At 44.4% G+C, this 124539-nt stretch overlaps 3 protein-coding genes across 17 annotated transcripts; 1 reads left to right on the top strand and 2 right to left on the bottom strand.

Annotated features, from left to right (window-relative positions):
- The first annotated feature begins 8569 nt into the window (after positions 1–8569).
- mapta (microtubule-associated protein tau a) lies at positions 8570–34454 on the top strand. 12 transcript variants are annotated; one of them, XM_041963354.1, is made up of 17 exons: positions 8570–8640; positions 16888–17053; positions 19009–19152; positions 20247–20339; positions 20983–21051; positions 22161–22178; positions 24467–24501; positions 25617–25757; positions 25927–25990; positions 26108–26146; positions 26360–26613; positions 27071–27163; positions 27726–27818; positions 29834–29915; positions 30098–30204; positions 31212–31350; positions 31689–31828. In XM_041963354.1, exons 2-17 carry the CDS (start codon positions 16906–16908, stop codon positions 31691–31693), a joined length of 1524 nt encoding a protein of 507 aa, XP_041819288.1. In that variant the 5' UTR covers positions 8570–8640; positions 16888–16905; the 3' UTR covers positions 31694–31828. The 12 variants fall into 12 exon arrangements, with proteins under 12 accessions (XP_041819288.1, XP_041819285.1, XP_041819292.1 ...); XM_041963351.1 differs by lacking the exon at positions 31212–31350 and having other exon boundaries at positions 31689–34454; XM_041963352.1 differs by lacking the exons at positions 8570–8640; positions 31212–31350 and adding an exon at positions 16720–16798 and having other exon boundaries at positions 31689–34454.
- A 113-nt stretch (positions 34455–34567) lies between these two features.
- Positions 34568–61267, bottom strand: LOC121624902 (KAT8 regulatory NSL complex subunit 1-like). Of its 4 annotated transcripts, XM_041962869.1 has the most exons (16): positions 61253–61267; positions 60492–60574; positions 53215–54679; positions 43151–43292; positions 42874–42957; positions 41302–41411; positions 40876–41017; positions 39443–39608; positions 38741–38896; positions 38014–38220; positions 37736–37890; positions 37459–37583; positions 37246–37303; positions 36612–36724; positions 36269–36521; positions 34568–36188 (listed from the first exon to the last, which is right to left on the bottom strand). In XM_041962869.1, the coding sequence occupies exons 3-16, from the start codon at positions 54609–54611 to the stop codon at positions 35982–35984; spliced, it is 3315 nt and encodes a 1104-aa protein (XP_041818803.1). In that variant the 5' UTR covers positions 54612–54679; positions 60492–60574; positions 61253–61267; the 3' UTR covers positions 34568–35981. The 4 variants fall into 4 exon arrangements, with proteins under 4 accessions (XP_041818803.1, XP_041818802.1, XP_041818804.1 ...); XM_041962868.1 differs by lacking the exons at positions 60492–60574; positions 61253–61267 and adding an exon at positions 57127–57580; XM_041962870.1 differs by lacking the exons at positions 60492–60574; positions 61253–61267 and adding an exon at positions 57127–57580 and having other exon boundaries at positions 37459–37580.
- A 6216-nt stretch (positions 61268–67483) lies between these two features.
- On the bottom strand, positions 67484–112758 carry LOC121624529 (corticotropin-releasing factor receptor 1-like). Its single transcript, XM_041962270.1, has 14 exons — positions 112680–112758; positions 109616–109703; positions 107861–107920; positions 107372–107497; positions 90200–90285; positions 85305–85411; positions 81160–81280; positions 79499–79652; positions 77634–77694; positions 76332–76404; positions 73138–73223; positions 72818–72953; positions 72502–72543; positions 67484–69872 (listed from the first exon to the last, which is right to left on the bottom strand). The coding sequence occupies exons 1-14, from the start codon at positions 112746–112748 to the stop codon at positions 69732–69734; spliced, it is 1350 nt and encodes a 449-aa protein (XP_041818204.1). The 5' UTR covers positions 112749–112758; the 3' UTR covers positions 67484–69731.
- Between the last annotated feature and the right edge of the window lie 11781 nt (positions 112759–124539).

Raw genomic sequence — 124539 nt, 5'->3', positions numbered from 1 at the left:
GATGTGACAACAACCTCAGGCCACATGTACTCAGGCGGCCAGTAAAGACACAGGAGAGTAATCAGCATTTTCTCTGTTTGTTCTGTTCAAGAGCAGCAGTTCGTCCATCGTATTGATCAGAGCGGACATTGGCCACATGTAAAGACGGGAGCTCTGTCTCCTTTTAACGAGTGCTCCGCATCCCCCCACCATTTTTTAACACAAAACTGCCACCATTTTGTAATTTTGTAACTTGTGTGTAATGTTTGTCTTACTTTGAAAAAAACAAACAAACAAATAACGCACATTTTCCCTGCCTGATCTCACATTTAATTGTATTTATTTATTGATCCTCTAACACTCTCACAACCAACTGAAGGAAGTCGAAAGAGTCATCATGCAACACCTGAGTGAGAGTGAGAAAGCTTGGGAGATCAAATGCAACAATCTGCAAAAGAAGTTCACAGAAGAGCTGGCTGAAAAAGAACAAGGCTGGGAGATGAGACTCAACCAGATAGAGGATGAGAAAAATGCTCTGCAAAACCTTTACCTGAAGAAGAAGAAGATGAAGGGTTGCTTCAGGTTCCTCAACTTCTTCAAGACTGGACAGACAACGGAGGAGAACAAGAAGAAGGAGAAGAAGGCTTCTTGGAAGATGTCGCAAAACAAGAGCAGGGTGGAGGAGGTTGCTGGTTGTTCGTCTCAGGTCAGACAACAGCAGCGCCGCTGTCCCTCCACCATTCCGGTGTTGGAAGCAAAGCACCAACGAAAGAAAGTCCATCTGGGAGTCACCATGCAACGCCAGAGTGAGAGTGAGAAAGCTTGGCAGATCAAATACAACAATCTGCAAAAGAAGTTCACAGAAGAGCTGGCTGAAAAAGAACAAGGCTGGGAGATGAGACTCAAACAGATGGAGGATGAGAAAAATGCTCTGCAAAACCTTTACCTGAAGAAGGAGAAGATGAAGGGTTACTTCAGGCTCCTCAACTTCTTCAAGACTGGACAGACAACAGCGTCAATGAAAATGAAAAGAATAAATGAACAATCAGAAATAAACAAATAAACAAACAAAAATAAATGCATGTCTCTGCTTCTATGATGGGATAAGATAAGATAAGGCTTTATTAATCCCCAGCCGGGGAAATTTGGGTATTGCAGGTAGCAGGTAATATCAGTTGGAAAAAAAATAGCTACAGAAATAGAGAAATACAAAATAAAAAATAAAAGCTGAGAATATACAGTATATATATACATTTTATACAAAGGACTATATAAAAGAAAAAATATGTAAAATAAATAAAGATATACAGAGAAAAAAACAACCGTAAGACATTATATGACTTATTGTGGATTGAAACAAGACTAAAGTCCTGGTTGGACAGGAGCAGTCTGATCTGGTAAAAGGCGTCATTTCAAATGGTCAATTACAGGAGCTGGTCATTGTCGTATCTCCTCATCGTGTTTCAGATGGTTCTGACATCTGGGTGGTATTTATGATTTCATGCAGCTGTGAGGCTGTCTGAGGAGGAGTGTTGATGCTGCGATGTCTCCTCCTAGTGTTTGATTCTATACCTGCACTTCAGACGATGCTGCCAGACAGGCTGCTTGTATTGAATGTTGCTTGTTTAGAAGAGTCCTTCAGGAAGTTTACATTCCTTAAATGTATTCAACAAAAACTTTTCTGTTCGTCTCTGTGGGGAATTTCATATTACGAAATGCTGTCGGATGGATTGAAAGCTTGGTCCTGTTCTTTGGACTAATATGAACATTTTCAACCAACCGAGTTTCCCTGGTTTCACTCCCTCGATGGTTAAAAATCAGTGACGAGTGCTGTGTGGTGCAATGTAACTAAAACTACTTTTACTCAAGTGCTGCACTTAAGTAAACAAATTCAAGGTACTTGTACTTTACTTGAGTATTTCCATTTTGTGCTGCTTAATACTTCTACTCCTATTCATCTCAGAGGCTAATATTTTACTTTTCACTGCAGTACATTTGTCTGATGCTTAAGCTACAGGTTACTTCTCAAATTACAAATATACAACAGAGTAGAGTATTTGTTGGAGACTGTTTTCAACAGCGGATTAATCCCCTTTTGGTGTTCTAGGTTGTTGGTTGCAGCAGGACGGTGGGTGTGGGACTGAGTCAAAATAAACAACAGTGTATGTGTTCATGTTAATGAAAGAGCCAACCAAGTCGACACAGTAAATGTGCATCCCTGCAAACCACACATATATTGAAACATTATGTTTACATTACTTTACATTCAAACTTTTCATTTCAGTTTCCATTCTTATGTTGTGAGAGTGCTGTGGTTGAGGTCTGGTTAAGTTTGGGCACAAAACCCACTTGGCAAGGGTTAAGAAAAGATGAGGTTTGGGCTTAAAATGACCCAAACACAGCTTGAACAGTGTAGAAACTCACCTCATACACATGTACTGGTAATCTGGTCTACGTCACTAAGGTGATATGTATAAAACGTACAAATCTAGCAAATCAGGAATGTACAATTCCAACATTTTATTCTGCCGACTGGGCTGGTAACAACACGTCACCCAACCGTGAGGTTCATCAATGTTTATTGATCTCACGCTGGGGAAATTATGTGGAGATAATAGCAAGAATACAGAAGGAGACATAGACAAAAGAAAAACAGGCGATAAAAAGGAATACAAAATAGAATCAATAATATATATGCACATTATACACAAGTATATATATAAGTGTGTACAAATAGTTGTCTTTAGAAGCTCAGTTTCTCAATGGGAAATTTTAGATCTATCAGGCTTTGATAAACAACACTTGCTTAGCTAATGGTGACCATTTCACATCCCTTCACTGGTTAACGACTGTTAGAACTGATTTTCCGGACTTTCATCCTCTAATTCTCTATGATTAACAACATCTTGCAGGGACTTTGTCACACAGAGGGCCCGCCCGAAACTCCACACAAACATACTGTTGAGTTCGCTAAAATAGTATGTGAATTTTTTATTATGTCCAAAATCGCTGTATGAACTAAATTGTGCGTGAGGTGCATTAAGGGGGGAGTGAGGGTGGGCTCCAGCCCCAAGTGTTTTCTCACAAGCCCTGAATCTTTCAGGTGTTTAAAATAACTAAATTTTTGTAATTCCCCCTAAGACTCTCAAACCAGTGGAGGACAGGTCTGTTGCTGGGAAATGTCGCCACCTGTAGGCCCTAACGTGCTCATGAGGGGATGTTGTCTTGTGCCGGGTTTCATTCAGTCCTGTGGTCAGTGAGCAGGTTACAGACCTGCTACCTAACGAGCTTATGGACATGAGGACATTTTTCATAAGTCAGCCTCAGCCGCCAGCCACAGAAAGTGGTTCAGGACCATCAGGATCAGGATCGGACTGAGGTTTGTGAATGAGCAGCTGGAACACTTAGCTAGGCTAGTAGCTAGCGACCACGCTAATACGGAATGTAAGCTAGCTAACGTTAACCCGCCTGCGGACCTTCACACATTTATTATTGTTTATTTTTCTTCCCGCCTATTGACACAAATGTTACCGTTCATGTTTGCACTCATATTATCCACCGTTACAAAGCTCAGATTCACAGGCTAAACAGATAAAATCACAACAGCAGACAAACAACCGGTTTTAAATTGACTCAACATTGAGGCAACTCACCAATTACGTCCCTCAGTGATCAATAGATCGATAATACTCTGACAAAAACGCTTTGGAAACATCCACGAAGGTCCAGAAGATCCACTGCAGTGAAAGTATTTAGTCCAAAACAAGATAGTAATCCACAGAAAGATGTTTTTTCTTTGAGGTTAGCAGGCGATGTTCTCGTCTTCTGCTTGTCTTCTGTCCTTTAACTTTACAACCACCAGAAAGTACTGAGACTGGCACCCTGTGTGTGTGTGTGTGTGTGTGTGTGTGTGTGTGTGTGTGTGTGTGTGTGTGTGTGTGTATGAGAGCAGGTTTTAGAATGACTGACATCTTTTCACATTTTATTCATTCAAATAACTGTGATCAGAGAGAGGCAGATCAAAGCTTTGTCTCCACCTTCGCAGGAACACAATTTGGTGGTTAAATGTTCAATATTTTTGATATTTTTTTGTTTTGACATCAAGTTTACTCAATAATTTAAATATACTGAGTGTAAAAATAACTGGAATCATCCTGCAAAATGAACACAGGTGTTATACTACTATACTATAATATGTTTGAAACAAGTGATGGAGAGTAACTAAGTACTTCTACTGTACTTAAATACAATTTTGAGGTACATATAGTTTACTTGAGTATTTCTATGTTATGCTGCTTTATACTGTACTTGTATAACTGTTGCACTTCTCTTCTTCCATGTTATGGTCAAGTCAGTCGCAACTGACTTTTCAGATGACTGACATTTCCAATAGCCAATGAAATTCTGAACACGCCGATATGCCGCTTCAATGGTTATTTACAGCTCCAGTCACCTCAAATTAAGGAATTCAGTGCTAACAGGGATATCACACACAGAAACAGTCGGTGGGAGTCAGTGTGAGTTATTTAACAGAAATCCAGGGCACTGATCACAACTCGTCCGTCCGATTTGGATAAACCCGCCAGTGACTGGGGCATATGGTCGGTTGTTTTTCAGAGCAGTACAGACAGCGAGGCCTGAAGACTTAACTGGCATCCGGAGAACTCATTGCTGCCATGTGAAGTGCTTTGTACAGTTAACACTGATCTGAATCTGCTGTCACAGTCAGCTCCCAAATACTTGAGCCACAGTCCTTCAGCCTGACGCTGTTTCAGAGAGCAGCTTGTTTCAGCAGCTCTCGCGCTGCGCTTTCATCTATTTCACTGCAGAATGAAAGTCAACCAAACAAACGGGCAACCACAAAACACTTTTCCAGTTCCTTTAAGCTTTAAACCATCGGCTGAAGAAAAACAGCCTCCATACATGGAAATCTAACATATGTTCAAGCTCTGGCTGCTTATGGATGTTCAAATGACCGAAGCATTAAAACTCTTTAGGAAGAAAAAGTGTGAGATCCTGCTTTATTCTCGGCTGTGAGAACTGAGCAATGAATCATATGAAGCCTCAGCTGGGCCTCTTTTACTTCTGACAACATCCATTCTCGCACAAAGACGCACATCTGTAGTGGTTATTAGAGTAGTATGTAATGAAGTGTGAGCAGTTTTGTGGCTCAGCCGGCGAAGACTTATCAGAAGGTTGGCGGTTCGATCGCCTGCGTGTCGACAAGAAACTGAACCCAAACTGCTCCCGATGCCGTGCCGATGGTGTGTGAATGGGTACAACTCGTGTGTGAACAGGTGAACGCAGACTTGTGTAAAAAAGCACTTCAGACTAGAAAAACGTGATATAAATACAGTCCATTTGCCATTTCCAGCCTCCATGCTAAGCTGTGCTAACCAGCTAGCTTTATATTTATCACATAGACGTCAGTGATATCCGTCTTCTCATCTAACTCTCTGCAACTGTTCCACCTCAACTTTAACCCGTCGTTTCATTCAGCTCCGCTTCCTGCAACGTGTGTGGAAAGAACAGCTGAAGCTGCTCCTCCAGGTAAACAGACTGCTGACCACACGAGGGTTTACAGGGTGTGTAAAGGGAGATTTTCAGCCTGAGAAGGATCCCACAGCAGCACCTGGCCCACAGTGAACTCCCACCACAGGATAAATCCAATCATCTTCAGCCACACAGCGAGTGGCAGCTGTTGTACTGGCAGATTTCCAAAAGGAGAGAGAGAGGGAGAGGGAGGAAAGAGAGAAAGAAAGAAAGGCACAAAGAGGCTTGTCCTGCCAACATGTCACAGCTTCCCAAACAGATCTGACCGTCAGTAATTCCGCTGCTGTTTTCCGGAGCTGAATGGTTTCTCGACTCGGTGTAAAAGTTGGCAGCCAGTGTGTGATAGTGAGAGGCCACAGTCAGGCCAGTGACACAAGGGTGCACTGTTTAGTCCCCCGGGCCTCCAGCGCTTTATGTGCCAACGCTCGACCTTTGTGTGTCGACCACACTGATCTGTTTCTGTACCGTCTGTTCAGTCACATACCCGCCGCACCATTTTACATCAAATTACACAGAGACTTTTCCCTCTTTATTTCCTCCTTGGTCACTTTAAAATCTCATTCTGCTCTTTGCTGAAGTTTTATGAGAGAATATTTAAATACAAAACACCTGAAACTACTTGACATGTTAAGATGCTTAAATTCGGCCGTTAGAATAAAGTTTAGTTATTCAGATTCATTCAGGGAGATATTGATCCTGTTTTTCTAAAAATGCATTCATAAACACATTAAAAAAACATCAAAAAAATCCCATTGCTCAGAGTTTATTTAGAAATATGTTTTATTTTTAGTTTGCACTGTTTTTAAATGACAAATAGTACTTATTAAAGTTATCTGAAGGTCTTTGACCTTCGACAACCAGCAAAGTTTGGTTTTCTATTTCAGTTTTTGTTTGATTTTTCCATTTTTTGTCACATTTATTTCTAGATGAAGCACATTTAGTTAATTTTCTGCTATTTTAAGTTGTATAAACCCCTTAACGCTGATTGTCACGAATTCGCATCATACCGCTTTAATCCACAGCAGCCGAATCGCGCATGCATTCCTCTAACGCCGGTTTGTGCATATTCAACACACACCTAGGAACCTTTGGCAAGCACTGGTTTCTTGTGGGACCGGTCAAAGTGAAAGAACACCTGTTCTAATTGTTGTTAAAATGTAATGGTTGTAAGCCAGTTTTGTAGCTGTTTTGATGAAATAAATGAATTTTGAATACACAAAAAAGATGTTTTTACTTCATTTAAGCATTGAAAAAAGTGGACATATACTGTTTAATCTGCTGCTCTAACAGCCTCCACTCTTCTGGTTTTCAGATGTTGAACCTGCTGCAGGGATCCGTTCCCATTCAGCTGCGACAGCACCAGTGAGCTCCAGCACTGATGCTGGTGATCAGGTCTGGCCTCAGTCTGTGATCCGGTTCAGTCCACAGGTGTGTGAGGGGCAGAGGTCAGGACTCTGCAGGAGAGGCAATGTTTCTGTGCGAAGCCGCTTTGTTCGCAGGTTTCACGCCGAAACAGGAAAGAAACAAACACAAACTGCTGCCGTTAACGTAGAAGCTCGTTATTCTCTCAAGTATCAGAATTAAGATTCAAGTTTCACTTCAGGTAAATGTGAGCAGGTTTTAGAACGACTGACATCTGTTGATCAGAGAGAGGCAGATCAAAGCTTTGTCTCCACCTTCGCAGGAACACAATTTGGTGGTTAAATGTTCAATATTTTTGATATTTTTTTGTTTTGACATCAAGTTTACTCAATAATTTAAATATACTGAGTGTAAAAATAACTGGTATCATCTACAAAATGAACACAGGTGTTATACTACTATACTATAATATGTTTGAAACAAGTGATGAGAGTAACTAAGTACTTCTACTCAGTCACTAAATACAGTTTTGAGGTACATATAGTTTACTTGAGTATTTCTATGTTATGCTGCTTTATACTGTACTTGTATAACTGTTGCACTTTTTACTTCACTAGATTTAAATGATAACTTTAGTTTCTATGATGATTAAGATTAACAGCCTGAAGAATATAATCAACAAATAGAACATGATGTATTTTTATCTGTTCAAATACAATAAGGGGATAATTCACATGTGTATAAAGTAATTAAAATAAACTCCAACTGTAGCAGCTGCAGCATGAATACATCAATAATTATGATCCAATAGTAAAAAAATACTGTGAAATGAGGCGTGGTGGAGGAAACATGCAAATCTTTTTCTGACATAAAAATAGCAGTACCACAGTGTAGAAATACTGTGTTACAAGTACAAGTGTATTAGAATCAAAATACTCTTAAAGCACCAAAAGTAACAGTAATCATTATGCTGAATGGCCCATTTCAGATTGATATATGTTATATTACTGGATTATAATTAGTGATACATTAACGTGTGAGCATCATATTGTTGCAGCTGGTGAAGGTGAAGCCTCTGGGTAGTTTTATTAATAATACTGCATCATCTATTAGTTGGTGGTTCAATAGTGCTTCTATTTTGTGTTCATCTGAAAAAGTAACTGAAGCTATTAGATAAATATGGAGTCAGAAGTACAATACTTACCTCTGAGATGCAGAGTTAAAGTATAAAATAGCAGAAAATGGAAATACTTCAGTAAAATATGAACTCATATGTTTACTCAAGTACAGTACTTGAGTAGCCTAAATGTACTTAGTTGCATTCCACCACTTGAAGTTGTGCTTAATGCATGCTTTTGGTACTGTAAGTTTTTTTATGCTCATACTTTTGTACTGTACTTTGTACTAGTATGCAGGACTTTTACTTGCAACAGAGTATCTGAGTACTTCTTCTGCTGCTGGTAGAAGAAGTACTCAGATACTTCATTCAGTATCTCACACGTATGAAACACGAGCATGCGTGGACTCTGTCATGATACGTGCTGTTGCAGTAGTGCTCCAGTGACACTTGCAGTACATGTACCCGCTGTCTGCTGACCTGGAAGCGGACGGACGGAGCTGCCGTCAGGACCGACGGTCGTCGCTCCGCAGCGCCCCCCTCCGGCCTGCAGCTGCACTGCGAGGAGAGGCTGCGAGATCCCGGTGAGCGACCGCCGCTGAAGACACAACGCCGCTGTCTGCACTCAGGTAAGAAAAAGCCCACATATTTGTGCTACCCGACGGATCCGGCCGCAGTGCGATCAGACGGAACCTGGCAGCGAGCCGCCGACCCGCGAACCGAGCGCTGCGTCGCGGCTCCATCGGCATTCGTCCTGACACTTGATATTTTTTGCATGAGGTGGGAGAGGTTGGGCCTCTGAGCGTTTGCATGTAAAATCATGCACATGAATGAAATACAGTCTCCTCTTATCAAAAAGCAGCGTTTGTCCTCGTGCAGCGGCTTTCATTGTGCGCGATCTTGGTCTCCATCGATCCTCGGGAAGAAACGGAGAAACGTGTTTTTGTTGCAGCCATCGTCGCTCCTGCTCTGGAGGAGCAGGCACCTCCTCACAGACGCGCTTTGGTGCGTGTTTTCTCCTCATTCCCAGCACAAACTAAAATGTCTCCATCATCCTCCGGAGCAGGTCCTGCTTCGCCTGCAGCCGCGCGCTGCAACGACACTAATCCTCCAGAATATGTCTAATCTCATTATTAAAGGACCTCAGAGGACAACAATGCAATGATATTTATCTGATATTTACTCCAGTTTAGCAGCAGTGGACGCTGCTTTTCTTTGTGTCGTCTGATCTGAGAGCAGTGTGACTGAATTTGTGGCTGTGAGTCTCCACGTTGTTTTTTTTCTCTCTCTCGTTATTCTGGATCTTTCGCTTCTGTCTTGGCTCTGAGGGCCTGAACGGTTTCTGGCACCGTTGTTCGTGCAGCACAGATAACTGATAAATGAATCGCGCATCGGAAGCAGAACCGAGCCCGCGCTGCGCCGCCTCGGTTTGCGTGCGTCTCTACTGTGTGCTCGGCACTCTTTCATTATTTAGAGAGCAGATACTGTTGGGAATCGGGATGATGCGGCGCCTGTGCGCAAATGCCAAGCCCATTTTTCATGTGATCCACAGTGGAGAGTCCGCGCAGCAGCGCAGCGTCTCCGCTGTCCCGCGGGCCGGGCAGTGCAGCGGCCTGCTTATCTCACACATATGGGCTCTTCAGTAATCCGCCCGGGGTCAGCGGACAGGATCTGACCCACAGAAGGTGCATGAAAAGCCTTTCCACAAACCGCATGGAAACAATAGGGCTCAGTGCGCCGTTTGCGTGTCTGTGATAGTGAACCTGCGGTCTGACGGCCTGCAGGGATTTGCTGGAATGAGCATCTCTTGCGCCTTTCTTCGGCCCTGACACACCTCTTTCCGGCCTCCCGTGCGTTACGCTGAACCGGGCGTGTTGTGGTGTGTGGCCGCAGCTGGAGGCTGATCGTGAAAGGAATGAAAGACGTCTCACAGTCGTTGTGTTCATGTTTGCAGAGACACTGACAGCCTTCTGCACGTTTCTGCAGCGCCTCGGCCCCCCGAGCTGATGTGCTGGTATGCACGCAGTGATGGGGGGCTGTCATGGACTCCTCCCTGCAACACAGCTGCTGCACTTGTAGTTCAAATTAAAGGATGGCTCCATTTTTTCCAAATGTGTCTTCATGCAATACTCAGATGTATTTTAAAAGAGCTGCTGTAAGAGCCAGCACGGAGGCCATGTTTTTTTTATTCACAATTCATGTGTGTAGGGGCCTTTAATGAACTCCATTTCCCATAAGCCCCAGACCCTCACAGGCGAAACAGAAGACAGCTCAGACATGGCGGTAACAACTGCAGGACAGTATTTTTTTCTCAGAGGATGGCGAAGGAATCATCCAATCAAACCTTCCCAGCAGCTGGGGGGGGGGGGGGGGGGGGGGGGGGGGGACTCTGTCCTGGACTCTAATTAACCTCCTGGGTTTGATGTCAGGTTCGCTTTGATTGGATGAACGAACGTGACTTTCCGTCACCGTCCTGCAGAACAGAGGGGGGGTCAGTCTAAAGGGCATCAAAGCTAGGCTAGCTGCTAGCAGGACTCAGCTAACGTTGCGTTTTCTTCTCCGTTCTGGTTAAATTTAGCTTCTTCCTGCTTTATTTGTGTCAATAACACAATTATGAAATGTTGGAGTGTTGATTAATTTATCACTTATAGGAAACAGGTTGGGAAAAAGTCTAGAAATTAGCTTAAGCTAAAGCTAGCTGTGGCTGCGCTCTTGTTAGCCTTAACTAGCCAGAGTGCCGTCGCTGTGGTTTGGTTCTTACTTTTCCAAATTTTACATCTTTATGGAATTATCATTTTTAAATATCTGTCAGATTTTGGACCAAGTAGGCTTCTGTAGTCACTGTGTTTTGACTTTGTAGAGAATATAAACGACAGAACAAGTCAAACTTTTCCTTTTAGCCGTTGCAGAATTAGCATTAATTAACGACAGCTGATCTTATTTAAGCGCTGACGGAAAATGAGAAGCCGCTCACGTTCGTTTCTCTGTGCTCATGTGGAAAAGAACGAATAAGAGAAAAGGTTTGAAGACACGTTAGCGTCACAGCTGAATGGATGCAGGTATTTATAAACCAAATGACTTAAAACAGAGTCAAATCTGAACATGTGCTTCAGTTTTCAGTTTTGAACTGTAAAGTTAATTATTAGTTGCCTGGTGTTCATTTCCAGTTTGAATTTTCCAATCTTTCTTTGGTTGAAGGAAAACACCAGAAACATATCGTTCAGTCCATAAACAAGGTTTGATATGTTGAATTTTAGAAATATATCAGAAATTCAGATTCTCAGTCGTTCATGACGCAGTTGAAGGGAAATGGAAACCTGCATCATGGCCACGTTTGAACCGAGTGAAGTTTTCTCCTCAAAGCTGAAGGTTCATTGAAACAACGATGGGATAATCGGCGTCAGCGACGCAGTTTCGGACGTCAGAGGTTATGAAATGAGTCCACGCTGAAGCGCTCCATTTAGCAGAGACTGAGGCCGCTGCCTCGTGTAGGCTCCGGTCCAAAGGTGACCGCTTCCAACCGGCCTCGCTCTGGAAGGAGCGGCCTGAGGAGCTTAGGCTGGCAAAACCCACGACAGCGCCACAATTAATGCTCTGCAGTCGAGCTTCAAAGTTATTCAGATTTACTGTATCTGGCTCAGAGATCAGCTTCACAGCCGAAACACTCAGATTAATCTGTCGGCCGGTCGTCATCTTTCAGAGAAAACGTTCCAGCTTCCCAAATGTGAAGATTTGCTGCTTCTCTCTGTTTTATGTGAGTGGAAACAAACAAACAAGAGAAGCTTCGGTTTGGGAAAAGTGTGATTTGGTCACAATATTCTGTTGAACAGATTATTTGCAGCCTTAATCTGCTTCTTCTGGGGGTCTAATGATTAACGGCTCATCTCCTGCGTAATCACACACAACGTTCATCATCATTCTTGTCATTAAATATTCTTTTATTGATCTTTAATAGCTTTATAAAGGCAAATCGATTCCCAGACTTATCCAGTGCCTTCGTTCAGAGGACATTGGCTAACTGCAGCAGAGTGTGTGTGTGTGTGTGTGTGTGTGTGTGTGTGTCTTTAACTCGTCTGCAGGCTGCAGGTGAACGTCGAGCTGCGATTATATAACCGATGTGTTGTTGGAAGAGGCTTCCGACTGGAAGCAGGATGTGGGAAAGGTAGCAGGGCGGGGTTTATCCTGCAGGTATGAACACAAAGGTGGGAAATGTGTTTGCGGCCGTGCCGGACGTTTCCCCTCCGGGCTCGTAGGTGGAGGGTAGAACGGGCCCCGCCTTCGGCTGCTCCGCTGCGGGGCCGAGCCCACGTCAGAAAGGTGGAGTGTGGCTGCTGGAGGCTGAGCGCAGAGAGGGGGGGCGATGAGGAAAGTAGGTCAGAGATACAGAAGCGATCGAGCATGAGAGCAGCATCGTCGTCTCTCAGCTGAGCTCCGAGCAGCACGATGCTGCAGACTCACGCCTTTGTTTGGGGTTTGATCTGTTTTAGCACTGAAATGATTAGATGATCAATCAATTAGTCGAGCGAAATCACATGAATCAACGTTTTTGAGTCATTTATAGTAAAAATGATGAATATTCTCTGCTTGCTTTTATGTCAGTGGAAAATCTTAATTTTTTTTACTCATCATTCTGCTCCATATCTGATATCTAACAGATCAATTCTGGAACATCCGATTCCTCTCGAAAGACAGCGTGTTTCTAAAGTTTCAGTCGTATTTTGCATTAGAGCTGAAACCACGAGTCCACTCATTGATTAATCGAGGGCTGAAACTAACGACAACCCAAAGACAACACTCAGCAAACAGCGGCAAGTCTTCTCATTTCAGACAGTGGAACCAGAGAGTATTTGAGTATATTAGCAATTAATCGATGAGCAGAAATGTTAATCTAAAAACAAGACGCTGTGAATCTGTGACGGGCATTTCGCTCTAATCTGCATGAAATCTGTGTTAAAGCCTCGAACTGTTTCAAAGTGGTTCTTCTGTGTTGCGCTCAGGACTCACGAGAGACAAAACTGAAGCAGCACAAGCTGAAATCTCCTGATTTCCAATCAATGAAAAGGGTCAAGCTCCAAAAACACTGTGCATGTAAAAGAATCTGTTCATTTCCAACCTTTCAAACACACGTTTCTCCCCAAAGACGGAGGAACCGCCTCTGTGACGCCCCCTCCCAGTTTCTGTCTCCGGCCGTCTCCATCTTGGCAGTGCCCGACTCCGCCAAACTCCCAGCTGATCCAAGAATGAACAAAGGGGTGGAATGTGGGTGGAGCCGAGGCGGCCTGGTTGCTGAAACCTAGCAGCTAGCTGTCACTCAAAGCAGCCATGCCAATAATTATACATAACTTCAAGTGTGATGTGATTTAAACGAACAGGAAGTTGGCCTCACAGATCGGAACTGTTCCAGGCTGTAAACATGTTTCTTCCTGCTGTAAAGTTGAGCATTTTAATATGGGGGTCTATGGGGATTGGCTCACTTTTGTAGCCAGCCTCAAGTGGCCATCTGAGGAATTGCAGTTTTTGGCTCCAGTGTGATAAATGTGCTGCAGAGTAACAGAGGATACCACGCTACGGTGTCCTCCAGGACCACGACACTGATTCGAATGTGTACAGTATTGGAGTTCCCCTGCAGAGAAATCAACGTTTTGTCCCTGTTTGGGTGAAACACAGTCAGACTGCCTGTCCGGCTGCAGGCTCGCTGCTGCTGGAGCTGTGTCAACATCGCTGTTGACCGAGCTTCCAGCTTCCAGCTTCTTAGCGGTTTGCTCGGGAGGCCGGGGTCTGCGCCAACATAACATTTTCACACGCCCCCGAGAGGAAGACGCTGCATCAGCAGACCTTTCAGCCTTTCCCCCTCGTGAAGCTGCTGTCACGCTCCCTTTCTGCAGCAGGTGAAATTTGACCAGGAGGGTCCGGTCCTGCCTGGACGGCCGTGTTGATGAGAATAAAAGCTGTTTCAGAGCGGCATTCTTACAGCTGCCTCCTGTCATGTAGCCGCGGCGCAGACTCATGTGCGGTCCTTATGTACACATGATTATCAGCTCTTATCGGCTGTTTGCTCTCCAACGTCGGAGCTCCCGGACGCAGCGAGAACGGCTCCTCAGAGGGACGGCCTTTGTTTTCAGGCTGCAGCTCTCTTGTTGTTTGGATTCTGTCATGTGTAATGCCACAATGGCAGTTCTGTCCGGGGGCTGTGTGTGAGCACTCAGAGTGCACTATTCATTAGACGTTGTATGGGACACAGACATCACTCTTCCACTTATTAAATCCTCGTTTTAAAATGGAGTTTTGCACGTGTTTACGGACGAGACGTCTGTTGAAAACCCTCAAACCGACAGCGTGTTAGTCGGCCTGTCAGTACCGTGTGACTCCTCCGTCCTGTCTGTGGCTCTCAGCCTGGTTGCAGACCTTTGAATCGCTGCCTACATCTCTGATTATCTCAGTGATTCGAATAGATCCGGTGCTGTGCTCGCTAGCTGCAGTTTCCACTATTTGGGGAACCGACAGAGCCAATCAGGGCTTTGTTGTTAAGAATGGGGACGTTTTGTTCCTGCACCAGCGCCAGAAACATGAGCAAAGACAAGGCCACGAAAATGGCGGCAAGCGCGGAAGAGATCGATGCAGCTGAGCATGTGGTTGTAAGTGAACTTGCAGAAATAACAACTCCTAAAAGTGGCGTTTTTCTCCAGTAACAAACGTTAACGGCGACTAACAACTGCTGTTTCTTTACTGACTGAAAATGACACAACAGAAATGAGCAAACATGAACAAAAATTATCAAGCTACTCCAAACCTGCTGGAGGTAAATCGTTAAAAATAAGTCACAAATATGCAGTTTTATTCAAAAAGGGCTCAGTAATGGGTTTTTTTTTTATCAAACATTACAGAAACAGGAGTAAATAATGCTTTTGTTGGGGACTATTTTCTGTGGCGGATTAATCCACATTTGGTGCTGTAGTGAATATTTGGGTATAAATACACTAACAGAAAGTACTTTTTTAATTTATTAGAGCAAATTATTGAGTCATGAGGCCAAATGAACACAAAACGAGAATACAGGTCACTTGATCGTTTGTGACGTTCACCATCGATTCATTCTGCAAACTTTTTACAAACTCAAGCTGAGCTGACACAGTTTTCTTCCTTCCAGAAAGCAGCACGTTTTAAATTGAGCGTTTTCTAAAGGGAGTAAGGTGTGAGCTGGTTGCCGCCTTCTCCCATTCATGGCGTCTGTGCTGAATGTGGAGCGCTGTTTAAACATCCAAGGTCAGGAGATACAAAGGTACACAGAGGGAAGGTCACATAGCTGAGCCAAGTGTGCCTGTAGAGGAGGTTTCATTGGCTGGAGTAACCATGGCAACAGTTTAGACTTTGCTGCCCGTAAAGAGACAGTTGCATCAAGTGCCGTCACATGACTGGCGGTGGAAGAAGTCCTTTACTTCAGTGAAAGTACTAATTCAACCATGTAAATATACTCCATTAACAGACTTCTTCCAGCACTACTTCAGAATAATGTTATATTATTAGATTATAATTATTGATGCATTAAAGTGTTTGTCAATTTAATGTTGCAGCTTGAGCCAATCAATAGTCTCCTCTTAACCAGTAATAAAACCTCATGTTTATGTGTTAAGTATATTTTGTAATGATAGTTTGAATATGTAACTAAAGCTGATAAATGTAATGGAGTACAAAAGTATTTATTAGAATTATTTAAAAAATATTAAGTTATGACATTAATGTTTAGATATTTCCCTCTGAACTGTAGTGGTGTAGAAGCATGAAATAGAAATAATCAAGTCAGATACCTCAAAAGGGTACTTTAGTACAGTACTTCAGTAAATGTAATTAGTTACTTTACAACACTGGCAGTGAATTGTAATTTATAAGATGATCATGTTTATTTTTGAGATCAAATCTTGATCTGTAAAGTGAGTTGAAGCTATTTCTGTCTCATAAATGTAAAAGTGGAGTAAAAAGCACAATTTTTCACCTGAACAGTAGAAGTATAAACATGAAGTACTCATGTGAAGTACAAGTATCTGAAAAATGTACTGAAGTGCAGCTTTGAGAAAATCCACTGAAGCAAACATGTCAGGTAACATTTCTTCAACCAGTCGTATTTAATCAAAGCTGGTTGGCGTCGGCTGCTGCAGGTATTGATCACTGATCGTTTCAGGTTTTAAACTGTCTTTGTGTCGCTGCTCCAGCTCAGACCAGGAGCCCAAAAATTAGCATCACCAAACTGACACAGAAAGAGCAGTTTGCAGTGTGTGCGTGTGCGTGTGCGTGTGTGTGTGTGTGTGTGTGCGTGTGTGTGTGTGTGTGTGTGTGTGTGTGCGTGCAGTGGAAATGAAGTGAAAAGTGCTGATGTAACCAGAGGCTTTAATCTGATATGTAATCCTCTTTTTATGAGATTTGACGCAGTTGACATGTCGCTGCTGGACGTTTGTGTCCTTCTCAACAGTAACACGAGCGTCTTAACGGCCTCTTCTGAGCTGAAATGCGGCGGTACATGAAACACAAGTGCTGCACTTGTTCAGAGGCGGTTGTTTAGGAAGTGCAACATATCACAGTGAGGACACATGCACACGGGCAGGAGGGACTATTTTTATCGGTCAGGCTGTAACCCGAAGCACCAGCCCCACATCAGGATGTATAAATAACTGCTTTCACAGACACAGTGTCTGTTTACATTTGGTGGTGACGGACCGGGTTCAAAGTGTACATGAAGGACGCCGTCATTACGTTTAATCCTCAGAACGGGCCTCCTGATCAGCTGCTCCACATGTAATATCAGTAACTTGTCGTAAGTTTGAAAGCAGTTATGTGACACATCCTGGACTCGGTCCTGATCTCCATTTATTGAACTTTTGCAGCCTGACCTGCGACTGCCAATGGACTACGTCAACAACGCCTCCAACAGCTACGGTTCTGGAGACACCATGAGCTCCTCCTTAGCCAACATGACCATCAACGACCAGCACCACCAGGAGAACGGAGTCCAGATGGGACACAGAAGCCCCGGAGACGCCAAAATGAAAGGTCAGACATGAGCGCCGGCTTCCTCAGTGAATGTGCTCAATGAATGAGGCTAAACGGTGAAATTCAAGCACAGAATAATAAGTAAAAACAGGCGAGCGTTAAATACATGCAAGAGGCTGCGTCGGTGGCGGCGCGCTGCGACCGAGAGAGTCTGGATTTTCAGCTCGGGGAGGTGATCACGAGGTAAACGGCAGAAATGCAGCGGTCACACGACGAAGTGAACGTTCGCCGGCTCGTCTCTGATTGGCCAACGCTGCGAAACTCGGCCCGAGTTCAACCGAAGCACCAACCTCCAGGCCTGAAAAATGAAGCTAAAGCTGAGATGGCAAAAACTGCAGTTCCTCAAATGGCCACCTGAGGCGCAAAGTGAGCCAGTCCCCATAGACCCCCATATTTACAGCCTGGTACAGAAACTGTTCTGGTCTCTGGAGCTAATTTCCTCGTTCATGGCAGCTGTACAGAGGTGAATATTTATATAACTCACACGTTTAAATTAGAGTTTTTCGCGGCTCGGCGTAAAGAATGATGTCATAATCCTGATGACATCATTCATTATCTTCTTATCATGATGTCATAGGTCAGACAGTACAGAGCCTCACACTCGCAGCACTTGGTTTCTCAGTCAGTGAGCTATTAAAAATGTCTTACATAATGTTTTAGTTTCGCCCAGTGAACATGTGTTGTCAGGCTCATGAACAGTTTCCACGGTTACGACAGCTTTTCTCTCTCGCATAAATTAGCTTGAGGAAAACAGACTGTAGCTTTACGAAGATACGAATAATTAATGTACTTTATTGTGGTGCAGCAGCAACTAAAATATGAATAATTATAGAAAGAAGTCTGATTGTGTGCAGGTTAATATGTCAACTGCTTATTGAGCATTAATGAAAACAAACATGTGAAATAATCATCATATGCAAACAGAATTTTTTTCTGTACATCCTTGACTGGAGGGGATATGGTTTAAACCAGTATAACCAGTATGTTCAAAGGATATTCATCACAATATACAAACTGTATATAACATTTATATCATTTATGTGGAACAGAAACAACTGAAATCATCAAATTTTATGTTTCAATTTTGAAGTTTGTAGAATGATAACACATAATAATAATAATAATAATAATAATTTATTATTGATTAATGATTTTATTTATAAAGCACTTTACATTCGAATACAAATCTCAAAGTGCACAAATAACATAAACGATTGCATGTGATTTAATTATAAACAGAAACAGTAAGATTATATGAGTTAATTGTAGTATTTTATTGTAACACTGCAATTTAGCATATAGACATTAAATGAACAATATGAAAGATCTGAACAGATAATCAATGATAATTTGACAGAAATCTGTCTTTAAAGGAGAAATTAGAATTAGAGTTATTGACAAATATTCTTTGTAATAAACACTTAAAACGTCCTATCTGCTTTTAACTATATGATCTGATCCAGGAGGTCAAAGGTCATCTCAGCCTTAAGAAGGTTTTCTTAAATGAGGTCAAAGAGCAGGATTTATATTTCCACTGTTTCCTGAAGTCATCTGCGCCGACGAGGCCGAGCCCCCGACTCTCTACTGTGCTTTGTTTTTTTTTATCCCGCTTTACATAATGGATACAAGACATGCTTGACTGGGCCTGAGTGCCTGACTGCAGCTGCACTGAGCTCTGTGATCCAGGCATCTGGGTCAGACCGCCTCAGAACGAGGCCTGTCTCCAGCCCGCGTCACTGTTCGCTACCAATTCAGCTCGTCAACAATCGGCCTTTAGTGCTGCGCAGAAGTCATGGACTTTTTAAAAGGCTGATGGATGTGAAGAGGGACGATGTTGTTGTTGTCCGTCAGCTGCAGAGTAAAATAAATAACAACCATCTCCACCGATCGTTTAGCCTCCAGCTAATAGTTTCAGTTTCTTCCTCCTCATCCCAATCAACCATGTGGCCAATTAGTACGTAGCCTAGCTTTCCCCAGTTTACAGCCCTCACTAGTGCAGTCGTTCTCCCCGTTTCTGCTTCCCATCATGCCGCGCTCAAACAGGAAGTCAGGCCCGTCTGCAGAGATAAACGGCGCATCTATCAACGGCGAAACACAACGTGAGTATCTGAGTAGAGGACGTAGCTGAGTACAAAGTGTTTTATCTGTAGTGTCCAGTTAGTTTAAAGGAACTGTAGAACAGTTAGTGGTGTTAGTCATGGTTTAAAGATGTTTGGTTATTTCTGGGTCCTGGTGTTCGGTCCAAAATGAATTAACATAACGGTTCATAGTGGTTTTCACATGCGGGTTCAGTCCACGGCACAGATTTCCCATAAAACAAAAACCATTTATGAAAAACAACAAGTCAAAACAAGCCTCCAGACTTTACTCTTGGTATTCTCAGACCAATCAGCAGCATCGACTCCAGTGACAAGACACGAAAACCTTCAACAAAGTCGACCAACGTTCACTGAACAGCTTCCACCAGAAAACTGCAAAACTATACAAACGTTGTTTTAACTTTCACCAAAACCTCTCTCCCATTAGAGGTGAGTCCTCTCTGTCCTCCAGCCGTGAGGTTTAGCCCACGATGTCTGGGGCTGATGAGAAATGGAGTTCATTAAAGGAATTATGCAAAAAAAAAAAAAAGTCAAACATGTATATCAAAACATATGAAAGAGGCCACATGAGGAAAAACCTGTTCCAAGTCGTCTTAAAGTCGTTCCAGCTGGAACAGGAGCGCTGCTGTCGTCTGTCGGTGTGAATGTGAGTCAGCAGATGACGTCTTCAGTCCATCGCCGCCATAAATGTGGTCAAAATTGGTCAAATTCTTTGTCTGCAGTAAGCGGAGGACTAATGAGCCTTTAACGATGACGCCAGCTGCTCCGTCATGAGCCATGTTGTTATTAAATGTCATGTGTGCAGTGTTCATATTATCTAAAAACACAATGAAACCCTCCCAAAATAGTCAAATATGTCTTAAAAATTAATTCATTTAGTTAAAAATAGTGACGTTTTTAAAATTTGTTGTACGTCTCTGACACCTGTGTTTCTATGGTTTGCTGTTGTTACGAGCTGATTATTGATTATTGGCTGTTTATCACTGCCTGTGTGCAAGGTTTTAACCATCGTAATTCACAGCTGAACCTTCAGCAGTGTTTCGCCGTCACGCCGGCGTCTCAGGCTTCACCTCCAGTTTGCCTTTAATCCGCAGAGGACGAGGCGGCGCTCGGTGAAAATGGGGTGAAATCTGTGTCTGAACTGTCTCGACCAGCGAGCAGCAGCCATGACGACGAGGTGCCACCTGGTACGACATTGAGCTCCGACGCCAAAGGCCGTATTAACACGACTGACCCCTCATTCAGCATGTTTCAGCTTGTGTGCAGAGCATCAGTTCATTTCTCCTTTCCTTTGCTTCAGAGACGTAATCGGAGTCGCGTTCGTCTTAGCTTCTTCCACCTGACAGTTTTCGTCATTTTCAGCCCTCAAACTTTAACCCGCCTTGGCTTGAATCTGCACTTTCCTCCCTGTATGTTAATATTTGCTCTAAAGCTGCTCATCTGCATGATGTTTATGGCCTGCTGGGGATAGCCAGGCACACGTAGCCGCGTTGTCACGGCAGACAAAGTGCAATAAGAGCCCGTTATCCCCCAGAATCCCCTCCTGTTCAGTGGTGCCACAGATCGCTGACTAACATGGAAAATAAAGGCTCTCTGTGCCTGTAAGAATCAGTCACAGTAGCTCCACTCCAGTCCGGGTCAAGCATGCTTTGATCATTAATACTGCGAGTGACAGATAGTCTGAGGCCTCCTTGATCAGTTAAACAGCTCCTGAGTGTGCTAACGTGGGAAATCCTGCAGCTAACCCGTGGAGCAAACCTGAGGAAAGACCCGGGTTGGATTCAGGGCTGAACTGTTCTCTCGCTAACCTGACATGCGTTCATCCTACAGCAGCGGCGCCTGCAGAGAGAGGCGGCGACGAGGCCGAGAGCGCCTCAGGTGAAGACGAGGGCCCGCCGGGTACGCCTCCGACCTTTGACCCGTCGCCTGTTTCAGCTGCTTTTGCTTTGTTTTCCTGCAGCATCTTTAAAAGATCAGTTTGACATGTGGGAAATATGCTCATTGGCTCTCTTCCTGGGTCAGATGAGACGATCAACACCACCCACTGTGAAGCTACAGTCAGCAGCTGGTTAGCTTAGCTTAGCATAAAGACTGGAAACAGGGGCAAACAGCTAGCCAGTGAGGAATTTTGTACATTTTTAAAGCAACAGGTAAAAAACATGTTGTGGTTGTTTGTTTTTTTTTAAAAACTGGACAAAAACTGAAGGGAATGACAGTTTGTGATGTTTCGTGGGATCTGTTTCCTTGTTTTTCTTGGTCGTGAGCAGTATTTCCTCACATCCAGATGTCATGGTGAGGTTTGACAGCCTGCAGATAACCTCCCTGAAGCCACGAGTTGATGAATTATTCCTCTCAGTTCCAGACAAACGAGATAGAACATGCTCACTGGAGAACTTCAGCCAGGCTAGCTGTATCCCCCTGCTTCCAGTCTTTGTGCTAAGCTAAGCTAAGCGGCTCCTGGCTTCACGCTGAACGTGCAGACGTGACTGGTGTCCATCGTCTCGTCTCACCTGCCGCACAAAGCGAATGCGCGTGTTTCCCAAAGCGTTTTTTCCTTTTTCAGTTTCCCGAAGTGAAGCTTACCGTCTTTTTCTTTCTGCATCCTTACTGGAACAAAGTGTTTTCCTTTGGGTTCGTTCTGTGGCTTCGCTCTTCTTTCTTTACGCTCGCTCTGACGGTCGATCCTCCGCAACACGATCACAGGCAGCCTCAGACATTTTAAACAAAACGATGCTCGCGTCCCGGCTCGGTCGGGGTGGAGGCTGCGGAGGCTCCTGTGATGTGTTGATCAGCAGAGGGGTGGCGCTGCTGCACCCCGTCAGGCTGACGGAGACACGTTTAACGGTTATTTATGAGCTTTCTGCATTAACTGAAGATGCGCTGTGTGTGAGCTTCAGATTGATTTCTCTGCAGTGACTGAGTGTGTTCATCAGTCAAAGATGTCAGAAAGTCATTACTGATCACGCTCTCTTGTCTTTTCCATCCGTCTCTTCATGTTCGACAAGCAGCCGGAGCAGCTTCAACAGGTACGAGCTCTTATGTTTATTGATCGCACTCACACTGAATTCATTCACTGCAGGTTGTAGATACGAATACAGTTTAAACTCCAGAGGGATGAAGCTCTTCTCTTAGTGTGTGCCATATTGACAGATTTCCATATATTACACATTTCTGTATGTTACACAGTAAATTAAGATTAAGAAAATAGACACATCTAAAAGGATCAATTTCCTGATTGATAATTCTCTTCTAAGATGATGAGTTAATGATTGACTTCACAAAATCAGAACATTTTTTGAAATCCTACTTATACATAAACAATAATTACAAAGATAAGCTTCACTTTTTCTAAACATATGCCAGCAGCAACGTGAGCTCTGATTGGTCAGCTGATGTGTGTTGGACGGACTCTGACCAATCAGAGCTCCTGCAGCTGCTCTGTGTGTTGAAGGAGGCACGTTTTCTGTCCTCTTTACATTACAATTATTAATTAAGAGGCAGAATTTTTATTATAATTGCAAATTTAATGATCTTTTCATTTGTTTCTCTTGAGTTTATGGGATAATAATTTAAATGTCAAATGATAATTTGTTGATATATAAACATAGAAATCTATTGAATCATATTTTTTTATGGCTCTGTCAGCGTTCAGAAAGATCAAACGTGGTTCAGAGGTTTTTTTTGGGGGGGTGGAATATTTTTATTATATATTTTTGTATCGTCAGAGTTCAGAAAGCCTTTCTGTCATGTTTGAATCACAGTGAAAAGTTGCAGCGGTCTGTTCATCATTATGTTCACTGGAATGCATCATCTGTTGTTTGTCACCCCAGCGTGATGCATTACTGTCCATCTCCATCTCATCTTACTTTCATGTGAACTCACCACGTCTCTGCATCTTCACCTTTTATAGCTCTCTCAGTTTTCTGGTGTTTTCTGGTTCATGAAGTTGTCTTTTATTTCCTTTGTGGACATCAGTTACCCAGTTCTGTTCCCTTCTCTCATTATTTTTTGGTTCCAATGGGGAGGGGGAAAACGAGTGCTGTGAATGTCATCATTAATCTGCTTTCCAAACAAATTAGCAAAGCCTGGTTCTGGAGTCCGCAGCGAGTTTGCGTTTGCGGGCGACGGATCAAAGCCTGCTGAAGACGGAGCCGCCAGGGAGGGCGTTGACTTCATGGGAGCTTCCTGCTCCCCAGACCCAGGAAACGAGGCGGTGGGAGAGTGTGGGAAGAGGCTGAGTGACTCCTTATGGGCCTCTGAAGACCTCAGCTGCAGGTCAGAGAAAAGACAGGACATACCGGCCAGCAGGGGGAGCCCCGAGTGGACCGGAGCTGTGGACTCCCAGAGGGCGATCAGCCTGGACGCCTCCGAGTGCCTGACGGAAATGAGCGGCCTGTCTCTGGTTCGCAGCACGGCTTTGGAAGACCTGACGTCCATCGGAGACAGAAGCTCGTGGGTCGGCGGAGGAGAGGAGGTCGTCTCTGAACAGACAAAAGATGAAGCGACTGCAGATGGAGCAGCTTCAAAGTCCTGCGGTGACTCTGGAAGCAGAAATATCAGCCCAGAAGCACAACAGCCCCCTTATACCCAAACCGCGTCCCGGTCAACCTTCGATCCTCTCTCTGAGGATCCTCATCTGGCTCACAGCAGCGGGAACGTTTCCGACAAGGAATGCCTTTTTACCAAAAAGCCATCTGGCACGGCAACTGAGAGCAGCAGCAGTGACTCATGGTTACATAGGGCCGCCTATTCAGAGGCTGACATTTCTAATGACTCAGACATGAGGAGCAGTGTGGCTCAGACCACCGGCACCGCCGAGCCCCAGAAAACAGCCCCCCAACCAGCCAGAAAGTCTTTGGTGCCGGTTCCTATTTCCAAAGGTCTGTTTGCTGTCATGTTCACCAGTTCAGAGTCCTCCTCAGTTAACTCCCTCCACCTCTTTCTTTTACAACGCGGCTTCTACTGTATGCCATGCTGCACTCTCCCTCCGAGTCCTCTCTCTGGACGTTAACTTTGACCCGAGGAGACGCTTGTTGTCCTCCCTCCCCACTTCTTTGTTTCGTCTCTTCATCTCTGCTCACTCTGCCGGTCATGCAGCCCAAAAAGCCACGTTTTGTTCTCCACCAGCACTTTGTGTCACCATGCATGCTGCACACTGCACATCACCAGGTTTTGATTTGCCATGAGAACGTGTTGAGACACACCAGTCTAGATTTATTTCACCTGGGCGGAAATAAAGGAGGAACTGTAGATATTAGACTTTAAGAATTAGGTCACAAAGTTTAAATCCCGCTTTTCTCTCTTCTGTCTGCAGCTCAAGCAAAGATGGATAACGGCTCTGCAGATAAGGTAGGTGACCGAGAGCATCCCGACAGGTGTGTCGCCCATTTCTGCTGCTGAAGGGACGTTCTGCTCCATTACAACTTGAAACGTGGTCTTGTAGCTTCATCCACCTTTTCTATCAGTTATTATGTCATCGCACCGCTGAGACGAGCTGTCAGATGATCTGTTTGTAAATAAATCTCCATCTTGGACTGCAACCTTTTTTGGCCACCAGGTGGCAGTGAAACAGCCGTACACTGACATACCATTCAAGATTGCCTTTATTGTCGTTGAGCATAACATGTCAACGAAATTTGCATTGCAACCCCCGTGTTAGAAACAAGATAATAAGAAAGATAAGAAAGATAATAAAACAAAATAAAGATAACAGAATAAAATAAACGTGCAGTAAATATATGCCAAAATATACTCAGATAATAAAAATATACTAAAACAATAAACAATAAAATATACCAACAACAGCTGAAATATACTAAAATGTATATACTGAGTGCAGCTGACAATTTACGTAACTGTGTGTGTACTTAAATGTTAAGTACACAAGGTGAAGGGGGAAGTCCATCAGGTTCTCAGCTGCCATGGCGAGCTTGTTAGCAAACATTTTACAAACACCATTTACACATCCAGCAGTTAGCAACGTTAGCATTCACTAGGAGTTGCGTTTCTGGCCACCTGGTGAATGGAAGTCCATTCACGTTCTTTTTAGCTCTGTTTTTGGTCTCCACCAACCAGCCAGGAGACCAAAACGACAAGCTAAAAGATGCTGGAATGATCTGCAGAGCTGAGGGCAGCCGCAGAGTCCGGTTGGACGTGAGCGACGTCATAAGTCGTATAAAGATCTGAATCACTTTGATTTTGAAAGTTTTTAGAACATCAGATCAAAGAACAGCAGATTTTGTCATTTAGCTTTTTGTTTCGTGTTTGTTTCCCATCAGACTAAATGACCACGACTGTGAAAATAAGACCAAGGTGTAATGAACCGGAACAGTCCTCGAGCATTATCGTTATGAAACAATCGTCCTTTTCCATCGTTTTTCATTTGTTGAATCACTCCTCTGTTTTATGTTCATTGTCATCAGAACTTTTGTTTTTTTCATTCATTTTTCCTCCTCATGAAAAAGACTCAAACTGCCACCAAACCAACCTCTTCCCTTAAAAGACCATCCATAGTCACCAAGAGCAGCAAAACACCCGACTCGTCCCGAAACGGCCCCAGCTGCATCCCCGTTAAAGCCGGCAGCACGGGGCCCAGGCATCCCGGAGTAAGTACAGGTCTGACTGCAGCGTAGAGTTTAGACCTGAGCTCAGTCCAGGATGGACGGGTGATGGTAGCTGGACCCTCCTGACGAGTCAGAACCATGTAGAAGAGAAGCTGCGAGAGAAAATCAGCGTCTCTGCTGAAACTAACCAGCTTGTGTTGCTGATTTTCAGAGTCTTGGTGCAAAGTCTCAAACCGCCGGAGCCAAAACTTCTGCCAGAACTTCAGCTGGACCAGGTACAGAACGAGGTCTTCTCTGATCCGCCTTCAGTCTTTTTTTCATTTTTATTTATGTGACTTTATCAGATAAGATTTAAGGATTACTTATGATGTGTCGTATTTCTTGTGATGCAGCTAGTGCCAAGAAACCTCCCACTCCAAAAAATGAAAAAGGTAAAAAGAAAAGAAGCAAAAGCACAAATAGTTAGAGATGACTGCGCCTCACAGAGCCACAGTCTGATCCGGTCTGTCCTGGATCAAACTTGGTCAGCCTTTAGCCTCACAGATCCTAGTTTGTTTTGGTTTATTATCATCCCTTCATTATTTCCTGTCACGGCCGCTGACATGTTTGAAACCTCTGACCTGCTGCTTCTCCTGCTGCTGAAGACGCTCAGAGTGGACAAAGCAGCCCCGGGACTCCAAAATCGCCCTCGAGCCAGGTGCTTTCTGCGAAGGCGGCGGCCGAGGCCAACAAAGTGAAGAAGGTGGCGGTGGTGCGTTCCACGCCCAAATCCCCGGGCTCGCTGAAGAGCCGCCCGCCGGCGCCTCTGGCCGCCGCGGCGCCCATGCCGGACCTGAAGAACGTCAAGTCCAAGATCGGCTCCACAGACAACCTGAAACACCAGCCCGGAGGAGGGAAGGTACCAGTATCAGCTTGTTTCTGTGTCCAGAGCAGCCAGTCGTCTCGTCTCAGAGATGTGTGCTTGATGTTTGCAGTGCTGTCTAACCTGCAGTGTGCGTGTGTGTGTGCGTGCGTGTGTGAGGTCCGTTTGAGCTGTTACACACCCTGTAAGTGTTTGCTGTAACTGTGTGGAGGCTGCAGTCACTGCGCTGCCTCGTTTAGCTGATCTGAGTTAACGAGTTCAAACTGCGGAGGAGTTTTTATCTCACTGACGTTTAAATCTCGGCTCAAACAAGCAGAAGAAGAATGTCAAACACATCACAGATTCCTCTTCCTGTCTGATCTGACATCAGCTCAACCTGCATGCGGCTGCACGAACACGAGTTAACAGCTGTTTCTGAATCAGTCTGTCAGGCTCATGTGTCGAACCATCGTCTCCACTCAGAATCTAAAAGCTGACGTTTTCATTCTTCCAGGTACAAATCCTTGATCAGAAGGTGGACTATAGTAATGTCCAGTCTAAGTGTGGCTCCAAAGGCAATATGAAACATGTACCCGGTGGCGGCAATGTGAGTAACTGAGGGATGAACTCAACACCAGACTCTTGAGTATCTCTGCAGTTATAATCAAAACCAACCTTTGGTAAAAAACCTCTGTGCTCTCAGTTGAAATACATGATCAGTCACAGTCTGCTCAACAGTCACTAATCAGAAGTATTTTCACTTCACTAAAAGCTAAAAGCTCAACGTGCATTTAACCAGAATCTCACTGCTGTAAGGATTAAAGTTGGCATCTGTAACGTCTCTCTTGTTCTGTGATTTCTGTGCATATAAAAACTGTTCAGAGACTCTGATCACTTCTTTACTAAACAGCTTCTTGTGTCTCACCAACATTAACAATGCCCGAGTGTCACAATATTTACAACTTCATGCACTAACGAGTCAGAGACGAGTATCACACTCTGGTTCCTGCAGTGGTTCCTGCAGTGGTTACAAACATGCAGAGTTATGGATGGCAGCTTTAATGATAATTTCTTCCACATCTTGTTTCCTCCTGTCGGGCTGATTCCCTCCTGCAGCTTCTCTCCGTCTGACTCCTCATCAGCTTCACTTCCCTTCTCGCACCTCGCAGGTCCAGATCCTGGATAAGAAGCTGGACTTGACTAACGTCCAGGCTCGCTGTGGCTCTAAAGACAACCTGAAGCACACACCCGGTGGAGGCAAGGTGAGTCCGGCACGTTCTGCCTGCTCTCAGTGAGTCGTTCTGTGCCGTTCCAGGTCAGAGTACCTGAGGTGGGGCCTCCAAAGGCGATATCAAACATGAGTAACTGAGGGATCTCCTCATCTGCAGAGTCTCTGCAGTGTTGATCCAAGTTAGGATGAAGTAAAAAGTCCTTCCTGTCCTCTTTAATGAGCCATGTTCCCCGTTAGAGCCCCCCACCCCCTCCAACATCTCACTCCCTCTCATGATGGTCCTCGTTCACAGCTGCTGCTTCCTCCAGGATAACCGTCTTCTTTCCTCACATATCAACTTTCCAGGTCCAAATTCTTGAGAAGAAGTTGGACTTTAGCAAAGTGCAGTCCCGATGCGGCTCCAAAGATAATATAAAACACGTACCCGGCGGCGGCAATGTGAGTAGACACTGGGCCGCGGCGAGCTGCGGGTTTGCAGCCGCCGCCGAAATCCTTCCTGTCGCTTCTCCTGAATGCATCTTCTGAAGGAGCAGAGTGCACGAAACCTCCTGTGTGACACCCGGATCCTCCGTTAACACCTCCTGCTAACAGTTTTATCACTCAGCTTAAAGTCATGAGCATTACTGACAACTGGAACAACACATACAGGTGCTTCACCGGCTGTACTTTCCTCGCTACATCCAAAAAATGTGTTGAAGTACAGTACTTAGTTACACTCCACCACTGATTACTCTCTGTTAGAGTACAGCCGTGGGTCAGTGTCATGTAATGCTCGTGGTCTAATGGAAGCTCGATAACTCTGTTCAACCTGTGCTCGTCACTTTGATTGTGATCAGTGTGAACGTTCAGCACCTGAACTGACCCTGAACCAGCTGCATGAACCCACGTGTGGCCGTTTTCCTCAAACTGATCCGTGCCTCAACTTAGTTGAGGTGAAGTGAACTAATCGTACCATGAAGCTGTCAGAAGGAGTCTGTCCAGAGGAACAGAGCGTCTCTGTCCTCGTCCTCTCGTCCTCTCAGCCTGGCGTGCTGACGTGACCTGAGCGCTTTGACAGACTGAGCGCTTTGTGTCCGGAGACAATCAGCCATGACGGCAGAGCCTGACGTGAGCTCGCTGTTGAGGAATATTTATCTGTCATCACCGTGAGCAGTGCATGCTGAAGAACGCACAGTGTAATTAAATGTACTACTAAACGTTTTCAACATGAAACTGCATCATTTTTCTGTGTTTATCTCATTAAAGGGACACTTGAGGTTGTTTGAAGTGTGGCTGTAGGAGGTTCTCGTCCAGAGCCGGTGGTTTACCAGCAGGAGGCGCCGGTCAGGACACTTTTCACTGCTTTACTTTGACTTCAGGCAGCCTTTTCCATCAGCAGCTGAAGCTGTTATATCGCTCTGGTCAAAGCCACCAGACTCCTTTGACAAAAGCAGTAATTTTAGCTGTCAGAACACAGGAGCTGCTGCTCTACTGCTGCCTTGATATGTTAGTTTATTTGTGTTGTTGTGTGACTTTATTGAATCCTCACTCACCCTTTAAAATTCAAAACTTACACAACAACACAAATAAACTAACATATCGGCGCAGCAGTAGAGCAGCAGCTCCTGTGTTCTGACAGCTAAAATGAATGTTTTTGTCAAAGGAGTCTGGTGGCTTTGACCAGAGCGATATAACAGCTTCAGCTGCTGATGGAAAAGGCTGTCTGAAGTCAAAGTAAAGCAGTGAAAAGTGTCCTTAAAGTGTCCTCCTGCAGGTAAAACACAGACTCCTACAGCCACACCTCAACCTCAACTGTCCCTTTAAAGTGCCAGTCAAGGTTGCGACGGTCACGGATGACAGCACAAGACTTTAATATCTAACCCAGTGTGTCTTCTCCTGTTTGATTAGTGTCTCATTGGTCTGTGTGTCCGTCCCGGGCTCAGTCGTGTCACACTAACAGTCCGTAGGATCACGTCCTCTGTAGCTGCATGCAAAGGTCAGAGGTCGGAGCCTCATGTTGCTCTGAAGTCAAACTGATTTCTGCTCTTCGTTTTGTCGCCTTCACAGATTCAAATTGTGCACAAAAAGATCGACCTGAGCAGCGTGACCTCTAAATGTGGATCGAAAGACAACATCCGTCATAAACCAGGTACGTTTCTCCTCTGGATGTCTCACCAGAGCCAAGACGAATGCAGGACTCTGGTTCGCAGTGTTTGTATCCTGCTGCATGAAGTGCGGTCTTCCACCTCTGGTGTTTGTGCTTATTAAAGCTTCTTTATATCTGAATGTGTCGTCTGGTGCCTTAAACAACATGTTTCTGTGTATGGTCAGGTGGTGGAAACATTGAGATCAAAAATGAGAAGCTGGAGTTCAAAGTTCAGTCCAAGATCGGCTCTCTGGACAACATCGGCCACGTCCCTGGCGGCGGACAGAGGAAGGTAAAAACATCCCGACATCCCGTTAAAGACACCACCTTTCTTCTTCGCGTAGCCGCTCGTCTGTTTTCGCTCGTTGTGACGACCTGCAGACTCACCTGAACGCAGCACGAGCGGCAGAGTCTCAGCTTGTAGAGTTTTCTTATTGGTTGAAACTCAGCAGGTTTCACACCTCAGCGACAGCAACAGCCAGCTCATCACCATCTGAACATCACAAACAAGACCTCAATGCTGGAGTCAGGCGTTCAGGTGCTCGTCAAAGTGTTCGTACACAATGCAGCATTTTATAGAGCATTTCATTTATATAAACCAGTTTCATCATAATTTCTTTGTAGCTGGATCAATATAAATGTTCTAAAATTCAGGAAAGTTTTCTGATGGTTCATCAAATTTGACTCCAGATTTAGAGACAAACATCTCAGGAGCTTCGTACTGATGAAGTCTTCATCACTGAAAGGCCCGGCATACTAGGGTGTGAATGACTGACAGGTGGGCACTGGTCCAGCAGGTCGCCTCAGCGGGACATTAACACGTTAGCGTGGATCCAGACGAACTCTTTAAAACAACAAAGTGACACAATAAACAGCAGCAGCTCCTGCGTTCCGCCAGGTAAAATCGCTGTTTTTGTGAATGGAGTCTGGTTGAGAGCGATATCAGAGAGGACTGTGTGAACAGGTCTGTCTGTGCAGGGACCGTCTCCACGCGGCTGTCAGACGGTCCCAGTCCAGGAGGAGGAGGACGGGCGGTTTTAGTGGACCCTTCAGGTTCAGTGAGTCCACCTGCTGGACCGTGACCACAGCTTTCCCACAGCGTTCACTCGTTCGTCTCATCCGTCCCTCCTGAGTTTGACATCAGACTTTTGTTGCAGCTTCATCTTCATCCTGCTGATTTTACCCTCGTCATCATTTGTTGATCTTTATCTTCTGTTTGTTTTCGTTGATTTCTGTTGACGCCATCACGTGTATTTTTGTTGCATGCTTTGTCATTTCCCTGCTGGGGCTCCTCTGTAGAGGGAGAAGGTGAAGGAGGCAGAGGGGAGCGCCTCAGACAGCCCCTCAGTCCCCTCCCCCGCCGTCACCCCCCCTCAGTCACCTTCAGCACCCGTCACCCCCATCCTGACGAACCCCCTCATAAAGATTGAGGACTCCTGTAAGTACTCACTGGCTGTGTGTTGTCTGCAATGAAAGCCTGACGCAGCTGCAGCAGGTGTAGACGCCTGAACACACCCCCCACATGTGGTTTCAGTCTCCCCACCTGCTGCTGCTGTGTTGCTGATTTCTTTTTTCCTCACATCACCATTAAATCAGAAAAGTCTAAACACAGACCGAATCGAATCTGCACACCTTATTGATCCGGTCCTGGTGGGTTCTGGGTCAGATCCCGACAGGTAGACTATAAAGATCAGCAGCCCAGCAGAGGGCGCTCTACCGCTGCTCACCGAGCAGGTAATTCAGCACGTGTGACCCTCCTCTGTGATCTGCCCGCAGATTGAGACCCACAAGCTGACCTTCCGTGAGGGCGCCAAGGCCCGCACTGACCACGGCGCCGAGATCGTCTCTCTGGAAGACTCCCCCCACCAGCTCAGCACCGTGTCCTCCTCCGGCAGCATCAACATGGCCGACTCCCCGCAGCTCTCCACGCTGGCCGACCAGGTGTCCGCCTCTCTGGCCAAACAAGGCTTGTGAGCGCACCGCCCTTCCCCCCCTCGTCCACCTCCACCTCGACCACACGACCACGTAGAGGAGTTGTGACGCCTCCCTCGTTGTTTTCACAGGACTTTTTTAGCTCCCATCACTGTTTGTCCTTCACTAACCTTTGAAACTGTTCTTGAGGCTTCACCTGTAGACGTCCGGAGAAAAACGACGATTAACGAGTAGCCGACATGTGTTAAATTTCTCTCTGTGGTCTCTTGATTTGCTCTTTCTACCTTTTGTAATGTCCCTTTAAGAGCCGAAGCACCCAGCAGAGCAGAGTTGTCCCCCGTGGAAGTGAGGAGTCCTCTTCCTCCTGGTAAATCCGGCCTCATCTAACACACACTGACTGTGAACCCTTTAGGTTTTGACCGTCCCTTTGATGGCTGTCCCCCGATGTCTGTTTTTTTTTTTTTTTTTTTTGATAAGAATATTAACCGGGATGATGGAGGGCGATGCTGACTGTTAGGTGCCGGTTTGTGCTGAAGCAGAAGGAGCAGTTGCAGCGTTTGTTGACGGGGGCGTGAGGAGAAAACCGTTAGAAGAGAAGTAGCAAACTTTGATCCAGGCAGAAAAATGCTTTCAGACCTCACAGCTGTCTTTGCTTTGTGTAGTCCGACACGTCGCGGCGCCTCCTGCAGGTCGCCTGGATAAAAAAAACGAACGGCTAGAGTAGAAACTTTGGTTTGTGTTGGGCACAGTTTTCTAATCGTACTCTGTGGATATATGACATGTATTTGATATGAAGAAACATTTGTATCGTGCCTGCTGCTGTCGGTGTTTTTTGTTCTTTTTTGTTACCGCTCTATTGTAAATGCGCTAAAGCTTGACGTGCGAGGAGGAGAATTAACCTTAAGGCGTTTAAAGTGTAACTTTCGTGGCCAAATGATGAAGAGGAGGGTGAGTTCATCATTGATTACAGTATTTAAACTGCTTCGTGCACATAGAATAACGTTCATCGCAATTATTGAAAAATACGATTGTTAAAGCGAGACTACGTAACTTCTGCCGAACGGAGGGGACAATTAGGAGCTAATGCTAAATGCTAAGCTAATAGTTATCCTTTATCTAAAATGCTAAGCTAAGAGTAGCTCAAGTGTAAGTGTACTGACTCTAATGTTAATTGACCTTACATTAGCTAACATTAGCCACCATTAGCTCGTGGTCGTACCAGACCAAACGAAACGCTTCGGACTCTTTAGCGACACAAACGGTGAATTTTCCTGCCGATGAATTTGACTTTTATCTGATCAGAACAAGATTTAATTTCTTCTCAGATGTTGCATAGTCTCACTTTAAAGGTTGAACTAGTATTTTAAGCATCACTCTACCAGAATGAATATGGCTGTCGTATTGTACCGCAGACGGATGGGTGGATGGATGGATGGATGGATGGATGGTGGGGGGATGAGCTGATTGGGCCACGTTGAGATAAAGGATTTGAAAAGAAATGAGCAAACTGTACAGCAGTGCGTTAATCATGACGTCTGTACCCGAAACACAGGATTCATCATCCGGCTGCTTTCATCTCATCGAAGCAAAAACTACACCGCATGGCCAAAAGTATGTGGACACCTGAATATTACACCTGTTCACTGTGTTAACCTGCTGCTTTAACAGCCTGCCTGCAGACATTCACTCCCATTCAGCCTCAAGAGAATGAGTGAGGTCCAACACTGATGCTGGTGATCAGGTGTGCCGTTCCAGCTCATCCCCAAAGGGTGAGGTCGAGGTCTGGACTCAGGCCAGTCCAGTTCTGTCACCTGGCCTGAAAAGGTGAAAGTATCCATTGATTCAAAAGCTCAAAATCTAAGATAAAAAAGATCAGAGGAAGTGATGCAACGTGATGTTTTTCTGCTTTCCTGTCCTTCAAACCACGGAGGCCTAAGGCGGGGCTGTCCACATACTTTTGGCCACAGATTAGAAGATCCTAATGGAGTTTTTACACACTGACTGATCTTGAAGGACTCTGAGATGAAATGAAGGCAGCCGGCCGGAGATGAATCACCTGTCCCCTGAAACTCCCCTCCGCTCAGAGACGTCCTGACGTCCATCAGTGCTCCTGGTCATTCATCGCTGTCCCTCAGTAATATAAAGTGAAGACCTTCTTGCATGCCCCTCATGTAAGAGACAGCCGTCTGCTTGTTGCCTCCCCTTCACTAAGTGGTCTCTGTGTGTGTGTCTCTCTGGATCTGATGCGGGACGTCCCACACTTTGCTCCCGGCTGTGTGTCGACATCACCTCTGTTACAGCAGCATCACAGGACTAACATTATCTGCATGCTAACTGCTTGGTTTTTCAGACAGACCTGATGCTGAGGGACAGACTGCAGAGGCGACGTTGTGTGTGTGTGTGTGTGTGTGTGCGCGTGGTAAAGAGTGTGTGTTTGTTCCGGAGCAGTCTGAGAGGTTTCTGCAGTAACAAAACTCATCACCTTTCTTTGGTTACTTCTGACGCTGTACAGTTGTGGAAATGTGATTGTTCTCGTTATTGTGCATTTTATCAATAACTGGTTTCTGATGACTTGTTGCTGTATATGTGTATTTGAAAATAAATGCTATGAAGTCACCGCCGGTGTGAACGAGCGCTGTCTGGACCGTAGACCGCAGGTGCTGTGATGGACGAGTGAGTTCAGACAGGTTTACACTGAAGGACTCGAGGCCAGAACAATGACGCCAAGTTAAACATAAATGTTTTAATGGTACTATTTACAAAAAAGAAAAAAAAAAGAACAATTCTGCTTTTTGATTAGGTTAACTGCTGCAACAATCGAACAGGTACATTGACATCTTGCTTAACTACAAAAGAAAAACAGTGACTGAATGGCTGTGGCATAAAAAGGTGGAAAATGAAAACCATAGATTTTTTTTGCATAGCAATTAGTTACTTGGGGGAGGGGCAGAGTGTGGTTATGACACTGTGGGGCGGCAAAAACAAAACCCATCTTGCAACAGAAGTCTAGATCTGATCCATGTGAGGGTGAAAGTACTGAACAGCAGAGAATATTCCCTTCAGTTGAAAACCTGAGCTCGGGGCGGCTGCTAGCTGAGAGCTGCTACATCTGAAATGTCTGCGAGAGGAAACCTGGCGAGCTGAACCAGAAGAAAGAGGAGGGGGGCCACTGTGTTACGTCTTTATTTTGCCACAATTTAACTTTTCTAATACAGCAACGACTGTACGCAAAGAGGAAGAGGGAGTGAGATTAGCAGATGGTACAATCATCCCCGTTACCTGCCGTCGATTACTCTTTTAATAAGTGGAAATCCTACCGAGTGCCGTCGTGATAAGACTAACAGGAGCATGTTTTTCAGCATGCAGCAGCGCTTTCTGTAGGGCAAGTGCTCAAAAGACACCCCAGTCCTCCACGCGTCACCCTCTGAACAGGACTGAGGGGTAGAGACGGGAGCTGGACACTCTCCAAAGAGACTGTAAAGGAATGATTTACTATCAAAGAACACAATGAATGTGTGAGGCTGAACAGACACAAAGAAAACATGTCAGGAATGAAAAACAAAGAAAGCAAACCAACAAAACTGGACTTGGCAGTCAGAGAAGTGCTCTGGTGATTTCAGGCGACCTCTAGAGGGAGAAGAAGGGACCACATCTCAAATGTACCTGTTTATTTGGATGAGGAGGAAGAGGAGGAGGGTGTTTTTTCTTGTTTTGTTATTTGTCACTCCACTAAAAATGTACATGGGAATTACAAGCAAACTAGTCAATAGAAAACACCCTTTGGCCATATTTGAGGAGTCCGCTACATAGTGCGCTACGAGTGTACACGCGACATATGAAACACCACTAAGCCCCCATGTACATTGTTTAGCCTACTACAGAAAACATTTTTTGTAACGTGTTGTTTTATACTTCTTTTTTTTTTACATTTATCCTTTTTTTTCCTGTGACAAAAACAAGTGTAGGGAAAGGCTTCTATCTCCATAATGTTCACTAAAAACTGTGAAAGTATTAGACTGATGTTTGAATATCAAACAACAGGAACCCATTTAATCTTATTCTGCTTTGAGGTTCTGCTTGTTAATGCCAGAGAGGAGCTGTGGGTGGGGGGCAGGGGGACCTCAGCCTGTCAGTCATTCATCGGTGGGTGGAGGCCTTGTGTTTGGGGCCGCCGTCGTCGTCGCAAGGCAGCTCCGTGTCGTCCGAATCGAGCCGTCCGTAGGCGGTCGCTCGGCAACCTGAGATGCTGCGCATTCTGGGCCTGATGTGGTCGCTCTCTGCCTCGGGCTCTGGGGCCGGGTCCTCTGGCAAGGGGAAGCTGCGGCGTTCCCACGGCGCTACCGTCTGCAGACACCAGACACGGTTGGTGAAGGACTTTCAGTACAGACATGGCTAACAGACAGGTGACGGCAGCCGGTACCTACCCGCTCTTCAAAGGTGAAGTCCGGCGTAGAGCACCGTGTGTCCTCGCTGGACAGCAGCCGGTGGGAGTCCCTCGAGCAGGGTGTGTGGGGGTTGGAGGTGGTGTCGGGGCTGGCCGGACTCATGGGCGACGGCACGTGGCTGTAGTCGTGCAGCATGGGGCAGTGGCCCGGGTCAGGGGACGCGGGCTGAGGGGTGGGAGGGTTGGTCCCGCACAGCAGCGGCGTGGTCCGCCCGTCCACGGACTTGTACGACCTGAGGGACGACACAGACCACAGTTCACACCTGCAGTCTACACAATCCAATGCGGGTGTGTGACCGAGTGTGCGGTGTGCTGGTAGTGACCTGCTGCCCCGCCTCTTCGCGGGAGCCAGAGCCATCCAGGTCCAGCGGGACCGCTCCTGGTCCTCGTAGGGCTGGTGGAGCTGGGTGAAGGCTGCGTCTGTCAGGTCCTCCACCTGCAGACACAAAACACCATCAGGACACTCAAGATGGAGTGAAGTGAAGTCCTGACAACTGATTAACAGATCAGGTCACTTATGAAGAAAACACCTGAGGTCCGTTCACACGTTTAATCTGAAACTTTAAGACACGAACGCAAGATTCAATGTAACACGTCTTTCAGTTACTCCAGACAAACACATTCACACTAATATACGATTGTTCACCATGTGCATGAATCTAGTAGAGCGTCCCAGCAGTATTTAACAATAACCTCTGGCAGAAATCAATGTTTAACAGGACCTGGAGCAGCAGCACGAAGCAGAGGGCTGGATTAACCATTAAAAATACAACATATGAACTTTACATGAGGTCAGACAAGTGGAACGATGTGACTGAGGATTTTCCTTCCTCCACTATGAAGAGATAACCTTGAAGTGTTTGACCACCAGGTGTCACTGTTCACTCACTGCCACACTGGAGCTGAGCTTTAAAGGGTGAGACTGTCTGTCACGACAGAGAGAGGGAGGAAACTCACCTCTCGTTCGTCTTCCTCTTCAGTTATTGGCTGAGAGAAGATGTCCACAGATCGCCAGCTGCTCAAACAGAAACATGAAGGTGAGAAGAGGGATCGAGCGGCCACAACAAGCTTCACAGGAACAGACCGAACGTCAAAACACGGCAGAGCGAGCGGGCGAGTTAATGGAAGGTTGCGGCTCACAGGACAAACATGGCGCAGGTGTTTGCTCACCTGGGCGTGAGGATCTCTTTGTACTGCAGCTTCTCCACCCTGGTGGTGGCCGCCACAGACATGGGGATCACGATGTTGTTGATGTCGAAGGAGCTTTCGCCTCGCCTCCTCTTGATGGGCTGCTGCTGGGGGACGAAGGGACGTGTGAACATACGAGCATTCGACAGGGATGTTTGCGGTTCACAGTAACACACCCATAATGCATTGCAATACCGCACCACCAAATGAATGACCTCATATATTATCAGATAATGACGCGAGCAAACAGTTTCCTTACAGGTGTGCTGGGGACGCTCTGGCTGCTGGGGCCCAGCGGGGTGGAGTTCTCTGAAGACGTGGACAGCTGGCGCGTGAGGGGGCTGTGGAGGGACGAGTGCATGTTGGCCAGACTGGGGCAGGGGCTGCTCGAGTCCAGGAAGAGTTTGGGGGAGGCTGGAGGAGAAAGGCAGATTCAGTAGCTGCTCAGCGTCTTTGATTTCACCACTCGTGCTTCAGAACAAAAACAAGCACCTTCACACCAACAACGAACAGCCACCGTTTGACCGAAAGACTCACCGTCCGTCCTGTCCAGCGAGTGCTCTCTTAACCTCTTACGGCTGTAGTTCTTGTCGAAGGGCCCTAACGGGGTGGAGAGGGTCTGCAGCCGCTCAGTCTTGCACACAGTCTGGCCCTCGAGCCGGGCTGCGTTCAGAACAGCGCTGCCGCCCACGCTGCTGTCCGCCGCCCTCGGCTTCTCAGCACGGTTCTTATAGTGGCTCAGTCCTGCAACGCAACGGACCGCTCACATTATTATTATTATTAATATTATTATTACTACTACACAGCAAGTTTTTTAATATGTTGCTACACATCCTGCAAGCCCCTGAACTCATGAGACTCACAGCACTGGGTATGAAATGTATGTTCAGCCGCTAAAACGAAAGGCTAAGAGCGCGACTGCAGACATGTTAGAACACAGGTTGTCAGTACTGGGGCTGGGCGACAGCAGCCAATCACATGACTGCGTCTGTGGCATTGTGACATAAAAACGCTTACTGGGACAAACATTGTGAAATAAAAACCACCTGCAATAAACTCGGTTACTGTGGAAAGAAGCAGGATGAAATAACATTTCAGAATAATGACTAAGAATTTATTGGTTTATTTCACAACGTCATGACGACACACTGTGCTCATGATTGGTTGAAGTCTCATATTCAGGTAATCAGGACATCAGACCACCTGTGTGTGTGTGTGTGTGTGTGTGTGTGTGTGTGTGTGTGTGTGTGTTTAAGGCACTTACTGACTGCCATAAGTGAGTTTGTGAACTTGTGCTTCTCTTTGGACGAGGAGAGCTTGTGTTTGAGGGAGAGCTTCTTCAGTGGTTTGCTCCTCTCCAGTGACTTGGTCTGCCACTGGCTCTTCATCATCTGCTGCAGACGTAGGCCTATACAAACGTCTGAGGGAGAAGTAAACAAAGGAGGGTTACGTCTAAATCAGGAGATTTCGGCATGCGACCACGAATGGAGCGTAAAGCTGGATACTCCAGATTTGCCATCTGTAGTTCAACATTAGCAATTCACAATGACATGCAAGATTCATCACACGCCACGGGCAATCTACTATAAGAGCCAAGTCCATTGTTGTCTTATGGTTGTAAATACAACTCTGTCTCAATTATGTATCAGTCTAATGCAGCTCATGTTCTGCATCTGAGATCAAAGAAAACACATTCCCCTATAATTCCACAGATGACGTGACGACATGAAGGCAAAGACTCTGAAAGCAGAACGGACACATGGTATGGTAAAAGGAGCCAGGCCCTGAGAATACGACACCGTTTACAGATAGAAAAGATTGTCTAAATCTCTGAAAATGTTCGCTATGAACTTCCTGGCAAGAAGTCCCTGCACAGCCACTCCCTGTTTGTCTTCCCCTCTGGATGTAAAGTAGGAAATGGCTGCATAAACTGAGTCCTCCTTTGAGCGAGGAGTCCAGAACTGACCGTCAGGGAAGGAGAGGATGGGGTGGACGCCAAGATCCAGTCTTGACAGGCGCTCCAGGGTGGGCAGCTCAAACTGAGGGTCCTCTCTGGGGGTGGGCCAGCCACCACACATCACACAGCTGGGGTTGACCCTGCAGTTACACTGGATACAGCTGCTTCTCTGAGCCTGGGGGAGGATAAAAAGGGTTGTAAACCACATAAAGCTCAGCTGTGCATATTCACTATTCAACATTAACACATTTAAGTTCCCATCTGGAGGATTTTCACTTAAATAAATGTCTGTGAAGTGACTGTCGCTGAATGAGGTAACACAATGGAGACTGAGCCTGTGGCCAATGATGGAAGTACTGCAATATTTATATATCTGCAGTATTATGAACTGAGTGTCTGTGGGGACGTTCACAGAAAAAATGCTGTATTAAGTTACTGCCGATGCAAACTGGACATTTCCTGCTTTTGCAGTTTCACAATAAAAGCATTTAAGGGATTGAACACGAGATGACTTTTATTATGAAGCAGTCACAGGAAGTGCAGTGTGTTTGTCAGTCATTCGCACTGACGGCTATCATTCAGCATTTTCTGACAGCAGATCAGTTTGAAATGTGCCGGCAACAGTTTGTTTAGCTGCTTTCAGACGTCTGTGACCTGGAGGATTAAACCAGACTCACTCTTACCATCAGAAACTACAGCTGTCACCAAATCAACCATACTGTCACTTAAAGTACATATTACTCAGTGAGGAACTAGATTTAAAAGCTCCACAAGAGTTGAGTCACGCCAGGAAACATTTCTCCTTTTCAAACAATTGGCCTCATGGTGCCAATATTAGAACTAATGTGAGCTCTGCTCAGCTCTGAATTGCAGAATAATGTAAAAAGCAGAATAAACGATGCAGGGAAATTAAACTTCAGATTAACTGCATATTGTACTAGCTGTTCTCTGTTAATGCAGAACAGGCACTAAGAAATCTCACTGCTTTCTGAATAATGTGAGCAATAAGTGGGTATAATTTGATGTCCCTCAGCACCCCGAGCTGTCGTGTTCTGGGAAAAGCATCAACAACCAGCCATTTTTTTTTTTTTTTTTGCCCCTCAACCAAAACTTGTGAGTTGTCACAAGGGCGATTCCTCGTCTTTGTTGTTTGCCCTACTTTTTCACAAATAAGTCGTCTATTTCTTGTTTACTCTGCTATTAGGTTACAAACCAGGAACTAATCAATGAGTGCAGCCTAAAACACAGAAGATGTTGTCTAGGAATGAAAGTCCCCACTTCTCTGCAGTCAACATCGTCACAGAACGTCCACTCAGATCTCAGATCAGTATCACAAACACGCCCTGTCAGTCCCTTAAAGGTGGAAGAGCTGGAATGCTTGATGATTTCATACCGCCTGTAAGTGTGAGCATGTGCACGGCTATAAACACGGTGACACTCACCTTGCCGTTCAGGTTGGGGACCGTGTTGGGCTGAATGAGCCGCCGCCGCCGACAGCTGACGAGCGGCCGTGTACGCGCAGCCACACATGTGCTGTCGTACGCCAATGGCTGCTGGTGCTTGGTGTCTGCACTCTCTGCCATCCTATCACAGGACACGCAACAGAGCGCATGACATCACACATTGTGTCTCAAAACGACGAGTTAAAGATATCAGTGACACGTGTAATCTATTTTTAGTCTCTGTGCGTTAAAATTAAAGGTGAAACAGACACTGATGGTTATTTTATATTTGTTTTTAACCAGGAAAGGTGAAGGAATGTTATGTAGTGACAGTAACATGAGGCAAAACAGGAGGACATTCAGTTGATTCTCATGTATGATAAAGAAGAACAGACAGCAGTGGCATGTAACCATCGTCAGCTGTACCTGCTGAGGACGCCGTTAACTGGTTGTGCGTTTTGACCTTTCAAAGGGCCGGCCTCTGCGTTGGCGATGTGGGCGGTGCCTGTGTGCTCCAGCCGTTCTGAAGCAACATCCTGCATCGACAGATAAGACAAAACCAGTGAGATTACACCTCACGCTAACTGGCACACAAACACGGGCTGACTGACAGCACTTGGCCAACCTGAGGTATGAAGGGAAACAGCAAATGTCAACAGACTAGCTGAACCATCCTGGTTCTGTGGTCTTGAATTAAATGGAAAGCGTCGGGCTAAAGACCTACTCTGAGCCGTCATCAGGCCCCATGCCGGAGCTCCTTCTTCACCAGCTTTCACACACATGAACAAAATTTCATGGTTTCAATCAAGCTGAAATTTGGGCCCTGCCCTCACAGTTTGGAGGCTCACTGATTCCACACTTCAGTTTGTTTTATTTTTCTTCAATATATATTTAACAATCTTGCTGTGAAAGCAGATCATATTTGTTTTGAAGCACGCAGCAAAGACCATTAAATCATGCCTTTAAATTTAAAGTGAAAAATGACTGGCTGTGATCAAAATCCAGCCGTCCAAATGTGAGCCGCCAGGATGAGAGGCCACTCCTGCAGCTGTGCTGGTTTAACTGGTTTTACATTCGTACAAACAACACGAACATATCCAGAGAGGCAGAGATCCCGTGATAAATTATCTGGCAATAATCTGGAAATGAATGTTGAAGGAGTTTATTACACAAAAGCTCTTCTGTCCGATTCATTTCAGACCAGAAAGACACATTAAAAAAAAAAAAAAAAACAATTTCCTGTGAACATTTCATTTCCAACAGATGCTTTGACAAGAACCAACAACCTGATTGTTTCACTGATTAACACGTCCCTCTGAACAAACAAGCACTGCCGATATACCATCCGACCTGCATACAGCGAAGTGCTGACACAAGGCTGGTTTAGTTATGAACTTCAAACATTTACACACTGAAAACTGGTTTCTCTCACTTCTTTTCTGACACGTGTCATTAACATTTCTCAGTTAGATGCAGGTTAACATGTTATTCAAACACAATGTGGATTTTTTTTATGAACGTTCGAAGCTTTAAGCTCGAGTGCTGTTTTTTTTTCTTGCTGAGCCTTTGTTGGGAGACACACGACCTGAATTACAGCTGCGCTACGTTTTCTGAGGCTCGTTCTTTATTACACGCTGCGTGTGAATGCTTTAAAAAAGTGCTGCTCTGGCCCCGAATGGCCTTGCAATTTTTTCATTTCTACGATGTACCATGCAATAAAAGAAGGCAGTCATTCAGTCAGTCGTGTTGCTTCAGGAATCAGAAAAAAACTCCAGAAGATCCTGGTGACTAGGCTGCAGCATAAAATACTGAGTACTCAATGAGAGATATGAGATCTAGATTTCCAAACACCTCAAACTGAATGAATCTTAACTGACAAGTCCACTTAGAGGACACCAGAGGACAGCAGACTCATGTGGTTTAGCCCAGAGAGGCCGAATGCGGCCAAAGCACATCTGCACAGGAAGGCCACCCTCTGTCGACTTTCACGCTGCTTACCTGAGTATTTACAGGCTCTGTCTTCATTTCTGTCCCACCTGCAGACACTGCGCTGGGGGCAACACCTCCCAACTCTACTGAGCCCTACAGAATCAAGACCTGAGCGTTACACTTCCACCCCAAAGATACGTAGAAGGATCATATTTAAGTGTCCGACTGATGGGACAGCTCGGTGTCTTGCTGCACACAAGGCAACACATCAGAGTCAAAGCTGGATTATATTCTCTAATTTAGCACAAACAAACAGACATGTCTAACACAAGAGTGAGCGACCGACCTTGCTGGCGCGGATTTGTCTGTAGATGTCGGTCTGCTGTCGGATGCGGTACTCCAAGTCTGAGATGTGGGCCTGGAGCCAGTTCCAGTGGCTGATGATAGCAGCTCTCTCCACAGTGTAGCGGCTCTCTGCCCGCTTCCATCTGGGATTAAAAAAAAAAAAAAAGAGTGAGTGGTCATTTTAAGGTAAACGGACGAGACTCTGGATGAAGTGTTGCGACAAGAAGTTTATCCACCATTAAAAAAAGGACAAATGTAATGATTCATGTACTTTAAATATGCCTGCAACATCATGTCTTAAGCAAATTGACAAAGAAATATGACATTTTCTGTTTCTCTTTTTATATCATTGCAAACTCAAAATATTTGGGTTTTATGTTGATCAGATAAAATGAGAATGAAACGTTTTTCACTATTTCCTGGAGTTTAAAAAAACTGACCGATCGAGAAAATAACCAGCAGAATCATCAATAATGAAAATAATCAGTTAATTAGTTGTAAGTCGTGTACAGGCAAGTATGGTGAATGTCTGGTCTGTCATGATCACCAACCCATGAAACACAACACACTGAAATACTAATAAAAGACTAAAACTGATCATTCAGAGCACATTAAGTGAGCCTCCAAGCATTTCCCCTGTCAGACTGCAGAGGTCAGTGAATCAGCATTGAATAAAGCTTCCAGCAATGGCAACTGCAGGCACCCTGGAAAAATACTCTAGTGAAAAAACAGTATGGTCAGGCATGCATCTTAAGTGTGGGAGAAATATAGAAATGGGAATTTCCATTACACTGATTTCTTTCATGGCAGAGAATGAATGCCAACTGAGAGCTGAGTACTCCATTTTACCAGTATGACACACAGAATGGGCATTTCAAAGGCAGACATGAGAGGAAAATGTCTGCTCTTGCACCGTGCAGCACAGACCACAGAGGGCGCCGTTTCATCAAAATGCAGGCTGCAGTGACCGTGGCTGAACAATGAAAAAATGACTCAGATGGCAGACAAAGATAGACCTTGCACTCCTCTGCGCTTTCTCCTCCCCACACCCGTCTCTGTTTTCAGTTTTCAGAGCTCCACCAGGATGGAGGAAGTCGAGAAAGGCCGCTGCTGAGAGAGGCAGACGAGACGGGAAGGGGAGGCACTGGGGGGGGGAAGGGGAGAGAAAGAGGGACAACGGGGACTGGGAAGCTCTGGCAGCCTGGGGAGGAACAGACGGGCTTTAAAAGCAATCTACAGGCCACAGGGTGCTGGAGGGGGTGGGGCTGGGTCAGGGAACAGTGCGGCAGACACTGGGATAACCAATAATCCAAGCAGGCATCCTGTCTTATTGTGGAGCTGAGCGGAAGGAGAGTTATTGTGCCTTTGACGCAGACATCAGCCACCAATCAGTGCAATGAAAGACGTCTCGATTCCTTTTTTTACTCAGCCACAACATTTAGTGATCTGTGGCTTGTTCTCTGCGATACAGTATCAAGGACACTGCTGCAAATACGGCCCCAGTGTTACCTGCTAATAACATTTCCTATTGCTTTTCTACAGACTCAGTCCTGTTCTGCACAGATAAACAAACATGTGCTGCTCTTCCACACAGCGCGGGGAACGTTCACCAACACTGCAACACTCCTGAACACGCCCATGGCTGGTGCATCAGATCAATGCATTGGCAATTCATTTGCATACGTTGGGTCCCCGTGGAGACCCATCTTAGATCAACACCGGTGGCGCAAAGTGTGTCACACAATCTACTGCACAAATTAGCCTGAGCCTGTGTGCCATGGTTCACCATGTGGTAGGTGGACAACTGATCCACCAAATGGATAGGTCAGGTGTAATGTCCCTTAGCATGAACTGGAAAATGATCTCAAAGAGATTCATACTCTCAGTGACAGCAGAGAAGGGGCGTATGTTGCAGATAGCACACATCTCAGCACTGACCTGTTTACAAAGGCGAGTAAGGCCACAGGAAAGGGACAGATTGAGACCCGATCCAGGGAACCAAGGTTGAAGAACGGTGGATCCCAATTCCGTTCTTTAGGCTATATTACAAGGACTGATTTAGACCCGACATGCCAGGTGAACTCAAATGAAAAACTGTAGGGAGACTTAAAAAAACATCCATTTTCAGGGTCCACTGGACAAGAGCTGGCAGCCATGAATGTAGAGTGCAGTGAAAAGGACGCAGGAAGAGCTAAAACTGAAGTTTAGTTAAATATAAACACAGAGGCCATTACAAGTCCAATGACCTTAATCATTAGAGTGGCGGAGGAGGATGAGGAGGAGGGGTCAGTGAGCAGCACTGAGAAATCCCCCCCCCCCCCCCCACACACAGGAGCTCCATCCCCCCTCTAACCAGGACATATTTTCCTCCCCCCTACTCTCCCACACACAAAGCACCAGCGGCAATCAGTACAGCCGTCGTTTTCTGGCTGTCAGCACATTCTCCATTGTGGTGCTTCTCTGGATGCAGCACATATGTTGTATGGTGCCGGGTACCCCTGAACCCGTGTCCCTCCAAAACCAACACAACCGTTCAAAACCCGCGGCCCAGCTCGTCGCCTCTGAGTCGAGAGCAGACGACACGTCTCCACCTCAGAGAACCAGTGTTCTCGCAGATGCCTTCAAAGACTCTGACATTATTAGGTGCTGTTCAGTCAGCGCTCTTCATACTGTGGTGAAGTGAAAAATGCACTAAATCACACTGATATCACATTGACATGCCAAACCAAGTGCATTTTTGTGTACTCGTCTTTTGACCTCCTCCTCTACACCATCGTGTGAGCTCATTAATACTGGAGGGTTTACTTCCTGTCCATATGGACACACAATCGGCTGGTGGAAGGAGATTTACTCTCCATTTTGGTTGACGCTTGTGTAAGAAGCAATGCAATTATGCAGTGCACATGCAATTCTGTCAATAACTGAAATCTGTTCTGCCATTTTGTGCTTATGTCATCACTCGGCTCAGCAGACCGTACACATGTACCTTTTTATATATACACACTTCAATTGAAGTCATTAAAATGCAATGGTATGGTTAGGACACCTACTTTGTGCAATATGCAAAACGGAGAAGCTATTAGACAGGGCGCCGACCGGCGGTCTAAACATTGCACACCACCACCATCGCACAGCATTATGCCGCCGTTGTTTGGCTCACTGTAAGCCGGTGTATAATAGGTATTCTTTACGACATGTGGGACCTCTGTTTAAAAAAGGTTCATTGGAGGTTTGCCCGTGTATGTAGGTTTGCTAATGTATTTTAAAGCCTACCTTCAAACTAAAAAAAAAAACAAAAAATATGTGTCAGCCTCAGAAAACATCTAAAAAAAATGTTAGACCTCCACAAGTCTGGTTCATCCTTGGGAGGAACTTCCAAAGGCCTAACAATACCTCGTTCATCTGTACAAATAGTACAGCAAGTATAAACACCATGTGACCATGCAGTCGTTGCACCACTCAGAAAGGAGACGCATTCAGTCTCCTAGAGAGGAACTTACTTTAGCGTGAAAATCAATCCCAGAACACCAGCAACGTTATCCACAATCAACGAGTCCTGTATCGCTCAGCAAGGAAGCCGCTGTCCAAAACCACCAGAAAAAAAGCTGGACTGTGAAGACAGATCTTACTTTCTGGAGAAATGTGCTCTGGTCTGATGAAACAGAAATGGGACTGTGTGGCTATAATGACCATTGTTGTGTTTGGAAGAAAAAAGGGGGAGGCTTGTAAGTGTAACACGGCAGCATCATGATGTGGCGGTGCTTTCTGCAGGATCTACTGGTGCACTTCCACCAGGAGGAAGAAATATTACGTGGACATATTAAGGCAACATGTCAAAATATCAGCCAGGATATTAAAGCTTGGTCACAAATGGGTCTTTCAAACGGACAATGATCCCACACACCACTTCCCATAGGAATCCCGAAGAACCATCAGCCTCAACAACAGAGACGTTTTCACACAAGATGGACCTCACTGCAGCATGACTTGTTTGCTGCTGTCCAGTTTTCTGTTTATACTACTGCCACACATGATAAACTGGAGCAGGGAAGCCTCCGCAGACATGCAATTAAAATTCTCCTAAAACTGTACAATACACTTTGACTATTCTGTTCTGAAGATTAAACAATCATACAAATCAATACATACACAACTCTTCTGAATATTCAAAAGTCAATTGTAATTTTAAAAAAAAAGACTAAAAAGAAAAATAATTGCATTCTGTACAGCGTATGCACAATACCAAAAAAATCAATTTAGGGCAAAACAGTAAGCATAGACCACAACAAATACTGACAAAGGAAGTGAACTGAACTGCCTCTAAACAGCAGAAAATATGCAGCCAACCAACTTCTATACGTTGCACGCTTGCTGCTCATCTCTGGACTGTGCTCAGCTGTCTCCTCTGACACAAAAACACTTTACAGTTTTGAGTCTGAGTCTTTTCCTCAGATTCATTTAGTTAATTCAGCAAGGCTTTGCATGTGTGCCACAACTCTGAAGTGCTGCTGTTGATGGGATTTGGTTGTTCATACTTCTATGGGTAGCAGGGAAGAGAGGGTCAGGGTCTCCAAACCGTCTTGCCATAAGAACTCAACACTGCAACCTTCAAAACCTTCTTTACAGATCTTGTAAAAATCAGGATCATAGAGGGCCATTGCAGCCAAGGTGTGATGCAGGCTGTACTTTCTAAATATATATAAACTACACTGACATTTCTAATGAACACAGATTATGAGAGAAAGCCCTAACTACTGTATAACGATGAACCTACGAACCTATGGAAAAAACACTTGATCATTACAGCTCTAACTAAGCCCATGTCTGACTTAAACAAAGCAGTTATCTCTGTTTTTATGTGAACTAGGTGACAACTAACGAGTCCATGATTTTCACTTTATCATACCCATGTTCGCATTTTGAAACATGAGCTCCTTGTGCAAAAATCCACCAGAGGAACATGGTTATGCAGAGACGCAAAGCAAAACTAAGACTTGCAGACATTCTGCTTCTTCATATGAAACAATAAAACCACTTTGCAATTATGCTTCTCAAATCATTCTCTCGTCATTCATGCTCGGGAACAAGAACATGGGAAATCAAAGCAGCAGCTGTCATTTTAATTTCTTTGTTCTCTAGAGTCAAAGATTTTCAAAGCACATTAAAAGAGCTGAAAATTATCCAAACACTGAAACATTTATGAAGATTGAAAATGGCCTTATTTTTCAGGTTTATTCTGATGTGCCAGGGTGGCTGGCTGGAGTTTCACAGGACAGCTGGTTAAACTCATCTTTTACACTGCTGCTCGGGAGCCGGGGCTGTGAACAAGGCAGGCCGACAGGGTGTGGGGCAGGAAAAACTAGAGAGGGCAAATTCAGCCAGAGAACTGCAGCAGTCATTACATAAAAGAGGGGGGTTATGTAACGCCTGTGGGTTCGTGTTGAGGAACTTGGGCCGAGCTAAATACATCCAGATGTGTCAAACGGGACAGAAACCTATACTATACAGGCACTCACATACATATATAAATACACACATACACACACAGAGGAATGAAAAGAGGAAAAAACATCGCTAAGCTACTCAGACTGCAGAGTAATGCTGAGCCAGAAGCATGAAAGGCACGCAGTGGTCTCAGCCAACCGTAGTTACCCTAGTTCACGGGCAGCAGGCAGACAGGCATTTTAACTGCCGGACTGCATAAAGATCATACTAACGTGTAGCCTGGATCACCTAGCTCTACTTTTATCATCTGACAGACAAAAGCCTGCAAACCTACGTGCACTTTGTTGCCGGTCAGATAACAACATTTAAGACACTTTCATTGTTCTGTCTATGAGCCATTATGTAAGACCCGAGATTTCCTGATGAGCATTATTGTTGCCTCAGAAACAAGAAACGGTGCCCACTCGCTTAACACAGAACAACCCGTGCTCCATGTAACATGCCTAAATAATACACTTTCAGTGAATTATCTTATTCTGCTGTATCAACTGTCTCAGCTGGTACAAAATCAGACTTCAGCTCTGAAGCTAGCAGCACCCACACCCGAGTAGAGGCCATTATGGACGTCACATTCACAGATAGACACATTGGCTAGAGCAGAAAGGCCCTGAAGCACAAGCACAGCAACAGATGTTGGCCGGCCCCCAATCCTCTAAGATACGGGAAACCACGTCTACAGTATAGACAGGGATGACAGGATTAGTTGTAAGCAGTGCGCTGCATCCAAACAAGCAGCCCAAATAGGTTATTTTCCACACTGCTGTAAACTCAGCTGACGTTAAATAATTGAGGTGCTGCTGCCTGAAGAAGACATTACATTGTCTGTAGTGTTGACTGGTGTTGTGCTGTAAGCCATTAATTGGTAACTGAGACAAAATGTCAGTGTGAAAATGTGGCATAATGGCCACACACACACACGCACGCACGCACGCACGCACAAACGCGCACACACACACACACACACAATGAGGCACAGTTCCTCCTGTGCAGGGCTGGGAGCAGCTGAGAACCAGTTCTTTACCTGTTGTGGGATGGATGATTGTACAGCTGCTTATGAAGGCATTACTGATGGACAGCTTCACATTTCTATGGCAGCTTTCACTCAGTGAGAATTATTAAGATTACATGTGCTACCACTTGGCAAACATTTGCAAACCTATAAGTGACAGGTGCATTTGTGGCAGCAATACAAAAACTTTCACACATGGCTTATTCAAGAACATCTGAGCACATTTCCGTAGCTCTCTGAGCCGGTTTTGTTTGGCTCACGAGGTCTAATTTTGCTGTGTTGTGTAGCAAGTAATGCACGTCACAAAAGTCTTGTGCCCTTATAAAACATGGCTGAACCAGTTGACAAGTGTGCTCAGATCGGGGTTATTTTTATGAGTGAAAAATGACATGGGGTAACTGAACACAACTCCTGCAGGGAAGGCAACATCTCAGTGTTTGATTCAGCAGGCTGTTGTGTGGGTCAGCACCTAAAGCTTATAGCTACTGATAAATCAGGGATTTTTTCCCCCAATCAGCTAGATTCATTCTAAAATGATTCAAAGCTTACTGACTCTTTCATGTCTTCCTCATATGGACTGTTGTGTTGTAACCAGTGAACTTTAAGTAACCTATACAAACAAGCAGAAGCCCAAACGGGTTAATGTATTAAAGCTGTCTGTACATGAAGAAACAAGGAATTTACTAACAGTAAAAGAGTTGTAGTAGTTATTGAACATGCTTAGCAACATTGTAGTGTATGAACATACAATAAGAGCAGCTTCAATGATGAAAATAAAAGCAACTATTTGTCTGTCAGAGGTGTCATGTTGTGCTTAACTTGCATTGTCTTTTGCATTTCCAGTCTGCTTGTATTTAACACTGAACCAAACATCTATACATTAATGGAAACCTACTTCTACACAATGAGGACTTAGCAGTCGTTAACAACGACAAACAGTGCAAAAAGATGAAGCTGCTTCACAATAAAAGCCTCACAATGGTTGGCTGCAGGAAGGCTTTCATGGTAAAGCAGGAACGAGATGTGTCATATTTTTTCCAGCAGAGGATTTACTGCAGCTCAGAATGAAGAAGATGAGAAACACTAGTTTAAAACTAGTAATTTTGCCTGGTAGTTTAAGGACGGTGCATAAAAATTAGAGAAAAAAAGCAGTGATGACAGTTATGAGCTAGGTAGGAGTCATGTTTCCATTATAGTGAAGCTCCTGCCTTATCCCCTCTGTTGACTCTAAATAATGCCTCCACATCTTTCACAGGCTTTCACACAAGAATGAAACGACATGACAGAAGCATTAAAGAAGCTGTTTAGAGACTGCAAGAAATATGATTGGTCTACCTGTGCTCAGCAGAGAACCAGAACCACCAGCTTTTACTCGGAGCATGAACACAATGAGAGAATGAAACCCAATCACTTTGGGTATGCAAAAACATGTACGACACAATGATCTGGGCTGAAGTCGTGCTAAATCCTACGTTCCCCTATAAATCAATCCCCCATTCATGGCTAAGAATTAATGCAGCTTTTTAACCATTTTCCTTAGTGTGGCATTTATATGTATGAGATGTACAACTATTACAAACAAATAAGCCCAATTCAATACACTCCTCAGTATCAAAAGATGATTTCCTATTTGTGGAAAGCACCTACAACTCCCAAGGGGCTCCATTTTCAAAACCCTCAAGATAGGAAGAAGTCTTTCACTTTCATTTCAGAAAGGAACCCCATAATAATAATAAAAACAATCGTTGCAATAATCCACGGTGGAGATGGGTATTTCAAGTAATATCATTGAATATCATATCATTGATAGACTCATAATTAAAATAATTGATCAAATGATTCTGTAATAAAAAACACCGGAGCTGACTCAGGAGATACTCAGTACTAAAGGACTTGTATCAGGACAAGGGACAAAAAAAAACTGCACTGCATGACCAAAATAAAAGAAGTTGTTTTGTTAAGATTCATTGATCTGGGTGTGAATGAAAAGTCAATCTCTTAATGAATTTTGAATATTTCAAACAGCAAAATCTTCATATGAAATAGTCATACTACTTGGGTATCAACTGACAGGTTTTTATTGCCTTAATGTGTAGTTCATTGACTACAGGGTAACACACATCATCTATATCAAAGAATACTATCAAAAGGCAGAGAAAGCTTTAAACATGCAGCTCCTTCTTCCTGGAATAATTCTCACAGTAACAGAAATTCTCACTGTTGATTTCTACAGAGGAATTTAAGTCAATTTTAAAGGACTGAGAAAAGACTCTTGGTCAATGTGATTGCTCCTAAAAATTCACTGAAATTGTTTGTAAAATTGTGCCTGAGTATGCATCTCCACTTTGTCTTCCCCTTGACCTTGTGCTGCATATCTGCATATCCACTGCATACTGTGTTCATTCATTAGTCGTGTGTGACAGCTGCATTTGTCTGTATCGTTTGTGTTTACCGTTCTAACAGTGCTTGCTGCCCTCTTGGTCAACTTTGTTTACATGAACCATCATATTCATATTGACTTGTCACCATCTCTCACTCCTACAGTCTCAGGCCACATAAATGCAGCTCACTATCCGTTCCCCCTGAGAATGACATGCTCGAACACCTGCTTTGACCTCAAACAGCACAAGACACAGTATGAATACATTACAAGCAATATTTCTGCTGTTGGATCATGCATGCAACAGACACATGCTTCCTGTTGCATTCTGAAGATATTTAGGTCAAAGGTCTAAAGTCAACACAGTAAAGGATAATAAAAATCAGTGTTCTTAGCTACGTTGTTAATAATCTACCCAATCCTACACAGGTCACTAAGTCCATTAACGCTGCTGACCCACCTGCTGTATTTTTTTTCCCTTTCACACACTGATGACACAGAAATGAGAACTTCCCATGGAATACATCTGCAAGCTCCTGCTGAGGTAAACCTGACATCACAACAGGCAGCATGTAAAAATATAAAACCCACACCTTCTGCAAAACCACCACCACCCCCAAGTCTATGTTTCTTATTGGTTTCGGTTTAAATCAAAACAGTCACTGGCTCTGTGGGCGCTCACTTGTTCGCTCTGCAGATAAACAGAACGTTCAGTTTCAGCCTCGGCCCTCTCAGGAGGAAGCACTGTGTGGCGAGAGAGCTTTTTACTTTGAGTCCATTCGAGCCTGCATGTTCTCCACAGGATGGTACCACCCACACGACTACACATGCTCTCTGGTCGAATGGTATCTCTACCCCTCCCCTGGAGTTTGACCCAAGCACTACTGAGGCAGACCAGGCAGTTATGATTGTCATTAGCACCTGCTTGGCCTAGAAATACAGGGACTTTCACAGGACAGATGAAAAGCTTCATGCACCATGGAAATGTGAGAGTAATGCGAATTACTTAGGCATGTGGAAATGAACTCCATTAGATATGAAACGTTTTTTCACATGATTGCTGCTTTCAACACTCGACTTGAGCCCGAGCAGTGAATTCTCCATTACTGCAAAATCACATACAGCCCTAAAAAAGCTTGATGTGTCAGTGGGTGACAACACTTTTACTTACATTTTCACATGCCGCTGCTCAATGTCCACTCTGGCCAGCTCCTCCTCCTCCATGTCAGAGTCCCCTCCAGAGCTACTTTCTGTTACATCTGAGTCAAAGGCGCTTTCTGCTGAATGAAGGTTGGCTGAGCCACTCAGATACAGCCTCTCCAGTTCCAAGGGCATGGCGCCGCTTTTCAGGAAGCGACTGAGGCCGTCTCTGTTGTTTGACGAAGAGTGGCGTCCAGTCCTCCATGTAGCCGTTGGGGTAGCCGTCTCAGATTTGCGGTTACCAGCCAGCAGCCGGTTGAGAGCTGAGTCCAAGAAGCCACCCAGCTGCTGTTGGATGTGTCGCTCCACCTGCTTGGCCTGTACAACCTGAAGACGTTTGCGCAGGCGCCGCAGCCGGTTTTCAATCTCAGCTTGGCGGCTGCTATTGAGAAGGGTGCGCTCCCTAACGTGAGCATCAAGGCTGTCCGAAGAAGAACTACAGGATAGAAGAGGCTGTGGTGCAGGTGTGCAAGACGGGGAGCCCTGCTGGCTGCTACCTGGTCTCTCCCTATCAGAACCCTGTGGCTGACTGGTATGCGTGTGTAAATCAGCCTCCTCAAAATTTGCTTGTTCAGTGGGGTTAGGGTTGTCATGGGTAAAGGGAGAAAGTGCAACAGACTGAAGCACTGGTGGTTCAAGGTTTTTTCCATCTGTATTTTGAGAAACCCCAGAGGAATGCTTCTGTTTAAGGGTTCCTTTCACCGGGATATGCCCTGATAAAGTAGCCGTCAAGGTCTCAGAGTCCAAGTTCTGTGACTGAGAGTCTGCGGTGGCAGAGGGCTTGTCACCATTCACTGCCACCACACAGCCAGGGTCAGACATGGTGGCCAGCTTCTTGGCCAGGCCATTGACAGGTGCCATGGGCTGGCCACCTCCGTTGGTGCTGCCACTCATGAGACTTTTGAGCTGTCCGCCAGAGAGTTCTATCGCCTGCCTCTTCCTCAACAGGAAGTCTCCGCCGTTGAGCAGGGAGCTGGGCAGTATTCTGTGGCCTTTCAACACAGACTGTTTGATGAGGACTCCTTGCAGCTTGATTGACTCCTTAGTTGAAGGGACAGGTGTCACATCAGAGCAGAGGTAAGAAGCCACCAGCGGCTGGAGCTTGCCCAGGGCTGAGGCCTGAGCCCCAGAGTCGGCTTGGGGCTGCTGTTGCTGCTGTTCCTGGTCGCCGCCGCAAAAGTCAAGAGGGCACTCTTCGGAGGTGGCCTTGCACTTAGCTGGGCCGCTGCTATGGATAAGGATGTTGCTGGCGTTACCGTTGTTCTCTGCACTGGCCGGTGAGAGACTTGAGGATGGGGCAGCCAGTTTGAAGCGGATGTGGTGAGCTTCGGCTGGGGCGTCGGTGAGAGCGGGCGCCATCGCAGCCATGCAGTGCAGAGGGACGGGCACCGCGGCCTGCTCCACACCACCCGCTTACTGCCCCACCTGAGGACAGCCTGGATAGAAGGAGAAAAAAAAAGACAGGAGAGGGACACAAGAAATAAAGTTAAACACAGATATTTTTTTTTACATATTTCTTCATACTAAATAGTATTTCTTGAGTGAAAAGCAAAATGAAGGCAGGCTGTACCTATACATGATAAAACACAACATAAGTACTGGCACTACAGGTTCTGCAAGCCTTCAGAGTGAGTGGAAAATTACTAACCACGACCCAAAAAGAAAGTAGCATTTCCAAAATATTTAGCACCACATATAATAAATGAAAATGCACCAATATCACTGATTCAGATCAAGTCAAACAAACTGACTCAAAAGCAGACCTACGATATCTACAACTAATCTAATTAAAGGCCTAATGAAATTAACTGGTGACTCACTGCCATTTTGTTGACCTACTGGTTACAAGTGTTGCTAAAAATGATCATACAAAAAGGACCAGGCCAGAAAACGCACTTCAGGTGAAGAGGAGGAAAATCTTAGATGATCAGCTACAGCTCACTTAGCTCTCACAAAATTTCAGAAAATGTCATGATTCCAATGTAATCGCAATAACGCATGTGTCTACACAGGACTTCTTCCACGACTTAAATAAATATGAAAGACATAATGATATGCACTGACCTTGATGAATGGGATGCAAATGATATAGATGGAATAACAGCAGGCATCTGAGCTACATCCCTGGCCAATAAATAATTCCCACTACTCCCATGCTTGTGTGAACAAGTCATCATTGTCATCTACTTACAAGGCTGCTCTTTATAGCATACGCTTTGGAATTCAATTCTGATGTAGGAAGAAACAGGAAAAGCCAATGCAAATTATCCAAACCCCACTGCCCTACATGTGCCCTGGTAAGTCAGTGTGCAGCAGGGTTGCACACAGGCAGTGTAAGTAGGTGGATTTAGGCCCCAGCATTAGTCCAAAGCACATGATGTCATCCTGACTGTGTTCCTGTGTCAATTTCAAGTGAACCTATTCAACCCTCCCAATTTCCCACATATTACTGCCAGCAAAATGATCTCAAATATGTCAAGCGGAAGACAATGACAAGACTAAGGTGAAGTACTGCTTCCGCGGTTAATGACTCAAACACACTGGTTATCCTGGATATCCGTATCAATTTTTTTTTTTTTTAAAGACTCCCTTCAAATAAAATAGGAGATAAAAGCGAGCTGCATCTCCGCGGATCGTCTGCAGGGTCAGATGAATGGGGGCTCAGTATTTCACCGCAGTTTCTAGTCAGCGCGCACTACGCCATGTTGGTATTTCCGAAGCAGATTATGCAATGCAATTCATCTACCCAAAACCGCCCATTCCGCTCCAAACACACCGAACTTGTTCATGTTACGAGGGATTAAATTACGTTAGTAAATGCACAACTCTGATTCATTATGCATTATAACACCAGTTTCTGTGCGAACAGTCTCGCTAGAGATGCGACAAAAATGTCCACATCCAACGTTAGCCAAGCATAACGTAATCACCAAAATGTCTTCCCGGTGTTTACAAAAACATTTGAAATGATAAAGGAAGGCTGGCTGCTCGGTGCGAGCTGCGCACAAGTGTAATAACGTTATTTAATCTTATTTCAGCTTCCGCGGAAGACCAGATAGCACCAGTGTTGTTGTATCGCTAAGCCGTGCCAGTAAAAAAAAAAAAATCACCAACCGATCATCACATCAACCAAACTCCACGAAGCAAACGATAATATCTCTGTAAACCATGTCACTGTACACACTGCGTGCAAATTAATGCGCCTCGCTTCTGGCTAACGTTAGCTCTTGAAAGCTGCTGATGTAAGAAACACAACCTGCTCGAAAGCTGGCGTGCGGGTCTCACAAGCCAGCCGCAGTGAAACGCTACAGACCCTCATCACATTATCTATCATTTTTTCGCTTTCCTTTTAGGAGCACAGCGTAGCGATTTCTGTCCTTGGCGAAAACCCACTTTGAGCTTTACGCAAACCTCGTTAGCCAAGTAAACATTTTAGTCGCTGACTACGTAACCTCCGCTCTCCTCAGTGATAGTTTCAAGTCAATAACGCCCAAAGTAATATGTGTTACACGTTAAAAGCCATGATAGCACGTGTATTAACGGCAGAGTTAAATACAGGTCATGAGACATCACAGAGGTTAGTATTTGTCCATAATAACAGGACTGCTTCACTCGTTATGCATCACAACTTATTTTAAACAACGCTTTAAGACCTATTGCAGAGCGGAGACAGGGTATGCATTGCAATTAGACTGAGGAAATGAATACAGGCAGCCTGTTGTTGTAAATCTATGGGGACCGTCCTTTGCCTTGCTTGAGTACAGTACATGGTGGGTAATCGAACAGTCCGTAACGTTAATGCACATATGTCAAAAGCTGAGAAGTTGGGAGTAGACCCTGCCAGTCTAGCTAGCTCGCTAACAAAGAAAAAGGAGGAACCTACCACGTGACGAGGTTGCACTATCCGAGGGAATTTCGGCAACAATCCCCTGCAGTTTTGGTGGAAAAAACCAAGGGTGCTAACACAAAAACGCGCCTGGATTCGATCACTCTGCCATTAATTAATCCAGAAATGCAGCCAGATTGCCAAAAAAAGGCCCAGTTCACAGAGCCGCTCGGGTTCGTTCCGGATTCAGGCAATGGGCGAATCAACGATCTACACCTTGCTCGCCAGCTAGCTCGCCTCGCCGCCGCTACAGCGAATATAAGACAAGGCCGTGAAACAGTCCTTTCTACTCCAAATTACTTCAAATGTAGGCGATTTCACCGCAATCCTTTACCAAAAATTCCAATTCTCAGAAAGCGAAAGGTAATCCAGAGGGCAGTTTGTCGCGAGCCTTTTTCTCTCGTTTTAGGGAGAGACGCTTAGAAAATGGCGGCTAGCTCCTCTCCCTCGGATTTGAGTCTGACAAACATAGAAGGGCTGTGTGTGTGTGAGTGTGTGTGCGCGCGCGTGTGTGTGTTGCTTGCTGGTAGGCGGGAGACATTTCTCATACTCGCCACTAGAGTAAAGGGCAGATAAGAAACGACATAAAAGCTCAAAAGAAGATACCACAGGAGGGCATTGTCTTCCAAAACACAGCGCAGTGTCAGTTCTGCACTTGTTAGCCGCAGACTGCTGGAAAGATGCTGCTGGTAGTTCAACTGGAAATATTAGCTGAGCTATCTGTGACTCTTCTCCAGCGCACGGACACTATTATCCTTTATGCTTCAGGTAGCCTGCGTTTAACCACCTGTTTTATCCACATGAACCACCTGAACACAACGCAAACCGTTTACACGGAGAATAACTTATAGCTAATATATTATACACAACGGGTTTGATTTCCTTATTTAAACGGCTGAATTAGGACAATATAAGTGCCGGGAATGGCTCGATATGCGACCCGTTTATGTTCGGCCTCACAGGAGAAAACTGGGCCGAGTCGCGACTGTCTGGCTCCCATGTCACTTTTACAGGAACCGGATCGCCCACCACTCCGGCAGCCTGCGTGCAGTTACAACCAGCGGCCACGTGACGGAGCTCTTCTCCACCTGACTGTTACAGGCAGCCGGAGCCCAAACATAATACACCACACAGCTGTGGAGGAGCACCAAATAAGACCGAATTCATACAAAACCAGCACCTACGCCGACCAATGAAACTGCAGGGGTGAACACACAAGCAAACGTATCAATATAATGCAATTCAATACACTAGCCTTTAAGATTAGTTTTGTTCAGTCTGTGTCATGTTGGTAAATGGACATTTGACGCCACAGCTGGCTGTGTTGTAGTGGATTAAGATAATATATAACTATATCATAATTCATAGTGCACCACAGACTACGGTTGGTGTTGTTTCACTGTGGTGATACTTGCATTGCTTGTTCTCCAGAACCTTTTTATAAAATTTAACAAAAGATGTTGTCTGAACACGGGCAGCCGTACAAGAATTTTGTATTAAAAGATTGAACATTTTGACAGAAATTAGGAGCTACGTGATCAAACTGTAAGAAAAAAAAAGATTACAAATTTAACCAGACATTTAGATGCAACCTTGACAGTTTAACACTGATCAGCTGGTGCCAAACATGTACTCAGGTTCAAAACCCAGCCCCAGATTTAAAGAGAATACTTCTTGCAGGGCTGTTGTATTGGATTGCATCACATTGTGCAGGTTTTGCTTTACAAATGTTCACCCCAGCTACCCCTGACTACTAGAAATTAGACTTGGCAGTGTACGTTTGAGGCCTTGTATTAGCATTTAGCTGTTGTGTATAAACTTGTATGCACTGGCTAATAAGAAAACAAATTCCCTAATATTTAAAAGCATGTAGCCCTGAATTAAGATTGAGAATTCAACAGATTTAGTTAGACAATGAAAGTCTGTCTGTGGCGTTACAGGGACCAGTCCTACATGTGACACTGACATCTGAGGAACTGTAACTTCCTCAGTTTCATTCTGCTCAGTATTTGTTGGTATTTATAACAAATAGGGATGCTGTTATAGAGTGCTGGTGGGACATATGTTATATTACACTCATGTTTTCAAAGCATTACATTTTTAGCTCTATGTATTTGTCCTGAACTCACTGGATGCTCAGTGTTTTTTTTTTTTTATCTAAACTATCCAGATAAGCTATTGGTACATGTTTTACACTTCTCTTTACAAAGATCACTTCAGTGTGTACAGTACTGATATCTCATCTTTATATTTTTTGGAGAGTAAGTTTTCATTTCTGTAGTTTGTTGTTTTTCATTTAGTGCTTACTGTCGGTCATGCTTATCCAGTTTATCTTCTCTGGCTGTTTATCACTTCCTGTGCACTAGAATTTTTTTCCCAGGAAATACTTATTGCACATTAGATGATTACAATGTGAGATCCTGTGATGACTAAAAACTGCATAAATGTTTATGAAGTTATGCATCATTAATTTAAGCCTGGTAATCACCACAAATGGGTTACATAAGTAGTGTGAATTTTAAGGTTTCAGTATCTCTGATCAGACAATGCTTGTAATTTGTTATATATCAGTTTTACTGTTAAGTGATGCAAATGAATGCATGCCACTTATTTCCTCCATGTCTTGCATGGCCTCTGTGCATAATCAGACTACCAGAATAAACACCTATAATGAAAAGTAATTATTAATGGTGTGTGTGTGTGTGTGACTGAGAGAGAGAAACTGTCTATCCGAGTGTTTTGAAAATTAGATCAAATATATATCTAAATAAAAGTCTCAGGAGGCAAACTATAAATATCAGGATCAAATAGCTAATGTCCTCGATTGTTATCCAGTAAGTTATCCGAAGAGCTGCATTTATCCTTTTCTGCTATAGCAGGAATTGGTATAAACATACATCCATCCACACAGGGATCCTCATAGCCTGCTCTGGGTCACAATAGCCACAGGCTGTGCAAAGCTGTCGAAACTTCCAGCTCCACAGCCACATCCTCACACTCCTCCTGGGGGAATCAGCTGCGTTCCACACTGTAATCCATCATGCATGTTTTTGGGTCTCCTCCCACTCGGACACGCCTGTTGTCTGAAATACCTCCACTGGGATGAGCAGGCATCCTAATAACATGCACCTCACGTGGCTCCTTCCCAGGTGAGGGGGCTGCTGTTCCCGTTGGTTTGAGCCACGGCACCCGAAAAAGGCGACCCGTGTCGGCCACTAGTATCCGCAGACTCATGTTTGTTTTACCCACCACTCAGAGCCTCTGATCGCAAGTGAGGACTGATCGAGAGCATCGCCCCCAGACTCCGCCAGAAAACACACAAAAATAAAAACTAAATAAAACTAATTACTATTTAAGAATACCTTTAACTCCATTGTTGAAATACTCCATTCAGTAATCCAAGGGGCCATGATTCCGGTTACCACAGAAGGAAATAACATGACACCTAAAAACAAAAAGGCAGAACAGACAAATATTAGATGAATCCTAGTTTAACAGTTGAGGACTGAAGCAGACTCAGTGAGTAAAGTTGTCCACTGTCTTCTCCTGTCTTTATTGGCAGCGGTGTGGCTGTCAAGGATTTTTACGTCCAGCTTGCAAGCTAGCGCTAGCTGGCTAATGTTACCTACTCGAACGTTATCATTGCAAATTTATAATGAAAAAGTTTTAGATGTTATATACTTTTAACACTGAGTTTGAAAAATTAAAAGTAAGTTGTGAAGGGGGGTTTCTTTGCTGACTATCGTGTCAAGGAATGCACTGCCAGTGATTTTTGTGGTACAATTAACAGTACTTTCTCTCAACGCTAGTTGAGAAGCTAATGTTAGCCAAGCTAATGTTTGAGACTGAGGTACACCGACGTAGTGAGCTAATGCCGAGAGGCTGGCCAATAACATCCAACTTAGCTAGCAGGCTAAGCTAACGCTCGCTAGCTTGTTTGCTTCCCGAACCCATACTGACTTCTCAATGACTACCGTTTTTTGCACGTTTGGCAGAAAAGTGTGCTAAAAAAATCAAACCTACTCAAATCGAACAGCCGAAGGTTTAATCAAATGAGTATTTTTTCCTGACAAGCGTGGCGTTCATTAATTTTGAGAGAATAACAAGACAAAATCTTACTTACCTGCTTGTCCTGTTACTAACCGTTTACGACTTGATAACAACCACCCCCTGCGCTTCTATTGGTCGATACTTCCATTTGAGGCTTTCGATTGGCTCCCACCGCTGTCAGTCTGAGCAAATGCCCGTACAGCGGAAATGTGGACGAAAGTTCATAGCACGAAACTTCATTATCCAAAAATATTGTTTTCGTTTGAAAATGTTTCCTTGAGTCTCACAAGCTCCCCATCATTTATAAATGACTGCTTTCTCTGCGCCGTAATTCCACTGTTGTTCACACCGCACGCATGCTAGCTGCTCATAGTCCAACCTGATGTATTTTCACTCAATGTAACTACAACGCCTGATATTTGTATTGCTCCGTCTTTGGGACTTTGCTGAGAAATGAACCACTGGTTTTCACAGCACGACACAAATCACAAGCAGATAACGCTGACGGCTGCAAGCAAGACTGTTCAACACATTTCATTAAATCCTTTTTCTTGCAGCAAATGCTACACAGGTTGCTGCTGGTGGGGGGAGGTTGAAATGGTCTGGGTCTCTCAGTTTTTGTCTCAAAGTGGGACAGGAGACACAACAGAAGGCTTTTACTTTACAATAGTGGAGTTTAAGCTGGAGCTGCTGAGACAGGAGACAGACGATGGGTGTAAGCATGAATGAATCAGGCAGGACTGGACTGCAGGTGTGAACGTCCAGGATCTGAACTACCTGCAGCACTGCAGTCCCAGTCCCGAGAGTCTCCCTGAACTGACTGAGCACTGCTGCACACAGTGTCAGTCATGCTGAAGTGTGACCCCTCTCAGTCACATCCGCTGCTTGAGCCTGAATAAAAATGACCCTCATCCCACGTCCACGGCAGCTTAGCAACAGAGGCCCGAGTGAGAGGGTGACATTTAGAGGCATAGTGACTGAAAACATTAAGAATGCTTTATTTACTGTGATGTTTTTCATGCATTCATTCACTTCTTACCTGCTTCTGCTCCATCTTTACCTCGGCGTGTGCTGAAGGTGGAGGCTGGGAGAGACTCATGTGCTAATTATGGATGTCAGTGTTAATATTATAGGAGACAGACAGTGATGGAAGATGTAAAAGAAGCAACACCACCAGTAACTAAGTACATTTACGCCTCCTTAATTTCCTCTGCAGGAGATTAATAAAGTTTTATCTGATTTTAAGAACTGTTCTGGAGTGCAAATTTCAGGTACTAACATGAGTTTTTTCTTTGACATCTTTAGTTACTTTACAACTAAATATTTTTACACACAAAACATATGAAGAGATTACAGTATATGATTTTTATATATATATTAAACTACCAACTATTTATACATGTACAGCTGAAACCATTCGTTGATTAATCCATTAGTGGACTGACAGAAAATGATTGATCGTCTATTGTGATGATGGTTTCAGTGACTTTTCCTGTAAAAACATTTGATGCTTCAGCTTCTCAGATGTTTGATTTGCTGCTTTTCCTCTGAATGATCTGAATGTGTTTGTAATAATGTCGAGCTTTGGACTAAACAAACACTGTGAAGGCGTCACTTTGGCCTCATCGTCACCACATTTGTCACTATTATTCACGATGTTTCCAAACCAAACGATCGATCGATTAATGGAGGAACTAATCAGCAGATTGATCCAGAATGAAAAGAATCATTAGTTGCAGTCTGATACAAAACAGCTGAAAATGAGCCTCAACCAGCTCCAACGGTCAAATCCTGCTTTGACCTGAACGACTGAGTCACAATAATCTGATGAGATCAGACAGAACAGCAGAACAGTCACAGGGACATTTTACTGCTCTGAGTACTTGTACTTTAATGCTTCAGGTACATTTCGCTGATTATACTTACATAGTAACACTTTCAAATCATGGCTTTTCCTCGTAACAGAGTATTTTGAATACTTCCTCCACCACAATGTCAAAGGCCTCATGTAAAAGTAAAGTCCGGCAATCCAGTTTTATTTATTTAAAGTACAAAAAGTAACTGATTATGCAGCCAGGATACAGCAACATTATATATTTACATAAATAGAAAATCTCCCTCCACCCTCACGTGGATGCGTGTGCATGTCTTCCTCCACTTCAGGTCCTCCACCTGAGCCCTGGGGGTTCTGTGCAGTATCTCAGCAGGTCTAGGACTGCACTCTTGTGGATAGAGACCTCAGGTAGTGCACCTGGAATCTGCTGGAGCCAGTCTCCCAGTCTGGATCTCACAGTCCCCAGTGCTCCCATTAGCACTGGGACTACTTTGTACGCCCCCTTACACACTCACAGTATCTGAGTAACTTACTCAGGTACCGTAAAGTACAGTAAAGTGTTCTTTGTTCTGTTGCACCACTGATGGCAGATTTATCCAGTGACAAGCTGATGGTTTATATTTCTGAACAGTCACAGGTGATTCCACATTAGATGGAAATGTTACTGCAGGTATTAACTCCGCTCAGTGATTCAGACGATGAATGAGTGTAACGTGTAAATGAATCCATGAAGCGTCTGATTGGTCCTTCTGTTTCACTTTGTGTGACTGAAACTGAACTTCGTCTGCAGTGAACACGAAGCTGTAGATGATCAGCTGTGAATTTCTGCTACATGTTAACAGCAAACAGCTGAACTAGCAGCACACACGCACACACACACACACACACACACACACACACACACACACACATTTGTATAACTGAACACACTAACACACTGCGCTGCTGGCAGTGTGGACTGGACTTGTGCTCTCTGCATTATTGATGAACACTGTGAGAACGTCCACTTCCAGCTGCTCTGTGGATGGAGTTGACTAAGTGTAGTTAATAATAGCTCCGTCTGGCCTTTTATACCAAATCTGAAGCTTTTCCCTGATGACTTCTCTCCAGCTTCTTCGCTCCTTTCTGTATCCTTGACTCATCCTCCTTCCGTCTGAAACCCTCCACCTTTCTTTGAGCTCATCGCTCAGCACAGCTTCACCCGTGAACTTTGTGAGCATCCACAGTTACTTACCACTTTACAGAGTGTGTATTTGTATGAGAGTGTTGTGAACAGTTTACATCTGACCTTGGGGTGGATGACTTTCCTCTTCGTCGGGCTCCTCCTCATCACCCTCCACATGTCTGTAGATCTTCTGTTATGGTTGTTTGGTTTTAAAGCTGTGAAGTCTAATTTAAAGTGGTCAAAACATGGAGGAAACTTCTACATGTAGTTATCATACAACGACACTAGATGGAGCTAAAACATCACGTTGAACAGCACCATCAGGCGACACACCAGCCTCATAAAGACTACTTTATGAGGTGATTCAGTTATTGGTCATATTTATGGTCCCTCCTATCGAGCATTTATTAGCAGAAAAAAAAAACATTTACTTAATGGTTTCTATCACATTTTCATGCAGCTGTAAGCAGATTTAAGGTCATTTTTCAGTGTTTATTAATGTGCAGTATTTGTCAGCAAGTATAACTTCTCCTGTTAGGACATATTTCATATCATTACAGCTGCGTTTTAATGTGTTATCATTCATTATCTGTTTTTACAGCAGCCATAGGAGGAGTTATAAACATTAATAACCACTTAAATCTGCTTATAATGAGATTAAAAAAACCCTTATTAAATGTTTAGAGAGTGCTCGTGAATGCTACACTGGGGGATTTAAAGTAAATTCTCACCATATTGCCTTTAAATTTCCCTGCAGGTATCTTCAGAGAGACTTAATAATGTTTCTCCCACTGATGAACAACATTTGTGATATATTGTGTCAAATATTCCAGTCAGACATTTGTCTCAGTGTCTGCAGTGGACCGTTTTAAAAGCATATTTTCAAAGATTATTTTCCTGGAAAAAACAGATTTGAGCATGTTTTTCTCCTTTCAGTATTTCTGTGCCTGTTAATGTTCGAACATGTTCAGCCCTCCTCAGTGCCTCCTCTTCATGAATGTTCGTCCAATTACTGTAACACAGGTGAGCGAGAGAACCAGACCTGCTCTCATCAGCATAATAACGCCGACTGCTTCATGAGAGCTGCCTCCTCGCTTTTGTATGTCATGTTATTTGCATTCTGCTGTGAATCAGGATGATGCCTTTGGTGTATTTCTAAACACTGTGATCATTACAGGAAGTGAGCACGTGGTTCTGTGTCTCTGCAGCTGGAGTTTGTGGCGATGGACCCACCGAACACGAACAGTCTGTGGGGTCCAGCAGGTCCTGACTTTAATTGGATGCAGTTGTTTACATCAACTTCCCATTTGCACAAATACACCATTTATCACTAAAGTCTGACTGTGGTTCCTGCCAAACACAACTCAGAAAATGTATTTTATTAGCAGCCAAAGTCAGACGTTTGCATGAAACAGTAAAGCCTTCCACAGGAGGCCGAGGCAGACGGGGGGAGTATGAGCTCCACTGGGTTGTTCTAACAGGGTTATATTGTTTACATGTGGACTGGTTACTCTAGTAACCATGTTATGCGCTGGACTCGCATGCATATAAATGCAGCATTGAGTGCCTGTTGGCATGACAGCTCCCTCGTGGTACAAACCTCCAGTTCACCACCGTCATTTAACCTCCTCGCATGCAGCTCTGGCCTTTTATCCCCTTTAGCTCCACAGTTATTAAACTCATCTTATTCCACACCGTCTGACATCATTGATATTCCGGATCAGCTTCTTCCAGCTCGTCACAGACGGTGGGTAAAATATTCAAAGGCCAGACTTCATGGCTTTTATGGCTGCAACGCTCGCCATTTTCTCACTTTCAGATGAGATTTATGACATTGTTAAACCAGACATTTTATTAGCTGTGTGGGCTCTAACATGCTCACTGTTACAAGCTTCTCACACAGTTTCTCAGGATCTTATCTGAACTGTAACGTCATGGACGAGGGAGAGAGCGCCACCCGCTGGCGTTTCTGTTTGCTACAGACCGGCACATTAACCCTGCTGGATTAGCCAAGGCTTTGTTAGCATTCAGCTAGCAAAACATTAGCTTACCCTGTCATTAGCTAAGTGCAGTTTTGTAATATATGGTGTGGAGAGCTTCTCTTTCTATGAGTGTTTGTGATGAAGGTTTGACAGACAGGTGAGCGCTCACCTCCTCCAACATGGCCCCTGAATGCTCCATCACTCCCATTTCCTGTTTTCAAATGATAACCAGCTCACATTTTATTCCCTGACTGCACATTATTTATACTGTATGGAAATATCAGAATGCAGAGTGGACGGCGAGTTTATAGTCTGCTCTATAAAACATGAACTGGTTTGTGGAAAGTGACTTTTGGCGGGAAGAAGACTTTGACACAACAGCGGCTTGAGTCCTGGAGCCTCGACACGTCGTTAAGGAGGACAGGACAGGTGTCAGCCAGCAGGTGTACTCCAGGCTGCAGCTCAGCGTGCAGCAGCGCCCCAATCTCTGGAGACTGGACTGACAGCACGAGCTCATTAACTGAGCGACGTCTCGGAGGTTAAATCAACACATTGATTTTCCTCCAACTCCTTTGCTGGATTACGTTGCAGAGAAGCCCCAAAAGGGAGGCCACCTCTTTACCAATCCAAATCCACCACACAAGTATGACACCCAACAAACAGTCATTATGCAGCCAGCGGAGGCAACGAGGCTGAAATCATCCTGACTGAAGTCTGAACAGAAACTCTCCCCCAGCTACGAGCCCTGACTGCAGCGTGAATCTGTACGAACGCAGGAGCAGCTCGCCTGGAGCTGCTCTGCAGGCAGCGACTGCTGGTCTCTGGGAGCGTTTACACACAGCATCGCACAGTCAGTTTTTACAGCTTCATCCCGTTTCTCTTCGGGATGAAGAGTCCTCGGCCTTGTTCCTGGTTTTCATGGGAAAAATGGCGAATGTTCAGCTGGGCGGAAGGACCTGATTTAAAAGCTGATGCTGAGCTGTGCTCCCCGCTGAGACGCACCACAAAGCTTAAAAGGATCACACGATGCTCAAAATGTATTTCTTGCTCGTTTCTGTCTCGGGGGACTGTGGAGACAAATGGCACCGATATCCTGAGCGCTGCTATCCCATAACAGCCGCTGAACGTGTGTGTGTGTGTGTGTGTGTGTGTGTGTGTGTGTGTGTGGAAAACCACATCCTCTATAAATAAACTTCACATCTCAGCCGTTTGCTCAGTTTTTCATTCAGTCAAATGCAACACAAAGTTTATTTTCTCTTCACATCTTTTCAAGTATGAAAATAACAATATTGAAAATAAATAGTAATAAATAATGTTGTGAATTCCACTGTGATTTTGATCGACCACCACAGAACTATGAAGGAGTCAGTATCTGTTCTTTTTACTGTGCTGGAATGAAAACAGGTCACCACGTCGTCTGCTGCTTCTTCCTGCTGACGTTAAACCTTCGAGCTCTCTGCATCTTTTTTTTTTTTTAAAAAAAAGGACTTTAAATTCCTTTACACTGCAAAAATGCACGATGACGCCACGTTTCTTTAATCTGAGCTACAGTCTGGTCTTCTTTTAGCCAAAAACCTCCCGGAGCAGCCGCACAGGCCGCCTCCTTTCACCAGACGATTACTCGAATAATACACATCACGGTGGCGCGAAAGTCTGTCGTCTTAAATAATCTGACATGTCATCACAACAAGAGCTCACACATCACTGAAAGGATTACAAAAAAAAAGATTTCAGGGCAACAGAAAGATGAGGTTCATATACAATTAGACATAAACAGCAGTTCATAGAAATGCACAGGTGCTAGGCATACTGGTATCATAGGAATGTGGACTGTGAATTGCGGGTCGCATGCAGAATGCGCCCATATGCTTCACAGTGTGTGGTTGGTGTTTTTGGTTTCTATTTGTGACGACTCCACCGGATCGTTAACGCCCGTCTAGTGTTTCTATATTTACAAAGAATCAGTGAACTCAGTCAGGCGTGGAACTTCAGCCGGGCACCACAGGAAGTCCTCTCAGCTGATCATCCTTCTGACCTGTCTCGCCGGTAGAGAGGCAACAGGAGTAAGTCTCTTTATTCAGCTGAAGAGTTTTGTTCTGGGACTCGCCTCGTTAATAGAAGTCTGATGAAATCATCTTCAATCAAGATCCAATTAGCAGCTTTTTGGGCTGTCAGTCACATCTCACAGTCTCACAGGCTGACGGGTGGAATTTGATTTAAAGCTGCACTAATCAGTATTCTCTCTGAGCAATTATGTGCAATTACAGGGAATTAGCACTTTTAGCGTCTTTCAGCTCATTGTTTCGGTTCACTGTAGTTTGCAGCTGCAGCAGGCAGCTGGTTTCAGCTCTGATAAACCCGCAGTGAGCAACCAGCTGCTGAACGCTTAGCATTTAGCAGCTAAACACACAGACGTATCTCTGAGTGAATCCTGAGCTTACATTCATCAGGTGGAAAATGCTCGTGTTAGCATCCGCGAGCTAAAACATTCTTCATAAAAACTTGACAGGATGATAAAATGTGGAGTTTACAGCTCGTGCTGCAAAAAAACAGCTAATGCAGGTTTGCAAATTTAACATGCAGTTCAAATCAAATGTTTCTTAAATCAAACAATGTGGACAGAAAACAAGGCTGTGACGAGGACGATCTGATGAGAAGAATGAGACCACTCTAATGTCTGTGCGTTCATCCTGTAGGTGGGAGACGATTAGCCTAGCTTAGCATAAAGGCTGGACACGGGAGTGAAAGAGACTGACTGAGTTACTCCAGAGTTCAGAGGTTTTAGGGAGAGTTGGTGTAGCTGTAGGTGTCTTTTCAGGCAAGCTAGCTTTTACCCCTGCTTCCAGCCTCTATGCTAAGCTAGGTTAATCACCTCCTGGCTCCAGCTCATTTCTTAACACATCACAATCGCATCAGCATTTTCTAATGCTCGGAAAGAAAGCTTCACTACCAACCAATAAACGTGCCACACCCGTCTTCACGGCAGACGTCTTGGAACAAAACTCTTCAGGTAAATTCTGGAATGTGTTAAACTTTGTGGAAAGTCGATGAAAGTAGCTCGACTGCACCGAGCTGACCGAGAGCAGAGGAAGACATCACAACACGAACGTAACGAACACCACGACCAGACGGCTGAGTGACGGCAACATAAAGAAACTGAACGTAAAATCTGAACACGTCGGTTCCATAACCGAGTCGCTGCCTCTGTAGGATCTGAGTCCGGTGTCCGCTGGGTTGGAATCCAGTTCAGTGCAGTCCAGCAGCACCAGCTCCACCTTCTCACTGATGCAAGGTAGCAAAAAAAAAGAAGTGGGAATATAAGCGAGAACTCTACGGCAGCAGACGTCACAGGACATGGAGTGCTGTACATTCACGCAGATCCAGACTCAGCTTGGTCTCGTGCATCCGTTGATCCCTTTATCCCCGTCTGTGGTTCTGAGCCCTGAGGTTCAGGACTCCGCTGCGGCCCTCCTGCTCTCTCGGCTCAGAAAGTGTTCAGTGTTCTCCGGTGGTGTGGCAGAAAATGGCGGCGGCGGCGGCGGCCTCTCTGAGACAAAGCCGGTCTCCTGTCTCATAGCGACGTGGACTGCTTGATGCTGTGAAAGCTGACCCGTGAAGGTGACGTGGGGATGGACATGGCCTGGGTCATCCTGGCTCGGATGGAGTGCTGCTCCTGCCACCGGTGGAAGCGCTTCCTCACCGCTGAACGCACCTGCGGACAACGGACAGGAAGACCGACTCAGCTGATGGATCGCTGCGGCAACGATTCACCTGTTAACGACTCACCTGTTGTTGCTAAGGAATCACATCGTACAAATACGACGATATTAAAATCCTAAAAGCTAACTCTAGTGAGGAAGCAGCGCAAAGCTCCTCAGTTCAGCTGTTTCATGTAAAGCGTGTGTTCGGATAAAAACGATCAAATCAAACAATTATCAGGCATGAAGCTGCTGCTGTGTTCAAGCTTCAGCATTTTATATTTGACTCTATGAAAGCCAAGAGGAACAAATAAAATGCAAAGAATGACAAAATAAAATCTCTTAAATAGAGAAACTGTAAAACAGCAAGTGAGACAAAATTTAACTCGAGATTAATTCAAGATGATATGTGAGAATATTGATCCATTGAGTCAAAATGATTCAGATAATTGAGAAAAAATGTGATATACTGAGTCAAAACACAAGATGAAATAAATCATAATTATGACTTTTAAATCAGAATGAAGAGATGAAAGTTATGAGAAATGACTCAGAATGTTTGATTTGCTGCCTCAGACTCACTTCCCTGAATCTGAGTTTAAATCTCATAATTTTGACATAAAAATTAAAGATTTTGTCTTTAAATTTTTATTTTTCATGACTCTTTTTCTTTGTTTTTTTCTGCATTATAACACTGAACTCTCTGCTTCATTCATTCCCGGTGCTCTGTAAACACGCTGATAACAACACGCTATAAATCATCTTAATGATGATTAAAAAGGGTTCGTCCTCTCTCGCTCCCTCTTTCAAAATCAATCGTCCCGCGTGTCCCACCTCTGTCCGTCCGTCCAGTAATCACAACACAGCCCCAGTCTAAAAACCTGACCCACATAAAACCCCAGATGATGTTTTACAGCTCAGTTCATCAGCGCTCTGAGCAGCATTATGTTTGGCTGGTGTCCTCTGGCCCGGCGTAGCATCATTCAATCCTCCACACGTTTCAGCGCTAAATGTTTTCTTTCTGCTGAATGTGACCTCGGCTCTCCTTCGTTCATCTGTCTCATTTCTTCCCTCCTGTTTTTCTGCCACTCTCCGCCTGAAACCAAACACTCAATCAATATCCTCTGGAAGACACACATGCTGCTTGAGCCCCCTGTCGGAGCTACAGCGCGGCCCACGATGAGATATTCAGTCGTCATCCCGCCGGCGAACACAGCGAGGGGCGGTTACCAAAGCGCGGCTGATATTACACCCGCACGCTACTCGAGGAATCACCTGTTAGGTAACGAGGATTCTCTGATTGGACGTCAGGCTCAGCGGTGAGATGGAGTGACTGAAACATCAGGTTACGGTTCAGATGGGAGAACCAGATTAAACCAGAAGATCTAACTTAATCCCCGCCATCAGCGTGAAAAGGTGATTATCAGGTGACCGAGTACTCTGCGGCTCATGTGGCGCATTCGGGTGTGTTCAGCACCGTCAGGCGGCGTCAGAGCCAAAAGGGTATCGACCCGAGGCCTGGGGAGCTCTACGGTAGCTCATTTTCATGAACAACTTCTCTGACAAAGTTTCTACTTTTTATGTTCTGGTTTGTCACATATTTCTGTGCACCAAACTCGCATTAGGATGTGATCCGGAGTCAGTGCTGCTGGTACAACCTGCTGATTCTGTGTGCGTGTTTTGCTGTTAGCCACGTTAGCAGCGCGTCTCCCTTAGCTTTCCTTTAGCTCCTCACCAGACAAAGCACCTGCAGCATTGACGACTTTCCCATCAGCCTCAGCTGTACTTGTGCTCATTAGCTAATGTTAGCATGCTAACACACTAAACTAACACGGTAAACATCCTACCTGCTGAACATCAGCATGTTAGCACTGTTTAGCCTCACTGAGACTCTCTCTTCTGTTTATTCTTGATCTGATCTCACTGCGCTCATCTCGGCTGTTTGCACAGCATAAAAATCTACACTAAACTATGAAACAACTGTTTCACATCTGGAGGGAGGAGGTGGACGGTTACAGATAAGGTGGAGGACGAGGGAGGAGGGGAGGAGTGAAAGAAGATAAAGATTTTTGTTGCATCATTTCTGCAGGGAAGGAGCAGCACTTTGTGCCTCTGAGCATATGTCTGTCTACGTGAAAGCATGTAAGTGTTTTCATTTGCTTTTATTTATTTATGTGTTTCGATGTCTGACTGCAAAACCAGAAAACATCACCAAAAACCCACCAAACCTCACAAAATACTGCCAGCACACATAGTAATAGTGATATTACTACTGCTCCTAGTAACATTAATAATAATAACATCATGCATTAATCATGAAGTAGCATCTCTGCATGCATGCATATTAATAATTCTCGGCTATTCAGAGAGGGTTTCACCCCTGATTTCTCCATGGAAGCAAATTAGGGCTGACAGTGTCATAAAGCGTAGAAAGTGATGTCACTTATGTCTGCACATGACAAGTCTTAATTGTGCCCTAAATATAAGTGCTTCAAGCTTTGTCACTCGATTCCCTGTAATAACACACAGCAACAGCCGCCAAAAAGGAGAGTGGGAGCGCCTGGAGGGAGGCATTAAAAATAATTGTCAGAAGCAAGAGCAACATAAAATGTTTCATCAATAAGTGGACGTGAATCTGCTTACCTCACTGTTTAGGAAGCAGTAAAACACTGACACGAAGAAGCCCTGTGAGAGAGGAGGAGGAGGAGGGGGATGAAGAGAGGAACAAAACATCGTCAGAAAGGAGGGCAGGCATTCAAAACATCAACGCCCTGATCCTGTTTTAATCGCATGCGCGGCAGCTTATCACACACGTTACATTCATTCAGTCATCTGTGGAGAGGAACACAGTACTGCTGCTGTCCACTCATTACTCAATGATACACCCGCAACAACCGCAACATGACACTCTGACAGGAAGACAAGCCTTCATCTTCATCGTCTCTGCGCTAAATCGTACCTGGAACGATTCCAAAAACGAGTTGAAATATATGAAGACGATCTGAGAGATCTCGTCTTCTCCCGGGTTGACGAAGAACAGCATGTAGGTGATTCCCAGGAGAGGAAGAAGTACGAGCGTAGCCTTCACAGCTTTCCTGCAGAGGAGACCAGTGATCAGACACCCACCACAGAGACACTGCTGTCTGCAGACACCGTCGTCTTCCAGACAGACAACACCACCAACAGAGTAGAAACCATGAATTATTGAAGGTGCGCACATACGTGAGGATCTGAAAAGTGTCTTTCTGGGTTAGGGTTAGCAGGTGACTTTAAACGCACCTGTACTGGATGGTCTCTGATGTGGTCGAGGCTCGCAGCTTGGTCATCAGGATCCTCACGATGTTGAAGAGGAAGATGAAATTGATCTGCGGGGAAATCAAACACAGTCCTGTGAAACTCTTCATACGAGCATCGTAGTGTCGATCAGCGGCAGAGACGCTGTTTTCTACTCAGGGTCGCTGTTTGTGACGGGTTTCAAGAAAACAATGGAGGATGAGCAGGAAGCTGGAAGCATGAAAACCCACTCACACCTTGTTTATGGACATTTCCAAGATTTGTATGTGCACTCATAAAACAATTTTACCACAGATCATTATTAGACAACTAGCAGGAAAACATGACACGCTTAATTGCTAGCAGCAGTGATAGCACACAGTCAAACACAGGCAGTATTTGGAACTGCCTACTACGTCCTACCGACGAGTTTGCAGTAAAAAACTGTTAAATGGACATTTTTTGCAGTATGCTAGGCCAGGCTGAGTTTCTTTCTTTGGAAAGCTGGAGTAAACAGTTGCACGGCTAATGGCAAACCCCCACTACTGCACATTAGCATTAAAAAGTTCAGTTAGCATGAAAAAAAAAACGATAACAGAACGATGGATAACTAGTCAGAAATCAGAATCAGATATTAGCAACTCTGCACCACATTGTGAACTCCATTTATAGACGGTTTCTCATTTCCAAACACCGTGAGACTGGTCTCATTCCCAGGTGGTCTCATTCAGACACACAAGGTGCTTCCAACAAACTCCAATGTAAACCCACCCGCGGCATCATTAGACACTCAGCGAGGTGACGGGGTCTAAAGAGGGTGGTTGAGGTAGAGCGGTGGCTCAAACACACAACCTTCACTTCACCTTCACCCAGACTGGGCAGAGTCAACAATCTTTTCCTTAAACCCAACCAAACTGCGACCGTTTTATGTTCATCATGTGCTGGAAAGGCTTTCTGGCAGAAGGCTTTAGCATCGCACACACATGCTAAATGGTCCATTGTGCGTCCGTCTGAGACGCCGAGTGGATGAAGCAGCATGGAGGTTTATCTGTATGTAGCATTCATCCCCACAACAACATTTTTTTTACATGTTGACAGATGCCTGTTAGCCTTAGCTAGCTAACGGACATTAATTTCAGAAAGAAGAGGCAGCTAGTAGCAGTAAAAATGCTAACGCAGTCTACACACAGTGAGGAACACAGGCCAAAGAAAACATTTTGGGAAATACTCGCTGACGGTCAGATGAGAAGACTGATAAAAATGAAGCTATCGCCAGCAGCCAGCTAACTTAGCTTAGCATAAAGGCTGGAAACAAAAGGATAAAGTTAGCCTGGTTCTGTCTAAACGTATCAAAATCTACCTGAAAACACTTGAAATCTCACCAATTAACCAAAGTGTAAAAACGTAAATTTGTAGTTTTACACAGGTTGTGTGCCAAAATTTCTTGCAGGTAACCAGCACAGGAAGTTCAGGCCAAAGAGAAACTTCATAAAAACACAAAATAAGTATAGAAATTAGAGGTAACAGCAGTACACATACAGTACACACACTTAGTGTTGTAGTGTTTGAATATAGTTATATAGTCATATGTAATAAAGTAACAGTGATGGCGTATTTTTACATGGCGTTTACATGCTACGTTTACTGTGTCACCCAGTGTTAAGAGTTTACGGGCAACAATGGAGCACTATGGCACAAAAAGCTTCAGGCTTTGGCCGCACAGATAATACCCGCTTATTAGGATCAATTTATTGTTGGTTTTCATCAGCCTTATCGTTTCATAACGATGCTGATAACTGTTATCTGAAGTGCTCCTCCAGATTATGTTTCCACATTGTGACGAATGACAAAATCAATAGCTCATGCAATAGGTGTGAATGATGTCACACAGGAGCAAAAATAGCAGTAGGAATACTTTCCAGGGGCAGTTGACCTGACCTTGGCCTGAACAGATGCATGGCAATCTTTCAAGAAGCGTCCATTACTGGTCCTCACTGATCACATGTATTACTGCTTACGTTAACAATTTTAATAACATCCTGTATTTATTCGTTATAGCAGTACATCAGTTTATTGCTGACATTAAAAGCCGCCGATGGCGAGGCACGGAAAGTTCACAACCACGGAGCCCTGACAGGAGGCACCGCAAATATTCTGGTGCCCCGACGATGATCCTGCAGGATCAAGTGTTAAGCAAAGAGATAAAAGCATGAGAGAAGTCGCTATTGAAAGCAAGACTGGAGAATTTCTGCAGAGATGTATTGAAGGAGGCAGATGTGTGCTTCAGGGGGGAGTGAGGAAGCACAGACAGAAACATAAAGTGCCTCTTGGAGAGACGACTTTTACGACGAAGGAGAGGAGATGAGGGAATGTGCTGTTTCTGACAAGGATGGGAAGGTCACTCCACCACTGGAGACCCAGCAGGGAGAAAATAGTCCAAACCGAGCAGAAAAATGGTCAAATCGCCACAGCGAGGGGAGTGCTAGCAGAGGTAGGAGTCGGAGTGTGAGGGCATGCATGTGGATAAGGACTGAGGACAGTTTTTTTCGGAAGCCCAGCCAGACGAGAGATGACTAAAGCTTGTACAAGGAGCCGGGCCGAATCCCCAGACAATCTCCAGAATCTGCAGGATCGTTCGCACGAGCCCCCGCACGGGCTGACCGTAGCATCACGCGGACCGTTAGCAGGCGGAGGAAGAGGCACAATAACACAGCTATGTTCTGAACGCAGGGCTTGCAGGTGGTCGATGTCCAGCCTGTGATGTTATCCTTCCTCTTCGCTGTAATCTAAAAGCTTAGCTGCTGAACGTGGAGCTGGAGTCAGATGAGTGAGCGCTGCAGTTAAAGTCACAGATTCACAATAATTTACACCTGATGAAATAATAAAATAAAAGGATGAAAAACTCCCCCTCAGGCTGTGGAAATAACCCAGTGTTCCAGATAGATCCTAATAGGTACAAACAAGACTGAACATATTCTTGGATTTCATTCTTGTTTTCAGCACCAAATCCAACTGACTCCCATATTTCTTACAACGTGCCAAGTCGCAGAGATTTAAAAGTTATACTTGGTAGCTTAAGTGTTGGAACTTCCCATTTATCACCGCTAACATGAAGAATGTGTTTCCAGCATTTCACGCCTGCGAGGTTTTCTAAGGAGATAATGGAGACTAATTGTATCAGGAAGTTATGGAAAACTCACCACCAGGACGAGGATCATGGGACCTTGGTAGATGTAGTCTGTGTAGACGCCGGCTCGCTTCCCAAACCAGCACCTGAAATGTCAACAGACGCAGTCAGCCATGTTCACTTCTAACCCTCCCACTTGTTGGAATTCACTTCCTTATTTGTGCTCAAGGGTTTAAACATGTTTTTTTCAGATGTCAGTAATTCATCCAAATTATGAATTATACAGTGTTCGGGGGGATTTTTTTTTCAGAATTGAGTCATAAAAGCTAATTTTTTTTAGAACAAATGAAAACATCTGGCTTGAAAACAACAAATTATGTTTCAATAATTTTCTACGCATCAGCGTTTCTGTCGTGAGACAAGGAGAACGAGGCCGGTTGCTGCACTTTTACATAGAAAAATAAAAGTTGAAAAATGTGACTGCGCTGGTTGATCACAGGAATAAACGCTCCAATTCTTGAGGACTGTTTCCGTACTTTCAGAAACATGGCGGTGCAACATGGTGGATATAAAGACTCATTCTAAGCTAACAAAAGCACCGTGATTCTTATTTTCAGGTGATTCTACTCGAATGAAAACATACTCATGAATATTATTTCCCATTTCTGTCAAAAGGTCCCACAAAACCCACCACACTGGACCTCTAATTTACAAATACAGTATTTATTTAGCTCGTTACGCAGCAGTGTGTTTGCATTTGCAGCCTCCTGTAAATTTGTTGTCTGCACACTGTGTTTGTTTACTGAGCGATTGATCCACGTTTGATGCTGTAGTGTGTGTGTGTGTGTGTGTGTGTGTGTGTGCATGTCAGATAAACTACAGTGTGTGTGTTCATGGTGATGAAGGAACATGTCAGCCATGGCAACAATGAGGCTCATTGATGTGTTTTAATGGAGCTCTATGACACAGAGGAAGAAGATCTATTAGCCTGTGACACACACAACAGGATCAATTCATTGTTGGGTTTTGTCTATAGAAAATATAAACAGCCTTAAAGGCCCGAAATTACAGACAAAAGCAGATTTATTTTCAGAATGCTGAAGCCACTTTCACCAGTCTAGTAGGTGCAAAAACCCCCTAAACACTTCCATCAATCAAGCACTGAGCACGCCCAAGTGGAGTGGAAATGGCCGCAGGGGTGATGTGCAGTTCAGAATAGTGTACAATGCAAATGTGATTACAGCAGGTTATTAATAGATATTCATCTCCTTAATGCAACGCAGTTTGACTTTGCCGTGGTCCTTTTATCACGGGCCAAAGAAAAACAGAATATCTAAGAGGAATCTCACATCAACAGTCACGACAAAGGGCTTACTTCTCATTGTCGTAGTACAGCTTCCCGATGGCCCACGCCACAATGATAGGGAATGGTATACCTGCGGAAAAAAAAAAGGACAAAGTGACGGATTCTTCCTTCATCTTTCTCTGCTATTCAGATCACAAAACACCACTCCAGGGATTTCACGCTGCGGTAAGAAATCCTTGTCTCTTTTTCCAGCAGAGCACCAGCGCCTGCCAAGCTCTGTCAAAAGCAATTGTTGCTGGTGTGCTCTGACCCACAGATGCAAGCCAAGACTTGTCACCATGTGAATATTTCTTTGTGAATGAGTGAAAAGCTGGACTCCGGCTGATGATAATGCAGAGCGATGGTCTGGTTTACTGACTTATAGCTGCATAATGAGGCACTCAAAGAGCCGTTACTTATATCTAGATGACACTAACGGGACCATGAAGGCCCTGCCAGCTGCCACGTCACACATGTATCTGTCACGTCTCTGGAAATGTTCCACTTCATTAGCAATGCACTGTCATCAGCGTAATGTTAAACGTCAGGAAATCTACTCTCTCGGCTCTGGATTGCTAGAAAAATGTAATTTGTCTCGTTGTTCTCGTCTCTTGTCCAAACCGCTCTGCCTTTACGTTTCTGCCCTTCAAGCCCGACTCAAAGCTAAGCGAAGCAAATAAAATTTGATCTTATTTATTTTTTTCACAGCCCTTCTGAAATGCGCTGCCATCTCCTCTTCACACGGAGGCTTCACGCTGCCCTGAGGGAAATGTAATCCAGCTGGCACAATACACCTAATCTCAACAGCACATAGTTTAGTTTGACAGTGTGAAACGGGGTGTTAGTGGACTCCACATCAATACATTTCCCAGCTGCCACAAGAAATCCTGCTATCTCCATCAAGTCCACTGCTCCCATTGTTGGGTGCATCTGTATCTGACCTTCAGTTTGTTCTGCTGGAATGAAATGCAACCAAACTGACAAGAGTTCAACCAACACCGTAGGAAATTATTTCTTGCTTTCTTGTTGACAGTTTAATAAAGAAAAAAATGAGACCACTCTCATGTCTGCACGACAATTACTTAGCTAGAGCCAGAAGGTGGTTAGCTTAGCTTAGCTTAGCTTAGCGTAAAGACTGGAAGCAGGGGGAAACAGTTAGCGTGGTGCATAACTCCCCATAAAACCACATTTTGTCCCTTTTACTTTTGTGTTTATGTAAAGATTTAACAAACGCATGTTAATTCTGCTACTTCAGTGGCATTATCCAACTGAACATGGGTTAGCTTAGCATAAAAACTGGAAAAAGCTAGCCTGGCAGTAACTTCTTGGATTAAACCAGCAGACGCAGCCCTGCACCCTGACCCACAGCAGTCCTACAAATGCTCCCCACAAAACCACATTTTGTCCTGTTTACTCTTCCACTTTTGTACTAATTAAACAAACAAGACGCATAAAATGTTCACAATTAAGCTTTAGAGGTGTTGGTTGATGTATTTCAACTGTTCTCCCTTGCCTCCAGTCTTTATGCTAAGCTAAGCTAACCACCTCCTGGTTCTAGCTTCATACTCACAAACATGGGACTGGTATCTCGACATCTATATTCTCATCGAATCAATTCCAGTTGTTGGTTAAATTTGTAGCAGACCTTCCTTTCAAGTTGGGATGGAAAATCTGAACCAACAGTATTAAATGACTACTTTGACATTTTTGGAAAAAACACTTCTCTCTTTCCAGTCTTCATGCTAAGCTAAGCTAACCACTTCCTGGCTTCAGCTCCATACTTAACGACATGGGATTGGTTTCAATCTTCTCATCACCCAACAAACGAGTGTATTTTCCCAAAACGTCTGCTGGTTTCATGAAGGTTTTCGAACCGAAACAGGAAGTGCACTCACACCAGCCGATGCAGATGAACATCCACTTGCGCAGCTTGTCGGTGGAGTAGGTGAGGACGATGGCGGTGTGGAGGTAGCAGCCTTCGCCAAACATCCAAAAGAAGTTGGTGGAGTGGAAATAGTTGAAGGAGGCGGTGACGAGGCGGCACCAAACCTACAAAATGCATCTTTCTATTAAACATTTTACCCTTTGTCAAAAATACTAATACTACTAATCTTACTGCCAGGCAATTTTTACTGGTCAACACAAATCATTCGAGTTACAATCACATCATTTCATCAGGAAGCAGTTCTGAGTTGGTCCGTCAGAAGAAGCTCCACTGAGGTTAATGGTTTGACTGTCGGCAGTTTACTTTAGACAAAAATTCAATGATTAAGTATACTGTGATTCAACTGGTCTGAGAGAAAACCAGGCTTTTGCTCCTCCTCTTGGCTTTACTGGCAGGCTTTAGAAAATCCAGCCCCTGATCAGAGTCTTAGGCCAATCACAGGCCATTTCAGGGAGAAGGCGGCATCCCCATTGGCTGCTCTACAAATGCAGATATGCGTGCAGCGTTGGAGACTCGTGATACATTAGAACATGTGTGTGAACACGTCCTGGCTACCGGACAGCAGTGTGTGTGTGTGTGTGTGTGTGTGTGAGTGTGTGTCCTCCCAGACGGTGTCACAGCTGCCTCTGAACCCCCCGGCGCTCAGCTTAAGGTCTGTGTAGCGCTGAAGGGGCGCTCTTCGAGACGATGAATCTTGGGAGGACCCTGGTCGAGGCTCAAGCTGGTCCTACGAGGACGAGGTCTTGCAGGGGGACCGACTCTCTCTGATGCTGCTGGAACTTGTGGTTTTGGTGGGCGGGGCTTTGTGGAGTAATACGAGGTCGTTCAGTTGTTGCCTACTGCAGCTTTAACGCAGGAAACATCTTCGTTTTCATGGCCTCCAACTTCGCCGTCTTTTGTCATACAAGTTCTCAGCTAAAGGGAAAACCTGGACCTGGTTTGATGATTACAAAACAATGTGAATCAAACGCTGTGTTCCTCACCGTCGCCATATCAACAACGGTGGGAGAGCAACGTGACACGACACCGTGCTAAATCACATTATGGCGCTTTCGTTCGCTTTCGTTCAACACCTGTTATCAGTAGCTCAGGAAAGCAGAGGCTGACTCTGGAGCGTCCTTGAAGGCACCACAGAGGAAGAACTTTACAAACTTAAAAAAGCAGACAGACAGGAAAACACATCATTTATATTTGTTTGTGTTCCTGCCTCCGTGCTTCACTGTCAGAAAACATCTTCTGGAAAGACGAACAGTTGATTAATGATTTCTGTCTTTAGCAGATGATCATTTTTAGCCAGCGAACACAAACAGGTTTGAACACAAAACAAGGATGTCATCAACTGTTTGAATGTCTTTGCCACTCAGAAAGAGGCTAAACAATTTCCTAAAACTGCTGCTCGCTGTAGTTTTTATCAAATGTTACTCAAACAGGAGGAAATACAGCATTTGTGGGGGACTATTTTCTGCGGCGGATTAATCTATATTTGTGGCAGCAGGACAGTGTTTGTGGGACTGAGTCAGTGTGTGTGTTCATGGCGATGAAGGAACACGGTTGGTTTTGGTACTTCTTGGCGTATATATACCAAACATCAGCAGAGAAAGTGATTCGTACCACGTTGCTTTCGTGCACCTCGGGACTCATGGTGAGCTGGACGATAAACCAGGTGGCGTTCCTCAGGATGAAGGCGGTGATGAGGTTCCAGTGGATGATGTTTCTCAGGCAGCGGATGCTCCTGTGAGACGAGCAGAGGAGAGTAAACTGACATGGAAAAGCAAACTGGTGGGAAACGTCTAAATTAAATCTCTTCCCGCTGAGTGTTCTGGTGCATTAAAACAAAGACATTAAACTTAGAACATTTAGCTATTCCTCCGCTCTGAGATCACCCTTAAAGTCATGTCGGAAAAACGGAAAATGAAGACGATGAACATGAATAATGAAGAGCTTTAGCCTCAAAGTAACATTTCCCATCGTTCCCCAGTGCCCCTCACCCCGATACAACATGCAGTAACATTTCATTCCCACTGTTTGCTCTCTTGTTCGTGTCATGTCCTGAAAGCCTGATGTTTTTTTAATGCTGTAAATAAATCGACCTTAGGATACAATTAAAATCCGCCGAACTGCCTCAGAGCGAGGGTTTCAAAATAGAAGCACACGAGTGAACGGACAGAGCAAACCAAGCTCGGTCACTGTGGCGACAGCCCGGTTTGTTGTCACCAGCTGACGCATTATCAGTGAGCAAAGGCTGCTTCCTCCCCTGCCAGCCATGAATGACATGATTTATTTTTTAGCATGCATCAATTCTTAATAGGTGTCACTTGCACTGGCTTTGTGCTGACCGAGCACACGTGCACGAGCCAGAATTTTCCAGCGACATCGTATCATTGCAGCTTTTCATGTTTTTATCCACCGTGGAGCTCTTATAGAAAATGCAGCCTAATTTACACAGTCAACGCTGCAACAAAGACTGTTTTGAATAATGACAATATTACACAGGAGCAAATAAAACAGCCTTCAGGGTACGAAAATAGACACAATTGTGATTTATGAAGTAGGTTGTCCCACAAACAAGCCGCTAATTTTCCCCCACTGTGTCACACAGTTACTGCAGCGTCCATTAGTACCACAAAGGCAGCGACCGCTGTGCCAGCAGCACGGTGGAGGAGGTTTGTCAGTCGTATTCATTACTCTGCGTGACCTCACTTCCCCTGGGGTCGGCTCGGCCGGATGTGTATTAATTAAGAGGAGAGATGAAAACTCCTGCAGACACGTCTTTGTTAAAGACACAGAGGAAGACACATTTCAGAATCATAGATGTTATATTTTATTATAATTTTTGATGCATTAACGTGTTCATCGCTTTAATGTAGCTGCTGGTAAAGGTCGAGCTAAATCTAGAACGTAATGTAGTGAAGTAAAAAAATACAGTATTCAACTTTACACTGCAGTGAAGTAAAAGTGTAAAGTAGCACAAACTGGAAACACTTAAGTACAAGTACCTCAAGTAAAAGTACTTGGTTACATTCCACCACTGGCAGTCACTCACCTGACGATATTTCATGTAATGTTATATTACTTATATCAACATGTTGCCATATTATTATTTTGTATTTTCACTATTACATTATATGGTATTGTGGTATTTTGATTATATATACACAAATTTCATAGTTCTGTATTACAACGTGCTACTGTATAGTGTGTGTACAGTGTATTACTTATAGTGCACATATGTATAACTTTAACTTTTAACATTGTTTTTATGATAAGACAATATGAGACTTCATTAAAATTCCCATGTTACAGCAGCGCAGAGACAGACTGAGAACTGTTACTACTGAATAAATTAAAGAACATTAAAAACAATCCAATACAACAATAAAAATAATAATATTTGTGCAACAGAAGTCCAGCAGTGCTCCTCTGGCAGCCATGATGTGTGACCTTCATATATATATATACACACACACACACACACACACATATACATACACACACATATATATAAATGGATATTTTGGGGGCAGCCGTGGCCTAGAGGTTGGGGAAGCGGCGTGTGTCGCTGGTCTGATTCCCCCCACCGGACTGGCAGAGAAATTTGGGCGTGGTGGAGTATCCCCTCCCCCCTCCATTAGCCGGCTGATGTGCCCTTGAGCAAGGCACTTAACCCCCCCATATGCTCCCCGGGCGCCTGATGCGGCAGCCCACTGCTCCTGTGTGTTCACTGCATGTTGCATGTGCATGTGTGTGTTCACAGTGATGGGTGAAATGCAGAGAATAATTTCCCAGTTTGGGATCAATAAAGTGAATAAAATTAAAAAAAAAATTAAATTAAATATAGTATATAGGTATAGATGTGAATAATAAGTACAATATACATATTAACATAATAAAATACAAACAGTTATGTTAAATGTAATAAATGTGTGTATCTGTCTGGGAATAATACAATACTATGAAGTATATATATATCCAAACCCGCAGCATAATTATTCATTATTATTCATTCTTGTGTACTTATACTTAAATCATATAGTTGACACATCTTGGCTGGTAGAATATCACTTTAGCATATTTTTTGTACAAATATTTGCACCTACATAGTCAAAGTTATTTCTGTGTATTTTTGTACATTGTGCAGCTTTTTTAATGTCATCTCTCTAATTTCTTGAATTTCTTATTTTCGATATATTTCGCTCAGACGGCCTTCGTCGTCTGCCTCTCAGTCTGTCACTGTGCTGCTGTCATCTGTGAATTCTCCCCCAGGGATCAATAAAGTCTCATCTTTCGGAGCATTTTTATGTGAGAAATCCCTTCGATGACTCAGCCCGCGCTCAGAGACGTGAACATCGTGTATCTGATGGGATGCAGCGACCGGCCGATCAAAGTGCAGCTGGAGTGTGTCGAGGGAGCCGGTGCAGGGTCAGAGGTGTGTGTTTGGATATCCGCTGGCAAAAACCTTGTTGCACTTTAATAAGAGGGCGACTTGAGGGTTTAATTTATTAATGTCTTCCTCTTCCTGCTCTGACCACGCAGGTGAGGTAGGTGTGGGTGAAGGTGAACACTCGTCTTCAGCGGTCGCCCTCGTGCTCGCTAAATCACGACCACCTCGACGTCACAGCCCGTCTGCAAACACAGGAGTTCTGTCGAGGCGCCAGCGTGACGAGCAAAGTACAGGTAAGACGATCTTTACGCAGGTTAGCTGTTCGATGCGTCTGGAAAACGTCTACAGACAAAAAAACACGAGGAGAAAGTGAATCATCTAGGAGTCATTTGATGCTGATTTGCTGGTTCGAATCACTGACGGTGAAGCTTGTTCGTCAGTTAAACCAGGAAGTAGCAAACATCCCATGATGCATTTCAATAAGAAACACAACTTTAGGGTTGGTGGTTCGATTCCTGCTGCTGGTGTGTGAGCAGGACTTTGGATAAAATCGTTATAAATGCATCCATTTAAAAAGTATACTGAAACCTGCAGTCCTGCTGGATGATCCAGGAGAGTCCAGCACGGAGGATTTCATTAAAACCCTGAAGCTGGAGCCTACAGTTCACTTCGCTCAGAAATGTCACCTTACAGAAGCCATTTTGGTGATTTTAGGATGAACTTCTCTCCTTTCAGTTCCACAACACTGAGCCGAGTGTCAGCCTTCCTCTCCGTCCCGCCGGCAGCAGCAGCCTCACCTTGAACGCCTCTCGGCCTCGTTAACAAGCGAAGAAGGTGAGTAATGAACGCCGAACTCCTTCACGAGCGCCATTTTCAGCTGGCCGGCCCTCGTCCTCCCTCACTTCCCGTCCACAAACACGGGTTGTTCATAAACTCTGTCCTGTAAAACGTCGATCCATTACCGCGCCCTTTCACGCTTTTCTCACCCCTCTGAGTGTCTGGGGGATCGATGGCGGCCCCGGCTGCTGAGGGCGCTAAGACCTTTCTCTCTCGCTTTACTTCGGTTTGTCAGGGAGACTCATCGCACCTCCGCCGGTCGTCCCAGCAGGCCTCCCGCTTTGGCTTCCCCCGCTCTCGGAGACGGGTATATTATTCCCATTTGTGGGGAAATGTGCCCTAGTTTTTTTGCGGGCGCCTAAACCCCTTTACATCTGCGGGATTGAGATAGCAAATGTTTCATCCCATGACCAAATGGTTTTTGAATAAGAACGAGAGGCGCTTTGAACGAGGGATCTCAGCCGCACTGACGCTTCTGTCACATCGAGGATGTCTTTGGGATTATCAGCAGACCGGCGGCGGCGAGACCAACACTTACCTCAAACACAAGAAGAGGAAGAAGGCCACGAGCAGAGCCACCATGGAGATGCAGTGACCCAGGAAGTTTATGATCACGGCTATTTGGTAGTGCATCTTGCCTTTTTTCTGCAGGGACGACAGAAACACAAGATGAGTCTTTGACTCGTGATGAACGGAAACAATATTTTGTGTGTGTGTGTGTTGGAGGGGGGCGGCTGGCACGGTTTTAAAGTAGCACTAATGAGCTTTACATTATTAATAGTTGCACAGTTTATTCAGTTCAATTAATTAATGTCAAACAAACAACTTAAAATATTCTGAGAGAACATCAATAAACAGCAGATATTTGGAACTTCAAATACTCAACAGCCATGAAGGGATTATGAGACAATGAGCCCCCTGACACAGACAGAGACCCCAGGACCCCCTACATCAGAGACCCTCAGACCCCCTACATCAGAGACCCCCAGACCCCCTACATCAGAGCAAGACTCCCAGACTGAACAAGTCACAGCTCTGGAGTTCGTTTATGTCTCTTTGTGGTTGTTTTGTGTCTCCTTGTGGTTGTTTTTTGTCTCTTTGTGGTTGTTTTTTGTCTCTTTGTGGTTGTTTTTTGTCTCTTTGTGGTTGTTTTTTTTCATCTCCTTATAGTCATGTTGTGTCACTGTTTTTTTTTTTATCTGTTTGTGCTCATGTTTTATCTTTTAGTGGTCATATTTCATCTCTATGTAGACGTTTTGCATCTTTACTGTGGTTGTTTTGCATTGCTGATTTTTCTAGAAGAAATGTCACCTCATACAGAGGTTCTGGTCCTTGGTCTGGACCCAGTAGACCATCCATGACACTAAAAATCACCCTGCAGGTTTCCTCTGGTCCCTGGTTTTGAGGCATGACTTCTGGGAGTCTGATGCATTGCCGCAGATGAAGGCTTTACGTAGAAACACAGACGCATCTCTCTCTGAATCTGTGCCTCTGAGACCACTGTCTGTGACTCAGAAATCCATTGTGATCGGCTTTCCCCCACACTACCAGCAGTAATCTGTGCTGTAAGTGGATTTATGTAACCTGCTGGTGTCTACGCCGAGATTAAATGTGGGCATGTTTAATCCCTGCACCACCCGCCCTCGAGCGTCATCTTTCCCATTCACTTTATTTAGGCGCAGCAGCTCCAATCTTTAACTCTTTCTCAGTCGACAGTGGACAAACGGCACGACGCTGTATCTTCAAATCAAGCTGAATCTTCTGATTCATGAACGTACGGCGCGCGACGACTCATGCGACGATTACAAAACGAGCTACATGAGTGTTTCTGAGCCGCCGCCTCTGCGCCTTTTGATCACATGTCATGTGTGCTATAAAGAGCATTAATCATGGCTGTACTCATGCCGGCTTCAAAGCGTCACGTTTCGGGAGTTGTCACATTTTTGTGCAAAACTGAGAAATATCAGCTTTTGCCATTAGAAGATTTGGAGTCTCGCAGGTTACAATGGACAGAATACAGTTCACAGCCCCCGTCTGTCAAACTGTTCAATCAGAGTTTGGGTTCTGAGAGACGACGGTGGCCCTGAAAGCTCAACCCGCTGCAACTTAAAGCTACATTAAGCATGAGTTTCCTCAAAAATAATGTATAGACTCATGTAGAAATCATGTCTCTCAGTCATCACCAAACATGTGTGGAGGAGTATTATCTGCTCCGCCATCTGTCTCTATTTTCTTCTTCTCACGCTGTGGTCGGGACGTTTCTGGGCTACAGCCTGTGGGTGGTGGGTCAGTAGCCTCCAGCCAATAACAGCGCACAGGTGAGGTCGGGACTTTATGAAAAGGTAGCGACCAGGTGCAGGACCGTAAGCAGCAGGCGTCTAAGAGCGAAAATGGCCGACACAGCGATGAAAACTTTAAGAAAACACACGCAAATGGAAAAAAGACATGCCAAGAAAGCCACGAAGCTGGTTGCGCTGCAGCGGATTACTCGTGTCATAAACTGTGTTACGTGTGTTTGTTTTGTCATCTGGACAAACGCTGAGTTTTGTCGCACTGCATGTGTGAAACTGTGCACCGCCTGTGATAAAGAGCAAAAATCTAATCAGACAAACCAGTTTCACGCATGCTGGACCACAGTCCACATTTTGTTCAAGCCATACGTTGTAAAGTTCAGCCGGAGCTAATTTGAGGCTTCAGCAGTCTGTTACAGAAACCACGTGAGTGCTCTGGTCCTGGGAGCTGGATTTTAGTGCTGTAAGTTGCAGGACAGATCCCTCTGCTGCAGTAAAATGCATTTTTTCACCAAACAAGGACTGTAGGTTTTGTCCCCCATCTTTCACAGCAAAGCGATGCTAAAAAGGGATCATTTCAAGGGTGGTTTGACAGGAGGGACGATTAGAATGATTACACAATGAGCGATTACTCTATCAACGTGCATGTGAGCAGTAATACAGAGCTGAGAGAAATGTGGATCAGTCACTGAACAGACACTGGCTGTGCAGGACCGGCTGACACATCAGGACATAAATCAAGGGAACGGGAGGTTTTAAGGTGGACGGCAGAGCTGAGCCTGAGGAGAGGGGGTGGACGGCGGGAGGATAATATAAGACCCACCCACTGCTGGCTGCAGGTCCCGCAGGACGTGACTCCCACAGGAGTCCAAGGCAAACCTGACTCGCTCTCCTTCTATGGGAAACAACAAAGACACTTATCGTATTTTTGAGAAAATAACCTCGAGAGCGTCCCGAAACGAAAAGAGGATTTTTCCCTCAAGCAAACTTCCCAATAAGCCTTTGATCCACATAGTTTCTCTTCCCAGTGGGACCGCTGAAAATCTGGTTCAATACAGGCTGAACTTTAAGGAGAAGCTACTTCCACTCCCCCTCCTCTTCCCCGGTGTCAATCACACGGCCGCTGCCACCCGCTGATTTATTTCATGGCTACAAGGGGAACAAAATCAAGCACACATTTTAAAAAGGTCAGACAGTCCATATCCATCTTCTGCAGGGATCGATTGGACATCAGACCCGGAGAGTCTCTGGGAAAACACTAAATGAAAGGTCTCAGTCCACATCGCCGTTTCCTGGGGCTCGCAGATCTATAAGGTAGAAATTAACTGCATCTGGCGATGTAAGTGACAGGCTGAGATGCTTCCACACGTCACACGAAACCCTTCAAAGAATTCAGTTTTTACATTTTTCCAATCGTTAACAAACCTCATGAAACGACCTGAACCAACAACGACCTGATGCCACTGAGGGACACAGTGTGTGTATCCAAACGGCTGATAAAAAGCATTTAAAAACACATCAGGGAGCCACGCGGGTCCTTCACGTTCCTTCATTACACTGCAGCTTATTCATTTTCTCCATAATGAACTGTCATAACTTCACTCTTGACCTCTGAATCGACGCCTGCAGCTCAGATTTCGGTTCTGTAGGTGGGATTAAGAATCTGGATGTCGGCAGAACGAGAAACGGCAAAGCTTCAAACGCTGTTTGTGTTGAGGAAACACAAGAGTTTGGGAGAAAAAAGGCTGATTTGCTTTCTTGAGAGTGAGATGAGAAGATCAATGCTAATCTCGTGCCCGGGGGCAATTATCTTAGCCGAGCATGAAGAATGGAATCAATGTATGGATGGTGGAGTGTTTTTCACCGGGCAGGCTAGCTGTTGCCCCCTGCGTACAGTCTCTATGCTAAGCTAAGCTAAGCTACCCGTCTCCTGGCTGTAGCGTCATAGCAAACAGACGTGAGAGTGTTACCGATTATCTCATTTATCTGTTGGCCAGAAAGCAAATAAGGAGCTTCTTCAACGCTGCACTAACAGCTGGAGTGAAAACGACCTCGGCTCGACAGATGTGTGTATTCATCCGCAGCTGCAAATAGTCCCCAGCAATGACACCATGTATTTACTACTTCACATTGTTGGTTTTGGCCTTTTCATGCATTTGTTGAGAAGAAGAAAAATACAGAATAAAGAAATCTTAAACCTTGAAATGCAGCACAAGGATATCGACGGAAAAATGGAAAAAAGAAGAAGCAGCACGGGGCTACAATGTTATCGGAAACTCAGCCGTTGAATATTCAGTTCCAGCAGATGGTCAAGTCAGACGAAACAAACACTGTCACATATTTCCATCACTTCTTTTAAAATACATAGGATAAGCATCTCCCTGCTACAGCCTGATTCAGGTCAGCCTGTTCTGTCCGAATGCTTTTTCCTTTGTTCGATCCTAATTTAACCGAGCGCTCATCCGGCCACCATCGCATCTGCACATCACAATGCACCGTCCAGGTGGAGGCTGAACAAACAACCCCGCAACACGTGAATGGGTGAAAATGTGGAGCACACAGCAGGAGGCTAACGGCAGCGAGCTGCTACTTCCAGCCAAACCTCGCTGACTGCGTTTCCTTCTCTGCTTTCACAACTTGCTCACATCGCTGCAGGAGAGCGGCGCGCAGGAAAACCACTGCTGCCGTCTCCGTTGAGGAATTTACAAAACGAAACACTTTTAGTGCGTTCAAAAGACAAACAGCTGCGGGTTGATTTGCAGCCTCCATGTAACACCAGCAAAGCCCCCAAATCTTTGAGCGAGATGACTTTAAAGCTGCGGCGCCGTTTAATTCTACACCTTCATCTTGCTTCTGAAGCAGATTCCTGCAGGCGATGCTCTCGGGCGTTTCGTGGTACATTCATGGCACTTTTTTAGCATTTTTCTTCTGGCTGCAGGCTCTGAGTAACAAACCCTGAATCAATATTTACTATGAATGCGCCTCCAGTCAACCTGCCGCACTCATCCTCCACCTCTAACCTTGCATTTGCTTCCTGATTAATGTATGTTTCATGCTTCGGGGCTGTTAGTGAAAAGCCTCACTAATCAGGACACACACACACACACACACACACACACACACACACACGCTGATGTGTTACCTCCTCGTGAAGTATGGCCTTACACATGGAGTAGTTCCCCTTCAGCGCCCACGTCCCGTTTGCCAGACATTTTCGATAAACATTATCTGCACAGAAGAAGAGACAGAAGCCTGTTAGCGGAAGCTTTCCTGTTTTTCATGGTTTCTTTTCTGTCAGGAGCTGAAGAGTCATCTTTCTGCTTCTTGCTCTTTGGCCTTGCATCCGTGGAAATGTGCAAAATATGAATTCCCGCCGGATTCGTGGTGGCACTGTGACCTTTACCTTTTTTTGAGACTAATCGGGAGAGATATCATTAGAGGAAGTCTTACAAGCTGTGATTTTTCACACGTTTGCTGTCAGGACAGTTTACCGCCGCCCGCCTCGGCGTCGTTATCATTCTTTACGTTCGGACCTCACGTCTAACATCGATGCCCGGCATCCGACCCGCGCGGTCGACCAGCGCGCCGACCCGCATCACGCCTGTCAAGTGTTCAACCATGTGGGAAAAGGGGGGCAGGGCGGCGGGTCCTTCCCATCAATGTATACTGCGAGCTGAGACACAATTAAAAGACATATTTGAAACATTTCAATCTCTCCGTTGAATCAGACTGCAGCCGAGACGCAGTCAACCAGTGTAAGTGAGTTTATTTTCCATCATTTCTGCACATTGCTGGATAATATCAACCCAAATAGTCGGGGGTCGGCGTGAAGGCTCTGACAAGTGATGAGTGAAATTACATTTTCCATGCAGGGCTGCTGTATCACAGCACACACGGGACAGAAGTGACACAATCTCTAACAAATTTCACATTTGTCATTTCACATTTATTATTTCTTAAGATGAAGGAAATGAAATCGTCAAATAGGACACTGTGGAGTTGAAATACTGCAAATGAGGCAATTTCAAGTTGAAAGGAGAGATGTCAGACATTTTGAACTGATGATTTTTTTTTTTCTTGCATCAGCATTCGTCTGCTGGGGAGCAGGTGAGGCTGCCGGACCTGGAACGAAATGTTCAAGAGCAAAGCTCCAGCTTCAGTTAATTTAATGGGTGAAATGAAGTTACCAGAACTAATGCCACGCGCAACATTCAGACCAGGTTCGGAGGATTATTTCTTCTCGAGGAAAGGTTTCCCGTCAGTGGACGACTCCGACGATCAGCAGTGAGAGCACGTAGGAAAGTGTCGCCCCGTCCCGAGCCTGCTCTGAGTTATATGGACGGCTCTGACCCGGCTCGGCAGGCGGGTCGACTCGGGTCGTCACACATCTCCTCCGCTGACAGATTCAGAGGCGAGTTTGACGCTGACGCACTTAAAGCTGCGTTGTTTTTCTGTGCAAGAGGAAACTGTTTGAAAGCTGTCAACGACCAGAAATAACGAAACACAACGTCAATGGAGCCGCTGTTTGCATCTGTTTTAGAGACGGTTTGCAGCCTGGTTCAGCAGCTCTGAATCACCTCTGTGCTGATTAATGTCTGTCAATCAATGCTTTCATAATAACAATGGACTTTACGGAGCATTTTATCGGCTTTCAGCTCATTGTTTCTGCAGCTTCAGCTCTGATAGTCGAGTTAATTTATTGTACGTCCACTTTTAAAACACCACTTGAAGCTTTTTAAGTGATTTTCAGATCATTTTTCATTCACACCGAACATCAACGCAACATAAAAACACTTAATTCCCCAATGAGCCTGTGAGATACACACAGTTTCTGCCTAAATGCATTTTGTCCCATTTCGTCCAATAATTTGATTTAAGTAGCCTCAGCTTTACTTTACATTTAGTGCTAATTAGCAGATGTTAGCATGCTATCAGGCTAAACTAACAAAGTGAACATGTTGAACGTTATACTGGCTAAACATCAGCAAGATAGCATGCTCACAGTAACAATGCTAGCTTGCTGATGTTTAGCCAGTATGACGTTCACCCTGTTCACTTTGTTAGTTTAGCCTGATAGCATGCTAACATATGCTAATTAGCACTAAATGTAAAGTAAAGCTGAGGCTATTTAGGACGAAATGGGACAAAATGCATTTAAGCAGAAACTGTGTGTATTATTACTGTTAGCATGTTAGCATGTTGATGTTAGCATTTAGCTCACAAGCCTCTTAGTCTTGTTAGCTTTGTTAAAGGATTTCAGTCTGACTTGAATTTGACTCCACCTGTAAAGAATTACAGAAGCAGTTAAAAAAAACCAAAACAAAGTGGCGCAAAATAGCAGAAAGAAGTAAAATAAAAACCAAAAATGTGTCGACTGAAGCTACAGATTGTTGTTTTTACAGTATTCTGAATACACGAATCCCTCCGTGTTGAAACCAACACGTCAGTCTGATCATACGTGTTTTAGGAAGCATCAATAAAACAACTCATGTTTAAAATTCGTCCACCTTACAGACGGCGTTCTGATGGAAATGGAACACAAAGAGAAACCCGGATCACCTGGATCCTCGTCAGCGTCCACGTGGCCTGAGACGGAGGCTGATGAGCCTAAATGCATGTTTTAATAATGAGAAATTTTGAGGAGGGTAAGAGATGAGATGGGATTGGTTTGCCTGAGGGCAATAATGTGCAATGAGCTGGGTAAAAATAGCATGTTGACAGTGTAAGAGGACTGTCATCCCCAATCAAGAGCACCTAGCTCGTGATAGTCCCTAAACCCCAAACGCAATATCCTGGAGAGCTTTAAAATCTGTCTGTGGAGAATCGTCTCAAGTCAAAAGTTAGAGAACTTATGTGAAGGACTGAGCCTATAACGTACACACGCTTCATGGTTCTGCTCGTTTCGGGATTCCTCGCCGAGTTTTAGGAATAAACGCCTTAAACAGAGTCCACAGACGGCAGGTAACGATAGTATTGAGTCAATATTAGACTTAATGCTGTTTTATTTCTCCTGAGAAAATCAATTTTCTACAATCAGACTTGTGACAAACTGGATTTTGGCAGATTCTCCTCATTAAAGACGAACATTTTCTGCCGTAATTCGCTTCTTTTATTCAAATCAAATTCACGAGACGCCGCATGATTGGACAACTTTCCTCTGGCTGCAAATCATTAGCATGGATTATAGTCAAAAGCAATGAAGTCACTTCATGAAGAAAGCACACATTTAAAAACCAAAGAAGGTTGACGAACCAAATCAGAGGAGCTGAAACGTCTTCATGCAGAGCCAAAAGCTTCACGCTTCAAATGAAGCAGAATGACCTTGAAACACTGGACCACACAGCGAGTTAAAGCTGTTAAACCTCTTCATAAAAACAGAGAATACACGTGCTAATGTTTTATAACAAAGAACAAATGTCTTTGACAACATTTCTCCATTTAATAAGCAAATTCTCTGTGTTTTTCCCGTCAGTTTGCATGAGAAGAGGTGAAGCAGTTTTACGGCTGAAGCACATTAAGGTGGATGAAAGCAGTGATTCTGTTGTTGGACTGCTTGTTGCAGCTCCAAAGCTCCGTCCTTCACACATTCAGCTCGTTTGTTTTATCCAAACATGAGGTGAAATGTAGTTTTAGGCAGTTTCTCCTGAAGCTGGTTACTGTTCATTAGCAAAGCAGCAAGCCAGGCTAGCTGTTTCCCCCTGCTTCCAGTCTTTATGCTAAGCTAGGCTAACCACCTCCACCTCCTCATCTCTTTCTGAATAACTCCTTTTCCCTGAATGTGGAACTGCTCGTTTAAAAAGCGACTGAATCCTGCAGTCCGTGGACAGAAAGCGCTCGGGGCAGCTCGTGTGGTTACGGCGGGACGGACGCCAGCTCCTGAAGCTTCCTGGAAAAATCCATGTTGCTCTCACTTCATTAGAAGTTAGCAGCTGTGAACATTCGCACAGAGCATGCATGGATGAGGTGAGATTCAGACTGTGCGTCTCCTCTTTCTTACAGCGCGCTTCACTGCGGCGTTACAGCGTTCACGCCCGTTATTAACTCCCTCCTGCAGCGTTTTAAGGTTGCAGGAATGAGCCTCTGAACGCAGCGTAAAGCCCCATTTGAAGGGTCACGAGCTCAAGGTCCCTAAAATAACCGCTGATTTCATTCAGCGGCGGCTGCCAAACTGGTGATTTGCCAGAAGTTCTATTAACGGCACACAGGTTTGTATCTGGAGCATCTTAGACGGCTCACAGTGGATTTCATTGTTCGAAGGGATGTAAGCGACATAGTACATATCACTTTTAATCTTTGCTTAGTGACCGGCCATTGTTGCTTCTGAATGGGTGTAAAAACAGCGGCGGGGCCGTGCCAGGGGCTAAATCCTCGCTGTGGAAACAGGAGCTGTAGGTTCATGTGGATGGAACACAGGCAGCTCTCCAAGCCCGAGGCCAAATGATCCTCTTTTAATTTTATTTCCAAACACTGCAGGCCTGCAAACACACGGCTCAGCCACACAGACGGCTCGACCGAGGGTCGGCTCTGCGGCTGCAAACATAGCGCAGCACAAACGCTGCTGGATTTGTACGCTGACCCAAATTTAGTCACACTTGCTCAGCAGTTCAACACATCGGATCAACGGCTGCAGCTAAGAAGCATCTTCCTTCTCTGTGAGCGGGGGGTGGGGTGGGGGGGCAATTAAAACGCAGCATCAGCAGCAGGAGAGAAAACAACAGAATATTTGCACTAAATTAGCTGTTTTTTTAACGCACAAAGCAATCTGAGCTGTAACATGATGCGTTCACTTGTTTCTGTCAGCGTTTGTGTGTGAAGCTCTCACAGCTCTGTGCTGAGGTGCAGCGTTATCAGCATGAGACTGTCGCTTCTGAGCGCGATCACATTTCATGATGAAATATTTGTTTGAATTCTGCTTTAGACTATTTTTCCATCGTTATGCGACTTACAGAGCACGTCTTCAACCCGTTTTAAGACAGCAAAGCTCTTATTTTCAGCTGAATATCTCTGCATTTCGAAAACACTCTGTAGAGTCTTCTGTAAGGACATCAGTGTGCACGTGCTGCAGGAGGTCACTCTGGCTAACATGAAGAAAACAGTGACGTTTCCACCGAGCAGCAGCTGCACCTGCAAAACATCACCGAAATAAACTCTGACAGAAGTCGTGTTTCAGCACCAGAATTATAACAAAGATGAAACGAGTTGACGACTGAAAGCAGGTCGACTGGATGATTTTTTCAATAATTCTTTATAAATACGTCAAACTTTAAAGGTCCAGCGTGGAGGATTTATGGGGCGCTATTGGCAGAAATGGAACATAATATTCATCATCAGTTTATCACCTGAAAATAAGACCCGTGGTTTCATCACCTTAGAATGAGTCGTTTTATCTACAGAGGGAGCACCGCCATGTTTCTACAGGAGCCCAGAGCGGACAAACCAAACTCTGACTCTACAGAGCGCTTGTTGTGTTTTTAGTGGCGACCGTTGGAGACGGTGAGACGAGCGGAGTTCAGCTGGTTGCAACCACGAGACGCCACTGAATCTAACAAACTGCAGCTTTAAGGACTGAAATGACTTTTGATAAGAGGGAGATTTCTTTTAATGCGTCATGTTTTAGGAGTTGATCACATGTTTCATATGAAAAAATAAGAGTAACTGATGATAAAGACAGATGATAACTGCAGTGGAGTTGAAGTGTAAAGTTGCATTAAACTGCAGTGGTGGAAAGAGACATTTTCCTGCATTGAGTACTTTAAATACTTTAAGTACTTTTTCCTCATTATACTTCAGGGACATTTCCAATCGAGGACTGTGCAACAGAGTATTTGCAGTGTGGTATTTGTACTTGAGTAAAGGATCAGAAAGCTTCCTCCTTCGCTGTAGAAGGGGAATTAATGATTGCGTAAGTCTCTTCTCTCTCTTCCACAAACAAATCTCCTCAACAGCGACTCATAAATCCCACAGTCAGACTGTTTCTGACGGCGGCGGCGGCCGTTTCCACGTCTCCCGACACCTCCGCGCCGAAATAAGCGGGAGTATTCAGGTGAGCCGCCGTACCTGCGCTCTGAAAACACGCGTCCCCCTCTGCTCACGGAAACGTCTGCTGCCACCTCATTTTCATGAAAAGAAAAACTCGTTAAAGTGGTCCCAGACTGGAAAGTGGAGCAGCTCTTGAGAAAGTGCAGGCGGTCCACAGGGAGGGGGAGAGATGCCAGTTTTCACGCTGGGTGTGGATTCTGGCTCGCTTCTGTTTGGTTCTGCAGAATGAGACACCTCCAGGGTTTGCAGAGCACAGTCTGTTCTGAAACCAGGTCTACACACAGAGGAGTAATCCACTTTCCATCTTACTGACTGTGGAATCATGTGAAGAACTGGAAACCTCTGCCAACCAGTCGAGTTCCAGTTTACACCCACGTCCGTCCAGACTCACAACATGTAGAGTGAGTTTAATTCAGTGTGTTTGTTCTCACTACGCTGACATGCTGTCTCCACTTGGACGCTGTTTTTCCTGCAGCACAGAGGACTGATGGAGAGCTTCATCACATGGAGCAACAACAATCACCTGAAGATCAACATCGGCACAACCAATCAGCTCGCGGATATGGACGCTGCTGCAGAGACGCTTCACACACTGAAGATCTGTACAATCAGAGTTATGGTGAATGACAGAAAGGAGTTTCTGCACAACACAGAGAAGCTGAAATTTGACCTTTTGGAATTAAAAGGTCGTCACTTCATCAGACATTTCTGTGAATCCTGCTCAGACTTATCGTCTGAATTCTTGAGTTATGGTCATAAACGTTCATCTTTGACTCCAAGCGAGCGCTAAACGGCCTGAGGATATCTGAGGACGGGTGCGCTTCTTTTCCGCACCTGCTCATTACATCCCGTTTAGATCTCTGATGAGACCGTCTGCACAAACGGTCACGCATTACTATCAACGAACGCTCCGCCGAGCCCATTCAACAAAAAGATGCTTTGCTTTCCTTGTGAGTGAGCAGGAGGGTGAGGCGGGGCGAGGGGTTGTGCCACCCCACTGACCCTCCAGCACTTCTCTAAATAAAACTACACCCTCCTCCTCCTCCTCCCTCCTCGTCCCCCTCAGCCTCGGACCACTTTGACTGGCGCAAGACCCGACAACTCGCAGCAAGTCAGAGCAGTGGGCCTCCACACAAACACAGTGCAGTCACACACACACACGCACACACACACACATGAAATCCACTGGCCTCCCTCTGGGGACCATTAAGGGAAAGTCAAGAATGGCAACAAATGGTGGAGCGGTTTCCGGGTGGGGCAAGACGCGCAGCGGCAAAGATAGCTACGGCGGGCTGAGTCACGGGCCCGGAGGAGGGCGTGCGGCGCCGCGGGCCGCTGTCACGACCCAGTGGCTGAGCGGTCTGGACAACGGCCGCCGGACGTCCTTCATCCCGTCCGTGCATATGTTTGACAACATGCCGTAAATCATCTGAGCTCATCAAACGCGTCGCGGAGGCTGCGATGATTAGCACGATCGGCTCCGATCGCTCCAATTAGGCTTCTGTGAAAGTCTCAGCAAGAAGGTTCGCTCGTTTTTCTCTCTGATCTTCAGACCTGAACTCGTTCCACACGTCAGATTTTATTTGTTTCTTCTTCTCTCGTGAAGAAACGAGGCACAAACTTTCTGCCGGCTCATGTTTTTATGATACTTTTAAGCACAAATTTGATTTTAATGATGGCCTGCTTTAACTTTGATTCATTAGCAGTGCAGCTGCTCTCCTGTAGGGACCTGCCCGCTGTCAGTGTTCTGTTGTAAATAAAGTTTTGTCCTCTCGCCGTCAGGTTGATTTAATATTTGTGTGTTTTGAGTCCAGTTCACGGCCCGCCATGTGATCCGTAACTGAAGCGGAGACGGGAAGCCTCGTCGCTCGTCTTCGCTGCTGCGAGTCCAGAATCAGACTGCAGGTCTTTTCCCTCGTTGTAAATCTTGTCCTGGACGCGTCTTCGGCTTCAGAGTCGAGCTGCGGCTGAAATATGTTCCGGATCTTCGGCTTCTTTCTGCACCAGCGACTCAGACAAACAGGGAAGCTGACTCCTGCACTCAGGACCTGAACTCCACGATAATCTCCCTCTGGATCTGAGGACAGCAGCTACATCACTCAGGCTTTTAAGAGCCCACTCCAGACGCACCGCTCTGCCTCCACCTAAAGCCACTTATTACTGTCCTACTTACACCACTATCACCACTGCTGCCGCGTCCTCTGGCTGCTTAAACTGCGATTAGCACTGAAACCTTGTTACGCCAATCAGTCTCTTTGGATTTTAAAAACAGCGTCTCCCTTTGCTTTGCATGTTGAAAATGTTCTTATCCTTATTAATCTAATTATTCTTACTATACAAAAGCTCATGTGAGATTTAGATGTGTGAAAACCACAGAAAATTTCGATATGTGAATGTTTTAGAAACACATTTGTGATAAATATGTGAAGAAAGTGTTATTAATGTTAATATTATGTGGATGTGGTAGCAGTAGTAGTAGTATTAGTAGTATCAGTGGTACCGGTGGTTGTGGTAGACATCATGATGGTAAAAAAGTATAAACAGTAAAAACAGTCAGTCAGTATGATGTTACGACATAATATATAAGAACTGCTGAATATCTAATCTATCATTTCCAATATCAAAAATAAGTAAATAAATAGATAATTCATCATGTATTTCCATCTTTTCTCCACAGATCACTGTCACCACGAGCAGTTTCAACCTTTTCAGGAAAATAATGTTAAAGTAAAGCTTTACAAATTACTGCTTTGCCCATAAATACTGTGAGAGAGCTTATTTAGCCCTGAGTACTGTCTGCAGGCTTCCTGTCAGACTGAAATAAGGGCAGAAATGTTATGTTACGATCTGTTTTGTTACCCTGTGCTCACTCTCTCTCTCTCTCTCCCTCTGCCCACAGGTGATTGAGCAGGGGCGGGGCCGATCTTCTTCAGGAGCGCAGCTGACTACCACACCTGACAGTAATCAGCCCAATCAGCGCTGGCTATTTAAGACCAGTCCAAGCGCTCCTCCGGTGCCAGATTATTCCTGCATGTAGCACGTATAGTCTCGCTCCTGAGAAAGGTTCTAGCCTCATCCCTGCTTTTGTATTTCCGAGTATTTACCTGAGTTATTTATTCTTAGTATTTTTTCTGTCTTGATATTTTGTTGTTACTTTACTTAGTATATTATTCCCCTTCAGGCGTTTTGTGTTTTGTAGCTCTTTCAGTTGATACTTTGTTCATCGTACTGTTCCCCGTTTTTGGCGTCTTTAGTTGTACTTTGTTTCTGAATAAATCTCTTTACCTTCCACTCTGCATCTGGGTCCTAGTCCTCCTTGCCTGAGCCACAACAAGAAGCAGACCATAAATCACACCACTGCACGTCTGCCCCATTTACACCTTTTGTTCTCGTCCTCAAAACGACGTTCTTAAAATAAAACGTTTGAACCCTTTTCACTACGGCAATGTTTTAGGTTTTTTTCCCGGAGTTAAGTGATTCAGAATTAGTTCATGTGATGCTGAACCCAACAAACATGTAAAAAATGTTGTTCGTTGCTTTCATTTTCCTGTTATCTCGTTCTTATTTAACTGTTGTGTTTCGCACTCTTGGTGCAAAATAAGCTGCTGTCACGCTGATGATGGGGTTATAAATGGTTTACACAGACAGAATAACTCATTTATTATAAAGAACAGAACAATATTCCAAAGAATGGAGTCGTTCTGCGTCTCGTGTCTAATTTTCTAACAGCACTTGTGTGTTTGTCACTGAGAAAAGACGGTTTGTCTGTTGTAGAACACAAATACAAATATTAAAGCAGTAATGAAACGAGCCTTCAGGCCATCGAGAGTCTGTGATCCTGCACCTTCAGAGTTTCACAGATTATTTCAGGACAGACGAGTCCAGATGAACCTCTCAGATACCGTTTGATCCTTTTCAGCCGTACTGGACCGTATCACAGAGCGATGGGACACGACCAAAGACCGTGCGAGCTGCTTTAATGTCCTGATGCAGAAGCAGATCTGTGGACGGCGTCCAGCCTGTAGATCCACATTCTTCACTGGCTATTTTGGCTTCTGAGGCCCATCGAGCACTTTTCAACGCCTCCACAAAACATCCGCTCTCGCAGTTAATATACAGGCTGCAAAGTGTCGTCAAGCCCAAGTGATAATAACGAACATGTGCTCCGAGTTAAAACGAGTCGCTTCATTCAGCTGCAGGAATGTGTTGAAATGAGCAAACGTCAAGATGTTAAACTGAACGCTGAAGAGAAAATACAGACACACTGAGCACCTGAAATACTCTGAGAATACTACAGCAACACAGAGTATTACTGCAGTAATCTGAAGCTCTGACATACTCTGAGAATACTACTGCAACACCGAGTATTACTGCAGTGATCTGAAGCTCTGACATACTCTGAGAATACTACTGCAACACCGAGTATTACTGCAGTGATCTGAAGCTCTGAAATACTCTGAGAATACTACTGCAAGACCGAGTATTACTGCAGTGATCTGAAGCTCTGACATACTCTGAGAATACTGCTGCAAGGACGAGTATTACTGCAGTGGTCTGGAGCTCTGATATACTGTGAGAATACTACTGCAAGAGTGAGTATTACTGCAGTGATCTGAAGCTCTGACATACTCTGAGAATACTACTGCAACACAGAGTATTACTGCAGTGATCTGGAGTTCTGACATACTCTGAGAATACTACTGCATGAGTGAGTATTACTGTAGTAATCTGGAGCTCTGACATACTCTGAGAATACTACTGCAAGAGCGAGTATTACTGCAGTGATCTGAAGCTCTGACATACTCTGAGAATACTACTGCAACACAGAGTATTACTGCAGTGATCTGAAGCTCTGACATACTCTGAGAATACTACTGCAACACAGAGTATTACTGCAGTGATCTGGAGTTCTGACATACTCTGAGAATACTACTGCAAGAGTGAGTATTACTGTAGTAATCTGGAGCTCTGACATACTCTGAGAATACTACTGCAAGAGTGAGTATTACTGCAGTAATCTGGAGCTCTGAAATACTCTGAGAATACTACTGCAAGAGTGAGTATTACTGCAGTAATCTGGAGCTCTGACATACTCTGAGAATACTACTGCAAGGACGAGTATTACTGCAGTAATCTGGAGCTCTGACATACTCTGAGAATACTACTGCAACACTGAGTATTACTGCAGTGATCTGGAGCTCTGAAATACTCTGAGAATACTACTGCAAGAGCAAGTATTACTGCAGTAATCTGGAGCTCTGAAATACTCTGAGAATACTACTGCAACACAGAGTATTACTGCAGTGATCTGAAGCTCTGACATACTCTGAGAATACTACTGCAAGAGTGAGTATTACTGCAGTAATCTGGAGCTCTGAAATACTCTGAGAATACTACTGCAAGAGTGAGTATTACTGCAGTAATCTGGAGCTCTGACATACTCTGAGAATACTACTGCAAGGACGAGTATTACTGCAGTAATCTGGAGCTCTGACATACTCTGAGAATACTACTGCAACACTGAGTATTACTGCAGTGATCTGGAGCTCTGAAATACTCTGAGAATACTACTGCAAGAGTGAGTATTACTGCAGTAATCTGGAGCTCTGAAATACTCTGAGAATACTACTGCAACACAGAGTATTACTGCAGTGATCTGAAGCTCTGACATACTCTGAGAATACTACTGCAAGAGTGAGTATTACTGCAGTAATCTGGAGCTCTGACATACTCTGAGAATACTACTGCAAGGACGAGTATTACTGCAGTGGTCTGGAGCTCTGATATACTCTGAGAATACTGCTGCAAGAGCGAGTATTACTGCAGTAATCTTGAGCCCTGACATACTCTGAGAATACTACTTAAGGTGGAGCTCATTTTACACTACTTTGTGTAGGACTGCAGGTCAGGATTTTCGTTTAGTAATAAAAAATAAATGAATCCCTTAATCAATCTGATTCGACTGTTTGCTTTGTGACGTGAGAAAACAGTGGAACTTTCACCATGACAGTATTTGCATTAATTTCCTGTCAGTCAGCTGATCGCTTAATCGACTAATTGCTCATCTGTATGCTGCTGAAAAAATGTGCAAATCGATTTGTTTCAAGTGTTTTCTGAATACACTTCAGTTATTAGACAGGTTCATCAGAAGGCAGGAAAACTCTGAAGGCATCAACACCAACTTTCCTCTAGAGTAAATCCTCTTGAGGAGAGTCCAGCCACGATCATCTTCACTAGATTTCTCCCAGTTAGAGAACATATAGAGGATAAAAGCAGCTGCACCTCAGGCAGCGGCAGGAAAACGCTGCTTACACATCGATGCATCGGGGTTAACAATCTATGAAAAGAACCTACCAGCCCGGCCACATTCCCAGAGCATCAAATCCCGCCGCTGTGACACGCCTCTCACACAGACGCCAAAGGGAACTTCTGTATGAGACGTGACATGATGCTCTGGGAACGAGAACATGTTGCATTTACCTACTGTGTGACAGCACTGCATGAAACGAGCCATTCTGCAGTACTTTTACTTTTAACAATTAACTACAGTTAGCTGATAACATGGCAGAAACTCAGTAAAACTGGGGAATTATCGCTAACAGAACAGCAAAGTTTCACAGGCCGTGAGTTCAGTCTGTCGACATCGAGCAGCTGCAAAAACCTTGTATCTCCATAAAACATGTCAAGGTGCAGGAACGCAGGAATGATTAAAGGCATTTACACTTTTTTACTGTTCGCCCTAAAGTACTGAATTTAAGTAGAAATTCGAGGCTCTTGTATTCTTTGCTTTTCTATATCAAACCTATGATCACTGCATTAAATATAAGTCGTTACTGAAACAACAGCACACAAAGTTAAAATTAGCTCCATCCTGACAAACTGCTTCAAAGCATCAGGAATAAAAACACAATAATTAATAAATGATGAATGTAGGACTTTGAAATGAGCCATTCTGCATAATGAGTACTTTTACTTTTGAAACTCTAAGTACATTTTGCTGCTAATACTTTGTATTTTTACTTCAGTTAGATTTTGGATGCAGGAGTTTTACCTGTAACAGTGTATTTTTAACCACTGTGGTATTGCTACTTTTACTTAGGATATGCATTTCAATGAATCCATTGATAGTGTGATTGTGTCTGTGAAGTTAAAATACTGATGAACAGGAAACTCCACGTGCAGCTGCTCAGAGATCGTTTCCTGTCCGATGATTGTTAAACGGGTCATTTTCTAATGGAAGTCTGGTCCAGAAGATGTTGACCAACAACCTCTTACTGTTCCGACGGCCCGCCCAGCTGTAGGAGCGTTTACTGTTCTACTGTTTTCTTCCCGTCTATTGACGCAAACCCTGCAGTGATGTTAACACTCAGGTTATCCACCATAAGAAAGCTCAGATTGACATGAATCAACTGATGCAAAACACAGAAAATCACAACATCAGACAAACAGCCGGTTTTAAAATTGACTCAACATTGAGGCAACTCACCGATTCCGTCCCTCAGTGATCCATAGAACGATCAACTCCGACAAAAACTGTCTGAAAACATCCACGAGGTCCAGAAGATCCACTGCAGTGAAAGTATTTAGTCCAAAACAAGATAGTAATCCACAGAAAGATGTTGTCTTCTTTGAGGTTAGCAGGTGATGTTCTCGTCTTCTGTGTTTTCAACGGAAACGAATACAGACGGGCGCCATCTTGTTCCTCTGTGGAGTCTGAGGTTTCAAATGAACCTCAACTGACCAATCAGGATCTGCCATATGAAGCCTAGCAACCAGAGCAGCCAATAACAGTCTGAGTTGAACAGAGAGGCCCTCCTCCTCTTCTTCCGTATGAAGATCAAGCCAATCGCGACCAAGTTTGTGGATGACTGACACTTCGAACAGCCACAGAAATTCTGAACACACTGATCTGCTGCTTCAGTGGATTTTTACATTTCTGATCACCCAAATCAAAGATATCAGTGCTTATCAGGATATTACACAAAATTTGAAGTGATAAATATTGTAAATTCCCTCAATATAAAATTTATATAGCAAAGTATGGGTAAAGATACTTTAATAGGATACTTTAATATAGACAGGTAAAATTTAGATTTTATGAATATGAGTATTGATATTTATGTAGATAAATTTGTAGTAAATTGCCCTTTTTTGGCATCAGAGAAAACAGAAAAATGTGCAGTTTGTGTGGTATTGTTACGAGTTTTCACTGAAGTTGTGGAACGCTCCAAAAACACCTGTTTGGATCATTCCACAGGTAAACAGGCTGATTGGTAACAGGTGATAGTATCATGATTGGGAGCGAGGATGGAGCGAGGTGCACCACTTTGTGAACACATGATTGGATAAAGGAGATTAATACATGGACTCAGGAACACTTTGTCAGTGTTGTACTAGATTATCGGGTTATTTAACAAGCAAGTTTAACAATATTCCCTCTGAAAAGTAGTGTAGTAGAAGTATAAAGTATCTTACACGAAGGTGAAGTACCTCAAAACTGCACTTGAGTAAATGTACTTGAAGCTTTCCAGCACTGAATCGAGCCGTTTTGACTGTTTGTTCTGTTCCTGAGTAACTTCACTGTGACAGAAGCATCCAGCAGCCTTGTGTTCACATTAAGAGCCGCCAACGTAACAGGATCCCACAAAGTCAGACGATGAATGTGAGACCTTGAAGAGAACGAGTTCTGAGCTGAAGAGTCTGGAAGGTCGCCGTGTTTTTCTACCTCTGAACACGTTCCTGAGCCGTTCAGCTCGTGAAACAACGGCTCAGGTGTGAGCGCTTCATTAAACCTTCTGACATCAATATTCAACAAAGATTAATAATAAATTCATGCTAAGAATACTCCTTAAAGCGGCCGCGCTCCATTTGAAATCCAGGCCTTCCGATTCAGTCATGATATCATGGAGGATTTTAGTGTTTGGTAAAATCCCGACTGAATTCTCTCAGAGTAAACATGGTGCTGATCCTCCACCCGTCTTTCCACAGCTGACCTTTGTGCTAATGTCAGCTGATGGCCGGTCTTTTTTAGGCTTTTAGGATGCGCTTGAATAGAGATTATGTTAATCCTGAAGGTGAAATGAACCTCGCAGTGTCAAATTACTGGTGAGCTCCGGCTGAATTACAGCCCGACTCGCTCGCTCTCTCTCTCAGGTGGCTCCGCGGGGTCTTGTGGGGGGTTTTAGAGTTTAAATTACCAGAAACACATTCGCTTTCATCTCCTAAATTCACTTAATTGTGTTTACTGTATTTCCCTCAGTTCGCTCTACCTCCAGAGCTCCACACAGAGCCACATCACAGACCACAGATCTGCGTTTGAGAAGGATCACCCAGTTTACTGCTGATTCCTGCTGCATTTTAAACCTGAATTTGTATTTGCATCATCCGAACATGAATTAAACATGAATCTGACGAATTTAAGAAGTTGGATTCTTCCTCACTTTAAACACAACACTGAATTTTAAATCCTGTGCTTAAATTCTGCATTTTAATCATCAAAATGTGGTTTTAAAGTCGCACTAGCTGCTTCATCGAGTTACTGTTTGATCATATTAGATGATTCTTATGTTGTCCTAACATATTATATTAGTTTAATTCAGATTTTGTAACATATTTTGTTTTACAGCCGAATCGATCAGTCAGTTAGATCATTTGTGACTATTTAAATAATCAATTATTTCACGTCAGACTTTTTTCAAGCGAAAATGCTCAAAACAAAACGTTCCAGCTTCAAATATGTGTTGTGACGCGTTTAGTGGAATCAAACTGTGTTCATTAAAGAGCAGGAACAGCTGTACGGTAACGTTTCCTCACTGACGGCTGAGCAGGATCATCATTCGTGTGCCAACATTGTGCTTTTAAAGCACTCTGACGTCGCTCTGTTGGTTCAGGAGCAGCTGAAACTGTTCAGACGCTTCATGGACACAAAGTCATGCATCGCAAATGCATCCCGAGCCGTCGCTATGGTGACGAAGCCTACAATAAAGAGTTATAAAAACATTTAGGGGCAATATGGCTGAAATTATGAATCTGGGACTCAGTGACAACGCTAACATGCTGATAGCAGGTCTGCTGTTTACCTTGTCCGCCATCTTAATTTAGCATGTTAGCATGCTACATTTGCTTATTGCCTAATAAATGCAAAGTACAGCTGAGGCTGATGGGATGTCAGTTACTATAACTCCTCCTGACAAATTTCGTCACAATCCATCAAATATTTGTTCAGCTATTCACTAAAAACCACAAATATGCTGGTGGCACAACAGGAAAAGTCATTAGCAGCTTTGTGGCTAACGAGTACTGAGGTTATCTTTACATTGTAATGATGATGACGTGATGCATTCTTGCAATTCAAGTGATCAGTTATTGATTGATGCAATCTGTTACTGATAAGATTTCACATTATTTCCCGTTAACATTTTAATGTGTGTGCTGTTAACTCTCGCTGGACAATATAACCAACATGAAAGAGGAACCGCAAAGAGTTTTCATGTTTGGTGAAGAGCTCTAACGAGTCTCTGTCCTCAGCAGGTAACAGAAACAGGTTTCTTTTTAATGGTAGTAAAGTGGCAAATTACTTATTAGTTGTTAGCATTGATCCTCTGAGGAACATGAATGTCTGCACAGAACTTCATGACAACCAATCGGACAGTTGTTGAGATATTTGGGTGTTGGGACGAGGTGTTGGGAGGATCCACTGTCAGACTGGTGAGAACCAGAGAGGAGATCCACAGACCGGATCTGTCTGCTGCAGCTGCTTCACTTCAGTTTAACCTCAAAAAAAACAAGGACTTCAGCTCCAGAACAACAAATCTGAACCACTTTCAACAAACCCCACAAATGTGGTTCGTAGAACACCGACCGAGATGCTGCGCAGAGAAACAGGTCACATGGTTTGATTCTTTGACCCCGAACATGCTTCAACAAATAGTTTTGACTGTTAGTTAATTAACCAAACAGCAGAACAGACACTTATCTCCTGCTCTCATCTGGTTTAAACAGGCGTGATTCTTCTTCTTCTCTTGTCTTCACTCCATCGCGCCACTTTCTTCCAGCGCTTCATGCTGCATTATCTGCAGCCCTACTTTGTGTGCACGTATTGCGCTTTTGTGTGTCTCTTGCTAATTTGTATGCTCATGCTAATTTCTGTATACACAATTACGTAAACAGGATTTGTCCCGGGGGAAGACGAGTTGGGTGGGGGGAATCAAATTAAATCTTGTTTTGAATCTATTGTTTGTGTCTTTGCTGGCAGGCGCTGACGGCGTGGACTTACTGGTGGTGTTGTATCTGACACCGTAGAACATCTCCGGACAGGGTCGCGACACCATCTGGCCGGCGCTGCTCCTGGGCCAGCAGGTGCCAATGCCATCGATGGAGGTGTCACAGTAGAGTCCCGGGCCTGCGGCGCGAGGACAGAAATGTCAGACACAGACATACATTCCCGGCATGGCTCGGGACCACATATAGCCGCGGTGAAATTCAGACAATGCTCCAACGATCTTGGCAATAAAACCGCCGAGCTGAATAAGCTGTTTGTGTACGCGAGCTTTAATGATCACTCCTGCGCCGCGCCGAGCGTCGTCTCCTGCGGCACGTCGCCAAGTCTATTTCCAGCATTGTTCTCGTCTTTGATGTTAGTCCTTAATATCTGCGCTCAGATCAGACTTGTCTCCCTTGTGGGGTATTCCACAACAAATCTGCTTTGTAGTAACTGTGGAGGGAATCAGTTTCACACATCTGAGAGGCAACGTGTCCAACTCACCGCTCCACTGACCCGTGGCGTTGCTCAGGGTTTGGTTCCAGGAGGAGGCCAGAGACTGCACTGCAACCCAGAGGGAGACTTTCATCAATAACCTCAATCCTTGTTTGCACGGTTTAGAAGAGGCTATGAAAATCTCATTATATTCAGCTTAACAGCTACAAAGGGTGAACATTAAAGGGCAACGGTAAACATTGGTGACAGACCTTTCCCCGAGCAATAACAGCACAGTAGCAGCAAATATGAATGTAGACGTGCCCCGAGGGTCAGGCTATTATTTCTGTAATAACTTAAGAAGATTTAAATCAAAGGATGCGGAAATAAGGATGTTCTGCAGGGCAAAGTTGACACTTCACTGTAATGCTTTCGGATGCTTTTTAACCGATGTTTTCACACCTGTTCGTGGCGAGAAGATGAATTAATCTACGTCAAATGTGAAATGAGTTTCAAACAGTGTCGCCGCTTGTCTCCTCCAACGCCTCAAACCACATAAATGTGTGTTTTCTTCACCCCGGAGTGAACGACGGCTCTCCCGTTCAGTTATTACATTATGTTATGTTACGCTTCGTTACTTTAACGAGTCAGCCTTTTGCTTGTTAGCATCTCTGAGTGTGTCGGGGTGTGTTGGCTTGGTGCAGGAGGAGGTGGAGGTGTGTGGAGGCAGCTAGCTTGTGACTCTCTGTAACTCCACTGTTGTCTTATGTGCATGCTGCGTGTTGTTAGCTCGCTAGCTGATGTTAGCTGCTGGTAACCTTACACTGTCACTGTGGGAATGTTAGCACAGGTAAGCTAGCTGCGGTCCGTAAACACCTCCACACTGCGGACTGCGTCTTCTTCTTCTATTTCTAGGACTGAATCGTCGTATATTCAGGCTTTATACGTTGAACTGGCTGATTAAGATATATTTAACTTCTATGACAACTATTCAGATAATCCATTAATTCTTTAAACTGTTTCTCCACTGTAAAAAATTGTAAAAATAAAACTGAATATTTTGAATTTTTGTACAAAACAAAACGTTTAAAGACATCAGCTTGATCCTGGGAACATGTCATGGACATCTTTTATTAGTCTCAAAGACCAAATCATTATAATCTGCAGAATAATCCAAAATGAAATTACATGTTAGTCGCGAATAAAACCCAAATGATGCTTGAACATCATAAAAACTGTGATTTGTCTCTTTAATTGACATTTCAAAGACTCTGTGATTAACCGATTAGTCAAAATAATGATCACCATAATGAAAACGCTCGTTAGTTGCAGCCCTGCTCGGTGCTTTCTGATTCCTGCAGAAAGAGCAGAAGTTCAACACCCAGTCAAGTCATCACAGAGCACCGTGACAGCATAATGACACAGCACACTGAGAGCATTGTTATTAGTCTGCTATGAGCTACCTGGAACATCTTTATGAGAATCACCTGCGGCAAATAACAAGGAGATCATTCCTGTAACTTTCTGCATGGTTGTGTGTGTGATGACTGGGTGTGTGCTGCAGCTTCAAGTGCTTAATAACCAACTATTACTGTACTTGTGAGGTCCGCACAGAAAGGGAATAATTAGAAAAGACATCGTGCCAATATCCACACAGAGAGAGCTGCGATTGAGGACGCGGGTTTGGCATTTAGCGAAAAGAGTGAAAATCAATTCAACCTCGGCAGCGCAGTAACAGAGAAACACTCTGGGCTTAAACTGCCTTTTAAAAGCTTGTAACAGTGTTTGTAGTGAACATCCAGCTGATGTTTGTCCTCAACTTACGTGAGACGTTCCCTGACAGCAGGAGCAGGGCTTCACATGTCAAATCTGCTAACGAGCCCGAGGGCAGAAGGCTTATGATGGCACACACCTGCAAACAGAGAGATCAGGCAGAATCAATGAATCAAGCATGAACATACCGTCAAACACAAGCCGCCCCCCCGTTTTCAGCCCTGCTGAATACGACAGAAAGACTCCGGGCGCCCTTGAGCAGATGACGCACGCATTAACAACCTCTCGTGCTCTTAATTTGAAGCACTTTGAAGTCAGTTGTAATTTCTCTCCGTCAACACTCTTTCATGTTTACAGAGCTGAGGATTCATTCGGAGATGAACGTTACTTCCTGCTTTCTTGGAGGGTTTTAATGTCAACATGAACATGTTCCTGTTTGTGCATGGCGTGCGTGGTCGCAGTCCTCACCCTCCTTTACACGACTGCAGAGGGGAAAACATTAAATAATGCACATAATTAGAAAACTACAGTCGGCCACAGAGGAAGGCTGCTTGTTTCTGCTGGGTCTCGTGTGACAGACGTACCAGCATGTTTCTGCTTGTTTCTACCACAAAAACAATGTCAGATAGCATCTGCTCCACTTCCACGGCAGCGTGCTGAAAACTGCTGGCTGAGCTTCGCCAAGTGGCAGTTAATTAATACTAATATTCACCAATACGTGTGAGTCAATGCTTCGTGCACACACTTTGATCTGAACTCTTTTGGACTGTGGGTGCTGGAAACTGTCCCGAGCAGGAAGGTGAATGTGTGTTTTGTACTGGTGACATCTGGAAACCAGTGATGCTTCGCTGGTGTGCCAGCATCTGTCAGCCTCTGTTTCACAAAAGGCAGAAAAGACCTCAGAAGACTGTAAACCCTCGTCTGTTTTTGGAGTTTGGACTGAAGCGACCTCTCTAACTGACCCAAACTGGGTTACACGTCTCTTCTCATCTGTCCTCCAGTGTAGTGTGTGGACGCAGGAAGCCGGCTACTATTACCTGTAAAGCCAATGTTTCATTTCCTCCCTAAATAAAACATTCCTATCAATAATGCATCGTCTGAAACTCTAAAAATCTGCTGTAAATTCTGACTCATGTGCCATTCTTGTTCATACCTGACGGTTAGAACGGCGTGAAACATCAGCCGTGTGTGTAGTCGCATCATATAAAATGGCACAGTGCCCCAGATTTCAGCGGCGGGTTCCTGATGCCTCGCCGTTCACTCTCCGTGAGTCCTGGACAGGTATCAGAGCACGGCCGCCTCCTGTCCAACCTCCGTCCACGTAATTAAAGCCGAGCGACTGACAGCCACGATGTAAACAACTGGATAAAAACGGCCTGTAATGCTGCTAATGTGATCTGACCCTTGATCCTTTACTTCAGTATAAATAGAAGAAGGCCTGCCTTCAAAATGACACTTAAAGTAAAAGTACACACAGAATGTACTAAAAGTACCAAAGCAACCCTTTGCTAGTGTCGTATATGTAGAAGAGGATTATTATCACTGTTATTTCTCTCTATAATCAAGTCCTGAAGCTTCATTTTGCAGAGCAGCAGGAACATCCAGCAGCTTCTTCTTTTATTTTAATCACCCGGTTTGTCAAGTGTCTTTGCAGAGCTGCTGCAGGACAGTTCTGCAGCTTTGCTATTTCTATTATTCTACATTTAACCTCATTTTCTTCAAAGGATTCAGAGAGGTTTCAGAAAAGGTTTTCGACCAGCAGCAGCTGCAGAGCTTCACTTCACCTGCAAGCCGTCGCTGAAATGAACCAACAGGACGCTCGGCGCTCATTGTTCTCACTGAAGATTCAGTCGTGCTGCAGCACAACTTGAAACAAGTCGATTTGCATTGAAAGCGGGTTGAAATATTCATTCTAGACGGGGCTGATTTTTCTCCACTTCTTTAGAGAGAAGAAACACTTCCAGGACTCAGACTGAAACGACTGGATGAGAGGAGATGTTTCACTGAACATCATCACATCTGCACGACACCACATCCAGCAGCTTCATCACAAAAAACTCCAGCGCTTCAATACAGTTTACTGGAGTATTTATACTTCACGCTGCTTCACACCTTGATTTAAAATGAGCTGTAACATCAGTGACACTTCAACAACTTTGCATCAATAATTCTGAAACGAGTCATTCTGACTGCTTTAACTTTTGGTTCGTTAGTGCTTAAGGGAAAATCTGACTTGAGCAAAAGATCTGCGTAATTCCTCCACCAGCATTGAGCATCTAAAAACTGAGCTTGAGTAAATGTACTCGGTTACTTTCTGAGCTCGACAGGCATGTGATATGTGAGTGGGGGGGCCCTGCCTGCTCTTAAATCACAACAATGGGGACGCGAATAGCAAGCAGGGGCTTTCAGAGGAGGGTTCAGAGGATTCTCGGTTATTCTTAGTGCAGCAGCTCCGCTCACACAATGGGGAGGAGGTGGATGAAGTAATTCACCTCAGGCATCTGTAACAACATCAGCATGTCCCCCCCCCCAGTCCAGAGGAGCCGCAGCACGGATCATATCAGATGACTCATCTCAGGGAAGCATCCTGACACTGAAGCGTCTTCATGTCACTTTCCTCACTGTTCACATGAGAGCAGAGCACTTTCTGCATTAACACTTTTTAATCTCCAGGGTCCCATTTCTCAGGATCCCGGATCGAGCAGGAATCCTGTCACCGGGTGTCGGTTCCTCATCTTCACCCAAAGTCCCGCTTCAGGGTTTCCAAGAAAACACGCCTTCTGCAGCTGCAGCGCTTATTTCAACTAACACGATGCAGATTGTTGTTGTCCAGCAGGAGGGTGGACAGAAAGTGCGCGTCAGGATTACCGTCCCGGCTCAAACCTCTCCGCTCGCTCACATGTTTGCCTTCTTTTACCGGGTATGATGTTTTTAAATAGCTGTGAGGTGGAGACAATATCTAAACGTGACATCTGGGTGGGATGGCAGCGTTAAACCGCCTCGCATCAAGATTATTCTCAGTGAAATCCGCCAGAATAAGACAGGTCTGCTCGCTTTTATTCAGCTATTTTAATGAAATGAGATGAAGCCAAAGCGCAAAAGGCGCGGAACTTACCTCCAGCACGCAGAAGCATTTGCGACGCATTTCCAGATCTGTGCTGCTCACATCATTTTCACGAGTCATTCAGTGTTTCCTTTGATTGATGGGCTGCGCGGACTCGATCCTCTCACTTCAGTGTGTGGAGGAAAGTCGCAGCAGCACAGTTTGTAGGTGGAGGCCAGAAAACGTTGCCGTCGCTGTTGGAGATGTCACTTGTGTGGGTAATGTCAGAGGTTAAGATCCGCGGAGTGAGTCCGGGAGCCGCTCAGGGTCAGCTGGTGTGCAGGTGATGGACTGTCCCCTCCGCTCGGCTCGCTTTCCCCCCAGCACTCAGATAAAGTCGCTCCGTCAGTTTGTGTTACCGGACTGGAAACCGAATCCACCTTGGAGAGACGCGCGCCACTGCCGTACCCTTCAAAGCTGACCCCGGACCAGAACTGCTTTCACACGCCCGGTTTAGTGCGCAGGTTCCCCGGAGCTACACCGTCATGTCCCGCCGCCGCGTGTCCAGCCTCTGAGTCCTGCGCGGAGCCGCGCGGGTGGTGCAGACCGTCTCCTCGACGCGCCGCCCACGTTGTGCCACTTCGTCGGAAGTGCGCGACGCATGTGAGGAATAACTCGATTCCTCGTCGTGGAGTTAATTATGCAACGTCTGTGCTGTTCCACATCCTAATCTGTAATCCCTCTGCAATCTAGACGTCCGCTCTCAGAGAAAGTTAAAGGGCGGACCCCCAGGGGGCCACTGCGCGCAGGAGACCCTCAGAATCCAGAACCCGTTAAACACAGTTAACAGATCTGTCTGCGGGTCAGATGGACAGATGGTCCCGCTGAGTCCCTGAAGTTAAGCGTCCCCGGGGATCTCTTCAATTAAAACCCGATGAAACAAAACACACTTAACACGAGCATGTGGCCACGTGAGCAGTGACACAATTCATCACTTCCTCAACCACAGAAAACTAATCATCAGCAGTGTTCGTAATCAATTCAGAGCCCCGCGGGTCTGGATCCTCAGCGGGGTCCCAGATTAAATATGGTGGGTCATAAGAACATTAAAGGGACAACACAAGTTTCTGTGACTCAAAATCCTGTTGATTATTATCATTTTTTCTCTAAGTTTAGCTCATATTGGAACCTTTAAACCTACAGTAACTTTTTTCAGCCAGCAGGGGGCAGCAGAAACAAACTGCAAACACAACAAATCTACATCTTTTAAAGTTGATACAGTGAATTTATTAGCAAATAGTTGCCTGTTCACACAGCCGGCAGCGATTTAGCAACGCTAGCATTAATTTGGAGTCGTGTTTGTGTCACCTGATGAATGTCAGTTCAGTAATCTCTCTCTTTTAGCTCTGTTTTTGGTCTCCACCAGCTCCTGAGGGAAATATCTAACACTTTAGCTGCGAAATGCTCAACCTTAGTGAACCGCGAGTTTATGAGAACGAAGCAGAAGACAAAACATTAAAGCTGAGTGTCATGGAACCAAAACAATGAGCTGAAACATGCTAACATGCTAACATGTTCCATAGATCTGACAGCAGTTTTAACCTCCAAAGATCTAAAATCCTTCCAATAGAACAGGTTCATATAATATAATAGGTTCAGATTTCCTGTTTCATGTCTTTGTAAACAGAATATCTTTGAGTCCTGACTGCTGGTCATCTGAAGATGCCTCCCTGGACTCCTGGGAAACTGTATTTCTCTCATTATCTCAATTTATAGTTGAAAAATCAATCAGCTGAAGAATCGTAATGAGAATAATCTAAAACTGCCATCCATGTTCTATTTCTGCAGGAGCTCCTCCCCTCTGGAACTGCGTTTCCTGCGTGTTTAAACCCAAATTAATATTTTACACATGGTATCATCAGACGGTATATTGTGCTGACATGCAGGAGGAGGGATGGCTGGCTCCTAATATCCATACCTCAGAGGCTTTGACTGCACAAAATGCTTCATGCACGCTGCGCTAAAGCTTTCTTTAGACCCAGTGACGTGCAAAGAGGCATTATTCAAAAGATGCTTTAATCCAAGGTGACAGTGCCCTCCCCTGAGTGTGCCATCTCGTGAAGTGTCAGTCGTGGCAACAAGGCCACCATGGCAAACTAGGTTATATGGTTAGGATACTGTTTCCACTTATTAGCACGAGCCTGCTCAATGCAGGACACAGTGTACCTACCTGCCGTACACACACCTGTCTATGAGAGCTGCATTCAGTGCTGAAAAATATCGTAATCAACCTGACAGGTGTCACGCATGCTCTGGTGGATTTGTTTTGGTCTTGGTGTGGATTTTGTGCGAGGCCACATGGGTCTGTTCAGGGAGGTTGTGTAAGACGGTCTTTCTAATCCCTTTCCCTGCAGCTGGAGGAGTTCACCATCAAGCAGGCTGTAGTCCTCCTCCCCCTCCTCCTCCTCTTCGTCCCGCTCCTCCTCGTCTAATCTGAAACACAATTTATTTTCAATCTAGACATGTGACAGCGCTGGTGGCTCTGTGTGCTCTCCGTGGCTTCGTGGCGCTCTGTGCCGAGGGTCGTTCCACACGATGTCAAAGCAGGCGACTCACGGTGGGCTGCTGCATGTGTCAGTGTGTGATGAACATGTATGAAGGTCCGGATCACACGAGTACACCCGGTGATGAGGTCGTGTCTCTGACAGACAGCTAATTGGCTGAAAAAAAAGGGTTTGTTCTTATCCTGCTGAAAGACGAGGAAATATTTGAAATCAATGAATCCATCAGTCAACCAACGGAAAATTAATGCACAGCTGTTTTACTGAACGATTGATGCTTTGAAGCATTTATAAAGCAGAGGAGTGAAACATTCTCTGGTTCCAGTTTCTCAGATGGGAGGATTTGCTGTTTTTTTTCGTCTCCTGTCATTATAAACTGGAGATCTTCGGGTTTTAAGGCTCGAACAAAACAAGCAATTTGAAGATGTGACCTTCTGCTCTGGGAACTTTTTATTTTTATATTTTCTGACAGTTCAAAGACAAATGAAGGAATGAATCATCAGCAGATTAATAGGAAAGAAAAATAATACTAGAAACATTTTGAAAACATTAAGATCACTCTTGACCTTGTAAACTGCTGTTAACAAATCAGCTTGAACAGCTGCAACCCACTTACGTGCTTGTTCAGTCGAAGGCATTCATGTCAACAGTTAACTGTTTATAGCGAACACTTTGGTTTGATGGAAAAGCTTCAGCTCTCGTAGAATCAAGCTTTTGCAGCAGTTTGCTTTGGTTTAGGCGACAAAACCACCTGGTCACATGTTTGGGTTAAAAACCGCTGTTACGTACGTTATGTAAGTTAAAATAAGTCAGTGATGACTTAATGTGAAGCCATCCACCTCACCATCCATCCACCCCACCTTCCTCTATATGTGGACTTTCTTGCTCTTTATACTACATCACCTGATTTCTTCCTTTACTCCTGTAACATTTATTACGGCCACTAGAGGTCGCAGCTTAACTATAAAGGGGAATATGTGTCGTAATAATGTATGCCTTCGCAGACGACCTTTATGGCCATTTTTCTGGTGAAGACGGGCTGAGAATATAAATATAAGGAGGAGGTCGGGTGGTGTAGGTGGCTGCAGCAGCAGTTTAGTGCATCATCTGGGTAATAGAAAGATATTTCTGGTCAGAATGCCTGTGCTGTCCATCTGCATGATTATGAGTGTACATACTAGTCAGCTGGTCACAGTTGATGAATGTGCAAGTGATTGTGAAGCGTGAATGAAACAGCTGACGCCAATCAGCTAATGCAAGTGTGCCCTCAGTGCTCTGCTTGACCTGACAATATGCTGCACCGCTGCAGCTTCTGACCGCATCACAAAGTCTTCATCAGCAGATTGAATTCTGCAACTGCGGCTGAAAGAGAGATGCATTTGCAACACATTTCCACACAAGTCTTGTTAACTGTCTTTGAAATAATAGCAAAAGACACAGCGGCCAACGTTTCTGATGGTGTCAGAGACGTGTTGTTGGAGCGGAAATATTGACCCACTCTAGTCAACCGAGGCCGGATTAACAAATGGGCGAGGCAGGCAACTGCCCCGGGCCCCCGGCCCTCAGGGGCCAATGGCTTCAGAGTCATGGGGCATCACGAGGCTCCACAGAGGAAACTCAACACGCTGCCAAAGACGAGATTGTTTTGTGAACTGCTGTTTCCAAAGTTAAGAACATTTAATTCAACGGGAAGTTTAGAGGTGCTCAGTGATGGAAAGTTTGTCTCTGTTTCTATGACAACCCAGCAAACTCCATCTGCTGATGAAGACTATGTGACACGGCTGAAAAGCTCCAGAGCAAGTGAGGAAGTGGACCTTGAGTTGAGACTGTTTGGTCAGCTTCTGGTATCCTTATCTTAAGAGCTTTCAGGTGCTCAAATGGAAAAGTTCACGTTTCCGTGACAACCGAGCGAAGTCAGTCCGCCGATGAAGACCGTGCGATGTGGTCGAAAGCTCGAGAACAAGCGAGTGACAGCAAGATGTGGAGTTGAGATTGTTTTGTGAGAATTTTAAAGAGTTTTAAATACGTGAATTGTCAGCAGGGAAAGTCGCATAATCATAAATTCATTCATCCAATCGCTGAAGCAAACTTCAAACGCTTCCACCAGATAGGAAAACTTGTCAAGTCACTTAGCGAGATGGTGACCTAGAAAAATGCATCGACTTCATATTTAGGCAGTGTGTGTGTGTGTGTGTGTTGTGTGTGTGTGCGCGCTCATGCTGGTTCTTGTTTTGAGTTTTTGCCACATCTGTGCACTGTGTCTTACTGGCACATTCAGAGCAGCACTTCAAGCGCTCTCCCTACAATAACAAACACAAAGCGGTCTAAAACACACTCGTCTCCGCAGAACAATCTGCAGGCGCAGCCAGGACGGGTGTGTGAGGAAGAAACAAAGACAGCATGCTGCAGGGTCCGGCTGATGTACTGAGGGAGGACGACACGCTGTATATTTATGATGTGCATGTTTGCGTCTCCTCTCCACAGATATTTCACGTGGTAAACAATTTCAAGAGTCGGTCCTTGAACCGGGTTTGTGACAAAGCCGATATGAGTTACTGGTGAAGCCTTCAGAAGATGGTGTATTGATTTTATGACAAGGCAGGATGTAGTAGCGCCTTCGGAACATGACACAACTCTGTGCATGCTAATAAGGTCGCCTGACAAAGACGGGCTTTGTGCTCGCACGCACCGCTAACCTTCGTTAGGTACAAGTGGGCTTGTTTAGAAGCCGTACCGCTTGTTTTCACCTCGATAAGTGGCCTCACTCGCATTTCTCATCCACATGCAAAACAGCCGTGACATTTATGTCTGTGCTGTGAGGCCGGTGTGGAGAGGTGCTGTGACAGAGCACAGGATTATTATTATGTGATCACCCGAGCGAGTGGTCGTCAGCAGGGGATGAAATAAACGCTGTTTCATTTCCGATACTCTCTAGGGGATTACTTCCTGACAATCATATTTAGGAAAAAGACCTTTGCTTCGTGCAGTTTTAGTGACATCATCATTTCACACTCCTGACATTTTTGGGGATGGAGGTGCCGGTTGTGTAAGACGATAACAGCCCAAATGAAAATGCAATCTGTGGGCTGGAATAGCTGCCATTGTGCTGTAACTGTCCACCGCCGTCCACGTAACAGTCAAATTATGTGGATCTGGAGGCAGCGTGACAGACCGGCAGAGCACACAAAGACTAAACAAACAGACACACATTCACAAACACAAAAATAAGAACTGGATTCAACACAAAACAAAGTAAAGATAAAAGATGATGAATCATAAGAATTCAAATAAATGTAAATTGGAAATAGCTTAATAGTTACACTACGTAAACAGAAATGCAAATAAAATACAAATTAAAATACGAAGAGCAAATAAGATTTAAGGATGAAACATTAAGTAAAATAAAGAAGAATTTTTTAATTGATTTTAGAAAAAATTAAATAAAATATATACAGTGGATACTTACTGTTATTAAATCTACTTTGATTCAATGTTGTAAAACAATAAAACATGACAATTTACAAAGAGGGGTTCAAACCTTTTAAAGATGCTGTAGGAGCTCAATAAAAACAAAAGAAAATGCACAGTCGCAGAAAGGAGGATGCTTCCAGTCCACAGGGAGATGAAGACCCTTAATTCACTGTGTGTTTCTGTTACATTCATCCATTACAGTAATGAAGCCACCGACCGATGGACACGGTGCACAGGTGAATCCCCTTGAACCTTCTCTAACAGACCTGCTTCATTTTTCCATCCATCTACCATCTGTCAATTACTCTTTCTATCTGTGTGGATCGATATTTCTTTCCAGCCATCCATCTCCTGTCTGTCCATCCACATTTTATGTCTCTTTCTGCTTTTCTCGTTAGAAACGGGACTAAAGCTGTGTCTGAAATCACTATATAACATACAAATAATAGTGTAATACAGTGATATAGCACGGATCCTCAGTTTGCTCTGGAGTGAGCAGTAAATTAGGATTTCGGACACATTTTGTTGCTGGATGTGTAATTTCCTCATGTATAAAATGTGGAATTGCTAGCAGAAAGTAGCGTACATGCTACAGATGCTGCTTTGAGACACATTTGGACACAAATAAAATGATGGAGGGTAAATCAAACAGTACATAGCAAATAGATTTCAGAGTCTAAAGCTACGCTAGCAGTGTGTGAGGTTCTACTTAGATACAGCTGTGGTTCAAGCTAAATGCTAACACTTGCATGACAACATGCTGATGTTTAGCAGGTAGCCTATAATGTTAGCTAATGTTAGCATGCTAAATGAACAACAAGAGCAGCTGAAGGTGTTGGGAATGTAATTAGCTTTGCAGATATTTGGGAAAAATGACATTTTGGGCTGATGATGATGCTGGAGGAGAATTCTGGAGATCGCCAGCATCACATAGGATGCATCATCTGGGAACCATGAATGTCTGCAAAGTGTTGAACCAATCAGATGATGCTGGAAGAAAAGGTCAAAAGTCATTAGCATTTGTCCTCTGGGGGCCATGGACATCTGAACAAAATCTCAGAGCATCTGACTGACAGACTGACACAGCCAACCACAGAGCTATAAACTGATATACAGTAGAAATCTATTTGTGGAATCGTTTGCAGAGAAGTGTGTGTGCCTTCCTCCAGCAGCACCACAGAGACCTGGTCCAGGCCCAGTTTGTGGAGAATTGATTGTGTCTTGTCAGCGGTTCTGGTGGCAGGCCTTTATTTATCAAGTGGTCGTGTTCCCATGGACCTGGCAGAGCTGCAGCAGGTGTGAAGGTCAACAGGAGAGTCATATTTTAATCAAAGACCAAGGAGCTAAAAATAAAACTCCCCCAGCGGGCACCACACTGAGACTCAAGGAGATGTGAAAGGCTCTGCAGTGCACACGTATTAATTATCACGCATATACACTGGGGTTGTTATGCATAAATGTCATTTGGACAGGGTTTCTGCTAAGGAAGCTGTTAGTGGTGAAGAATGTGCCGCAATGCACCTGGAGTCTGAACCCGGGCCAAGACTGACAGCAGGACTCCCAGGCCACGACGAAGTGACAGCACCGAACTGAAAACCCGGACAGGAAGTACTGATAGTCTGTGTGTGCCAAGGTTAGGAAGTCACCTGATGTGATTGTGTGTGTGTTCTTCTGCATTTGCATTGTACACACCATCATGATTACAGTTATAATAATAATAACAACAATAACAATAATAATAATAACAATAATAATAATAATAATAAGTTAATTTAAATACAAGATACTTGTGCTCAAAAAGAGGATTCATTCTCAGTGAAGAACCTTGGAGCTCTAATCTGCCTCTATACCTGCCAAAGAGCAGTGATTCCTAACACGTCTCTGGGGGTCATCAGGTGGAAACCTCCCTTCAACAGTGTTTCGCCTACTTAGTCCCACTACACCTCCAGGAGGTTAGGCAGTGAACTCCGGCGTCCCAGAGTCACCCCCCCTAGTGCCAGTTCACACTGCTCCTACACAATCCAAACAGCACCGCCACGTTCAACTGACCCAGAGATGCTCCAGGTAGTGGCCAGTACCGATGCTACCATTTAACTATTGCTAATGCTAATGCTAACCGCTAGGAAGAACAGAAGAAGACAATATAGTTCCGATGCTACCATTTAGCTAATGTTACGTGCTAACCGCTACCTGCTAAGAGGAACAGAAGAAGACAATGAAGCTAGATTCACCTATACTGTTAATGTTAATTGCTAGCTACCAATACTAACTGCTAAGATACTATCATACTCTCACCGCTTTAGCTATTGTTAGCTGCTACAATGCTACCACAGGCCTAGATGCCACATGTAACTGCCGATTGCCACACTACCATCATCTACCCCTGCCTCTCACCAACTGCACCAAGAAAAAGCGGGGTGGGAATACAAACCCTGGTTCGGGTAGGGGATAGAAAATAAAGAGGTAGAGTCAAAAGATGAAAGTAGGGATTGGATACAGACCCTTGTTCGGGTAGGGGGTGGAAAATTTAGAAGGTGCTGAAGGTGGAGGCCTAAACCACAGACTAGATTTAACAGCCTCTTCTAACATTTCCTTCAAGAAGCAGCAAACCCTACCATTTCCTTCAAAAAGCAAACAGAGCAGGAAAACAAACCCTAACATTTCCTTCAAGAAGCAAACAAAACAGGAAAACAACCAAAAAGATCAAAAAACAAGCCAACTCTGTGTCTTACCACGCAAACTCACCTGAACAGGCCGCATGGTCCCAAAGAGAGACACTAGCTGGCCACAATAAACACAATAATAATAATAATAATATATTTTTTAAACAGGAAGTCACAAGCGTCACAAGCTGTGTAGCTCCCAAATGTACAGTTTGGGCCCAACGATGTTTCATACTTCACCATAAAACCTTTGTAAATATCGTGTTTCATTCTTCTATTTAAATGTATGTATACACAGAGGAATTCACATGGTAATTGATGATATTTGATAATCAATTTGATTGATATTTGACAGCTAGGCTAGCAGTATTAGCATTATTAGTGTTTTAATTTGAGGTAAACTGTGCTAGTTTTATGAAATATAGTTTAAAACCGTATAGTTAACATTATCATCAAAGAGCATTTTGATCATTTCCAATCACATTCAGCATTACCTCTTCAATCTAAATGAGTGCTGTAGACTATTAGCACGCTAACGTTAGCTTTGTCGGTTACATCAGTTAGCTGTGCAGCAGTTAGCAACACCTGGCAGTTAACTGGGTGTAAATATGAACAGATAACTAATTTCTTTCCCAGACAAGATAAACTTTCTTTGATAAAATCTGAACAGTAATGTTAACATCACAGAAAGCCAAAACACAGTTTGAGAAGCTTTAACTGACAGAGACGACTGATGACTGAAATGTTCATAAAATACTTTTTTATTGTGATTAAGACGGAGTCTGGAACAGGTTAGATTAATGAATGTAATCTGTCCCATAGTCCTCCGGTGGAGTTCTGAGCTCCATCACAGCTCCATCACTTCTGCTGCTTTAATTCAAAGCCTCACAGTATTTGCAGTTGTAGCATTGTTGTGTGCATGAATGCGTAGCCTACATGATGTGACGAACAAAATATGCAAACAATGAAAACACGTTTTACTGTAGCATAAATGACAATGTTAGACAAACCAGCACTGAGCATGAACAAATTATCAGTGTGAAGTGAAATCAGCAAAACATCTTATCTGGGGTGCATTAATTAGCTTTAATTTTGTGGGACTTCATGCTTGAAATACACTGCTTCCTGTCACCTCCTGTGTATTTAAAGGCTCATTTCACTCAAACTAAGATGACTGTTTTCACAGAAACCAGGTCTCTGTCCAACCCAGACTGTCACAGGTTTGCAGATTAACGGAATTTAATTTATAAAAACAGCATTCGCTCTTTTCTGAATCAACACAATGAGACGACCACTCAGTTACCTGACTGCAGTTTTCATGGGAAGCCTAGATTTTCTACTGAGGAAACATATCAAAGCATCTCCATCTCTAATTCATCAGAATCATATCTCACATTTTAACCTTATAATTAGCGACTTGCTTTTATCCGTTCATGCTGTGACCATTTTGACACCCAGCTATTATTTCAATACAGGCCTTTATTTGTGATTAAACCGATCTTTTTACTTTAAAACACTTTAAAGGGGCTCCGGCTGTTTTCTGACCTCTGTTTGAATTTGCTGTTAAAGCAATCACTTCCTCCTCAGAGGTGAAACACCTCGACGTGTTTTTGGCCTGAAGCAAGCGTATAACTCAGAACAGGACGGTTTGATAGCTCACCTCACTGGCTGCAGCTGCCGCGTTCTCATCATCTCCATTACACCACTTTGTGTTTCGTGCTCCGAGAAGAGGACAAGAAGAAATGGGCCTGGCGCTGATTCTGTTTGCAGTCATGCATTTATTTTCTCCTATTAACACTTGGAAGTTATTATTTTCATGTGTTAATTGACGCCGGAAGTTCAGGATTTCACACTAATAAAAATACTTGAAAATCAAAGCAGGCCGTTGGAGAATAAAGCTTTTTAAAGAATGAACAATGGGGCGGAGGTAGATTTAATGCATGCGTCTGATTAGCTGTTCCTCACGCACTCGAGAGCTGCTCTGAAGGTTAACACACTTCACTGTAAGTGCACTGTGGGCCTCTTGATGAATGCGTCTTCATTTTTAGCACAGGACCTTTTTACCCCTCGGCTCGCCCACTGAGCATTCTCAAGTGTGATTCTCTAAAGTTTTAAGAAATCCGGATTTTAAACAGGGAATGATTAATAGGGGCGAGGAAACTGGCTGAACTTGAAACCGAAAAAGAAATTCTGCTACTGGTAGAGATGACAAAATGAGAAGAGTTTAGTTTAGTTCCACGTTTACAAGTGCAGATAATGGAGATGCATGAAAAATTGAATGCAAGCAAAGTTTAATGGATGTAAGAGAGTCAAACATGATATGCAGAAGTGGAATATAAGTATATTTACTAAAGTAAAGTAAAAGATATGCAGTGTTACTACCCAGTCATGACTCTGACATGATGAGTCTAAATGAAATGACAGTAAACGGCAGAGGCAGACTGAATAAAGATTGTGATCATGTCACTTTGGGCTCTGATTGGTTTTACAAACCAAACAATCAATTGATTAATGGAGAAAAAATCATGAGATTCTTCTAAAAATGGAAAAAATCTGTAGCTGCAGCCTCATATAAACAACAGTTTAAAATATAACAGTACATGAACGCATAGACCAGAATAATGTAGTGATATTATTATAGTAGAACAGTCACAGGGGAAATTTTACTGCATTTTACTTCCTATACTTAAAGTAAAATAACACTTTAAATGAAGGACCTTTGTTTGTACAAAGTATTTTTACAGTGAAAATTCGTCCACCACTGAAAACATGATACATAGCTTTTATTCTTAGGTTTGCCAGTAGGTACATTTATCTGTCACTTGGTCCAAAATGTCCCTTTTTGCAGTTAGATAAATGTGTGTTTTGCTCAGTAACTGATCATTTTTCAGGCTAAAGAGCATCATGAGCTTTCATGTAGCACAGCAGAGCCACCGTCAGCAAGTCAAGTCAATGTTATTCAAATGAAGCGTTTCAGATCGCGTCTAGAAATGATGTTTATATACTAATACTACTAATTTGCATTTGTAACTATGTTGTGCTGACAAATGTAATCGCTTCCTGGATTATGTTTACTGTGAACGTTTCAGTGAATGAAACTCTGAGCTGTGTTGAAGTCGCAGGGAGGCGGTCGGGGTGGATGAAGAGTTCAGGTCCAGGCTGTGATCTGGTTCAGGCAACAAAGCCACTTCCTGAACATTCACTTTGCTGCCAGTGTCTGAACAGAACCATAAGAAA

Source organism: Chelmon rostratus, chromosome 21 (assembly GCF_017976325.1).
Source record: "Chelmon rostratus isolate fCheRos1 chromosome 21, fCheRos1.pri, whole genome shotgun sequence".
NCBI classification, from domain to species: Eukaryota; Metazoa; Chordata; class Actinopteri; order Chaetodontiformes; family Chaetodontidae; genus Chelmon; species Chelmon rostratus.
Note: the sequence above shows the minus strand (reverse complement) of the source record. Positions and strands in the feature narration are given on the sequence as shown.

Bases quoted from the DNA above. Each gene is read 5' to 3' on its own strand.
- mapta (XM_041963351.1), top strand. From the start codon at position 16,906: ATGGACTACGTCAACAACGCCTCCAACAGCTACGGTTCTGGAGACACC. The intron at 25,758-25,926 runs GTAAGTACAGGT...GCTGATTTTCAG, and splicing joins CGGGGCCCAGGCATCCCGGA to AGTCTTGGTGCAAAGTCTCA. The intron at 26,147-26,359 runs GTAAAAAGAAAA...CTGCTGCTGAAG, and splicing joins CACTCCAAAAAATGAAAAAG to ACGCTCAGAGTGGACAAAGC.
- LOC121624902 (XM_041962869.1), bottom strand. From the start codon at position 54,611: ATGGCTGCGATGGCGCCCGCTCTCACCGACGCCCCAGCCGAAGCTCAC. The intron at 43,293-53,214 runs GTAAGTAAAAGT...TTTTAATCCCAG, and splicing joins GAGCAGCGGCATGTGAAAAT to ATGGAAGCGGGCAGAGAGCC. The intron at 41,018-41,301 runs GTACAGCTGACG...GTCCTGTGATAG, and splicing joins GTTAACGGCGTCCTCAGCAG to GATGGCAGAGAGTGCAGACA.
- LOC121624529 (XM_041962270.1), bottom strand. From the start codon at position 112,748: ATGACTCGTGAAAATGATGTGAGCAGCACAGATCTGGAAATGCGTCGC. The intron at 107,498-107,860 runs GTGAGTTGGACA...CTCGCGCCGCAG, and splicing joins CGCCACGGGTCAGTGGAGCG to GCCCGGGACTCTACTGTGAC. The intron at 72,544-72,817 runs GTACGATTTAGC...CCTCTCTCACAG, and splicing joins CGTTTTTGGAATCGTTCCAG to GGCTTCTTCGTGTCAGTGTT.